The sequence below is a fragment of the Symphalangus syndactylus genome, chromosome 19, assembly GCF_028878055.3.
Source record: "Symphalangus syndactylus isolate Jambi chromosome 19, NHGRI_mSymSyn1-v2.1_pri, whole genome shotgun sequence".
Lineage (NCBI taxonomy): Eukaryota > Metazoa > Chordata > Mammalia > Primates > Hylobatidae > Symphalangus > Symphalangus syndactylus.
Window position 1 is genome coordinate 88670796 of NC_072434.2, and position 121896 is coordinate 88792691.

The 121896-nt window shown below is 41.5% G+C and overlaps 2 protein-coding genes across 8 annotated transcripts; one reads left to right on the forward strand and one right to left on the reverse strand.

Moving 5' to 3' along the window:
- Positions 1-25242: 25242 nt before the first annotated feature.
- Positions 25243-63343, forward strand: SPMIP3 (sperm microtubule inner protein 3). 5 transcript variants are annotated; one of them, XM_055233586.2, is made up of 6 exons: positions 25283-25343; positions 31565-31639; positions 37912-37980; positions 48820-48915; positions 51943-52115; positions 62433-62990. In XM_055233586.2, the coding sequence occupies exons 3-6, from the start codon at positions 37925-37927 to the stop codon at positions 62549-62551; spliced, it is 444 nt and encodes a 147-aa protein (XP_055089561.1). In that variant the 5' UTR covers positions 25283-25343; positions 31565-31639; positions 37912-37924; the 3' UTR covers positions 62552-62990. The 5 variants fall into 5 exon arrangements, with proteins under 5 accessions (XP_055089562.1, XP_055089563.1, XP_063469635.1 ...); XM_055233587.2 differs by lacking the exon at positions 31565-31639 and having other exon boundaries at positions 25243-25343; positions 62433-63343; XM_055233588.2 differs by lacking the exon at positions 31565-31639 and having other exon boundaries at positions 25243-25343; positions 52039-52115; positions 62433-63343.
- An 8764-nt stretch (positions 63344-72107) lies between these two features.
- Positions 72108-114739, reverse strand: ADSS2 (adenylosuccinate synthase 2). Of its 3 annotated transcripts, none has more exons than XM_055233572.2 (13): positions 114459-114739; positions 101411-101513; positions 100571-100639; positions 96202-96252; positions 87894-87960; positions 87519-87626; positions 86398-86479; positions 83761-83887; positions 82365-82519; positions 81238-81362; positions 79589-79686; positions 74905-75054; positions 72108-73253 (listed from the first exon to the last, which is right to left on the reverse strand). In XM_055233572.2, the coding sequence occupies exons 1-13, from the start codon at positions 114639-114641 to the stop codon at positions 73201-73203; spliced, it is 1371 nt and encodes a 456-aa protein (XP_055089547.1). In that variant the 5' UTR covers positions 114642-114739; the 3' UTR covers positions 72108-73200. The 3 variants fall into 3 exon arrangements, with proteins under 3 accessions (XP_055089547.1, XP_055089546.1, XP_055089545.1); XM_055233571.2 differs by having other exon boundaries at positions 96202-96246; positions 114459-114641; XM_055233570.2 differs by having other exon boundaries at positions 74905-75045; positions 114459-114641.
- Between the last annotated feature and the right edge of the window lie 7157 nt (positions 114740-121896).

A 121896-nucleotide genomic window follows, 5' to 3' on the forward strand; every position in this document is an offset into this window, starting at 1 on the left:
AGTAAATACCTAGGAGTGAAATTGCAAGGTCACGTGGTAAGTCTATGTTTAACTTGACAAGACTGCCATGCTATTTTTCAAAGTGGCTGTACTATGTGGCATTCCCATCCTGAGTTTTAATTCTATTTTTCCAATATTTATACCTTTTATTTCTTTTTCTTATATAATTATCCTGGCTAGGACATTCAGTACAATGTTAAATAGAAATGGTAAGTGCAGATATCCTGAACTTGTTCTTGATTGTAGATAGAAAGCATTGACAGCTGTAGGTTTTTAATACACATTCTTAAGTTGAAGAAATTTCCTTATATTTCTGGTTTCCTAAATATTTTCATCTCAAAAGAGTGATGAATATGTCACATGTTTTTCTGCTGTTATTGAAATAATCATAGGGTTTTTCTCCTTTATTCTATTAATAGTGTGAATTACACAAAATCATTTTCAGATGTTAAATCAATCTTGCATTCCCAGGATAAATACCACTTGATTACAATGTCTCATCATTTTTGTATATTATTTGATTCAATTTGGTAATATTTTTGAGAACTCTTTTGTGTTTGTGTTTATGAGGATTATTGGTCTGATGTTCCCTTGTGATCTCTTTGGTTTTCAAATCAGAATAACATTAGCTTCATAATATACCTTGTAAACTGTGCCCTCCTCTATTTTCTGAAAGAGTTTGTGTAGCATTGATATTATCACTTCCTTAAGCGTTTTAAAGAATTCGTCAGTAAAGCAATATACACTTAGGTTTTCTTTGTGGGAAGATTTTAGATTATAAATTCAATTTCTTCATTGATATACTGCTGTTCAAGCTTTCTATTTCTTCTTTGGTCAATTTTGGTAATTTGTGTTTTTGAAGGACTTTGCTAAATTCACCTAGATTGTCAATTTTATTGGCATGAAATTGTTTATAATATTTTCTTATTATCTCTTTAGTTTCTGTAGGATCTCTAGTAATGCCTTATTGTTCATTTCTAACATTGATAATTTGTATCTTTTCTCTTTTTTTGAAGAATCAACTTTGGTTTTATTCATTTTCTCTATTTTTCTGTATTCTCTTTTATTGATTCATGCTCTAATTTTTGTTATGTCCTTTCTGTTAGGTTTGGGTTAAATTTCTTCTCATTTTACTAGTTTCTAGGCTTATAATTTATATCATTGATTTGACACCTTCCTCCTTTTCCATTATAAGCATTTGAAGCTAACCATCTTTCCCTAAGTACCACCTTCACTTCATCTCACAGATTTTTGATGTGTTACATATTCATTTTCTTTCAGTTCAAAATATCTTATAATTTATCTTTTTATTCCTTCTTTGCTCTAATAATTTTTAGAAATATATTGTTTGTTTAATTTTCAAGCATTCAGACTTTTTCTCGTTATTGTTATTTGTTTATAATCCGTTTCATTGTGGTCAGATAACATACTTGGTTTGATTTCAATCTTTCGAATATTGTTGAGACTTATTTTATGATCTAGAATATGGATTATCTTGGTAAACATACCATTTGAACTTGAATTTACATGCTTCAATTGTTGGGGTTCTATCAATATCAATTAAGGTGGTTTGTAATGTTGTTTAGATTTTCTATGTCATTGCTGATTTTTTATCTAGTTATTCCATCAGTTGACAAGAGAAAGAAGTGTTAAAATTTCTAACAATGATTGTGAAATTATTTACTTACCTCTTTCATTCTGTCAATGTTTTATTCCTGTATTTGAAACTGTTACTCAGAGTATATACATTTATGTCTCTCCCAATGAAACACTATAAATCACTACAAAAGGTCTCCCTTTATCTCCAGCAATGCATTTTAGTTTTTTATCTATTTTACTTGATATTAATATAACCACTTCAGCCTTAGTATGCTAACTGTTGATATGGTATTTCTTTCCAGATCTCTTTATTTTTCTCTACTTGTGAATTTATATTTAAAAGGAGTCTCTTGTAAACAGCATGTAATTGAGTCCTATTTTCTTTCTGTGATATTGTGAAATACATATTTAGTTTTCCTCCCTGTTTTCTGGCATGTAATTTCTCAAACCATTGGAATCTCCAAAATGATAAGTGTCTTTTTGTATGCTAATGATTTACTGATGGATGGAGTCTTTTGAATAGCCTCAGGATGGGGACTAGCTGCTAAGGGAACAAATCATGTGGTTAGAAGGTTGGAATTTTCAGTTCTACCTCCTCCACCTCTAGTGAGGAGAGAGAGGCTGAAGGTTGAGTTGATCACCAATGGCCAATGAGGTAATCAAGCATACTTACTTAATGAAGCTTCCACAGAAAACCAAAAGTGCTGGGTTCAGAGAACTTCCAGATAGTTGAACATGTGGAGATTCCTGAAGGGTGGTGCACTCGGACAGGGTATGGAAGCTCCATGACCTTTCCCACATACCTTGCCCTATGCACCCATCCATCTGGCTGTTTATTTGTATTCTTTGTAATATCCTTTATACTGAACAAGTAAACATACATGTTTCCCCAAATTTTGTGAGCAGTCCTACCAAATCAATTGAACTCAAGAAGGGGGTCAGAGAATCCCCAATTTAAAACCTACTGATCAGAAGTGCAATCAGCTCTCTGCATCCCTGGGTTCCACATTCACAGGTTCAACCTACAATGGGTTGAAAATATTTGGGAAAAGAAAACTAATAAAGAAAATAACAATATAACAATAAAAAACACAACATTTAAAAATACAGTATGACAACTATTTACATAATATTTACATTGTATTAGGTATTATAAGTAATCTAGAGATACCACAATGTATATAGAAGGATGTACATAAATTATATGCAAATACTACACCATTTTATAAAAGGGACGGGAACATATGCAGATTTTAGTGTCTCCAGAAAATTCTGAAACCAATCCCTGCAGATACCAAGGAATGACTGTGTAGGTGACAACTTATTACTTGCAGTTGGCATTTGGAGTGGGAAGCAGTCTTGTGAGACTGAGCCCTCAACCTGTGGGATCTGATGCTATCTCCAGGTAGACACTGTCAGAATTGAATTGAGTTATAGGACATTCAGCTGGTGTCCACTGAAGAATCTGCTAGGGCATTGGTTGCTGGTGAGGATCACTGACCAGAGGTCATAGACATGATCTGTGTTGGCAAGCAGAAGTAAAAAAAAAAAAATAGTTTGTTTTTTCCTCTCACACTTTCATCTGAAAGTCTCTGCCTTTTACTGGAGTGTTAAGTCTATCAATTTTTAATGAACTACTGATATGGTTGGGTTTGGGTCTACTTTTTGTTATTGTTCTTTACTTATCTCATCTGTTCTTTATTCTTTTGTTTCTACATTTCTGCCTTCCCTTGGAGGAAATATCTCAAAAAATGTTAATTATATTTTAGTTGTCCACATGGATTTTTAGCTAGACTTTTTTGCTTTTTTTTTTAGTGGTTACCCTAAGGATTACTATATGTATATGGGCATATATATACACACATACATACATATACATATGCTTGTGGGCATGCACACACACACACACACATATATATACATATATATATACACACAACCTTTCATAGCTCTGTTACAGTTAATATGTACTATTTTCTATAATGTATAAATATCTTACAACTTTGTAAATCTATATTTTCTCTCTTTTTATGTTATAGTTATTACATCTATTATATCTATATACATTTAAAACTCCAAAAGACATTGTTATAATTTTTCCTGTAATGAGTTATATTTTATAAAGAAATTAAGAGAAAAAAGGCAAAAGGAAAAATAAGTTTGTATATTCCAATTATTTGCCATTTCCAAAACTCTTCTTTTGTTTCTGAGGATCCACATTTTCCTCTGGTATTATTTCTCTTTAGCCTGAAGAACTTTCTTTAGCAATTCTTGTAGAGAACATCTACTGGTAATAAAGTCTCTATATCTTTATTTCACCTAAATTCTTAAAGAATATTTTTGCTGGATATAAAATACTGGATTGACAGGTTTTTTCCCAGCACTTTAATTACACTGTTTCACATTATTCTAGCCTCCAGAATTTCTGATGAGAAATATGATATTAATTAGATCATTGTTCCTCTGTATGTAATATATTATTTTCTCTTGCTCCTTTGTTTTCGTTTGCTTGTTTGGGTTTTGGGTTTTTTGTTTGTTGTTTTTTGTTTTTTTTGTGTGGTTTTTTTTTTTTTTTTGGTGGTGGTTTCTTTGTTTTGTTTTTAGAGACAGAGTCATTTTTTATTTATTTATTTCAAGAGACAAGGTTTTAGCCAGGCATGGTGGCTCATGCCTGTAATCCCAGTACTTTGGAAGGCTGAGGTGGGAGGATTGCTTGAGCCCAGGAGTTTGAGACCAGCCTAGGCAACATAGTGAGACCCTTGTGTCTACAAAAAATTTAAAAATTAGCCAGGATATGGTGGTATGCATCTGTAGTCCCAGTTACCTGGGAGGCTGAGGTGAGGGGATTGTTTGAGCCCAAGAGTTCAATGCTGCAGTGAGCTATGATTGTGCCATTGCAGCCCAACCTGGATAAAAAAAGAGAAAGAAGAAAGAAATAAAGAGAGAAAGAAAGAAAGGGAGAGAGGAAAGAAAGAAAGAAGAAAGAAAGAAAGAAAGAAAGAAAGAAAGAAAGAAAGAAAGAAAGAAAGAAAGAAAAAGAGAAAGAAGAAAGAAAGAAGAAAAAGAAAGAAAGAAAGAAAGAAAGAAAGAAAGAAAGAAAGAAAGAAAGAAAGAAAGAAAGAAAGAAAGAAAGGAGGGAGGGAGGGAAAGAAGGAAGGAAGGAAGGAAGGAAGGAAGGAAGGAAGGAAGGAAGAAAAGAAAGAAAAAGAAAGAAGAAAGAAAGAAAGAAAGAAGAAAGAAAGAAAGAAAGACGAAAGAAAGAAAGAAAGAAAGAAAGAAAGAAAGAAAGAAAGAAAGAAAGAAAGAAAGAAAGAGAAAACAGAAAGAAAAAGAAAGAGGGAGGGAGGGAGGGAGGAAGGAGAGAAAGGAAAGGAAAGTCTGTCTCATTATGTTGTGCAGGCTGGGCTTGAACTCCTGGGTTCAAGCAATCCTTCCACCTCAGCTTCCCAAAGTGCCAGGATTACAGGCATGAGCCATTGTGACTGACCCTCTTGCTTCTTAGAAAATTTGCTCTTATTTTTTTCTTTCAGCACGTTATGATGTGCCTTGGTGTGGGCTTCCTTGTGTGTGTCTCTTAGTGCGTTGTTGTTTTTCGGTTGTTTGTTCAGCATCTTTTTTTGCAAATTTATATATTTCATTGAATTTGGGAAATCTCAGCCATTTAAAAAAAAATTTTCTGTCCCATTCTTCTTTTCCTCTCTTTCCGTTATTTCAATTACATCCATTCTGGATTGTTTAATATCATCTAATAGATTCCTGAGGGCTCTGTTTATTTTTTGTCTTCTTTCTCTGTTTTATGTCTTAGATAATTTCTATTTATCTCTCTTTATGTTCACTTACTCTTTTCTTTGTCAAGTTCATTTAGATGTCACATTCATTTAGTACACTTATGTTTCAGAAATTGTATTTTTCAGTCTAGAAGTTCCATTTGGTTCTTCTTTATTGTTTCTATATCTCTGCTGAGATTTCTTCTCTGCTAAAATTTTCATTCATTGAAAACATTTTTTTTTTCCATTTATAATAGTTATAATCGAGTTTCAAAATCCTTGCCTATTCAGTCCAACATTTTTCCATCCCAGGGTCAGACTTGATTGATTTTCTTTTCTTCTGATAATTTAGTTCAGTTTTCTTGGTTCTTTGTGTGTCAAGGAATTCTGGATTGTATCTTAGACATTATGAATGTTCAGTTGTAGAGGTTCTGCATTTTGTTTTCCCCCCCTCTAGTGAATGTCATTTCCTTTGTCTTAGCAGGTAATATTCTTGGCTGGGTTTAATTGCAAACTTTGTTTTAAGTAGCAGCTCTGGTTTCAGTTCAGACCTTTGGTTTGTAACTGATCTACCTGGAGTCGTCCCATTTGTTCCTGCTGTAGGAGTGAGTCGGACATATGGACCGATCAATTTAGGAAAGTCGTTCTCTGGTTCTTGCCCTTCCATGGTTCCCTGCCCCTGTTCTATTTAGCATTCAGTGTTTTCTGGCACCACCCTTTTGGTTCCCCAGGCCAGCTGTCAACCCAGGCTAAAGCCACAAAGCTGCTAGTCTCCCCTCCCCTCCTTCTCCAGGGTAACTCTCCACCAGAATCTGTTTGCCTCTGTTTACTCTCCAGTACCTTCAGGTAGTTACCTTTTCTGTTATGGTCAGGTTTTGCCATTGTTTTCTGCATAAAGAGTCATCCAGTAGATGTTAGTTTTTATACCTGGAAGCAGAATTGACAGATTATTCTTACTTTTTTTTTGGTCAGTGTTCTGAACTCAACTTAGGCATTGCCTGGGAAACTCTCCCTGACTTTTAGGTCTAGGATAGGTTCAGCCTCTGTTTGCTTTCCTAGCACCCTGTGCTAGCCTCTTGCCTAGCATACCCATTCACTCATTCACCCATTCACTCATTCATTCATTCATTCGTTCATTCACAAAACAACTGCTTTCCTAAGCCCTGAGGGAACCACGTGAATAAGAAAGTGTCCTTTCTCAGATATGAACAGACACTTCTCACAAGAAGACATTTATGGAGCCAACAGACACATGAAAAAATGCTCATCATCACTGGTCATCAGAGAAATGCAAATCAAAACCACAATGAGATACCATCTCACGCCAGTTAGAATGGCGATCATTAAAAAAATCAGGAAACGACAGATGCTGGAGAGGATGTGGAGAAATAGGAACGCTTTTACACTGTTGGTGGGAGTGTAAATTAGTTCAACCATTGTGGAAGACAGTGTGGCGATTCCTCAAGGATCTAGAACTAGAAATGCCATTTGACCCAGTGATCCCATTACTGGGTATATACCCAAAGGATTATAAATCATGCTACTACAAAGACACATACACACGTATGTTTATTGTGGCACTATTTGGAACCAACCAAAATATCCATCAATGGTAGACTAGATTAAGAAAATGTGGCACATATACACCATGGAATACCATGCAGCCATAAAAAAGGATGAGTTCATGTCCTTTGTAGGGACATGGATGAAGCTGGAAACCATCATTCTCAGCAAACTATCACAAGGACAGAAAACCAAACACCGCATGTTCTCACTCACAGGTGGGAACTGAACAATGAGAACAGCTGGACACAGGGAGGGGAACATCACACACCAGGGCCTGTCGGAGGTGGAGGACTGGGGGAGGGATATAGCATTAGGAGAAATACCTAATGTAAATGACAAGTTGATAGGTGCAGCAAATCAACATGGCACATGGATACCTATGTAACAAACCTGCACGTTGTGCACATGTACCCTAGAACTTAAAGTACAAAAAAAATAACAGAAAGAAAGTGTCCTTTCTCAAAAACCTTACAACCAGCGGAGAAAGAAAGATGAGAAAATCAGGAGGTTACCATAAAATTATGGCACCTGAGCCAAACTTCACGGGTCATTGAAAACTTTCCAGAGCACAGGAATCTAGGAGTGCTGGGGAGAATGAACAGTTAGCCAGGCAGACAGCACTTGTTTACGCGTCTGTCTCTCTTCAGATTCTAAACTCCTGGAGGACACAGTCCACATTTTGCTCATATTGTATTCTCAAGACTTAATAATTATTTAAATCAGCAAATGAGTAGAATTTAACAAGTGGTAAACTTGTTAAATGTCATAGCAAGCTGGAGCAATAGAGGCATGGAAACGAACTTTCCAGTGTGTTCAGGGAACTACAAATAGTCTTTGGAGTGTGGGGAGCTGCAGTAGATGAATCTGCAGCTAGCTGATAGAGGAGCACATTGACAATTTTTTGATGGACTCTGTTCTCCGAGATTCCACTTTCTGCAATTTCAGTTACATGCGGTCAACCACAGTCTGGAAATATTAAATGGAAAACTCCAGAAATAAACAATTCATAAGTTTTTCAAATGCACGCCATTCTGAGTAGCCTGAGGACGTCTTATGCCATCCCACCCTGTCCACTCAGTGTATGAATCTTTCATTTGTCCAGCATTTCCACGCTGTCTACACTCCCCGCCCTTTTGTCGCCCAGTAGCTGTCTCAGTTATCAGATCAACTGTTAAGGTATTACAGTGCCTGTGTTAGAGCAATCCTTATTTATTTCATAATGGCTCCGAAGTGCAAAAATAGTGATGCTGGCACATTGTTATAATTGTTCTCTTTTAACTTTAGTTATTGCCTTTTTTTTTTTTTTTTTTTTTTGACAGGGTCTCACTCTGTCACCCAGGCTGGAGTGCAGTGGCACAATCTTGGCTCCCTGCAACCACTGCCTCCTGGGCTCAAGCAGTCCTCTCACCTCAGCCTCCTAAGTAGCTGGGACTACAGGCACAGGCTGCCATGCCTAGCTAATTTTTGTATTTTTTGCAGAGATGGGTTTTTACCATGTGCCCCTGGCTGGTCTCAAACTTCTGAGCTCAAGCGACCCATCCACCTCGTCCTCCCAAAGTGCTGGGATTACAGGCATGACCCCCCATGCCAGGCCAGTTATTGCTATTAATCTCTTACTGTGCCTCATTTATAAATTAAACTTTATCCTATGTATGTATGTATAGGTAAAAACGTGACTATCACATTGGGGGCAGGATTTAAACAGAAAAAAATAAACAAAAATAAAGACATAGTATATACAGGGTTTGGTGCTGTCCATGGTTGGAGGCAGCCATGGGGGTTCTTGGGACATATCCTCGTGGATAAGGGGGACTAAGCAGCAGGCCAGTTAAGCAGAAATAGCCACCTCCACGCAGCCACTGTAAGGAGTGACTTCTATGAGCAAGTAATTCCTACAGCAGTTTCCTAAATTCCACAGCTGTAACTAAAAGGTACTTTAAAAAATACTTTTAGCTTCACAGATAAGGAATGGATTAACTCTCTGCAAATATTTACAATCTTTGAAGTCCTTTGCAAGCCCCGTTCTTCTGCTTGGCTGCTGAGGGCCCAGACGCCAACCCTCCTTCCACCACACCTCAGCCCTGGGAGGCCTGGTGACCAGCTGGGAGTGCCGGGCTCCAAGGCAATGAGGTGGTGCTCAATCAGCTGAAGTGTCCTAGTCTATGAAAAGGGTACGATTTCTCTTTGCCGAAGAGGCAATGCGGGAAACTTAGGAGAAAATAGCAGGAACAGACGTTGCTGCCCAGGTGAACACACATCTCCTCCAGGCTGGCGTTCCTTGGCCTTTGAGGCCTCGTATATTTAGACGTTGAAGGCGTCCCTCAGGTACCACCTGGAATGGTTTGTGCGAGTGGAGCTCTACTACAAAATGAAAACTTTCCATTACATTATTGTGAATAATGGACTCGGGGACCTTTTTTAAAGCAAAGGATGTAACACTGCAGGAAAGGCAAAATAGAACTAAAGAAGAGGAGAGGTAACCGTTTGTTTTTGTTTGATGCATCTAAGTAATTTTTAAAATGTTTTAATTCACAGGGTTGAAAACTGATGGCTGATAAGATAAATGTAACTCCACGTTTTGTTCAGCTTGCTCAGTGCACTAGAATTTAAGAAAGTTCCCATTAAAAATCTGGTTTCTCTTGAAATATGGGAAGACCTGGCAACACTGGGCCACAGTCCCACAACAGCACCAAGATTTCAGAGCTGAGTGGCAGCTGCTCCCTCTGGCGGGGTGAGATGACCTCCCATCCCTGCAAGGCACCCCTGTTGTGGTCACTAAACATGTCTGCTCACTTATGCATATCTGCCGGGCTCCTGGAGCATCTAAGTCTTCTGATCCCTGCCTCAAAGACTTCCTAACTTTTCCAACCTTCTTCTCTTTCCTTTCCTGGGTTCTTCCCAGCCATTTCACTCACAACAGGCGAAAGTGGTTTTCCTGCCCTGAGAATCTTTTTAAATTGTTCCTGCAAAGCAGGCCAAGCGCGGTGACTCACGCCTGTAATCCCAGCATTTCTGGGGGGGCCGAGGTGGGCGGATCACTTGAGATCAGGAGTTTGAAACCAGCTTGGCCATCATGGTGAAACCCCATCTCTACTAAAAATACAAAAAATTAGCTGGGCATGGCGGTGCATGCCTGTAATCCCAGCTACTTGGGAGGCTGAGGCAGGACACAGGTTGCAGTGAGCCGAGATCATGTCACCGCTCTCCAGCCTGGGCGACAGAGTGAGACTCCATCTAGAAAAAAAAAAAAATTATTCTTGCAAAACATATTAGATAGACCCCTGAGAGGTGTCACTGCCCTTCCCATGAGGTATGAACAAGAAAAGACCAAGGGTCAGTAGAAGTGAGGTTTTGCTCTAGATCTGCCAGCGGCCTATGCTGTTATCACGGTTTACTCAGCAACTAGCACCGTGCCCAGCACGCTCCATTAGTAAGCTCTGAATGGATGGAGTAACTTTACTATGGTCTTAAGCAGTTCGCTCATTTAACCAAATGGTCTCCAAGGTTTGTCCAGCCCTATGTTCTCTGATTCTGTGGGCAAAGATTTCCTGGTGGCTTAATATGACTGAATGCAAGAATAATGGGCAGGGGCCCAAAACTCTGCCCAGTGGTTTTTTGTTTTGTTTTTTTTTCCATAGGTTATTGGGGAACAGATGGTGTTTGGTTACATGACTAAGTTCTTCAGTGGTGATTTGTGAGATTTTGGTGCACCCATCACCCGAGGGGTAAACACTGCACCCTATTTGTGGTCTTTTCTCCCTCGCCTCCGTCCCACCCTTCCCCTCAGGTCCCCAAAGTCCAGTGTATCATCCTTATGCCTTTGTGTCCTCATAGCTTAGCTCCCACATGTCTGTGAGAACATACAGTGTTTGATTTTCCATTCCTGAGTTACGTCACTTAGAATAATAGTCTCCAATCTGATCCACATGCCTGCAAATGCCGTTAATTCGTTCCTTTTTATGGCTGAGTAGTATTCCATCATACGTATATACACCACAGTTTCTTTATCCACTCGTTCATTAATGGGCATTTGGGTTGGTTCCACGATTTTGCAATTGCGAATTGTGCTCTATAAACATGTCTGTGCAAGTATCTTATTTGTTTAATGACTTCTTTTCCTCTGGGTAGATACCCAAGAGTCAGATTGCTGGTAGTTTTAGTTCAAATGGTAGTTTTAGTTCTTTATGGAATCTCCACACTAAAATCTCTGCCCAATGTTAATTCCACTTGCCTGTAGCCTGTTAACATTTGTTGCTTCTGTGTTAAGTCTGGGTTCACAGGAGTTTACAAGATGTGGAGTTTGGCTTCTGCAAATGATGAACAAGAAAGTCAATAATTTTAAGACAGTGGGAGTGCAGTAGGATCACCCGCAACCCCGCCGGACCTCGAGGTCCAGATCTGCGCCATTATCACTCTGTGCTCTTTCATCTCTGACCTTCCTTTCTGGGAAACTATCAGTGACTCTTAGAGACAGAGCTCTGATCACAGCCTCTGGATGGCACTTCTGCTGCTGGTCGTTAGATGAGTGGTGCCTCTACAATTATGCTGGTCACAAATGTTGATGCTAAAGTGCTGGCTTCCCTGGGAGATTCCACCAGGATCCAGAGGACTAATATCAGCTTCCCTCCCGGAAGCTGACTTTGCTCAGAGGAGTGAAGAGAAGGGCTGGGGAGGTCAGGAGGAGAGGCCCCGCTTGCTGGGGCTGGCCCTGGCCCTGTCTGTTCTACAGTGGTTACCAGGTAACTCTGAGGTTACATTCAGCTCCCTTCTGAAGGTAATTGCAGGCACGCACTTTACTTTCATGTGACTTTTTTTCTGTTTTTTGTTTTCGTTTTTGAGACAGGGTCTCACTCTGTGGTCCAGGCTGGAGTGCAGTGCTGCAATCAGAGCTCGCTATAGCCTCAAACTCCTGGGCTCACGGGATCCCCCGACCGTAGCTTCCCAAGCAGCTGGGACTGTAGGTATGTGCCACAATCCCCAGCTTATTTTTTATTTTTGTTGCCCAGGCCGCTCTCGAACTCCCAGCTGAAATCTGTCCTCCCGCCTCAGTCTCCCAAAGCACTAGGATTAAGGCATGAGCCACTGTGCCCAGCCACTTTGATATAATTGTATCTCTAAATTAATGAATTGTGTTGAAAACTCTCTCTCCAGAGGACAGGTCAAAGTTCAATCAAACAGGAGAGGAGATGGTCCCAGAGGAACCGGTCTAAGGTGACGTGTCTTGCAGGCATGGCACCCTCACTTAGCCCTCTGGTCAAAGCAGTTGTCATTTCTCTGCAGGCTGCCAGAACAGCACGTCCGTGCACTGAGGAGAGAGGCCCTGCCAAGAGGAAGCCTGGGCCCAGGGCCACCCAGCTGACACCCTGGGTGTTGGAGCCCACCCAGCCTCACAGCTCAGCCACTTAGACTCCTGCACAGGTCCTAGGATTCATTCTGATCCGAAGCAGGAGGATGTGACAGCCTTGACCCCAACTCTCTGGGATTCAACTTGCAGCCCGTGGTATCTGTTGTCCAGCACTGGTCCGGTCCCTGACGCTGATAACCAGGCATCCAGCTTATCCCTCAGACTGAGCCTCCCTCTCTCAGCGCATGCTCTGGTTCTTATTGTCAGCCCCTGGATTTGTCCTTCTTCTGATAACTGCCCAGCACCCCCCATGCCTCCTAGATTGGAGGCCCTGCCCGGCCTCCTTTGAGGAAGAAGAAGGATGTGCAAACATTTACCAGGTGACTTCAGCGTCCCAGCCACAATTCCAGACCCTGGGCGGTATCTCCTTTTATATCCTCATGGCGGTTGTGCAAGGCTGAACCGGTCCCCAGTACAAATGAAGAACATCGACGCTATTGAAGCTCAGAGATGATAAGGACATTTCCCAAGGTCATCTGGCTGGGGAGTGGAGGAGCAGGCGTTGGAGGCCTGGTCAGTCTCACCTGAGAGCGTCATGTTACTACCGCTCCACTCGGGGCCTCCCCAGGACTGAAGCGCAGCGCCAAACTGCAGCCCAGCCTGGGCTCTCACCTGCCGGCCGCCTCACCTGCCAGCCGCCTCACTAAGGGCTGCTCCTCCCGGATTTGCCACAGCCCTGTCTTCTCCCCTGTGTGGGGTCCCTCACTGTGGTCAACCTTGCATCCCACGTGGCCAGCCGGCCTTGAGGAAGAAAGCAAACTCGGCCTAAAACCAAGTTGGCCACTTAGTAGCTTGCTCCATGACCCTGAACAAGTTTCTTAGTTTCTCTGCATGTCTGTTTCCTCATTTGTATAAAACCTACCCCGCAGAGTGGTTGTGCAGATGGAAATCTGAATACCCTTTAAAATCCTCAATTTAAAAGCTTTTTTTCCAGCAACATAGTGAGACATCATCTCAAAATAAATAAATAAATAAAAAAGTAAAACCTTCTTTCTCTGACCATCAGTCTGGACTTAATGTTTAAAACTCTTTGTTTTAGGGCCGTGCGTGGTGGCTCACGTCTATAATCCCAGCAATTTGGGAGGCCCAGGCAGGCAGATCACCTAAGGTCAAGGGTTCGAGACCAGCGTGGCCAACATGGCGAAACCCCTGTCTCTACGAAAAATAAAAAAATTAGCCAGGTGTGGTGTCACATGCCTGTAATTCCAGCTACTCGGGAGGCTGAGGCAGGAGAATCACTTGAACCCGGGAGGTGGAGGTTGCTGTGAACCGAGATCGCACCACTGCATTCCAGCCTGTTCAACAGAATGAGACTCTTATCTCAAAAAAAACAAAAACAAACAAACACAAACTCTTTGTTTTAAAACTGAGCTTGTGGTTTTTGTTTTTTTGTTTTGTTTTGTTTTGTTTTTTTGAAACCAACAAGACTGAGACGACACTTGCAGAGGTTTTCACAGATGATATTGCTATTGGAATCAGTAAATTGTATTGTGTATAATATAGGATATAACAATGTCATTCTGGCATTTGTTATGAATGCAGCCATTAGGCAACAAAGGCGAGGGAAAATCGCGGCATTCGTAAGCACATTTTGTAACAATGCCTCTTCCCAGGAGAGGCCCAGCCACCAGGCTGACAATTTTCTTCAGGCTCCATCAATGTTTTCTGTTGTTTAAAGACACACATTAATGTAAAGTCTCCTCCCATTCTCTCTGTAAATTACAGCATTCAGAAGAAGTGGCAGCTGCTGTAATTAAGACACAGTTAATTGCCTATCTCCTTAATTGCAATGATAGGATTTTGACAGTTTGGTAAATAAGAATTGTTTGGTTTCCTCTGGCAACTTCAGCCTCAGTCGGTTCTCTCCTGCAAGTGCTGAGTCACCCAGTCTGGGGACAAAGGGCTGTGGTCCAACGGAGACAGGATGGGGCAGGAACTGCAGGTGAGAGGCGGGCAGTGTTTATGATTCACCTCAAGTCTCCTCTCTCTCTCTGCAAGAGCCTCCCCACCATTGCCCATTCTGTCGCCCAATAAGATCCTCCCAGAGTTTTCTCCCAGATGAATCAGTCATCACATGAACCTAGGAGACAGGAAAAAACAGAAGCAGAATGCCCGCATTGTGGGGCAATGATCTCCTGCTGCTGACGGGCACAGGAGGATGTGATGCTGTCAACTGAGGATACAGAAGCCCAGAGAGATTAAACGTACCCAAAGTCGGGGAGCTACAGTATGCAAAGCCAGGATCCCAGCTCAGGTCTTCTGAACCACAGCCTCAAGCACACTCCACAGAGGCAGCGATTTTGGGTCACCCAGACCTGGGTTCAGAGCCTACCTTTGCCTTTACTGCCTGTGTAACTATGGGTCAGACACTCAGTGTTTCCAGGCCTCAGTTGCTTCCTTTTGCAAATTGGATTTTGCAGTACCCACCACATAACACTATGAGAATTCAAAAAAATATTCTGTTGGGCCGGGTGCGGTGGCTCATGCCTGTAATCCCAGCACTTTGGAAGGCCGAGGCGGGCGGATCACGAGGTCAGGAGATCGAGACCATCCTGGCTAACACAGTGAAACCCTGTCTCTACTAAAAATACAAAAATTAGCCAGGCGTAGTGGCAGACGCCTGTAGTCCCAGCTACTCTGGAGGCTGAGGCAGGAGAATGGCGTGAACCCGGGAGGCGGAGCTTGCAGTGAGCCGAGATCGTGCCATTGCACTCCAGCCTGGGCGACAGAGCGAGACTCTGTCTCAAAAAAAATAATAATAATAATCTGTTGGGCATGGTGACTCACACCTGTAATCCCAGCAATTTGGGAGGCCCAGGTGAAAGGATTGTTTGAGCCCAGGAGATCAAGACCAGCCTCGGCAACATAGGGAGACCTTGTCTCTACAAAAAAACACAAAAATTAGCTAGTCATGGTGGTATGCATCTGCAATCCCAGCCAATTGGGAAGCTGAAGTGGGAGGATTGCTTGAGCCCAGGAGGTCAAGGCTGCAGTGAGTCATGATTGCACCACTGCACGCCAGCCTGAGGGACAAAGTGAGAATCTGTCTCAAAAAAAAAAAAAAAAAAGAAAAGAAAGAAAAAGAAAAAGAACCTTATGAGGAGGAGACTTTAGCAACATGTCAGGCTTACAGTAAGAGCTTCACAAATGGAAGTTATGTAGCAAGTATGACTCCTGTTCCAAAACTTACATAAATAACTTTTTTTTACATTTCTTTATTTTCCATAAACTTAATTTTGACTGTGGTCTACGTTCCAGCTTCCCACTTCGGGTATTTCTCTCCAGGATCTTGCTACTTATTGATGACACCATATCAAGGAGCCAGAGTCCAAATGGTCATCATAAGAAAAACTGCACCTAATTTTCACAGCCTCCTAGGAGGCCGGGAGAAATTGTTGTACTTGCCTGCCATCCTATGTGGTGCTGAAAAAAAAAAAAAAGAGGGGCAAGAGAAATAAAACAAGTTTCCATAGTGAAACAGGACATAGCTCATCTTCTGCTGTGGTTATGATTAGCACTGAAACATGACTGTAAGCTCTGATTGTGTTGTGACAACCATGTGATCATCAATCTTTGCTTCCCAGAGGCCACACAAGGCTCAGGAACTAGGATTTTAGGGACAATGGCATCTGGCTCTTTCTCAGTACCCCTGTTCTTTTTTGTTGTTGTTTTTGTTTGTTTTTTACTCTAACTCTCGTCTTTCCTAAGTATAAAGGTAAAGGAAATATTGGTATACAGTAGCTAACATTTTTTCAACAAGTGAATGAATGAAGGGAGGTGACTGGGTAGAAAATTCCTATTTAAAAACAAAATTCCTTTACAGGCAGGTAGATCTTGTCCTGGCACTGCAGAGATGGGCTTCAAAGCTGGGTGCGGTGGCTCACGCCTGTAATCCTAGTACTTTGGGAGGCCGAGGCTGGCGGATCACCTGAGGTCAGGAATTCCAGACCAGCCTGGCTCACATGGCGAAACCCCATCTCTACTAAAAATACAAAAATTAGCTGGGAGTGGTGGCGTGTGCCTGTAATTCCAGCTACTCGGGAGGCTGAGGCAAGAGAATCTCTTGAACATGGGAGGTGGAGGTGCTGAGATCCTGCCACTGTACTCCAGACTGGGCCACACAGCAAGACTCGGTCAAAAAAAAAAGGGCGGGGGAGGGGATGGGCTTCAACAAGATAGAAGCTCACTGCTCTTTCATCTAAACCAAATCCCAAGAAAAGCAGTCAGGAGTTGGTCTGGTGGTTCCACAAGCATCAGGGAGCCAGCCTTCTTCAAATGTATTATTCCACCATCCTACATTCCCGGCTTCCATCACAGGGACCCAGGACTGCTTGAACCCCCGCATCCTGTCTGCATCTCCACCAAACAGGAAGGAGAAGACCACGCCTTTTAAAATAGCACAGAACACTCCCCATTGCATTTCCTTGGCCAAAATTAGACACATAGCCACATTTAAATTTGACATACAAGGACCTGGCCACCCAGCCTGCTGCCACTAATGCGTGTTTCACTGAACACTATAATCTTCACTCACGCAGAGGCTGCTGGATGCCACCATCCCAAAGTAGGTACCCCACATATACTGCACGGTTCCAGCCAGCCCAGTGCTTACCTAACCAGCAAACCTAGATGTTGCCAGCCAACACAACATTGAGACACTGTGATGTTCTGACATGAGACATACATAGTTCTCAGTATCTTGGCTTTAAAAACTGACTGCATTTGGCCTCCCTTGAACCAAATCCCCCAGAACCTAGACTCTGTGCTAGACTGAGTTTCTTGCTCAACGATATAACTTTCCCACTCATTGCGCAGTCTGTACCCTCTCAGTCTTTCTATATTTTTTTCTTGAACAAATGAAAGGGAGGCTGAGGAATATAGTCTTTAGTTGAGTCACCCCTGAGCGCAGCTAAAAAGTGAGGGTTCTATAAGGACAGAATAGATACGAGGGACAAATAGCAGTCTCTATCACACCCATAAATTGATTTAAAAAAAACATGGTGGCTCACGCCTGTAATCACATCACTTTGGGAGGATCACTAGAGGCCAGCAGTTCAAGACCTGTCTGGGCAATGTGGTGAAATCTCATCTCTACAAAAAATTTTTACAAATTAGCCAGTCACAGTGGTGCGCACCTGTTGTCCTAGCTACTCGGAAGGCTGAGGTGGGAGGATTGCTTGAGCCCAGGAGTTCGAGGTTGCAGTGAACCCTGATCACACACCACTGCCCTCCAACCTGGGTGACCCTGCCTCTACCAAAAAAAAAAAAAAGTAGAGTTTAAAGTAAAAATAACCGTAGCCCTGCTCCCTCCCTAGCAGGCTTCAGATGTATTCATGTAGTGATACCGTGGATTTGAAACACTCTTACCTAGATCCTAAGCAGTCAGATGACCAAGTGACATCCGGGTATAAATGAATGGTGCCATGGACCTGTGCATTTGTCACCAGCCATTCAACACCAGCAGCCCACTTGGGCCTGAGCTAGCAAGGAGGCCTGTGTCTCTTTAACCCCACAAACTTCAGGTCAGTAAAAAGAGCACTGGACTTGGAGTCAAGATCTCCAAGGTGAATCAGAGCTCAGCTATCTAGTAAGTGACTGATTTTGTGTAGGCACCAGAAGCAGAAATAATAACAAGGCCAATGAACGCACGATGAGAAGTTATCATGGACCAGGCACTGTGCTAAGCTAATGTGCATTGATTCTTTATTCCCCGTAACAATCCTACAGTCTAGATAATAGTGATCTTACTGCCATTTTTCAAATGAGAAAATTAAGGCTCTGAAAGTAAGGAATGACCAATGGAACCAGTAAAGTAGTAGCATGAGAATTTAAAATCAGGGCTCAGCCTGGGCAACGTAGTGAGACCCCATCTCTACAAAAAATTTAAAAATTAGTGAGGTGTGATGTCTCATGCCTGTAGACCCAGCCACTCTGGAGGCTGAGGTGTGAGGATTGCTTGAGCCCAGGAGGTTAAGGCTGCAGTGAGCCATGGTTGTGCCACTGCACTCCAGCCTGAGTGACAAGTGAGACCCTGTCTCAAAATAAAATAAAATAAAATAAAATAAAATAAAATAAAATAAAATAAAAAAATAAAATAATGAAACCAGGGCTCTGTGGCCAGACTTCTTGCTCTTAACAAACTTATGCTGCTTCTCACAAAGAAGAGAAGATACGTGCCAACCTTAAGGTGTAACTGGGCTGGCACACAGGTAGACAGTACATAGTGATCAGTGGTGTGGGAGTGGGATTACAAGGTCAGGTGGGTAGGGGACACTCCCTAGATGAAGAATGAATAGAAATCAGCCAAGCAGACAAGAGGAGCCATGTGTCTACAGCAGGAAGAGCACACGTGACAGCATGGCTGCCTCGACTGCACAGCAGCTGCCGGGCTCCAGACGTGTTTTCTAGCACGGAGAACGGAAGCGGAGGGTGGAAAAAGATAGTTCGCTTTTCAGTGAGGAAAACATTCTGTAGCAAACCCCAATGGATGTTTCCTTACATCTTGTTGGTTATGTTGGTTAGAACTAAGTCACGAGGGTGCTCTGAGCTGTGAGGAAGAACAGAACCATGAGCATAGAACTAAAAGGATTGGGAACTGGATGTGGCGGTGTGCACCTGTCGTACTAGCTACTCAGCAGGTTGCACCTGGAGTACTAGCCACAGGAGGCTGGAGTGGGAAGATTAATTGAGCACTGGAGTTTGAGACCATCCTGGGCAACATAGAGAGACCTTGTCTCAAAAACAAAACAAAACAAAACAAAAAACCCCGAGACCAAAAAGTGAACAAACAAAACACACACACACACACACACACAAAAGGGAATGGGATCTCCAAACTTGGCTGAGATCAACCATAATCATTCTCTTGGGCTGGGCCTACTGCAACCTGAACAAAATTGTGGTTGTGTTAGCCAGGAGGAAATGAGGGCTGCTCGGTGGGGAGGGGACCTACAGGCTCAGCTCACTGTCTTTCAAACAGGTCCAAACAAGAGGTGATAAGGAACTGAACTAGCAGATGAGTTGAGAGCAGCATGGTGAGACGATCAGGAAGCAGAAGCGAAAGTACTTAGTGAGCTACCGGAAGTGCAGAAGTGAGGGCTGAGGGAGAAGGATTCCTAGGCAACTCCCAAATGTATGACTTGGGTGACTGGGATGTCGGTGATTTAATGAATTGGGGGCAGAGGGTGAGGACTGGGGAAGGCAGGCTAATGAGATGCACAGATGATCTTCTGACTTAGGAGACAATCTATTGCTTGGGGGATCCTTCAGAGGCTTTCCTGTCTCTGATCTGTTGGGCAAATCAAATAAAGCAAGCAAGTAAAAGCCTTTTGTATAAGCCTCATATAATGGTGAATGGCCTCATCTCTTAAATAGAAAGCAGCTGGGGTGGCTGCCTGATCTTATTTCCCCAGTGGCTGTGTCTATGTGACCTGACCCCGACAGACAGGGTGTCCTGGAAGCCACGTCATATCAATGACAGTGCCCAAGGGACCATGAACCCCTGCTTCTGGGATCCCACGACCTGACCTGGTACTGCCTCCCTGAGGCATGGTGAGTCCCATCCTTCCTTCAGTTCTATAGTCCACTCCAATAAACTGCCTCCCAAGAAATTAATTTTTTATCAAGTTAATAGTGATTATTTTTGTAACTTAAAACCAAAAGAACTTTATTTAAGTCCTTGATAAGGTCTTTAAAGGTATACAGTATGCCACAAATTCCCACATGTGGTACTCGTGCCAACAGTGTTTCCTTAGAATCTTATGAGCAAATGAGAAAAAAATTGACTGTGAGACATTCTACAACTGGCACACACTCTTTAAAGCAAGTTATTATCATGAAAAGCAAACAAAAAAATGAGGGGAAATAGATTAGAAGAGGCCAGAGCCATAATAACCAAATAGAATGTGATTCAATCATGGGTCACTGAAAATAAAAGAAGAAAAGAAGATAAATTTTGAAAAACATTTGTGGGTCATTTACAAAAATTCAAATTTGGACTATGTATGTGATGGTATTATAAAATTAGTGTTACTTTTCTTAGATGAGACAGCCCACTGGGGTTAACAAAAAACGTTCCTATTCTTAGGAAATGCATGCTGAAATATTTAGAATTAACTGTCATGATGTCTACTTTCAAATGCTTCAGGAAAAAATTATATAATGTGGTGAAAATATTAAAAATTGGTGAAACTAGGTTGAAGGTACATGGACGCTTGTTGTATTCTTTCAACTTTTCTGTAAGTTTGAAATTTTCTAAATAAAATATTTGATTATACAATTATAAATGGTCAATTTACAATAAAAAATCCAGGGGAAAGTGAAAAAAATATTTGAGGAGAACATCCAATATGCAATTGTCCCAAAGGACAGTTTATGTCAATGAGTCACAGTGAGACCTCCCAGTCTACATAGTTTTTGAGGCTTATGGCTCTCCTATATAATTATAACTAACATTTGCAAACCAACAAAGCGCTGTCACAGACATTCTGCTTGTAATCCCGATGTGAATGAGCCTCATGTGGTAGGTTTTATTGCCCTGTTTTATAGCCAAGGTGCAGAGCTGCACTTTTGGTCTACGTTCGTCTCCACATCTCCTAGAATTTCCTCACTCCCAGCTGGCCAGTGCAGGAATGAGTACCTGGCAGGTTCTCCTTAAACACTATGTATTGTGTGTCTGATAAAGAGACATTTTTAAATTGTCATTGAGAATATTATGTCACATAGTTCTGCAAAATGTGGCTTTTGTAAATAAAAAAAAATGTTTTTTGTTTTGTTTTGTTTTTTCTGAGACGGAGTCTTGCTCTGTCGCCCAGGCTGGAGTTCAGTGGCGTGATGTTGGCTCGCTGCAAGCTCTGCCTCCTGGGTTCACGCCATTCTCCAGCCTCAGCCTCCCGAGTAGCTGGGATTACAGGCGCCCGCCACCAAGCCCGGCTAATTTTTTGTATTTTTAGTAGAGACGGGGTTTCACCCTGTTAGCCAGGATGGTCTTGATCTTCCGACCTCGTGATCCACCCACCTTGGCCTCTCAAAGTGCTGGGATAACAGGCGTGAGCCACCACGTCTGGCCAAAAAATTGCTTTTGAGACAGGGTCTCACTATGTTGCCTAGTCTGGTCTCAAACTCCTGGCCTCAATCAATCCTCCTGCCACTTGGCCTCCTGAGTAGCTGGGACTACAGGTGCACGTGACCATGGGTCTAATGGAATAATGGGATGGAATGGCTGACGGAACACTCTTTAGCCACCATCTTCTTCATTCCCTCCCCTACCCCCAAAGCACGTGGTGCACATGCTCCAGTGTAAACATTGCAACATTTGACTGGAGACAGATGGAAAACGCCAGGGTTGCAGTTCTTTCGAAGGGGGAGGTCCTTTGGCCTTGGGTTTGTCTCTTAGACAGGGTTTCCTGGGCTCCACACTCTGAGATGGAAATTTTCATGGGGCAATCTATTGGGAAGTGGTCTATTGGGGTGTGCTTGTGTAGCAACACGTGTAAGGGAGTGAAGGAAACAGGATTTGGCGGAGGAAGAAGCTGAACTATGAGTCACTTATGTCAGATGCGTCAGCCAATGCCACGGAAGGCTCTGAAACTAGAATGGAACTCCAGAGATGTCTCAAATTCAAGCAAGAAAGCTGGACTTTTGTATCCCCATGTAACCAATCTTTGGACATGGGCTACCCCAGGAAGGGTGTGTAATCTTGGGTAATGCCAATTCTTGGCAGACAAGGGAACTGTGATCTAGGAGAAGGCAAAGCTTTCAGCTGGGGAATAGAAACTTGGTCCTCAAGAGGGCCTCCAGAAAGTACATCAGGCTCTGCCGCAGGGCACTTCCCAGTCTGGGCCAGGACCCAGGCCAAGAGGACGGATTGCTTTTCTTTGTCATATCTGTTGTTCTCTTTTAATCTAGAAGAGTTTCTCAGCCTTCTGGTATCTTTTTTGACTTTATCATTTTTAAAGAGTCCAGGCCAGTTATGTTGTAGAATGTTTGAATTTGTCCAATCTTTCCTTCTGACTGAAATTCAGATTATTTTCCTTTGACTCATCATTTCTTTCCTCTCTTAGTGGGTCAGGCACTTCCCCTGAGGGTCATGTTGTTGCTCCATCTAATTATCATCCGGCGGCCAGCAGAGGAAATGCTAAATCCTGAAGCGGTGGTGAGACGACCCCTGCATTATCTTCAAGCCGTCAAGCCAGGGAGGAACAATAACCCTGGACAGAGATGAATCTGAATTTGCAAGCTATCAAGTGCATTGACCTCTTTGTCCTCAACCAAATCCGAGGTCACCAACCCTTTCCAAACTCAGCCATGATGTTGGCAGAGCAGATTTGCCAGGTTCTTCTCGGGGGCCCCCCTACCCTTATATTTAAATCCTTAGCCTAATTCTCATCTTTTCCTGCCCCCCTGCTGCAGGAAATGAGAGCCTCTCTGTATGCTGCAAAGGGGGAGCCCTGCTTTCACACTTTGCCTAAATTAATGATGATGTTTGCCATCTTACTGCAAAGCATAGATTGTACTCATCAGGAACCAGCCAGTTGCGTTACTCTCATAATGACTTCTCTAACCTCTCAAATGCCTGAGAAACTGCACCTGCCAGTTGCTTCCTCCTCCTCCTACTCTGTCCTTTTGTGCTGTAAGTGGAACTTTTTTTTTTGGAAACGGAGTTTTGCTCTTGTTGCCCAGGCTGGAGTACAATGGCTCGATCTCGGCTCACTGCAACCTCTGCCTCCCAGATTCAAGCGATTCTCCTGCCTCAGCCTTCCGAGTAGCTGGGATTACAGGCATGCGCCACTACTCCTGGTTAATTTTGTGTTTTTAGCAGAGATGGGGGTTTTACCATGTTGGCCGGGCTGGTCTCGAACTCCCGACCTTAGGTGATCAGCCTGCCTCAGCCTCCCAAAGTGCTGGGATTACAGGCATGAGCCACCGTGCCTGGCCTAAGTGAAAGTTTTAACACTTGCTTCCCTACAGAATGCCAGGGGCCAGCCCTACTCCACCTCCCACCGGTAAGGAGGACTTTACTGATAGCCTGCTGGTGTGACCTGCTCGTATACATCCAGATGGCCTGAAGTAACTGAAGAATCACAAAAGAAGTGAAATTCAAATGGCCTGTTCCTGCCTTAACTGATGACATTACCCTGTGAAATTCCTTCTCCTGGCTCATCCTGGCTCAAAAAGCTCTCCCACTGAGCACCTTGTGCCCCTCACTCCTGCGTGCCAGAGAACAACCCCTCTTTGTAATTTTCCTTTACCTACCCAAACCTTATAAAACGGCCCCACCCCTATCTCCCCTTCGCTGACTCTCTTTTCAGACTCAGCTCACCTGCACCCAGGTGATTAAAAAGCTTTATTGCTCACACAAAGCCTGTTTGGTTGTCTCTTCACACGAACCCGAGTGAAACTTTCTTCTTTGTACTTTCTGTTATACTGCCAGGTATATCTTACATAAAGAACGTGGGAATTTTTTGTTGATTTTTTTTTTTCCTCAATGAAGAACACCAGTTATTACTCTTAAAACGCCTTTGACATAAAATAGCTGGATTCAAATCATAGATTGATTACAGCCTGGTTCTATGACTGTTAGGCAAGTTCCTTAGCTTCTCTTAGCCTTCATTTCAAATAGAAATACTTCATGTTCCATAGAGAATCTCCTTCCATGGTGCTGGTGGAGATTCTAGACGGTGTGTGTCTGATAGCTAAAACAACGTGTGGTGCTTCCTCAACAAATCAGAACCAACTTATCATTTCGCTTAGCGTGGTTCCAGTTTGTTGCTTCTGTCCTCATATATTTATTTAAGTTTTCCCTAGCGTGTCTGCTTTCAACAAAATGCTGTGTCACCAAGACTCTGTTATTACATTATTTTATGTCTGTTCCATGTAGGTTAAGCTCCCAGCAGGAACCCAGCCTGGTCCCTGGTCTCTCCTGGGTGCCTTCTGGAATCTTAAGGAAATTTTTTACATTCTAACTTGCAAACTGTATTTAATTGAGAAGTGTGTCTGTTTCCAGGACAACCTACTGTAGACAATGCCAGTGTTGGCTGGGTGCGGTGGCTCACGCCTGTAATCCCAGCACTTTGGGAGGCCGAGGCGGGATGATCATGAGGTCAGGAGATCGAGACCATCCTGGCCAACATGGTGAAACCCCGTCTCTACTAATATACAGAAACTTAGCCTGGGTCGGTGGCATGCACCTGTAGTCCCAGCTACTCAGGAGGCTGAGGCAGGGGAATCGCTTGAATCCGGGAGGCAGAGCTTGCAGTGAGCGGAGATTGTGGTACTGTGCTCTAGCCTGGGCAGCAGAGACTCCACCACAAAAAATAAAAAAAATAAAAAAAATAAAATTCCAGTGTTTTGTTTTGGTTTGGTTTGGTTTTGACAGAGGTTGGTCAGAATAAATATTTTTGCCACTCTTCTTCTTGGGTTGTGGCTTGCTTCTATATAGTGGTGCTATTGCGATACTCCACGGATTGGTTTGAACCATATTTTTAAATAATTAAAATTCTCCTTTGATACCTGCAAAGGAGCAGGTTGGAGCCTGATCTAGCCTTGGACAAGGCGGAGCTGGCCTCATCCGCCCCTCGTGCCAAGCCACACTTCCTCAATTCTAGCTTGCGGAGGGCAGGACTCCTCAGTGTGGCACCACCCAGATTTTCACCTTACGTTGTCCTTGGGACAATCTTTACAGAAAAGAAAGCTCTAGTGATTAGATAGCCTGGATTATTTGCCTACATGATTTTCCTTTTCACACTAATTTTTGCCCTTTCTTTCACGTGCAGCTGGTCTCTCCCTAGAGACCAAAGGATCTCTCTTTTTCTAAGCCCAAGACCTGAAAGGCATTGCCTGGCAAAACCTTGCAAGCCACTGTGCATCACAATACCCTTTGAATGATGTAAAGGAATCAGGCCCTGCCACTCTGCAGTTGATCCAGCAGCAGGAGGCAGCTGTAATCATCACTGTCCTCAGAGTACTTTTAAGAACAAGGAGATCTCTGCCCACGGCAGCCCAAGCAGGTAATAGCAGTGTGGTTGTTACTGCCTGTACCTCTCTCTCGCCTCACTTAGTGGCTGCATTACTAAATGGTTGACTGCATTTCAAGTATTTTAGAGACAGGAACTCACAACATAAAGAAACTTCATGGCAAGCCTTTTGGTAAAGCAAAAATTTCTTTTAGAAAGTGAATACTCATTCCTCTCAACTTTGAGTTCTTGTCGTAGTTTTAACTCAACGTGTCTTTTTTTTTTCTTAGAAACGGGAACACCTATATTAAATAAGATAATTGGTTCTCTGTGATACAAGAAGACCTAGGTTTTAAAAACTGTTAACTAGATTAACAGGTTACTGAGTTAGCTGATCGATTGATTCTCTCATTTTCACTCATTCTGAAGTATGCATCAAGCACTCCGTGGAGAGCGAACACTCTGCAAGAGAATGAGATAGGAGAAGGACAAAGACAGCGAAGATTGTGGCCACCAAACAAAGTGGTCCCCAACATCTAGGAGCTCACATTTTACCTGAAGAGAAAAGTGCTGTATAAAACAGATGTCTTGGCCAAGCATGGCGGCTCACACCTACAATCCCAACACTTTGGGAGGCCGATGTGGGAGAATCACTTGAGCCCAGGAGTTTGAGACCAGCCCGGGCAACGTAGCAAGGTCCTGTTTCTATTTAAGAAAACAAACAACAACAACAACAACAAACCCAGATGTCTCGTTGTTTGAAAAATTTCTAGAACCTTATCCAAAGCCTGGCAGAGAGTTGTCACTCATTTTTCTTAAATAATAGAATGAATAAATTAATTCAGAAACCAATAAACCAAAAAGAGAAAGGACTCAGAACCAAAATGCATAGGATAATTTACCAGGGGCTCTGGGAATTCAGAGGAGGGAAATGGGCCATTTGAAACTCAGAAGAGAGGCCTCATAGAGAACTTACGTAGGACGTGAACAAAGCCCTGAATAATGGGTTTAATTTAGGCTAGAGAAGGAGAAAAGAAAGAGTATTCAGGCAGCAGAATTCACTACAGAACTGGTGAGAATCAGGGGAGAGGGGAACCAACCTTCCTGAACTGGGAAAACTGGCTGCCTGAGAAAACAGAAGCAACAGGGGACTGTCAAAGCAACTCAGTTGCTGCGAGCCCTCTTCTAAATAGCCTCTCATCGCACATGCTCAAAGGCAGCTAGTACAGTCAACATGTTCCTAGCCAGGATGAGTCACGTCAATCCTAAAGCACTTCTCCACCCATGCCTTCTCTGCACCCTCACATCACTAGGGCACGGCTTTCCCCCGAGGTTGAACTTCCTCTAATTTCATGAGCACAGATGCAACACTTACAAGGAAATGGGGCATTATAAAATGCATCCAGAAAGTCAACGGATGCAACTAACTCACCAGTTCAAATGCCATTTTCTGACTATTCTACAAGTTTCTATTGACTCACTGAATTTTCCCAATCTTACTAGATACATAACATCAGAGTCTTGGGACCCTGACTCTAATATCCTTCCTCTTCCCCTTCTCTGGACAGATTAATTAATAACTTGCTAGTTATCACTTAATTGGGGCCCATAAGTTGATTAAATTTGCTAAGTAATTGTTACTGGTTTCACTTGACATTGTACTGGGAGTACCCAAACTTTGATTTTTTTTTTTTTTTTTTGAGCTGGAGTCTCAGTCTGTCGCCCAGGCTGGAGTGCAGTGGCGTAATCTTGGCTCACTGAAGCCTCCACCTCCTGGTTCAAACGATTCTCCTGCCTCAGCCTCCAGAGGAGCTGGGACTACAGGCATGCACCACCACACCCAGCTAATTTGTATGTGTGTATTTTTAGTAGAAACAGGTTTCACCATGTTGTCCAGGCTGTTCTTGAACTCCTGACCTCAAGTGATCCGCCTGCCTCAGCCTTCCAAAGTGCTGGGATTACAAGCGTGAGCCACCATGGCTGGCCTGATTTAACAACACTTTTTAAAATTCTCTCCTATCATAAAGAGATGCCAATTTTTTAAATGTTTTTTAACCAAGTCTTCGGAAAGTCCTTCACCCTGAGGAAAGCTTTTCAGATGCTTCATATCAGGGAAAACGTCCAGGTTTTCTGAAGCAAATGTGACTTACCTGCTCTTAGCGTCTGTTTTTTTAGACCTCTGAAAGAGGAGAGGGAGGTGCAACCACCCAGCTGCCTGGAAGGTAATCTGGTATGAAAGGATTCTGTTTTAGCAGTGACTGTGCTTTAATTTTATATGCACTTGTGTGGCTCTATGATTAATATCTGACTTTATCTCTTCCACCAGACTGTAAGCAACATGGCGGCAAAATCACGTGTCTTTTGCTAAACGCATTTCCTGTAGTTGCCTGGCAGGGTCAGGCAAAGGCAGTTGGTTAATAAATCTTTGCTGAATGGATCAGTGGATCAGTGATGCTACAGTGGAAGGGGCTTGAGCCTTGGAGTCAGACAGACCTGGCTGTATGAACTTAAACATGTGGTTTAACACTTTCTATAAACTAAGAGTAATTATGGACAACTTGCAGGATTCTTTCAAGGACTGGATGAAATAGCCCATGTGAAAGGTCTGGTGGATGGTGGGTGTTAGCTGAGGTTCTTCCCCACCCCTTTCTACCAGAGGGTAGTTGCTCTTTTTCAAAATCGCTTCAGCTATTTTAGTTCTCTTGCATATCCAAATAAAGTTTATTCTTTTAATTAATTAATTAATTTATTTATTTATTGAGATGGAGTCTCACTCTGTCACCAGGCTGGAGCATAGTGACGCGATCTCTTTTCACTGCAACCTCTGCCTCCCGGGTTCAAGACATTCTCCTGCCTCAGCCTCCCGAGTAGCTGAGATGACAGGCAGGCGCCACCACACCTGGCTAATTTTTGTATTTTTAGTAGAGACAGAGTTTCACCATGTTGGCCAGGATGATCTCGATCTCTTGACCTGGTGATTTGCCAGCCTCGGCCTCCCAAAGTGCTGGGATTACAGGCGTGAGCCACTGCGCCTGGCCCTAAATACATTTTAGAAAAAGTTTGTCTATATCTACAAAAAGCCCTGCTGGGATTTTGTTAAGATAAAGCAGATCAATGTGCAGTGAACCATGATCTTTGTTATGTTCTCTTCCAATCCATGAACATAGTCTACCTCTCAGGTCTTCTCTGGCTTCTTTCATCAACATTTTGCAGTTTTCAGCATACAAATCCTGTATACGTGTTGTTCGATTTTCACATATTTCATTTTTAAGCAATTGTAAGTAGTTATGCTTTAAATTTTTGTTCCAGTTTTTTATTTATATTTAGAAATATGTTTTTTTTACATGTTATTCTTGTATCCTATGATCTCACTAAGCATAGCTGTTGGTTTTAGGAATTTATTTGTAGATTTCTTGAGATTTTCTACATGGACAATTATGTCATTTGCAGCTAAGGGCATCTGTATACCTTTTATTTCCTTTTCTTGTCTTATTGTACTGGCTAGGACTTGCAGCACTATGTTTAATATGCTTTGCTACCAATTTTAGGAAGAGAGCACTCAGTCTTTAACCATTATGTATGATGCTAGCTGTAGGTTCCTGTAGATGTTTGCTATCAGATTGAGAAGGTTCCCCATAGTTTGCTGAGAAATTTTACCACGAATGGGCGAATTTTATTAAGTTCTTTACTATTATTGTATATTATAGAAATTTGATTTAACCAGTATTATATAATGCCAAAAATCTACTGAGAAAGTTGACAAAATAAATCTTACAGATTTGTTCCTGAAGTCAGCATGTTGAACATTAACTTTGAGGAATTTTGTTGCAACATGCATTTTTAATTCATTTATCTTGGTTCACCTTCTGAACACCAATGTGATAAAAAGTTGTATTGTTAAATTTTAATTTCTGTGCACTGAGAGTCTAACCTCAGTGGTCTGGGGGCCAACATTAGTTAATGGAGGTGGCTGAATCCTCCTAGGAGCCACGAAGCTGCATAAGCCTTGACTCATTCTTAGGAATGTACCTTAAGAAATAAATTCAATAGAATGAAATATATTCATAGAGATATTTAGCATGACCAAAATGCCCAAAATTAGGGTATTGGGTTTCATAAATTATAACTCACTCAGTTATTCAATAAATATTTGTCAAATGTCTACCATGTGCTAATTATTATCTTTGACCTGACAGCTGTAGCAGTAGACAAAATAGACAACCCTGCACTTTCTTCTTTTCTTTTCTTTTCCTTTTTTTTTTGAGACAGGGACTCATTCTGTAACCCAGGCTGGAGTGCAGTGGTGTCATTTCAACTCACTGGAACCTCCACCTCCCAGGCTCAAGCGATCCTCCCATCTCAGCCTCCCAAGTAACTGGGACTACAGACACATGCCACCTGCCCAGATAATTCTTATATTTTTTGTAAAGATGGGGTTTTGCCATGTTGCCCAGGCTGATCTCAAACTCCTGATCTCAAGTGATCTACCCACTTTGGCCTCCCAAAGTGCTGAGATGACAGGCATGAGCCACTGCACCATGGAGATTACTTTCTAATGAGGGCAGGGTAAAACAAACATAAACAAGATACATAAGTAAACGTACAGTATGGCAAATGGGGATAAGTGTTTTGGAGAAAAACAAAGCAAAGACAGGGAAAAGGAGTTCAGAAGTGGGGTGGAGTGGAGTCTTATTTTAAATAGAGTGGTGGATGGCCCTTACTAAACAACACAAAGGAATGTGAAATATTAAAATTAAGAATACTCGGCCGGGTGCAGGGGGCTCACGCCTGTAATCCCAGCACTTTGTGGGGGCCAAGGCCGGTGGATCACGAGGTCAGGAGTTCGAGACCAGCCTGACAAACATGGTGAAACTCCGTTTCTACTAAAAATACAAAAATTAGCCAAGCGTGGTAGTGCACACCTGTAATCCCAGTTACTCAGGAGGCTGAGGCAGGAAAATCGCTTGAACCCAGGACGCGGAGGTTGCAGTGAGCCAAGATTGTGCCACTGCACTCCAGCCTGGGTGACAGAGCGAGACTCCATCTCAGAAAAAAAGAATACTAGCAATGTGGAAAAAGTTTCATGATATATTGTTCAATGAGAAACAAAGAATATAAAATAGGGCCAGGCACAGAGGCTCAGGCCTGTAATCCCAGCACTTTGGGAAGCCAAGGTGGGAGGATTGCTTGGGCCCAGGAGCTCAAGACCAGCCTAGATAACATAGTGAGACCCAACTCTACAAAAAAAAGAAAAAAAAATTTTTTTATTTAATTAGCCGAGGGTGGTGTCATGCACCTGCAGTCCAAGCTACTCAGGAGGCTGAAGGGGGAGGATCACTTGAGCCCAGGAGGTTGAGACCAGCCTAGCCAATGTGGTGAAACCCCATCTCTACTAAAAACAAAAATACAAAAAATTAGTCAGGCGTGGTGGTACACGCCTGTAATCCCAGCTACTCGGGAGGCTAAGGCAGGAGAATCACTTGAACCCGGGAGGTGGAGGTTGCAATAAGCCAAGATCATGCCATTGCACTCCAGCCTGGGTGACAGAGCCAGACTCTGTCTCAAAAATAAAAATAAAATAAAATTAAATTAAATTAAAAATTACAAAATAGAATATCTGCTGTGGTTTAAATATTTATGTATGGGCCGGGCATAATGGCTCACACCTGTAATCCCAGCACTTAGGGAGGCCGAGGTGGGTGGATTACTTGAGGTCAGGAGTTCGAGACCAGCTTGGCCAACATGGCGTAATCCTGTCTCTACTAAAAACACAAAATTTTGCTAGGCATGGTGGCGCATGCCTGTAATACCAGCTAGTCAGGAGGCGGAGGCATGAGGACTGCTTGAACCCAGGAGGTAGAGGTTGCAGTGAGCTGAGATTGTGCCACTGTATCCCAGCCTAAGTGATAGAGTGAGACTGTCTCAAAAAAAAAAAAAAAATTAAGTATGTATGTGTATGTGTGTGTGTATATATATATATATATATATATATATATATACACACATATATATGATACAAAAACATGAAAATAGTTGTTTATGTGTAGAATTCATGGATGGTTCTAATATTGTTTTATGGCATTATTTACTCTGGGCATACAATGTTTTCAGTTGTAAATAAAAATATTCAAAGATTTCCTAGGAATAATTGAAATTGAATGAATGGTAGGGCAAGGGTACAGACAGCACTTTTGTTTGCTTTGGAAGGATTTTACTTGGGGCACATCTAAGTGAGAATCTTCTATTAAGGCAACTAAAAAATTACATATTTTCAGGGAGATGAAAGTTATGTTGTTCCTGGTGCTGAGAACAACAATTGTACAGTACTGGCTGTGACCATGAAAATGATGGTAAGTTTACCATATGTTCATACTTGAGTTATCACATTCGGATTTGGTATGTGGCTATATTTTTTAAGATTGACTAAAATAAAATGTACTGATATATCTTATTGCCAACTACACTTCCTTATGTGTCCAAGAGATTATGATTAATGGCAAAAAAAAAAAAATGTGATTTGGTATCCCTTACTTAAGGTAGAGGAAATTCTCTGAAGGTCGGTAACCACTCCCAGGCAAGGTCCTCTGACTATTGCAGGAGCACAGACTTGGACTCAAACACCATTGCTAATGCGTTCCTCTAAAAACGTTTGCATGGCATGGCAACCAGAGGCAACCCACACAATGGGAGAAAATATTTGCAAACCCACCCATCTGAAAAGGGATTAATAACCAGAATATATAACAAGCTTAAACAGCTCAGTAGGGAAAAGAAAATCTGATTTTAAAATGGGCCAAAGGGCCAGGAGCAGTGGCTCACACTTGTAATCCCACTTTGGGAGGCCAAGGTGGGTGGATCACCTGAGGTCAAAAGTTCGAGACCAGCCTGGCAAACATGATGAAACCCCCCCTCTACTAAAAATACAAAAAATTAACTGGGTGTGGTGGCGGGCGCCTGTAATCCCAACTATTCGGGAGGCTGAGGCAGGAGAATCACTTGCACACAGGAGGCGGAGGCTGCAGTGAGCCGAGATCACACCATTGCACTCCAGCCTGGGCAATGAGAGCAAAACTCCATCTCAAAATAATTAATTAATTAATTAATTAAAATAAGCAAAAAATCTGAATAGACATTTCTCAAAAGAAGACACATAAATGGCTAACAGGTGTATAAAAAAAAAGTTCAACATGGCAGGGTGCGGTGGTTCACGCCTGTAATCCCAGCACTTTGGGAGGCTGAGGCAGGCAGACCACAAGGTGAAGAGATTGAGACCATCCTGGCCAACATGGCGAAACCCTGTCCCTACTAAAAATACAAAAAATTAGCTGGGCGTGGTGGTGCGTGCCTGTAGTCCCAGCTACTCGGGAGGCTGAGGCAGGAGAATCACTGGAACCCAGGAGGCAGAGGTTGCAGTGAGCCGACATCACACCACTGCACTCCAGCCTGGCGACGGAGCGAGACTCCGTCTAAAAAAAAAGTTCAACATTTACTAATCATCAGAAAAATGCAAATGAATACTGCAGTGGGATATCATCTCACCTCAGCTCAAATGTCTTTTATCCAAGAGCCAGGCAATAATGAATGCTGCTGAGGATGTGGAGAAAGGGGAACCTTCGTACGCTGTTGGTAGGAATGTAAATTAGTACAGCCACTATGGAGAACAGTATGAAGGTTCCTTAAAAAACTAAAAATAGAACTACCATATGATCCAGCAATCTCACTGCTGGGGATATATCAAAGAGAAAGGAAATTGTTATATCAAAGAGATATCTGCACTCCCGTGTTTATTGCAGCACTATTCACAATAGCCAAGCTATGGAATCAACCCAAGTGTCTATCAATGGATGAACGGATAAAGAAAATGTGGTATATGCATGGAATATTATTCAGCCATAAAAAAGCATGAAATCGGCCAGGCACAGTATCTCATGCCTGTAATCCCAGCACTTTGGGAGGCTGAGGTGGGAGGATCACCTGAGGTCAGGAGTTCCAAGACCAGCCTGGCCAATATGGTGAAACCCCATCTCTACAAAAATAGCCGGGCATGATGGCAGGTGCCTGTAGTCCCAGCTACTCAGGAGGCTAAGGCAGAAGAATTGCTTCAACCTGGGAGGCGGAGACTGCAGTGAGCTGAGATCGCGCCACTGCACTCCAGCCTGGGTGACAGAGCGAGACTGGGTCTCAAAAAAAAAAAAAAAAAGCATTAAATCCTGTCATTTACAATAACATGAAGGGAACTGGGGGACATTATATTAAGTAAAATAAGCCAGGCACAGAAAGACAAATATTGCTTGTTCTCACTAATATGTGGGAGCTTCAAAAAAAATTGAACTTGTAGAAGAGAAGAAATTGAATTTGTGGAGACGGAGAGTAGAATGATGGTTAGCAGAGGCTGGGAAGGGGAGTGGGGAAGAGGGGATAAACGGTGGATGGTTAATGAAACAAAAATACCTTTAGAAGAAAAAAGATCAGCGTTTGCTAGCACAATGGGCGACTATTGTCTATAATTTATTGTAAATTTCTTTTTTTTCTTTCTTTTTTTTTTTTTTTTTTTGAGACGGAGTCTTCCTCTGTTGCCCAGGCTGGAGTGCTGTGGCTCAATCTTGGTTCACTGCAACCTCTGCCTCCTGGGTTCAAGGATTCTCCTGCCTCAGCCTCCCAAGTAGCTGGGATTAGAGGCATGCGCCACCAGGCCTGGTTAATTATTGTATTTTTAGTAAAGACAGGGTTTCACCATGTTAGCCAGGCTGGTCTCGAACTCCAGACCTCAAGTGATCTGCCCACCTCAGCCTCTCAAAGTGCTGGGATTACAGGCGTGAGCCACCACGCTCGGCCTGTTCTACATTTCAAAATAACTTAAAAAGTGGAATTAGAATGTTCCTAACACAAAGAAATGATAAATTCTTGAGGTAATGGACACCCCATTACCCTGACTGAATCATTACTCATTGTATGCTTATATAAAAATGGCACATGTACCCCATAAATATGTACATCTCTTATATATCGATAATAAAAATAAAAATTTTTTTAAAAAAAGCATGGCAACCCATGACCGATTTATTCCCTTACAAGGCTGATTCAGAATTTCTAGGCACTGAGCACTCACTCTGTCTTCAAAGGAATAGTGGGGCTGTCTTTGCTAGGCGCTCAGAAGCCCTGAATCCCTTGCATTCTTCTGTCCAGCCTGTCACTTCTACTGAAGTAAAGTCTGCAGTTAGAAGCTTTCGGAGTTCGGGTGAGCAGATTAACCAAGAGCTCAGTTGCGCTTACTCAGATTTGCTCTTTCATTGTTTCTTCCTTCCTTCTCTCTCTCTCTCTCTCTTTTTTTTTAATAATCACAGCAGTAAAAGTACATTATATAATGATTAGGCTCTGTTGGATAGCCAACTGTTCCGTTATAATGTAATGCTGTTTAAAATCTTCTGGTTGCTTTGAAAAACACACTCAGGTGAAATAAAGCAGCTAGCCAGCCGGCAGGCAATGAGTTAACCGTTGTCTATGAGAGGGAAGAGGAGGAGACATCACTCACTTTTTTTTTCCAGTCCTTTCTGTCTCCTGGTTACTGAATAGTCCTAGTTTTGTCTTGGCTGATGGTCTGGGTGCCTTGTGATTGTTTTGATAAAGCTAAGAGTTAAAATTAATATTTCTGCAGCCAGAGGGTTCCAGCCCTGGTTCCTTGGTAACCTAATACAAGTTACTTAACTTCTTAGTACCTCAATTTTCTTGGGAGTAAATAGCAGTAAAACTCTGTAGGGTTGCTGGGAGGCTAATAGGAGTTAATACATGTTACCTGATACGTAATCCATGATTGTCAACAGGAACTCACATTTCTCCTTTCTCAAAGATGTTTTCAAGGACACAGAACACTCTCGCACACATCTGTGCCTCATTTAACCCTCCAGAGAGCTATTATAATCAATGTGGAGAGTGGGAAAATGACCTGCGGCAGGTCACACGGGTTTCAGTCCAGTGTTCTCCTGCTACACCACTAGCCATGTTTATGCAAACCACAGGCCCAGCTGTCTATGCATACATAATAGATATGCAGAGTGCAAAATTCCTAAGGTAAATGGTAAAAAGTATGCCTTTGTCCACCAGCCACTCAGTTTTCCTTCCCATTGTTTACTTTTTCCTGTGATTTTTTTTTTTTTTTTTTTTTGAGACAGGGTCTCACTCTGTCACCCAGGCTGGAGTGCAGTGGTGTGATCTTGGCTCACTGCAACCTCCACTTCCTGGGCTCAAGTGATCCTCCTGCCTCAGCCTCCTGAGTAGCTGGGACCACAGGCATGCACCTCCACACCAAGCTTTTTTTTTTTTTTTTTTTTTGTATTTTTCATAGAGGTGGGGTCTCACCACTTTATGTGATTATTTATTTATTTATTTTTTTTTTTTTGAGATGGAGTCTTGCTGTGTCGCCCAGGCTGGAGTGCAGTGGCGTGATCTCAGCTCACTGCAAGCTCTGCCTCCTGGGTGCACGCCATTTTCCTGCCTCAGCCTCCTGAGTAGCTGGGACTACAGGCGCCTGCCACCATGCCTGGCTAATTTTTTGTATTTTTAGTAAAGACAGGGTTTCACCATTTTAGCCAGGATGGTCTCGATCTCCTGACCTCGTGATCCACCCGCCTCGGCCTCCCAAAGTGCTGGGATTACAGGCGTGAGCCACCGCACCCAGCCTCATGTGATTATTTAAATGTAGTAGTTTGCTTGTGGCAAGCCATATTCTCCAGTAAATAATCAGATGTGGGCCACGCACAGTGGCTCATGCCTGTAATCCTAGCACTATGAGGGGCCGAGGTGGGCAGATCACCTGAGGTCAGGAATTCGAGACCAGCCTGGCCAACATGGTGAAACCCCATCTCTACTAAAAATACAAAAATTAGCTGTGCGTGGTGGCAGGTGCCTATAATCCCAGCTACTCAGGAGGCTGAGGCAGGAGAACTGTTTGAACCCAGGAGGTGGAGGCTGCAGTGAGCCAGGATTGTGCCACTGCACTCCAGCCTGGGCGACAGAGTGAGGCCCTGTGAAAAACAAACAAACAAACAAACAAAAAACAGATGTGATATGAAATTTTAGACTAGAAACAACATATATGTTTAGTCTAGGGTCAGTGGGGAACAGAAAGGGGGCTAACATAGAGAATGAAGTGCTTAAAAAAAATCCTCAGAAGGGCTGGAGGAACAGGCTCTGGCTGGGGCCCCCAGGAGGCATCTAGAACATCTCCGCAAAACTGACCCATCACTGTTAAAGCTATGTCAGTCCAGACCAGGAAGCTGCTTCCAGGGGTATTGAGTTCAAGAACCTTCTCCCAACGCCACTGTCTCTGCCACCCAGGAAGCTGGAATTTGAACCCTGGGACACAGACTTCAGCCACTGCCTTCACAACAATTGCTTCTTGACTGCCCCAAAGCTGGAGATGAGACACTGGAGGTTTGCTGCAGAAAAGTGCCATATCTCCACAACCTTGCTTGCCAGTAGAGAAGATCAAGGCAGCAGCCTCTGCCTCATGTGCACCTTCCAAATCTCAAGCAAGTATAGCCAATGCAAGAGCTCTCATTCCTAGCCAGGATTCTTCTTGTGAGGCACTCTGGGAAATGTCGTGCTTAGCCTGCAAGTTTGTGAGGTAGGAAGGCCCACTAAGAAGTGAGACAGGACCTTGGGTCACAACTGATCAGAACAAAAACAAAAAAAAATGAAGTGAGACAGGAGACTATGCCCAGCTAACATTAGCACAGTACCTTTGCTTTTTCTTTCGTTTTTTCTTTTTTTTGATGGAGACTCGCTCTGTCGCCCAGGCTGGAGTGCAGTGGTGCGATCTCAGCTCACTGCAAACTCTGCCTCCCGGGTTCATGCCATTCTCCTGCCTCAGCCTCCCGAGTAGCTGGGACTACAGGTGCCCGCCACCACGCCTGGCTAATTTTTTTTATTTTTAGTAGAAACGAGGTTTCACTGTGTTAGCCAGGATGGTCTCGATCTCCTGACCTCATGATCCACCTGCCTCGGCCTCCCAAAGTGCCGGGATTACAGGTGTGAGCCACCACGCCCAGCCTGCTTTTTATTTTCTTATTGATTTATACTTATTTAATTTTTTTTTACTTTTGGTTTTTAAAGAAAAGCACATCTGTGTGTATTTGCCTTATGCTTGCCATTTCTTTTTGCTCCTTTTTTTTTTGATGGAGTCTGGCTCTGTCACCCAGGCTGCAGTGCAGTGGCGCAATCTCGACTCACTGCAAGCTCCGCCTCCCGGGTTCACGCCATTCTCCTGCCTCAGCCTCTCCGAGTAGCTGGGACTACAGATGCCCACCACCACGCCCGGCTAATTTTTTGTATTTTTAGTAGAGACGGGGTTTCACTGTGGTCTCGATCTCCTGACCTCGTGATCCGCCCGCCTCGGCCTCCCAAAGTGCTGGGATTACAAGTGTAAGCCACCGCGCCCGGCCTCTTTTTGCTCCTTTCTAATCTTGTATTTCCTTCCCCAAATAGCCTATATGCATGGTCCTTCTACCATGTCAAATATTTTTACTGATTTCGTTGAAGATGGACTTTGTGGTACTAGATAGCTCACCCATGGAACTATGTATAAACTGGCAATATGATCCTTTACTCTATAAATTTTTTTCAGATTCCCATCCATCATGACTGCCATCCGACTACGAGAATTTACTGAGCGTCGCCCAGTGATCCCACCAAGGTATAGTTCTTCCAGATGCACAGCCTCTGGGGCTGAGGCCAGGCAGCCAGGTGCCTGGGGAGTTAGAACTGCACATCCTGCTGCTCAGTGGTCCAGAGACTACTGCCAGGGAGTTCGAGGGAAGCTCTTTGGATGTTCCCTGATGAGCAGGTCTATACAAACCTACCGGCGAAAGTCGGAGGAAGCTGAGACACCGAAGAAAGAGGCTGACAAATCCAGTTTCTCACAGAGAAATATTTAACAGGGACTTACGAGCAGAAGCCACGTATGTGTCTTGGGTGGCAGTGAGATGAGATGGTGGATGTCTGCGCCATTACCCCCGAGACCCAGGGTTTAGATACCATAGGGAAAGAGTGATACAGAAGGGATATATGGGACAACTGAAGTACGATAACACCAATGTTGTTTGGCCGAAGGGCAGAACTTACAGTAAGTGCCCGCTCCGACACCAGGAACTATAGAGAAACTGGAAATCTTAGAGGCCTGGGGTGACATGATTCGGTTGTGTCTCCACTCAAATCTCATCTTGAAGTGTAACTCCCATAATTCCCACATGTCATGGGAGGGACCAGGTGGGAGGTAAGTGAACCATGGGGTGGGGTTTCCCCATGCTGTTCTCCTGACAGTGAATAAGTCTCACGAGATCTGATGGTTTTAAAGTGGGAGTTCCCCTGAACAAACTCTCTTGCCTGCCACCATGGAAGACATGCCTTTCCTCCTCCTTTGCCTTCTGCCATGATTGTGAGGCCTCCCCAGCCATGTGGAACTGTGAGTCCATTAAACCTCTTTTTCTTTATAAAATACCCAGTCTCGGGTATTTCTTCATAGCAGTATGAAAATGGGCCAATACAAGGGGTTAATCAGAAGCCAACATGGTGAATTAGCATCCAACGTAGAGTTGCTCTGGCCTCCACATTGGGTTTAGGGAAAGTTGTAAGAAAAAGAAGCCTCACACTCATTGCAGAATCCAAGCAAACAGGCAACTCCAAATTCCCAAAAGACCAGAAGGATATTGGTTTTCGCTTGGGAAGAGCTTTAGTGAGAAGCCTGAGCAATCCAAGCCCACATTTTGGATTGGACCGTTTTACTCTGCTTGTGGTAAAACAAACTGCTCCTGTGCTTCTTCTGCATGATGAGAGCTGACGGCACAGATGGAAACTAAGGAGCCGTTTCACTCTTTCTTCAAGGCCCTCTATGGCACAAGAATAACAAGCCCTAGACATGTTTTGTCGTGCTAAATTTGATATCAGATGACAGTCTGTAAATCCTAACCCCACTCTCCCTTCACCACCTGTGATGGAGTCTGCAGAAGTGTAGTAGCTAAAAATTTGTGACAGCAACCTCACACTGTGATTTGGGGATCAGCCTCTTGTAGCCCCATTGGCTTCGTGGCTTTGAGCAAGCCTCGTTTTTATTTTATTTTTATTTATTTATTAGAGACAAAGTCTCGCTCTGTTGCCCAGGCTGGAGTGAAGTGGCTGGATCATAGCTCAGTCCAACTTCAAACTCCTGGGTTCAACTGATCTTCCTGCTGCCTTAGTCTCCTGAGTAGCTAGGACTACAAGCTGCCTGGCTAATTTTTAAATTTTTTGTAGAGACCAGGTCTCATTATGTTGCCCAGACTGTCTGCAACTCCTGGCCTCAAGCAGTCCTCCCCCTTGGTATCACAAAGTGCGCGATTATGGGTGTGAGCCACAACACCTGGCCTCATGTTTATTTTAATATTGAGTTATTTTAGCCATGTTTGGTCAACAAAAGAGAAGTCCTTCTTCCAGAAACTACAGAAGGAGTGAATGGATGGGCGTGTCCTTCCTGGCTACACCTTAAGAATTTTCTTTTAAGACCTGACACAGTGGCTCATGCCTGTAATCCCAGCACTTTGGGAGGCCGAGGTGGGTGGATCACTTGAGGTCAGGAGTTCGAGACCAGCCTGGCCAACATGGTGAAACCTATCTCTACTAAAAACACAAAAATTAGCCAGGCGTGGTGGCACACACCTATAATCCCAGCTACTGGGGAGGCTGAGGCAGGAGAATCGCTTGAACCCAGGAGGCAGAGGTTGCGATGAGCCGAGATCGCACTACTGCACTCCAGTATGGGTGACAGAATGAGACTGTCTCAAAAAACAAGAAAGAAAGAAAGAAAAAAGAAACATAAAATAATTGGAGGTTGTGATAAAGGAAATGAAAAAGGGTGTGAGAGAGAATAATCAAGGTGGAGAGGTAGGCAGAAGGAGAATACCTTCTCTAGCCAGGGTGTTCAGGGAACGGCTCTCTGAGCAGTTGACAGCCGAGCATGATGCTGGGTGATAGGGGCAGCGGGGTGGGAGAAGGATGAGGTCTAGGGAGGAGGAAGTGCAGGTCCAAAAGCCCTGATTCATGAAAGAAGCCATGACATGATGACACGGGGGCTGGAGCTGGGAGAAGGTTGGGGAGGTAGAGGCAGGAGAAGTTCCCGGAGGGCTTTGTGGCCCCCAACAGTGAGTTTGGGTTTTATGCTATTATACAGGCAATGGGTTGAAGGGTTTTATGCAATGGAGGGCCTTCATCCGGTTTACTTTTATGAAGCTCACTCTGAGAACAGATTGTCTGAGGACAAGAGTGGGGGTTATTGCAGAGAGCAGGGGGAGGCAATGGTGATCTGGACCAAGGGGCGGCCGTGAGCTGGAGAAAAGCCGTCCCATGGGACATCCAGCCTGGAGGGGGAATGCACGGACTTGCTGATTGGCCCCACGTGTTGGCAGGTCAGGAAAGGCATACAGAGCTGCCTCATGGTGAGCACTATGGGCGGAGGGTGGGGGCAGCAAGACTAGTTCAGGTGCAGGAAGAGCTGGAGCCGTCAGTGTGCCCCCAAAACCACGTGCGGCTCGGAGGACAAGCCCCAGAGAGCTGAAGACAGCCCAGCCTTAGGTCTCCAGGGGCCCCAGAGCCTGCTGTGCTCAGTTCCACCCAAACCCCTGGACTCCAGGCCAGGTCCAGACACTACAGAGCACTAGGCAGGAGTGGCCAACGGGGGTTTGTTTCCATTTTCCCCAGATGAGACCACAGTTAAACAGGCCTCACAGTGAACAAAACAGATCTCAAACACACGCAGAAAGAGCAAAGGCTGTGGGGGGACAATCAGGAAATACTGGAGCCAACTCCGTTCCTCTCTCCCCTGCTTCCTCCTCATCCGGGTTTCAGGAAGGAAAGGTTTTTGGTTTTTTGTTTTGTTTTGTTTTTGTTTTTTTGAGACAAAGTCTTGCGCTGTCACCCAGGCTGGAGTGCAGTGGTACGATCTTGGCTCACTGCAACCTCTGCCTCCTGAGTTCAAGTGATTCTCATGCCTCAGCCTCTCGAGTGCTGGGACTACAGGCACCCACCACCACACCTGGCTAATTTTTTATTTTTAGTGGAGACAAGGTTTCACCATGTTGGCCAGGCTGGTCTTGAACTCCTGACCTCAAATGATCCACTCAACTTGGCCTCCCGAAGTGCTGGGATTACAGGCATGAGCCACTGCGCCTGGCCTACTTTATCCGTTTCTTTATTTCCTGCCTGTCTCACCCCCTGGAATAATAACGGCAAACACTTCTGAAGCTCTTACTCCGTGCCAAGCACTGTTCTAGGTGCATCTGAACTCCTTTAGTCTTCACTACTGTGAGTTTCATATGAGGAAACCAAGGCACGGTGTGGTTAAATGACTGTCCCAGATCCCACAGCTAGTGACTGGTGGACATGGGACTTAAACTCACGTCTGTGCTTGCGGTCACTGCATTTTGCCGAATCTCCAGGTTAGCCCCCCGGGCAGGGCTTACTTCCCTTTCTCTGCAACTCACTATCATGACCTCTGCCTCGCAGATTACCATTCCTGGTAGGCCCTGTAGGCATGGTTGTTGAAAACACTGAAATGAATGAGTGAGCAAAATTATCCAATCATTTATGTGTGGTTTGTACCCCTGGTGACTGATGGCACCTGAGCCTGCCCTTGTGTGCTTCTGCACAAGCATGTATCCAATTCATCCTTAAATGCCCAAGCCTCAGAGCTATGCTACAGAAAACTGAGTTAAAATCAGCAGGGACACTGAATAAAAGTAAATATTAAATGGCTCACACTTAGTAGTGGCCACATAAAATTCTTGTATTCATAATCATATTGGCCGGGTGTGGTGGCTCATGCCTGTAATCCCAGCACTTTGGGAGGCCGAGGCAGGCAGATCATGAGGTCAAAAGATCGAGACCATCCTGGCCAACATGGCAAAACCCCGTCTCTACTAAAAATACAAAAAATTAGCTGGGCGTGGTGGCACACACCTGTAGTCCTAGCCACTCGGGAGGCTGAGGCAGGAGAACTGCTTGAACCTGGGAAGGCAGAGGTGGCAGTGAGCCAAGATCTCACCACTGCACTCCAGCCTGGTGACAGAGCCAGACTCTGTCTCAAAAAAAAAAAAAAAAAACATATGCAACTGTTTACTGGTGCCATCCCCTGGCTACAGGCTGGAGGCCTGTCACTCGGAGAAGGGCTGGGTGTGGCATTGGTTTGTGGAACGCAGGATGCTACTGAAAAGATCACTTTAAGTGGATTAAATTCAGTGTGTTGTAGAAGATCAAAGATACAGAATTTGTGTGTGATTTAAATAGATTTTTAAAACTTTGATCGAAACAGTCTCTGAAGATCCAGAGGCAACTGTGTGGTCAGCCCATCCTGCGTGGGATGATATTGGAGCAGCATCATTTGTCTGGGGTACAACCCGTGGTTCATTGCCTCATGCCAAAGAAATCAAGGACGTGAACACACAAGGAGTGAGGCTAAGAGCGGAGGTTTAATAGGCTAAAGAAAGAGAAAATCTCTCTCTTGCAGAGAGAGGGCATCCCAGTGGGTCTTCTGGTCCCTGGTGAAGTGCAGGTTTTATAACTGAGCTTGAGGAGGTGGTGTCTGATTTACATAGGGCATGAAAGATTGGTTGGACCAGGTGTGCCATTTGCATAACGTGAGAAGGACTGGTTAGGACGAGGTGTGCTGTTTGCATGGCACGTGAAGAAGCTGGCTGCCCTACCCTAATCTTTTATTATGTAGATGGGTCACGTTCAGTTGCCTGTTTTTGTTTGTACTATACACGTGGTGACAGAGAAAAGGGAAGATGGCGCCTCCCTGTTGAACATGCTGGCCCTCAGTTAGCCCTTTTCTATGGGCACAGCTGCCGGCATTCACCCACGCAAGTTTCCAGCTTGCTTATTCATGTCTGCAGCTTGATTTTACAGGCTGCTCTTTGTTAGAAAAGAAATGACTTTGGGGCTGCTTTTTGTTAAAAGGGAAATTCTGCCGAGGACTCTGTTGCCCTTTCCATCTGCCTAAATAATTTCTATCTCCTGGATCAATATCAACACCTTGGGAGATGTTAGCTACCAAGTACAAATGTCTCGTTTATTCTCACGTAATCATGAATGGAGAAGACAGGATCATTCCCATTTCACTGATGAGGAAACTGAGGCTCCCCACTTCCTTGAGGAGATTCTTCTGTAGCCGGTAAAGCCTGGGAGATGAGGGCATAGGTCTGCAGGCTTCCTAGTCCTTCCTTTAGTTCCTTCTTCTGGACTTACTAGCTCACGTCCTTAGCTAAGTTATTGATTTCCCCTGAGCCTCAGTTTCTTATCAGGTATAGCGCTCACCACATTGTCTATAATTAGATAGCTGCCTAGATATGGCTTTCCTGACCAGATTATGAACCCTTGAGTGGAAAGACAATATTATCATCACTGTATCCCTAGCACCTCGCACACTGGAGACACAACGGGGCTTGCAGTGAGTACTTTTCATTGAGTTAAAAGCATCCGCCAGCTAACGTTGCTGTGTCTTTACGGCTTTTCCTATTTTTTAGTGTACAATGCCTATTTGCTTTCTGCCCCAAAATGAGAGAATCACAGAGTTTGTATGAAAATAACACTGAATTCTTATTAAAACAAATCATCACACATACCCTCAGGTGGCAGAATGTGAGACGGAGTTTGGAGAACTGGGTTTGATTCACGGCGCTGGCATTTACTCGTTTAAGTGGACTTTACTTAACCTTTCTGAGACTTGGGCTATTCTTATAAAGCAGAGAGTTAATCATGTTTACCTTGCAAGGTGACTGTGAGGATTAAGTGAGATCATTTCTGTAAAAATGCTCTGTAGAGCGTGAGCCCCAGCAGGACCGTACCAGAGAAGAGCACCGTCAGAAGAACACAGGCTACCTGGGGCTGTGGGGCCAGGCTCTGGAGGGACGGACACCCCTGGCCTCTCTCTCCTATGCATATTGCATTTTGACTGTGGCTAAGCCCAGATCCTGCTCCACTTACAGCCACCCTCCCAGGGAACAGGTTTGCTCTCATGTGGACTGAATACATCACCTCAAAAAGCCAAGCCATCAGGGACCCAAACTCATGCACGGTGCCTGCAAGCAGCTGCCCAGCGAGAAGGAAAGGGTTTTCTAGAGCCGGTTAAAACCCAGGTCAACAGAATCACTCCAAGCAGAGCCCTGAGCTGAGCTGGGCTCCACAGCCAAGTCGGAAGAGTCCGCAAGTGCTTTCACAGTCATTCGCTGAGGCCGGGGCCGGGTAAGGTGCAGCCTCTGGCCTGGCTAGACATTTCCCCTTAGGAGGTCAAAACTCTCTTCTCCACCCAGCCAGGCCTCTCTCCACACCCATCTCCCTACACGCACCTTCCCATTTTCTCTTCACTCCTCCCAAAACCTGCCAAGACACACTCCCAAGGGGCGGTGGCAGGGACTTTTACTTGGTGCTGGTGTAGGGATTCTTTATCCTCAAATCGGCTTTTACTGACTGCTTCTAAGGAGCAGCGCTGAGTTTACTCACCTGTATTCAGCAGATGTTTGTTTGTATGCACGCCGTGGTCAAAACCCAGCCCACCGCCCACAGCCCAGCAACTGTAGAAACCAGCGTCCTTTAGGTGGCTTCTTAAACTGTAATGTGGCCCTGGGGTAATATTCCAAGGTGGTGCTTCAGAAAATGGATAGGTGCCTAAGAAAGCTATGTGTCCCACCCCTGTGCATTCAGAAATGTCATTTGTTCCCTTTATTGTGCCAATTCCTCTCTCTTCTTATGACTTAATACCCCGTTGTTATTTACCATCCAGGCCTCAGCCATAGTATCCCAGCCACTGGGCAGGCCCAGACAGCCTGTGGTTTTTCTGCAAATCAGAGCTCTCAGAGGTCATCTTTGCACAGACAGAGACAGAACTCGCCCTGCTCAGCGCTTGCCTTTCATACTAGACAGCCAGGCCCACTCTGGCCCTCATACACTCCACTCAAAACCTAATTCTGTCCACGTCTTGGCCCCTATAATTCCCTTTGCTTGGAATCTCTTCCCCATCCCCTTTGCTTATCCGAGTCCTAGATCTAGATACTCCTCCCTCTTCTGTGTCCTATCGACCCTTTATTCAGATCAGTATTTCAGCATGTGAAGAGCTTTTTGAGGACAAGGGCTGCTTCTTAGTCAGTTTTGTATCTGCAGAGCCTGGCATAGTGCAGGGTATTTGTGTGCATTCAATAAATGTTGGTTGAGTCGAACTGAAGGCATAGTTTCAGTTTTCATCCATCATCTAACACGTATTTAGTGAGATACGTTATGCAAAATGATGTGCTACTTTCTACTGACTGAATTTTTTTTTTTTTTTTTGAGATGGAGTCTCAATCTGTCCCCCAGGCTGGAGTGCAGTGGCACGATCTCAGCTCACTGCAAGCCCCACCTCCCAGGTTCACGCCATTCTCCTGCCCCAGCCTCCCAAATAGCTGGAACTACAGGCATGCACCACCACACCCGGCAAATTTTTTGTATTTTTAGTAGAGACCGGGTTTCACCGTGTTAGCCAGGATGGTCTCAATCTCCTGACCTTGCGATCCACCCACCTTGGCCTCCCAAAGTGCTGGGATTACAGGCGTGAGCCCAGCCTCCTGAGTTTGAATTTTTATGGCATCTACTGACTGCTCAGAATCTGTGGGACATCCCGAAAGACCCCACATGTCCAGGCATCACAAACTCAATAAAGTCACCTTCCCAGTGATGGCCATTTATTATGTTCCCTCTTTTGGGGAAAGGCAGGATTCTTTCCAATGCCTGAAGATGCAGCTTTGTCTTGGACACTTCCCTGTCTTTTACCCTCCATCCTATCTCCTAAAATATCCTCAATCAGCCCTATCCTCTCCATCCACATTTCCATCATATCAGAGCTTCGTCATGTCCCACACAAAGCACTACAATCACTTCCTAAGCAGTCTTTCTGCTTTTAGTCACATGGTCTTCAAATTTGTTTTCTGGCTGGGTGCAGCGGCTCGCACCTGCAATCCCAGCACTTCGGGAGGTCAAGGTGGGAGAATCACTTGAGCCCAGGAGTTCCAGATCAGGCTGGGCAACATAATGAGACCCTGTCTTTTTAAAAAAAATGGTTTTCCACATTGCCCTCAAAAAAGATCTTTCTCTATCATGTCATGAATCTTGTTAAAAATCTCACAAAGTAGCCTGGGCAACATAGTGAAACTACAAAAAAAAATTTTATATAAATATATATATATATATGCCAGGCATATGGTACATGCCTGTAGTCCCTCCCAGCTACTTAGGAGGCGGAAACAGGAGGATCTCTTGATCCCAGGAGTTAGAGGCTACAGTGAGCTATGATCACACTGCACTACAGCCTGGGCAACAGAGACTCCATCTCTAAAAGCAAACAAAACAAACAACAACAAACCTCACAAAGATTCCTATCACCTCCATCAGTAGTTCTCAAACTTTCAGACACAATACCCCCTTTTTTTTTTTTTTTTGAGACGGAGTCTTGCTCTGTCCCCCAGGCTGGAGTGCAGTGGCGCAATCTCGGCTCACTGCAAGCTCTGCCTCCCGGGTTCACGCCATTCTCCTGCCTCAGCCTCCTGAGTAGCTGGGACTACAGGCGCCCGCCAACACTCCCAGCTAATTTTTTGTATTTTTAGTAGAGACGGGGTTTCACCGTGTTAGCCAGGATGGTCTCGATCTCCTGACCTCGTGATCCGCCCGCCTCGGCCTCCCAAAGTGCTGGGATTACAGGCTTGAGCCACCGCGCCCGGCCAATACCCCCTTTTTAATAACAGATATTTTGTAATATCTCTGCTATACTTCTGAAATAAAATCTGTAAATAATATAAACCAACCACATATAATTTAAAAATATTAGGTTGGTGCAAAAGTAATTGCAGTTTTTGCCATTGAAAGTCATAGCAAAAACCGCAGTTAGTTTTACACCAACCTATCTCATTACAGTTTTATAACGATAATATAAAAGGAAAAGCAATGTACTATAAAATGAGATGTATTTCTGGCCGGGTGCAGTAGCTCATGCCTGTAATCCCGGCACTTTGGGAGGCCAAGGTGGGCAGATAAGTTGAGGCCAGGAGTTTGAGACCACCCTAGCCACCATGGTGAAACCCATCCTTCTAAAAATACAAAAATTAACCCGGTGTGGTGGTGGGCACCTGTAATCCCAGCTACTAGAGAGGCTGAGGCAAGAGAATCACTTGAACTCAGGAGGCAGAGGTTGCAGTGAGCCGAGATTGCGCCACTGCACTCCAGCCTGCGTGACAGAGTGAGACTCCGTCTCAAAATAAATAAATAAATACAATAAAATAAAATGAGATGTATTTTAAAGCATAAAACCTGAGCACCATTGCCCTCCAGCCTGGTCTCCCTCAGCCCTGTTGTATTCCACTTGTACCACCCACCTTTGTCCCACTCCCTCTTACGTTCACCCCACAGAAGTGCTCCCTCCCAGTCCCCACACGTTAGCTCAATGATGCTCCCAAAAATCCTCAAAATCCAGCCTCTAGACAGGGTTCGAGTCCCCCTCCCAGGCTTGCAAGCGCCTCGTGCTTTGACATCACAGTGCTGCTTCATGTTTAGTCTTTACAGACTTATTTGTTACAGTTAAAAAAAAAGACGAAATTTTGTAAACATCAAAAGTAGAAAAACCAGTATAATGAGTTCCCATTTACCAATTCCCACATTTATTATTTTTATTTTTATGTACTTTTTTCAGACAGAGCCCTCCATTTACAGATTTCCACATTTCTTTTTCTTTTTCTTTTTTTTTTTTTGAGACAGAGTCTTGCACTGTTGCCCAGGCTGGAGTGCAGCGGCACAATCTCAGCTCACTGCAACTTCTGCCTCCCGAGTTCAAGCAATTCTCCTGGCTCAGCCTTCCCAGTAGCTGGGATTACAGGCATGTGCCACCACGTCCAACTATTTGAGACGGGGTTTCACCGTGTTGGCCAGGTTGGTCTCGAACTCCTGACCCCAAGTGATCCGCCCACCTTGGCCTCCCAAGGTGCTGGGGTTACAGGTGTGAGCCACTGCGCCCAGCCCGATTCCCACATTTCAACTGTTATCAACATTTGCCCCATTGGTTTTCTTTCTTTCTTATTTTTTGTTTTTCTTTTCATTTAATTTCATTTTATTCCAGAAATATGCTTGCCCACCCACTGGTTTTATATATCCACTTATTTATTTTTTTCCTAATATTTTGAACCTAATACCTGATATGTTAAATATTTCCTTATGAATCCTGAACATAAATAACATTTTATCACAGATGCGGGAGGTTGTGGTGGGAGGAGGGAGGCCTGCAAGGCCCATACACTCAGCTATGGTAGAAAAGGGCTGGTTATGCATGAAAAAGACTCTTATCAGGAAATTCCATGGGTTTTAGGGGCTCAGTGCCAGGAACTGGGGACAAAGACCAAATACGTTTTGTATTATGCCGCAGCTGGCATTCTTCTGGAATGAACTAATTGTAGGAATGGCTTTCTTCTCACTTCCTCACGTTCTGTTCCAGTATATTCATTGCTCACCAAGGAAGAGACGTGCAAGGCTATTACCCTGGGCAGCTGGCAAGACTCCATTTTGATCACAGTGCAAAGAGAGCTCCCAGGTGAGACACCCTCCTCAATCTCAATGTCCAAGAATGTCACAAAAGCTACAATGATGAAAAGGGGTGGGCGGGGGGAAGATACACGACTCCTCATAATACTGATGACAGCAAAAATAAGTATTATTTAATGGATAGAAGAGGTTTGCAAGGAAATACACCAAACTGTTAATGTTTTGTTTTGTTTTGTTTTTAATGAGTGGTGAGATTATTCTTATTTTATATCTGTTTTGAGAAAAGGTCTTGTTCTGTTGCCCAGGCTGGAGTGCAGTGGCGAGATCTTGGCTCACCACAACCTCCACCTCCCGGGTTCGAGCAATTCTCATGCCTCAGCCTCCCCAGTAGCTGAGACTACAGGCACACGTTACCATACCCAGCTAATTTTATTTGTATTTTTAGTAGAGATAGGGTTTCACCATGTTGGCCAGGCTGGTCTTGAACTTCTGGCCTCAAGTGATCTGCCCACCTTGGCCTCCCAAAGTGCTGGGATTACAGGCATGAGCCATTGCAACCAGCGCATAGGCACTTTGACCTTATTTTGTGTTGCGGGAGACATTCTTTTGTGGGAAAAGGAGTACTCTCACCCATCATTTAAGGCACCTACTTTAAAAGGTCAGGTACCTGTTAAGCATGAAATAAGAACAAGTAGAAGTGGGTGGGTATTCTCAACGATTCTTTAGGCCCATCCACAATAGAGCACCTTCCAATCATCCAGCATCTCTCCGCATTCAGTACCCCACAAGCATGATCAGATTCTTGCTCTTGCTTTTTCTGAACATCAGGCACAGCCTCTCCGTTTCTGCTAACACATTCCTTCTTAAAGAAGGCCCATCACAATCAAGGTTACCCAATCAGGCAAACATAACTGATGATGAAGCAGTCTTAATCTCCCCTCTAAGTGTGATGAGTTTACAGTGATGTACTCACAGAAGGCTACTCACCTCGTTTAGATTTAGGCGTTCCTAAATCTCAGCCAACACTTAGTATTTTTCACATCAACAGCAGCTCATCTCATCTATTTTATAGTTTAAAAACATAAACGTTTATGAGAACATTTAGAAAACATTTACAGTCAAAAACGGAATGATTGAAAATTACCCACAATATCATCCCCCAGAGATAATGCCGCAGAATCGTCCAGATCTACATCAAAATAGGACGGGATGGGTATTTTGAAACCTTTTTGTTTTTATTTTTGGTAATAGCTGCATTGAGATAATTCACATACCATACGATTTATCCATTTAATTCATTTGAATGAATTCAATTCAATTCAATTCAATGCATAATTCAATTGAAATCTTTGTTTAAATTTAATAATGTATCGTGGACTTTTTTCCGTATCAAAAGTTATAATCCTACTACAGCATTTTTTTTTTTTTTTTTTTTTAGATGGAGTCTTGCTCTTGTTGCCCAGGCTGAAGCGCAGTGGCGTGATCTCGGCTCACTGCAACCTCTGCCTTTGGGTTTAAGCGATTCTCCTGCCTCAGCCTCCCGAGTAGCTGGGATTACAGGCGGCCACTATCACACTCGGCTAATTTTGTATTATTAGTAGAGACGAGGTTTCACCATGTTGGCCAGGCTGGTCTTGAACTCCTGACCTCAGGTGATCCGCCAACCTCGGCCTCCCATAGTGATGGGATTACAGGCATGAGCCACTGCACCCAGCTGTACAGCATCACTTTATTTTTTTTTTTGAGACGGAGTCTCGCTGCCTCCCAGGCTGGAGTGCAGTGGTGCCATCTCGGCTCACTGCAAGCTCCGCCCCCAGGTTCATGCCATTCTCCTGCCTCAGCCTCCCGAGTAGCTGGGACTACAGGCACCCACCACCATGCCCGGCTAATTCTTTTTTGTATTTTTAGTAGAGACGGGGTTTCACTGTGTTAGCCACGATGGTCTCGATCTCCTGACCTCGTGATCTGCCCGCCTCGGCCTCCCAAAGTGCTGGGATTACAGGCGCGAGCCACCGCGCCCGGCCACAGCATCACTTTTAATGGTGGCATGGCATTCCCACATATTTCTGTGTCATTGTCTAAATAATTTCCTATTTTTTTACATGCAAGTTGTCCCACTCTTTTTATTATCATAAAAACACTTTGACAAGCATTCTTAGAGCTAAGTCTTTGTTGACATCCTAATTGTTGGGACAAAATATGTGCAGATTTTCAAGGTCTTAATATATACCACCCAAGCTGGACCAATGAAAGTATACTGCCACAAGCGGTATTTTGCCACTACATTTTGGTTGTTCTTTGATTTTCTTTTCCAAGGGATACCTATTTGAGTAGGGGTACAGGAATGTTATAACTGATTTCAGGTCCATCAAACCCCAAGAGGCACATAGTGGTTAGTCTAACCAGATGTATTGATTCCTATTTTATTTTATTTTATTTATTTCTTTGAGACAGGGTCTGGCTCTGTCACCCAGGCTCAGTCTCGGCTCACTGCAACCTCTGCCTCCCGGGCTCAAGGGATCCTCCTACGTAAGCCTCCCTAGTAGCTAGGACTACAGGTGTGCACCACCACGCCTGGCTAATTTTTGTATTTTTTTGTAGAGACAGGCTTTTGCCATGTTGCTCAGGCTGGCCTCGAACTCCTGAGCTCAAGCGATCTGCCCCCATCAGCCTCCAAAAATGCTGGGATTACAGGCATGAGCCACCACACCAGGCCTGCACTGGTTCCGTGAAGCAACAAACATCCGCAGAACAGTTACACTGGGAAAGGGCACCAGGGACCTCTGGAGCGCGGGGAGTGGCTATGCATGGGCGGATCTAGTGGAGAGCGTGATGTGCATCACCTCCTAGGACCTGTCGTTGGAGAGGAGGAGGGATGCTAAAGGGAAGAACGGGGAACAGAAGTCCCTGAACCATCTACTGCAGCTTTGCCAGGGCTGGTCGTAGAGCTATGGGGGTCTTGCCAATCCTCTCTGCTAGCCTCATGGCTATTTCCAGGGAATGGATTCCAGCTGATGAGAAAATGGACTGCTTTTTTCTACTGGGTTTTCAGCAAACTATTTCTATTTCCATTTAGACCGCTCATAGACTTGACAATTCCACCCAAGAGAAAATATCACTATCAGCCTCAATTAGACCAACAAACGCTCATTCAATATATTTGTTTTCGAAGACATTCAAAGCCTGCTGAGCCATGGTATAAAGAAACCAGTTACCGAAGAGACTATTCTCTGCCGTTTTACGAGATTGGTAAGTCAGGCCAACTGCTCTTAACTCTCTGAGATTAACCTTGCCTGGGCCACCGATCAGCATCTCCTGTGGACTTGCTGTCTCAGGGAGCCTGTTTGGGACCAGTCGAGGTGGAGGCATGGATATGTGTGTATGTGTGTGTGTGTGTGTCTCTGGGTGCAGGAAGAATTTAGGGGGCCTCCCAAGGCTCCTCCCTACCTAGCTCCCTGCAGAGGAGACTTCAGGGATGGAAATGCGTACATCCTCATTAACACACAGTCTCAAGTCTGACCACTCTTTCTTTTTATCTTTTTATTATTTTTTTTAAATTAGAGACATGGTCTTGCTATGTTGCCCAGGCTGGTCTTGAACTCCTGGCCTAAAGCAATCCTCCTGGCTCAGTCTCCTAAGTGGCTGAGACTACAGGCATAAGTCACTGCATCCAGCTAATTGTTTAACTCTTTTTTATAGAGATGAGGGTCTCGCTTTGTTGCCCAGGCTGGCCTCAAACTCCTGGCCTCAAGCAATCCTCCTGCCTCAGCTTCTCAAAGTGCTGGGATTACAGGTGTGAGCCACCACACCTGGTTGACCACTCTTCAATGAGCCTCTTGTCACATGACAAAATCATTATTGTGCCTAAACGTACTGTTAAGGGAACTTTTCTTATTCCCGATTTCAAACGTTATGACAATGATTTGACATTTGGAGGCATGTTTCAAAAATTCTAAGTTCCCCTTGTAATATGTGAGGCTGCAGCATGTAAAAAAACACTGAAAGGGGGCCAGGTGCGGTGGCTCACGTCTGTAATCCTGGCACTTTGGGAGGCTGAGGCAGGCGGATCACCTGAGGTCAGAAGTTCAAGACCAGCCTGCCCAACATGGAGAAACCCTGTCTCTACTAAAAATACAAAGTGGTGGTGCATGCTTGTAATCCCAGCTACTCAGGAGGCTGAGGCAGGAGAATCACTTGAACCTAGGAGGCGGAGGTTGCCGTGAGCCGAGATCGTGTGACTGCACTCCAGCCTGGGCAACAGGAGCAAAACTCTGTCTCAAGAAAAAAAAAAAAAAAAAATACTGACAGGGACTGAGGCTCCCCTACGTATAGGACCTTGTCGGAGGACATGTAGACACCAGTTTAAGCATTGCTTGTGTTCCTGCTGTCATTGGTGCTTTGAATTTTAGTTCTTGGGATGAATTACTTCATTGACAGACTTTTTCTTTTTTTTTTTATTTTGAGATGGAGTTTCACTCTGTCGCCCAGGCTGGAGTGCAGTGGCACCATCTGGAACCTCCACCTTCTGGGTTCAAGCGATTCTCCTGCCTCAGCCTCCCAAGTAACTGGGATTACAGGCATGCGCCACCACGCCCAGCTAATTTTTGTATTTTTAGTGGAGACGGGGTCTCACCATGTTGGCCAGGCTGGTCTCAAACTCCTGATCTGAAGTGATCCGCCCGCCTTGGCCTCCCAAAGTGGTGGGATTACAGGCGTGAGCCACTGCACCTGGCCAACAGACTTTTAAAATGAGTAAACTTCAATATTTTGGAGGCTCTTACACTGTGGCAGGCACATATTTAGTCCTGAAAGCAGCTCCCTGAAGTAAAGTCCTACTACTTTCCCAATTTTACAGTAGGCAAAGACAAATCAGAGGCAGTTTATTAACTAGCCCCAGGTCACACAGCCAGGTGGTAGGAGAAGCAGAATTCAGCCCCAGGTCATTTCAAGCCGTGCTTGACTCGGAAGCTACAGAGCCTCTGTCACACCTGAGCGTCACCTGTACTACTATTTATTTAATAGTTTTCTTTAAAGAGAGTCTCTTTCTATTTACTTAAAATATGGAATGCCAGAGGAGATGGCCTGGGCTGGGCCCCTGGGCCCCAGGGAACAGCAAATGCAGCCACCAGGAAGATCAGAAAGAGGGCAGGAGAGGTGGATCTTGGGGGAGTTGAGCCAGGGGTAGGGGTGGCAATAGATGGAACCGCCGTGGGGGCCAGAGGTCGCCAGCAGGGGTTTGGGATGAGAGGCTTCAAGCAGGGCAAAGCTGGGTTCTGGAGGCTCCGAGACAACTGGAGCCTGACCACAGTGGGAGCTGAGGGGCTGGGGAGGAGGCTGGGGCTGAGGTCAAGGTCACTGGGAAAGGAGATGCTGGCAGGGTGTACAGAGTGGTAGGGGTTGCTGTCCCAAGGAGCCCTGGGGAGCTGTGGCAATGGAAACTGGGGATTAGCTGGACATGGGTTAGGGCTGAAGGAAGTATGAGGCTTGGGGCAGTAGAAGTTGCTGGGGGTTGAGGAGTGGCTAAAAAGAAGAGGTGATCAGAAAACATCAGTGGGGTCCGGTCCCCACAGAACTGGCTGAGCACATTGTCCTTTCAACACCAACTGGGAGTTTGAAATCTGTTTCCTTTGCATAAGGAAATCCAGGTGCGCCTCCAGTTTCCAAAGTGACCTGCAACAGGACCTTCTTTGCAACTCCTCTGCTATGAGGAGATCTCATAGACAGACAGACACAAAAGGCGTTCTCCCGTGCTTAGTTTAGAAAACAGTTTTTAATTCTTTCCAAACCTATGGAGCTAAATAAATTTTAGCAAAGCAATGAAATACTCACCACCTACTATGTATTGTGCCGGGACATAGAAAGTCCAGGAGGTGATTTCAGTCCTGCGGGCAACTCACAATCCAATTGGGAAGATGAGGCTTGAGAACTGACTAAATACCAAATAGAGGTGCAGGAGTTGAAAGATGAGGCCAGGCACAGGCTCACGCCTGTAATCCCAGCCCTTGCGAGGCCAAAGCGGGAGGATCACCTGAGGTGAGAAGTTCGAGACCAGCCTGACCAACATGGCAAAACCCCATCTCTACTAAAAATACAAAAATTAGCTGGGTGTGATGGCACACACCTATAATCCCAGCTACTCGGGAGGCTGAGGCAGGAGAATTGCTTGAACCCAGGAGGTGGAGGTTGCAGTGAGCCGAGATCGCGCCACTGCACTCCAGCCTGGGCAACAGAGACTCCGTCTCAAAAAAAAAAAAAAAAAAAAAAAAGATGAGATCACTGGGGCCTAGAGCAGCCAGGAGAGCAGAGTGCAGGAATGGGGCAGAGAGAACTCCAGTGAGGAAAACGCTGGCTTGGCTGGGCACAGTAGAATGATGACATGCAGATTGGCAGAGGAGTAGGAGAGAATACCCGAACCGAAGAGCAGCTGAAGGAGTTTGGGAAGCTGAATTTGGACAACCAGAGCCAGTGTAGGATCATAGTCAAGGGAGTGACCCAGGCAGCTTTAGAGGACATGAGTCTGTCAGCTCTGCTCAGGATGGGTTGGAGAAGGCATGGACTGCAGGTGAGAAGAGCAGCTCACTGTTGCAGTGATACAGTGTGGGCAGCGGGAAGCACTGGACAGCATTCAGGCATGGCAACACCGCAGGCCTGGAGCGTTCTAGCTACGTGGTGTTGGGCAATGTACTTAGCTTCTCTGAACCTTTTTGCTCCTCTGTAAAATGAAGAATCAAAGTCTACCTTTTAGGATAGCTGTTAGGATTTAAGGATGTCTGCCGTGTGCCTAGAACCGTGCTAAGTGGCATACTCACACACACATATGTGTACACACTCATCGCTGCAATTAGTGGTAACAGTCCCCATGAAGCAGGTAGTATTATTATTATTATTGTTAGCTCCATTTAGCAGAAGAGGAAACAGGCTTTGAGACTTTAAAAACTCTACTCAAGCAAGTAACTGGTTAAGTCGTCAGTCCAGCGCAAGCCGCATATGTTACCCTCCAAAGCCCATGCTTTTCAATTGAACTAGGGAGGTTACAGGGGAAGTGGAAAGAAGACTCATATGGCAGCGCATTTGGAGTGAAAAAGGACAGTGCGAATAGAAAAAGCACTGAGAGAAATGAAAGACAACTCTGCACCCTCTCATTTCTGCAAAATTGGTGATGCTTCTGATAGAAATAATGGATTTAGGCAGAAGAGACGTAGTCAAGTTGGGATCTAGGGACAATTAAAAATACGGTACCAGAAAGTGGTGCAGCCTGGGCACCATAAGAGGAGAAATGGCTTCAGATAGTCCCCTATTTAGTGAGCTTTGAAGCTGGACCAATTCTAGAGATGATTTTTATTTATATATTCATTCTTTATTTATTGAATGATTGAATGTCTATTTGCTGTCTATTGCTGAGTAACAAATCATTCCAAAATGTAGTGACTGAAAACATTAATGATGATTTTTTTTAAATGTTCTCAGGTTTCTGTGGGTAGGAATTTGAGAACTGCTCAGTTGAGCATTCTGGCTCAGGGTCTCTCTGAAGGTTTTGGTCAGATGTCAGTGGGGGCTGCAGTCTTGCCTGAAGGCTTGACTGGGGCTGGAGGATTTACCTCCAAGGGGGCCACACACATGGTTGCTGAGCTGGTGCTCACTGTTGGCTGGAGACCTCAGTGCCTTTCCATGTGGGTCTCTCCATGGGGCTGTGTGAGTGTCCTGACAGCATGGCAGTCAGCTTCCCTTAGACAGAGCAATCTGAGACCAAGGTGGAAACCGCAATGCTTTTTATGACCCAGGCTCAAAAGTCACACACTGTCACTTCTTGGCCAGGCACAGTGGCTCACGCCTGTAATCCCAACACTTTGGGAGGCCGAGGCGGACAGATCATCTGAGGCCAGGAGTTCGAGACCAGCCTGGCCAACACAGTGAAACCCCATCTCTACTAAAAATACAAAAGTTAGCCAGACATGGTGGCAAATGCTTATAATCCCAGCTACTCAGGAGGCTGAGGCAGAAGAAACGTTTGAACCTAGGAGGCGGAGGTTGCAGTGAGTTGAGGTCATGCCACTGCACTCCAGCCTGGGTGACAGAGCAAGACTCCGTCTCAAAAAACAAAAACAAAAGCACACACTGTCACTTCTGATGTATCCTGTTAGTCACATACAGCCAGCTCTAAAGCAGTGTGCAAAGGATTACACAAGGCATGAATACCAGGGGGCAAGAATTACTGGGGTCTATGCTGGAAGCTGGTGACCCCAGTATGATTTAGTTGTTTGTTGAGCAACTATTATGAACCAGACACTGCTATCTGCCCAGTACAGTGACCAGGGAAGACAAGATACCTGCTTCCGCAGAGCTGACATTCTGGTGGGGGGTATACAGCATAGCCAAGCGCATGTTTTTTTTTTCAAATCATAGATTGTGGTAGTGCTACATGGGAAATAAGCAGGGAGATGAGGATAGCTAAAGGAACTTACTTTAAATAGGGCAGTCAGGGAAAATGTCTATGCAATTTTAGCTGAGCCCTGAAAAATAAGAATGAATCATATAAAGGGCATTTCAGGCAAAAGTAACAGTAAGTGCAAAAGCCTGGAAGCTGGGAAGGGATTGGCATTTTTGAGGAACAGAAAGGAGACCAGTGTCGTTTGGTGGGTAACGAGTGAGAGTGATCAGGCAACTGGATTTTATTCTACGAGCAATGGTAAGACATTGAAGGATTTTTAATGGAAGAGTGGCATCTTCTATTTTAATGGCATTATTTGTATTACTCTGGCTGCTGGGTGTTTTGTTTTGTTTTGTTTTGCTTTGTTTTGTTTGTTTGTTTATCTTGAGATGGAGTGTTGCTCTGTTGCCCAGGCTGGAGGGCAGTGGCACAATCTCATCTCACTGCAACCTCCACCTCCCGGGTTCAAGCAATTCTCCTGCCTCAGCCTCCCAAGTAGCTGGGACTACAGGCGTGCACCACCAGGCCCAGCTAATTTTTGTATTTTTAGTAGAGGTGCAGTTTCACCATGTTGACAGGATGGTCTCAATCTCCTGACCTCGTGATCTGCCCGCCTCGGTCTCCCAAAGTGCTGGGATTACAGGCATGAGCCACCACACCTGGCCAGGTTAAACATTCTTAATTTTGGTTACACTGCTTGGAGTTTTAAAAAATCTGGATGCCCAGGCTATACCCAATACCAATTAAATCAGGATCTCTGGGTGGGGCAGCAAAGTGGGAGTCCCAGGCATCAGTTGTTTTTAAAACTCCCCAGATAATTCCATAGCGCAGCCAAGTTTGAGAAGCAGTGATTTAGGCAGCAGATGATGGGTGTTGGCAGTAGATTTAGATACATTTGAGAGATGCTTAGGTGGCAATGATCGTATAAACAACAATAGGCCGGCAAAGGGCTGGTCTGCAAGAGGCCTGACAAGGATTCCTTGGGGAAGAGTTTTTCACAGAATAAGAGAAAGAATATTAAGTTGTTTATCAAAGTATAGGCTGTTGATCCTAGCCATTTGGCCAGTTTTTGTTTGTCTGTGATGGAGTCTCACTCTGTCACCCAGGCTGGAGTGCGGTGGCGTGATCTCGGCTCACCACAACCTCCGCCTCCCAGATTCAAGCGATTCTCCTGCCTCAGCCTCCTGAGTAGCTGGGATTACAGGCACCCGCCACCATGCCTGGCTAATTTTTGTATTTTTAGTAGAGACGAGGTCTCACCATGATGGCCAAGCTGGTCTTGAACTCCTGACCTCAGGTGATCCACCCGCCTCGGCCTCCCAAAGTGCTGGGATTACAGGGATGAGCCACCGCACCCAGCTTAGGCTAGTGTTTGATCAGATTTTCAGGGCAGAAGATATGTCTAGATTAGCAAGGATTTACATTTATGTTCAGTTCTCTGAGGTGTCTGATTAAATATAGACCATGATAGAGCATGGTTATTGCTTAAGAAATTCTTCCTCAGTTAAAATTATTTCTCAGCACATATAATTTCATTGATTTCCTTAGGAAACATTTTTTGAGCACTGACTATGTGCAAGACACAGTGGAGGGTATGGAGAAGGCTCTGTCCTCAGAGAATTTATAGCCTGGGAGGATAAGATGGCCCCTCAGAGGAAAGTTACCCATGTATTACTCACCCTGGTGCCAAATAATTCAAATAACTCATTTTTCCAAAATAAAATATATGCCTTTACTGACAGCGTGGCCTTTAGGCTCTCTGACCCTCAATATTCTCATCTGCGAAAAGGATAAAAATAGTATCTACCTAATAGAATTGAGATACCAATATAAAGAATTTAAGCATTGTGCCTGCATGTAGTATTACTATGCTTTCAAAAATGTTAGTTACTATTAGTATTATTGATCAAGAATAAACGTGTGCCATAATCAATATCTGTAAAAGACTAATACAATGGAATTGCATATATCACTGAGATTAAGTTCTAAAATCAGTGCACAAGGTAAAAATCATGCATGATCAAAGTTATCCTTGAAAACTATCTTAGACTGGCCGGGTGCGGTGGCTCACACCTGTAATCCCAGCACTTTTGGGAGGCTCAGGTGGGTGGATCACTTGAAGCTAGGAGTTTGAGACCAGCTTGGCCAACATGGTGAAACCCCATCTCTACAAAACACACACACACACACACACACACACACACACACACACACACAGTAGCTCACGCCTGTAGTCCCAGCTGCTCAGGAGGCTGAGGCAGGAGAATTGTTTGAACCCCAGGAGGCGGAGGTTGCAGTGAGCCAAGATTGCACCACTGCACTCCAGCCTGGGCAACAGAGTGAAACTCCATCTCAAACAAACAAACAAAAACTCTTGATTGTTAAACAGTGATATTATATTAAATCATTAACGTATTTGGAATACACAGAATTCTCAGCAAGGTGGTTAAAGTTTCTCTGTGGTTAGCAACTAATTATTCATTTTATTTTCCAACAATGACTTTCAAAGAAGTCACTACCACAAATCCACATGAACAATAATTGCATTTTGTCAGATGATAAGGAAATCCAAAAAATCATTTCACACTTTCTTCCCATAGCATCCCCAATCTGTGTAGCACGTTTCAGGGTTGATAACACCCACTGTTCTCACAACATTGACTGTTGAGTTCACCTGGTTAAATTGTGTATGATTCAACCTCATCGTACAGCCTGCAAGGATCACGAAGAGTTGCTGAATGGAATTCCTCACACTTCTAAATTACTTTAATACATTTCCAGAATATAGTGTAATTGGAAGGCCATCATTGCTATTTGACTCCATAAAAAGCCTTGAAAAGTCATGTGGTTGCTGACTACAGACAGGATTACACTCGATTAAATCTAAAAATCCTCAAAGATTTCATTTCTAGTCATACTCCTTGGGTTAGTGGAACATTATCCATTCTTAATATCCAGAAATGTTTATTTCTTGAGATACTGTTGAAGCACTAAGGAATGTAGATTAGAACAGTGAAAGATTAATGATTTTGGAGTCTGTTCTGTGCCAGATGTGGACTGTACGTCTTACAAGCTATGTATACTAGGGCAAATTAATCTTTTTGGGATGGCAATATCAGTGTACCACTGAGAATTACTCTGAATATTAGAGTAATGTAATAAACTCTAATATTCACCTAATAACATAGTAAAGTTTTGTTACAATGCAGCTGGGCGCAGTGGCTCACGCCTGTAATCCCGCACTTTGGGAGGCCAAGGTGGGCGGATCACTGGAGATCAGGAGTTCAAGACTAGCCTGGCCAGTATAGCAAAACCCCATCTCCACTAAAAATACAAACATTAGACAGGGGTGGTGGTGGGCACCTGTAATCCCAGCTACTTGGCTGAGGCAGGAGAATCACTTGAACACGGGAGGCGGAGGTTGCAGCGAGCCGAGATGGCGCCACTGCACTCCAGCCTGGGCGACAGAGTGAGACCCAGTCTGAAAAAAAAAAAAAAGTTTTGTTACAATGCTTTTGAAATACTAGCCTTTGGTTCCTTGAGCGATAATTGTATTAAAGTGAAGCCCTCTTTGAACCCTTATTTTTAGATAAGCAAAACTGTTAATGATTATAGATTAGAGGTTATAAAATACAAGGGAACACCAATGGGTATGAATTTAGAAAAGGCAGTATCACCCAAGGTAGGAGAGTGGGTGGATAAGACATGTGAAATCTCAAGTAAGACCAGCAGATTTTGAGTTCTGCCTCTGCCATTTCCTGGCTGTGTGGCCTTGGTCAATGTATGTGTCGATCTGTTGCTTCTGATAGCAAAGGGGATGGTGAAATAGATTCAAGTTGAAGAAAGATAAGGTTTAAAGTGTTTTCTTTGGCTGTCGTATGGAGGTTGGATTACAGCAGGAGTGTAAGGAAGCGGAAAGGATATCAGTGTTTCAGGTAAGAGTCCAGGTGGCCTGGGCCAGGGTGTGATGGGGGAGTAGAGAGAAGTAGGAAGTGAAAATTAATTGGATTTGGTTGGTGAGAGGGTGATCAAGGGTGACTCCTAGGTTTCTGGTTTGTGTTATTATAAGTAACACGGAAGAATGGATGAACTTCATTGATTTCTTTGCTTTTCTCCTTTTTTTTTTATTTTTGAGATGAAGTTTTGTTCTTGTTGCCCAGGCTGGAGTGCAATGGTGCGATCTTGGCTCACTGCAACCTCCGCCTCCCGGGTTCACACAATTCTCCTGCCTCAGCATCCTGAGTAGCTGGGATTACAGGCACCCGCCACCACGCCAGGCTAATTTTGTGTATTTTTAGTAGAGATGGGGTTTCACCATGTTGCCCAGGTTGGTTTCGAACTCCTGACCTCAAATGATCCACCAGCCTCAGCCTCCCAAAGTGCTGGGATTACAGGCTTGAGCCACCATGCCTGGCCTATTTTCTATTTATTGTGATATCTATCATACCTGCAAAAAATATTTTGTATATATTCAATTTAAAGAGTAATAATAAAATACATATTTATCCCTTAGGTCAGTTGTGAAAAATAATTCCCTAATATACTCAAAGCCTTTGAGTTCCCCCATTCTTCTCCCCAGACGTACCCTCTATTCTGAATTTGTGTTAATCCTGCCTTTGCTATTGACTGTTTTTACCATATATGTATCTATTCCTAAATAACATAGTGATTGATTTTGTATGGCTTTGAACTTTGTTTATTCTGTTTGGAGTTCATTGAACTTTTCTAATCCAAAGGTTTATAGTCAATAAAATTTGAAAAAACAAAGAAACCTCTGAAAAAAGAGAAAAAAAGAATTTAGGGATGGCAACAAGTGCAATTTGATACAAAATAATGCACTGATAATGTAAGACTAAAAAGGTTTGGGGGTACAGAATGAGACGTCAACATGCAAATTTATGTAATTTATTTCATTTTATTTACATTTTGGCACAATTCAATAATATGCCTCTTAATCGGAGACTGAACCAAAGAAACAACCTTTTGACTGAGTCCTTTTTCCCACATTTTAAATGCATTCATTTGTCTTAACCCCCAAAAGTTATTTTGTTATTGTGCACAACTGCTAAAAGGACAGTGTGTTAAAAATTAGGAGTGAGTAGTCTTTAAATAAACCCTTAATTTGTTTTAAATTCCAGATTGGAACCAGAAATTAGCCACAGTTTCGCTGAATCCTCGACCACTTAATTCACTGCCAGAGCTCTACTGTCGTGAAGAGAGAAGCGGCTTTGAAAGAAATGCTTTTAAACTAAAATAACCATGGCATTCGAACAAAATAACGTTTGGCATTCTTAGGTGGCCCTTTTAGACTAAGTTAATGGCAGCAGAACTACTTTCAATTTAAGTGTGTACACAGATGGCTATAATCCTAAAATATTTACATGTTGCAAATTCTTTGCAGATTAAGTTGGTCAGCTTAGAACAGGGAATCAAGATTTATCCTTAAGAGAACTTGAATTTTAGCCCCACTCCCAGTCTTATTGCTGATGCTGGCAAGCTATCTTACATTTAGGCCAATAGTTATACGCAGGATCAGGTAAGAAGATCATTGCGTCTGCACAATAATTGCATCACTGTTGGGAAAAATAAAAAAAAGAACCTGGGGGACATGGCCAATTAGGAAGAAAACTGGCACTGGAGACCCTCAAGGGGCTCTGGATGGAGAAACCCAGGTGTAACCTGGGGCTGTAGCGAGATGTGGGACTGATAAAAAGGATTAACTGCGAGTCTGTGTATAGGAGTCAGCACCCCTATCTTGGCAAGAAGAAAGCCTGACAGCTAGGCATCAGCTCCTCAGGCAGAAAGCTAAAGGGACTTCTCTAAGGAGAGGAAAGAATCCCAAAGAAAAAAAAACCTTACATTTGGCTTCTAGGGACCCCTGCCCTCCCCCAGTTCCCCAGCATGCTAGTTGGCTCCCTCCTCACCCACTCTAAAGTAACACCTATCAACTGATAAACTTCTCCCCAGAATGCAGAGTTCCATATAGCTCTCCAATGCCTTAGTCTTAGATGTGAAGGGCCAATCAATGATGAAATGATAGGGTTCTCCAGAGAAGCAGAATATATATATATATATGTATGAAATGAGGATTTGTTTTGATGGATTGGCTTGTGCAATTACGGAGGCTGAGAAGTCCCAGGATCTGCCATCTGTAAGCTGGAAGCTTGTGAGAGCTGGTGGTTCCAGTCCAAGTTCGAAGGTTGGAACGCTGGGGAACTAGTGCTGTAAGTCTCGCTCCAAGTTTGATGGCCTGAGAACCAGGAGTGCCGACGTCAAAGGGCAGGAGAAGACGTATGTCCTGGCTCAACCAGAGACGGCAAATTCATCCTTCTTCCACCTTTTGCTTCTATGAAGGCACTCAAAGGATTGGATAATGCCTGTCCACGTTGGTGAAGGACACCTGCTTTATTCAGTCTACTGACTCAAACGCTACTCTCCTTCAGAAACCCCTTCACAGACACACCCAGAAATCATGTTTTGCCAGCTAACTAGGCATCCCTTAGCCCAATCAGGTGAACAAGTAAAGTTAACTATCAGGCCAGGTATAGGGGTTCACTCCTGTAATTCCTGTGCTTAGGGAGGCAGAAGTGAGTGGATTGCTTGAGGAAAGGAACTTGAGACCAGCCTGGGCAATGTGGTGAAACCCCATCTCTACAAATAAATACAAAAATTAGCCAGGCATGGCGGTGCATGGCTATAGTCCTAGCTACTCAGGAGGCTAAGGTGGGAGGATCACCTGAGCCTGAGGAGTTCGAGGCTGCAGTGAGCCATGATCACACCACTGGACTGTAGCCTGGGTGACAGAGTGAGACCCTGTCTCCAAAAAAAAAAAAAAAAAATTAACCATCACAAGTCTACCCCTTGTCAACTTGGCACCCATAAACATCTTAAACCATGCCTACTTTCCAAATAAAGATAATAACAAGGTCATTATCCTGCCTAACGTGATATTAACATTCTGCATACAACCGAAAACGCACTAATCCCAGGGTGTTTACCTCCCAGAAGAGGAGGTAAAGACTTTGAATGATGTTTACTCTTCTCCTGATATTCTGTAACTTAAATACTATGATGTAGCATTAACAATACTCAAATACTATATATAAGGTCAGTACATCTTATATTATATGATAAGGGAATAAGAGAGGAAATAAAGCAAACATTTTTGCCTAAAATATGTACGTATACACACAAACATACTGATTAAAAAATGAGGCCGGGTGCAGTGGCTTACCCCTGTAATCCTGGCACTTTGGGAGACCGAGGCGGGTGGATCAGCTGAGGTCAGGCCAACACGGTGAAACCGCATCTCTACTAAAAATACAGAAAGTAGCCGGGCGTGGTGGTGTGTGCCTGTAATCCCAGCTACCCAGGAAGCTGAGGCAGGAGAATCACTGGAACACAGGAGGCAGAGGTTGCAGTGAGCCATGATCATGCCACTGCGCTCCAGCCTGGGCAACAGAGCGAGAGTCTGTCTCAGAAAAAAATGAGGACATATGGCAGTTACAGTCCTCATTCCCGTAACTGGCCACACGGTTGCAGCTGGTATTTATGAAATGCCGCCTTCTCCTACTGTCCATTCTATATCCCTTTTGACTTCAACACACAACTCAGCAGTCATGGTTCTTTACCGGGTGGAGTGGCCTAAACCTCCATTCCTGAAGGTCCTGGCCATTAGTAGTCCTGCCTGGATTGGGCTGGGGCATGGTAATGCTGAGGGACATCCTAAGTGATCCACATCCCAGACATATTCTTCCTTTGCTTCAAAGTTCTAAAGGCTGGAGGTATGACTCATCTATATGGGCCTACCCAAAGGCTCCCCTACCTGCCACTGACAGATCTGCCACATACACACACACACACACACACACACACACACACACACACACGAGCCCTGGGCTCAGGGATTCCAACTCTGCCTCAGCCTTCTCTTCTCGCACTAAACCTAGAGATCAGCCGAACATGAGAGCTTAGGATCTTCCCAGGTCTTTTCTGGGCATGTGTCCTGCCCTGAGCATGTGTATGGCTTTCTGTATTCCCTAATATACACTTTTGAATGACCTAATTTCCCAAATAAACTCTCCTCTGTTCTTCCTCCCAGGCTTTAGATTGTGTATTATATGCCTCGACTGTATATCATCTTTTGCTCCAAGCAGTTGTGGTTTTTTTGTTCTCCTTACAATGTTTCCAAGCAATGCTCACCACTTTTCCATCCTAGGTGAATTCTGAGTTAGATAAAACACAGATGGGCACTAGTGTCAGCCCTTCAGGTAGCCACAGAGAGGTTAAAACAGAAAAACCACAGTAATTTGCAAATAAGGTCTGCTCTGCTCCCTTTAGAACCAGAGATCAGGGTCCCACACTGGCAATGCAGGTTGCTTTCTTCAAGATTGCCATTGACCTAGAAAGGGGATGGGCAAGGACAAGTAAAAACACCACACAGCTTTCCTACCATTTTTAATTTGCCTTTTTCTTGATTTGTTGTTTACCTGACTGATGTAAACCTGTGTTTTCCAGAGTTCTGACAAAGTTCATTCTGACAGTTTCTATTTGTTTTTTGATGATTCTGTGGAGAAATGGGTGTTTGGAGCTGAAACTCTGCCATTTTTCTGATGCCAGCCCCAAAATTTATATCAAATGCAAAAGGCCCAGAATAGCAAAATCAATCTTGAAAAGAACAAAGCTGGAGGGCTTGTACTCCTCAATTTCAAAACATGCTATAAAGCCACAGTATCAAAACACTGTGGTGCTGGTATAAAAACAGAGGGGCAAAGGCATTTCAATGGGAAAAGAATAGTATTTTCAACTAATGGTGCGAGGACAAGTAAATATCTACACACAAGGAGATACACTAAGGCTTTTACCTCGTATCACATGAAAATTAACTCAACATGGATCACAGACGGTTTTGTGAAATGGTCTTTCACACGTGAAAGTTTAAACTATACATTTTTTTAAAACATCAAATAAAACTTTTAATGACCTTGGATTAGGCAGATTCCTTAAATGTGACACCAAAAACAACCTAGGTAAGGAAAAACTGATAAACTGGATTTGACCGAAATTTAAAACTTTTGCACTTCAAAAAACATAACCAAGACAATGAAATGGCAAGCCACAGACTAGAAAAAAAATTTGCAAATTATGTCTAATACAGAATCTGTATCCAGAATGTATAATGACTTCTTATGTAATAAAAAACAACCAATTTAAAAATGGGCAAAATATTTGAATAAACATCACCAAGGATATATAAATAGACATAAAAAAATGCTCAAACATCATTAGTCATATTAGGGAAACACAAACTGAAACAAGAAACCAACGGTTCATACCCACTAGAAAGGTTATAATCAAAAGATACACAATGACAAGTATTGATGAGGATAGGATGTGAAGAAATGGAAATCCTTATACATTGTTTGTGGGAATGTAAAGTGATGTAGTCACTTTGGAAATTTCTTTTAAACATTAAACATAAATGTATGATCTGACCCAGAGATTCCATTCCTAGGTATCTACCCAAGAGAAGCAAAAACCTATGTCCACACAAAGACTTAAATGCAAATGCTCACAGCAGTACTATCATAATATTAAAAAACCCTGAAAATAACTCAAATGTCTATGAACAGATGAATGAAGAAAATGTGGTATATCCATATAACAGAATATTATTCAGCATTAAAAAGAAATGAAGCACGTGGTATTGTCTCAAAAGATATTAAAAAAACAAGCCAGATGCAAAAAGATTAAATATTGTGATTTCATTTATGTGAAATGTCCAAGAAAGGCAACTCTATTGAGACAAAAACAGACTTGTGAGGTTGGGTGTGGGAATGGGAGTGACTACAAACGGGCAGGAGGAATCTTTAGGGTGTGATGGAAATGTTCTAAAATTGCACAATAGTGACAGTTGCATAATTCTGTAAATTCATTGTATCATTGAATTGTATCCTTAAAATAGGCAAATGTTATAGTGTATGAATCATACTTCAATAAAGTTGTTTAAATAAAAATTATATGCATGTATCACTCTGATAAAAAATAAAATGACAAAGCCAGAAAAAAGTCTAAGAAAGGTGAAAGAAGACTAATGGATGCTGTGTATAAAGGTCACCCAGATCTTTTCTTCTCAGGTAGATTCTAGAAAGATGGATGCTATTCTACAAAAACATCTAGACTAATGGTTGTTGGTGTTTCCAAGCAAAATTACTTTTCAACTTTAAGAGAAAAAAGCAGTGAGTAACAAGTTACAAAGCCAATAATCTCTTCCTTCCCTAAATTCTGGAAGCATTTTCCACACAGGCAATCTTTTAGCTTGTATAGTATACGACTCTGGTATCTAATGATAGCATATTCTTTCATTTATAATACCAGTATTTGTGTCAGTGTGGGTGTTCATACGGTTTCTAAAGACCAGGCCTATAAAATGATGTCAAATATCAACATCTCAATTATCCTTCCCCAAAAGTATACTGACCATGATTTACACTGTAGATTCCTAAAACTATTAATCACTGAATGTACTCAGTTCTCAGGTACATTTGAAACAGCAATTTATTCTCAATACCTGCTATAACTCATTTCTTTCTTTTTTTTTTTTTTTTTGAGATGGAGTCTCACTCTGTCACCCAGGCTGGAGTGCAGTGGCGCAATCTCGGCTCACTGCAAGCTCCGCCTCCTGGGTTCACGGCATTCTCTTGCCTCAGCCCCGCCCTGAGTAGCTGGGGCTACAGGCACCCGCCACCATGCCCGGCTAATTTTTTGTATTTTTAGTAGAGACGGGGGTTTCACTGTTTTAGACAGGATGGTCTCCATCTCCTGACCTTGTGATCCACCTGCCTCGGCCTCCCAAAGTGCTGGGATTACAGGCATGAGCCACCGCGATCAGCCTATAACTCATTTCTTAAAAATAATTTTAAAAAACTATATGCTCTTAAAAATATAAACAATACAAAAATATTTAAAGAAAACTTCAAAGTTCTCTCCTAGTGACCAATGTTAACCATTTGATATACACCCTTGCATATTTTGTCCTTGGTTTAGACCAACAAATATACACAGTTTTATATTTTATTCCCTCCTCTCTTCTATTTCATAGAATACCATCTTATGCTATTAACAGACCTTCACATTGTTTTCAATTACATATGAAATAGGGCTGCCTTTTTCTTTTTTAAAAATGTATCTTTTTTTTTCTGAGATAGTCTCACTCTGTCACCCAGGCTGAAGTACCGTGGCACCATCTCAGCTCACTGCAACCTCCGCCCCCAGGTTCAAGTGTTTCTCCTGCCTCAGCCTCCCAAGTAGCTGGGATTACAGGTGCCTGCCACCACACTCAGCTAATTTTTGTATTTTTAGTAGAGATGGGGTTTCACTACGTTGGCCAGGCTGGTATCGAACTCCTGACCTCAGGTGATCCACCCGTCTGTCTCAGCCTCCCAAAGTGCTGGGATTACAGGTGTGAGCAACCGCGCCCGGCCTTCTTTTTTCTTTTTGTAATGTGATTGCTGGTGAGTCAAAGGATTTGCAAATACAAATTTTAACAGATATTGTCAAATTGCTTCCCCTACAGATTGTAGTAATTCACACTGTAACCAGCAGTTTATGAAAGTATCTATTTCTCCACATTCTTGATAGCACTGATCTTTTCATATTTACCAATCCGAGATGAGAAGTGGTTTCTCATTGTTAAGTTATATTTTTTTATCTATAGGGAAAGGTGGAGGTGGATACTTTCCATGTTTTGGGCCATTGATATTTCTTTTTCTGTGGATTGCTTGATATATATTAATTTTTTGTCCATTTTTCTATTACTTGTCACTTTATTCGCTCTTTGTACATTAGGGATATGCACTGAAATATTTTTTCCCAAGTTTGTTTTCTCAGGCTTTAAAAAAAAACTTTGTTCATAATACTATATATATATTTTATATATATAGTATTTATATATATATAAACTCAGTTCAATCTGAACATTTTTTCCTTAGGTTCCTGAGTTTGCTGTTTTTATGAAGGCGGCTTTCTCTAAGATTAGATAAGCCTGTGTTAAGTTCCCAAATATGCTTGCATCTATTTCTGGAATGTCTATTCCATTTCTCTTATGTATTTGTTCTTTCTCATAGCAATGCTATATATTTTTATTACGGTAGCCGTGTACTGTTCTAACATCTGGCGGGAAAAAGACTCCTCTCTCAACATGTTACTTTCTCAAAAATGCCTCAGATATTCTTGCATCCCTATTCAACTATATTCATTAATTAGTATATTAAAAATGCGTACAAAATAGGCCCTCTTCCCATTTCAGTGTCTTGTTCTGCCATGCAGTTTCCACCTACTGAGTTTTGAAATTTAGAGTATACAGTTTTAGCAATTTCCCTGTGCTCACATTAGGGCCTTCTTAAGCATAATACAGTAGTCTCCCCACATCTGTGGTTTCATTTTCATTGGTTTTAGTTACCGGAGGCCAAATCTGCCCCAAAAATATTACATTGAAAATTCCAGAAATAATTTATGAGTTTCAAATTGCAAGCAGCTCTCAGTACCATAATGAGACATCAGGCCATCCTTCTCTGTCCTGCCTAGAATGTCAGTCATCCCTTTGTCCTGTGTCTCCACACTGTCTACAGTACCTGCCTGTTAGTCACTTAGTAGCTGTCTCGGTTATCAGATCGAGTGGTTAGCAGATCGACTGCCTGGTATCTCAGTGCTTGTGTTCAAGGAACCCTTATTTTACTTAATAGTGGCCCCAAAACACAAGAGTAGTGATGCTGGCAATTCAGGTATGCCAAAGGGAAGCTGTAAAGTACTCATTTCAAGTGAAAAGGTGAAAGTTCTACTGAAGGAAATAAAAACAAATCATATGCTGATGTTGCTAAGATTTACAGTAAGAACAAATCTGTGAAATTTTGAAGGAGGAAGAAGAAATTCATGCTAGTTTTGTTGTCACATCTCAAACTGCAAAAGCTGTGGCCACGGTGCATGATAAGTGCTTAGTTAAGATGGAAAAGGCATTCCATTTATGGGTGGAAGATACCAACAGAAAACATCTTAATATTAATGGCAATGTGTCACTCCAGAAAGCATTGAGCCCATGCAAAGACTTCAGCGAGGAATCCCTTGAAATGAGTGACACCAAGCCATTACACAGACGGTCAACAGCAGCCCATCGCTACATCACAATGCCTACATCACCTCACTGCATCTCATCATGGAGGCACTGTAGCATCTCCCATGATCACAAGAAGGGTAAATACAGTACAATAGAGGATACTTTGAGAGAGAGAGCAAATCCACATAATTTTTATTACAGTATATTGTTATAATTGTTCTATTTTATTATGTTATTAATCTCTTACTATGCCTCATTTATAAATTACACTTTATCACAGGTATGTATTGGAAAAAACAGTATATATATGATTTGGTACTACTACCCACACTTTTAGGCATCCATTGGGGGTCTTTGAACGTATCTCTCATGGATAAGGGGGGAACTACTGTATATCTTGTATTATATTATAGTTGTCTTCTTTCATGTAAAACATGGTTTTGGCTGGGTATGGTGGCTCATGCCTACAAAATAAACGTGTGGTGGCATGTGCCTGTAATCCCAACTACTCAGGAGTCTGAGGCAGGAGAATCGATTGAACCCGGGAGGCGGAGGTTGCAGTGGGCTTTGAGATCACGCCACCGCACTCCAGCCTGGGTCACAGAGCGAGACTCTGCCTCAAAAAAGAAAAAAAAAAAAGAAAAAAAACACAAACCCCCCGCCATGATTTTACTCCTTGAATTTACTGCTAAGCTAATCAGTCTCATCAGCCCCTCACTCATTTTGTTCGGTTGCTCCAACTTCCCAAATTCTTTCCCGCCTCTGGGCCTTTGTACAGTACATGTCCCTCTGTCTGCTCTGCACTCATCTGCTTGGTCTATTTAGACATTATTTCCATTAATGGCCTTCTCCAACCCCTGCTAAATTAAGACTCGATTCTCATTCATCAGACCTTGTACTTTTCCACTGCAGCATGTAACTACTGTTTATAAATCTCTATTTGGTTACCATGCTGTCCCCCACTACAGTAAGTTTCAGGACGACTGTGCTCCTGTCACCACTGCATACCTAATACCTAGGAAGAGTCTAACACATATACTTGAAAAGGAGAATGAGTTATTATCTGTCTCTGAACCATTACTAAAAATACATTTTAACACTGTAATACTTGCAACCAAGATAAGAATGCAGACTTTAAAAGCCCATTTTCTTTTTTTTTTTTTTTTTTTTTTGAGACGGAGTCTTGCTCTGTCCCCCAGGCTGGGGTGCAGTGGCGCAATCTCGGCTCACTGCAAGCTCCGCCTCCTGGGTTCATGCCATTCTCCTGCCTCAGCCTCCGGCGTAGCTGGGACTACAGGCGCCCGCCACCACGCCCGCCTAATTTTTTGTACTTTTAGTAGAGACGGGGTTTCACCGTGTTAGCCAGGATGGTCTCGATCTCCTGACCTCGTGATCCACCCGCCTCGGCCTCCCAAAGTGCTGGGATTACAGGCTTGAGCCACCGCGCCCGGCCTAAAAGCCCATTTTCTATTAAACAGAAATTATATATTCATTATAAATTATTTTTACATATAAGTCATTATTGATCAGTAATTGGCTTGTAGGATAATCTGTATTGTTCTTTATACTTACTGAGTAATGATACTGCTCCTATTTTAGAATTTTTCTTCAACTAAGTATTACACTACAGAGATAAAGCTCCTTCCTATATACTAGTATTACTAACCTCTCTTAGTAGAACAAAAACACAATACACAAAGCATACTAGAAATATTTGGTTCTTTTAATCAGCTATTCATGGTGTAATAAAATAAATTTAAGTGGCACCTAATTTAACATTTAAAATAGTTCATTAAAAGATAATCTACAAAACAATGTTATGCCTAATTGTCAAAATAACACCTTTTTTTCAAGAAAGGAGAAATAAAGGCATAATCAAAATTATGGCTAAAAACTTGGGTTCATTTTGACACTTACAGATGATTTTGTAGGCATATCAGCAGGCACAATGTTGAAAACCAATCCACTAGATTTAAAACTAATGGTAAGATAAAACAGAAAAGATATACATTTCAGAGGTAATGTTTGAAATTAAAGAAAAATATCCACCATATATTACAACAGATCTTTTAATGACTAATTATTTTTAACATAAAGATTGTTGTTTTGGGAAACATCTTTTCTCTTTGAACATTTTACTAAATGTTCAATGTATTAAATAACTGACAGAAATAAGTTCTGTGTTCTGTACAAATTAAAGGTCCCATGAATACATAACCCCCTCCCAGCCCCACCAAAGCTCAATTTTGCATGGTCTCAGCAGAAAATAAACAGCCCAAAATTGAAACAGAATTCATAGCATTACAAAAGTTTACAGAACCCCTATGTTTTCATCATTTGCTTCTAACAACAAAGATTGCAATGACAGAACTTAATGATCAGAATGTAAAAATATTTGTGCAAAACTGCATTAATTGTTCTTACCATCTAATAGGGGTAAAACTTAAGAACACGCAATGACCATAATGAAGAAAAACTACATTAAAAGTAATGCTACTTTTGATATCAAACAACATGGATTATACTATTACTAAACATTGAAAAAAAAACCGTGGCACCATGAGAGCAGCAGGAGCAACAAATGATTTGGCAATTCCAGCCAAAGAAAACTGACACTGGAATATGCCAAAGTTAATCTCCACAGTAGGCATCCATCTGAAAAGACTGGAAACAACTGTAGGGCTTCAAACTTACTTCAATGTCTTTATTCTTGAATTTGCAGGTCATAAATGAAATATTTAAGAAAGTCTTTTCCCCTCCCTCTGAAGGAGTGTTTCTTGCGTTACTGGCAATCATTAAAAGAGTTGAATCATAGACTCTCTGGATTTACCAACACCAATCCATTTAACTAGGAGAATACAAAGAGAAAAGGAATTGCATCAATTCATCTCTAATGTTCACTCTTTGGGATTAAAAAACAGGTAGTCCCCCACTTCTCTCAGTATCACCATAACTTTTCCCTATGTGCCTTTTCGCTGTTCTCTATTCTGTTAGCAGACTGTGCCTATTTCTAAACAGGATGTACAAACAAGACCCAGCACAGGATAGTATGCCTTACTGTTCCCTTTTTCACTGCACAATATTTTCAGTTTCCTAATTTCTAATGACTTAGGATAGTAAAATATTGACCAACACCAGCAGAAACCTACAGAAAGTTGATGATCAAGTTCCTGATAACTGGCCAAGATAAGCATCTTAAACATCTAGATGAGAATATGATTTTAACTCGCACAGCCTCAGAAACTGCCCGCTACAGGAGTCTATGGAAATCGAGTCATCTGCACCACATGGTTTTAGATTATTTGCAGAATTGCCAGCTTCCATAAGGTACTGTTAGGATCAACCTTCGTGGTATTTTACAGATTTTTGTTAGACTCACTGCTGTTTATATTAAAAGAAAATGCTGACTAAGAGCAGTAAGCAAATATGCTTACTAAATTTGACATCAAGCTGGGAGGGGCAGCTAGTAATTTGGAAAACAAGAATCACACTGGAAACGAACCACAGGGCAAAATAGATTTTATATGGAGGACACATCCCACACACTTCACTTTTTCTTATCTTTCAAATATCCATCAATGCCAACAAAAGGATACAAGGAAAAAGCCATCTGTTAAAAGAATGACTTCACATAACTAGATACAGCCATAACGTTGTTATGCCTAACTCCCTCGCCATCTTATATTTGTTCTTTAGTAAATAGTCTTAAATATTTTTAAAAATTATTTTCTTATATTTTTTTCTAGTGAGATTTCCCATTTTCTATACCAATTATTTCCCAATGTATATTCAGGAAACTCCAAATCTCAAGGGTAATTTAACCCAAACAAACCATAAACCATTTTTAACCCCTCAAAAACACAAACCATTTTTGGTGGTGGTAGAGATACATGAGGATTTGTTATTAAGAGGGAGAAATGAATGAGACAATGTCACAGGATAAAAAAAAAAACAGACTAAGAATTAAAGACAGGGTCAGAAAGGGTGAGAAGTAATCTATTATCTTCTATTTAAAGATGAGCATTGTATTTACTTTAAGGAATAAAATTATTACTTTGTATCTTCCTGGGCATTTATGCAAATCATGTGCACTCTGTAAAGTAACAATGATCTTTCCATTATTCTATTTCAAAGGCACACAGGCAAGTTAAAAGAAAAGACAGTTGGCCAGGCATGCTGGCTCGCGCCTGTAATCCCAGCACTTTGGGAGGCTGAGGTGGGCAGAGCAAGAAGTCAGGAGAGACCAGCCTGGCCAACATGGTGAAACCCCATCTCTTACTAAAAATACAAAAATTAGCCGGGTGTGGTGGCGCACCTATAATCCCAGCTACTCAGGAGGCTGAGGTAGGAGAATAGCTTGAACCCAGGAGGCGGAGGTTGCAGTGAGCCGAGACCCTGTCGCTGCACTCCAGCCTGGGACAGAGCGAGACTCTGTCTCAAAAAAAAAGAGAGAGAGAGAGAAAAGAAAAGACAGTTATTCACAAAGTGTTTATGTTTACCTGGAATTTGAAGCTCATCTTCAATAAATCGAACATAGTTTTGTGCATTAACAGGTAGTTCTTTAAACGCCCTTGCATTTGATATGTCTGTGTTCCATCCTGGGAGAGTCTTATATTGAACTTCAACTTTATTTAAGACTTCTTGGTTTGCTAAAAGTTAAAGAGGACATTTGTTCATGACACACACTGCTTACTGTCAAACAACTTTTTGATATATTGTAGGTTCAAAATCTCTTTTCAAAATCTTTGGAGCCACATATGTTTTGGGCATTAGAGTTCTTCAGGTAGTGGAAAGGTAAAACAGTGCAAATACCATCTGGGGTAGTATTCTATAATCAAACATATTTCTGCAGCAACACATACGATCATTTGCTATAAGAGGATAAAGATTATGTAATACTAACATTAGTTCAAGACTGGTTTTGCTGCCAAATGAATCTGGGTGACAAACTTAAAACTTTCCAGTTTTAAAGCTTACTGAATTTGCATTCTATTGATTAGGGATTGTAGATCTGCATGACAGCAACTTCACAGAAAGAAGGCCTGCATACCTGCTGTCTTCTGAGAAATCTATGGTTCTACTTGAAATTTTCTTCATTATTCTACCTATTTTCTCTGTATCCCCTAATAGAAACTGAAAATGTACTAAAGAAGAGTTTCTTTGACTTGAGTCAATATAGTGGATGCTATGGTACTCTGCCCAGATTTCTCTCAAGACTGAGAGCTGTGGGAGCTCTGCCTGCTGAACCACTCACAGTTTACAGCCTCTGCAGGACTCGCCCTCCACCGAAGGGAGGTGCTGCCCCACAGCAGCCCATATCCATTGACTTGTCAATGTAGGAATAGAAACAACCTGGGCACTTAACCTTAACTTGGGACAACTTTCAAGGGCTATGTTAGCTCCAGAGCTCCCTATGGGATCAGCGAAGGCTTTTTTACAACTATATTGCAGTGCAATTTCTCCCTCTGCCTAATCCTGCTTCTCCCACTCCCTCACAGATGTTGTTGCTCAGTGCACTTATGAGCAAACGCGCCTATGTGCAAATCTCTACATTGGAGTCTGTTTCCTAGGGAACTCAATCTAAGATAGCTGGCACCAGGAATGGTCAGAGGAAGATAGCTCTAAAATGAGAACTAAGAGGCAGGATCATTGGCTGGCTGGCTGGCTGGCAATGAGGACTGCCACTGGGGTACATAGAGTATGGACAGCCTCTATCTGAGGCACTGAGATTCAAGTACAGTGGAACAACAGAACTGGATGGCTCTTGATGAATGCTATTCACGAACTGGAGAAAGATAATGAAACCTGTCTGGCAGAACTTAAAGACAAAATTCCATCTCCTATAGCAGAGAACAGAAAAAGACAACGATTAAGATGAGAATTCAATCATATAGACTGCAAAGCTCCAGAAAAAGCTGAATTCTGCAATCCAGCAAGTTTGCTATGGCAAAGTCAGAGCTTTGTTTGGGAAGAAGTGGGGCCCTGAGACTCTGAATGGGACATCTGAGTTGACATACATGAAAATCCTGAATCCCTAGATTTTTCCAAACTCTCTGGGTCTGCAAAATGTCCGATTACTTCCTATTAAAGGTTGTGGCATCCTGTTGCTTGAATATGATGCAGAGGCCTCTGTCTTGCAAGGCAGCATGTGCCCATCTCACATCCACCTTCACCTTCCCCCTCCTGGCCAGTAAATAACTAGGCTCAGGTCCCAGTGTAACCTGGCTAAGGAAGCACTGGGCCTGCTAAGGAAGGAAAGGGACTGTATTCTAAAAGATCTGCAGGAACAAGCCAACATTTGCCACTAGGCACCAAGAGAGTGTATATGGAACTGGATCCTGAGGATGCTGGGTCAAGGCGGGCAGCAGGTGGTAGAACAAAGTTGAGTAAGAGTATATTGGTATGGGACTATGCTCTCATGATGCATGACACAGAGATGATGAAAACATACTGCTAGGAATGCTCTTGGAGGCTTAGAAAAAGTAATGAACCATACTAAGTAGGTATGCCGGAACTGCTGTTGTAGATGGTAGGAGGAATTAAGAGAATCAGTGGGGCTTCCATTTCTAGTCGTCATAAAATACACAGTTCCCAACCAGCTCTCAAAATGACAACTCTTTCTAGGCAGTGAACGACAGGCAGGCACAAAGCCATGGCTCCTGGGAGAGAAAACTCACAAGCAAGTCCAGAAGCCACCCAACTTTCTGCCTAGGGACAATTTCCTGACCACAGTTCAGAACACTGGTGTCAGCAGAGAATGGTGGCTCCACTGACCTGGGGAGGTGGATAGCTGACTTCAGGAAAGCTGAAGCAGCTAGAATCAGCAGGGCCAGGCATCAGAGAGGAGCTGTAGAGAGAAGGGCCCCCCAGAAGTCCATGTGAGAGTCCCACGGCTACAGGAGGACACCACAGGTAAAGAGCAGGACCATCAGAGGCTTACCAGACCTCAGCTGCTACACAGTTAGGGGTGGAACAAAGACTCTAGAAGTCAGTAGTGCTGCTGGAAAGGAAGGGACAGGGTACACTGGTGCTCCAGCACTGCTCGATTGAAGAGATCTCATTATTATACCTTAACTCTGCTGGCATCCAGCAGAGCCACCAGAAAGGCTGCTCTTTAAGAATAAAAGCCACGCCCTTGAGTGAAAACTATTACAAACCCCCCATAATGAAGCCAAAAACCAAGCTCTGCCAAGATCTATAGAAGAGACAAAATTTGGAGACTGACTCATACCAGCTTAAGTTTGAAAAACATCTTGGGTTTTCCACGTAACTACACACAAAGCATAAAACCAAACTATACAAGTTCAAGATGATCAGTGAATAACTGAATCATCCCCTAAAACAAGGATCAACACTATTCAGAGGAAGATAACAGAATCTGAGTCTCTTTAATATATCATCCACAATGTCTAACAGTCAACCAGTGACTATCAACCAATAGTCATTAGGCATAGAAACAGTGATCCACAACCAAGGAAAAGAATAGTCAAGAGAAACTCGAGATGGTCTAAATGTTAGACTAACAGAAAAAAAGTAGCTAATATAAATTAAGTAAATTTCATTGTTATTGAGCGAACAGATAGGGAATCTCAGTAGAGAAACAGGAAGTAGAGAAGAGAGCTAAATGGAAATTCTAGAAATAAAAATTCACCAGTTGGTTTAAAAGCATATTGGAGATGCTGATCAGAATCATTCACCTCTTCCAGTGACTCCATTCCTTGCCTGCTGGCTTTGGCACATGAAATCCAACATGATAGGGGGAGCCTTAGCTTAAAGCTTAATGGGACTTTTGCTTCTACTTTCCTGCTGTGATAGCCACAGTAGGGGCTAATTTACACCACTAACCTTCCTCTTATAAGTTTCCCTAGGACAGACCCAGAAGGTTGTCAACTTATTTTACCCTCTTAAAGCACTCTCTGCTGCTGGTGGGGAGTACTGCATGTTGCTGATTCATAGCTCAGTCCCTCTCCAGGAACTGCTCTTGACCAAAGGGAGCTACCTCACTTGAGGAACAGCTCTTATTTCGTGGCTAGTTGTTGGGAGGCACAAAGTTCTGGCTACTTGCCTCAATTTAGTATAACTCTAAACGGCCACCCTAGCTCTGTGGCTCCCAATGGGATTGGCTGCACTGTATTTCAACTAGTCCCTCTGCTTCTTTCACAAGTGCTACTGCCGAAAGCATTCTCTACTACACTTCTTGGATACAAATCTCCATCTCGAGAGTGGTTCCGGGGGATCTTGACCAAAAACAGCTTTAAAATTAACACATGAAATGGACAAGTTTTATGTGTTTTGTTAGTTTTTAATATTTTAATTCAAAGAATTTGCTGTAATGTTCTAGAGAACATTACCATAGATGGTAGACCTTGCCACATGTCATTATACTTGGTTAGACTATTCTCTTTGGTGTTTGAAGTTATAAGTCTTGAAATAGCTTTGTAAATAGAATTAAGAACCAGGACATAACATATACTGGAACAGCCAGTTTTCCAAGTGAATATTGTCCTACAATGGCAGTAGATACTTTTTTATAAGATATCTAGACTCCCTCTATACTTACATACATGTAAGAAAAGGAAAGATAATACGCATTTAATTTCTAAGAACTTAAGAGCTATCCTTAATTCCTAAGAAACAGTAGTCATAAGGTAGTCACAAAACCTACTGGCTCATCAAGTTTTATTAAGCTAGTCAATATTCCTTCATTTGGCATATTCCTAATCCTTATCAAATGACTACTATAGAATAAAGGGCAGAGAAAGTCACTGATGGGGCCTGAAGGATAGGGAGGGCTAATGTACTGACAGCCAGCTTAACAAGACAAGGGCTCTTCTTACCCCTCTTCTTATTCACTCTAAAGAGTGGCATACTTTCCCAAGGAAGGGAGAAACACCTCCATGGAAATTACTTTCAAAGGAGGGAAGATGAGACTCAAGAGCAATATGGCTGGGCTCAGAGGTCCATGTTTTTTCTTTTGAGTTTGAGCACATGCTTGTTGTGACCCAACACCTAAATATTAGCTATGAACCAAATAACTAATAATAAGTGAGCAAATTTGCACTAATCATAAAGGGCATATCAAGCCTGTCACTATCTATCACAAATTATATGGAAGAGCTTTATGAAATTGCTCTAATACATTCGCCTTATAATATCCTTTAGATATTGCCTCAAAGAAAATACCTGGGATATGAGGTATGATTTCACCATCTAACTTGTAAGCAATTCCAACTTTGATTTCCGTAAACATGTCCAAAATATCCAACTTGGTAAGTGCCAACCTAATTTTGGAAGAAAAGGCAATGTTAAAAGAGCAAACTCTTAAAGGCTCTAATATCTAATTTGATTAATGCAGGAGTAAAGAAAAATTCATGCAAAGCTTAAAAGTTCTAAAGCAATTCTGAAAACTGGTTAGGATTGTATTTTAAAGCGTGCCACACATAAGACACTAGAGGACAATATACACTGAGTTATAATGTAACAGATTTTCACTGATGAATTTTGCTTAGCTTTCTTTTTGGATTGTTTTGAGACAGGGTCTCGCTTTGTCACCCAGGCTGGAGTGTAGTGGCACAAACACGGTTCACTGCAGCCACAATCTCCCGGGCTCAAGCGATCCTTGCACCTCAGCCTCCCAAGTACCTGGGACTACAGGCATGTGCCACCAGGCCCAGCTAATTGTTTTGTGTTTTTTGTAGAGACAGGGTCTCACCAAGTTGCCCAGGCTGGTCTCGAACTCCCAGCCTCAAGCGATCCTCCTGCCTCTTGGCCTCCCAAAGTGCTGGGATTACACACATAAGCCACCATGCCCAGATCAGCTTTCTTATGATTGATGAACAAACAACTTGTATTTGTGGGAGGGCTGCCTGGAGTTAAGGTTGCACTGTGGCCGTGGAACACAGCAGAACTCACTACACTACATGGATGATTAAGATACATGTACATTTACACACATGCCAGCATCCCTCAGTTCTTCACTCTGGTTACCATCACCTCTACCCTTCTGGTCAGAAATTGTCAAAGAGTGAGAAAAACCACATCAAGGACCTCTTCATGATACATCAAAATTTCCCGACAAACTGACTGGAAAACAGGTTTTAAAGAGAAAATCTGCGGAAATTAGATAACAAACTAAATTTGGGATTCTCATCCAAAAATTGTATTTTTAACTTTATTGTTATTTACTGGAAGTTAAGTCTAATACAGATATGAATACATTTATCTACCTATTCATGTATATGTATTAATAACAACTTAACTTTCCCTGAGCATTTTCAGTGAGCCAGGCAGTGTGCTACAGGCTCTCACTATGTTTCTCACCTAGTTTTTAAAATACCCCTATGAAGTAGGTAATGCTGTTATATAGATTTTAGAGAGGATAAAACAGAGGCAGAGGATGATTAACTTGCTCAGCTACACAAGCATAATGCACAGATCTGAGATTTGAATCCAGGAACTCAGACATTAAGCCCACGCGCTAATCACTAGGTCCATCGCCTCCCCTCTGTACATGCTCATGGTGTCTGTGCTACCCACCTGTCTGTCTATCCACCTATCTGCCTACATGCCCTATTCTGCCTGCCTCTATACTTACATACCTGTAAGAGTATCATTATTCTTTTCAACAACCTTGGATATCCAGGAGGATAACTTGGGGTCTCTCTCCTTGTGTACCCTTCCCCCTATATCTTGGTCTACTTCTGCCTGGCACTACAATTTCAATATGGAGTCTAAAGAGTGAAATTTTCCTATTAAGGTACTCCACAAAATTAAACCTATGGCCATTAATCATCTATGATTTCCTGAAATAAATGTTTCTGAAGAATACTCACGCAGTAAATCCATTGATCATATGAGCATATTTGAGCAAAACGAGATCCAACCAGCCACATCTTCTTTTCCTTCCAGTAGTTACACCAAACTCTCTACCCCTTGTTTGTAATAATTCTCCAATTTCCTACAGAACAGAAAACTGAACTTTAGGATTGGAATAGCAGTGCTGTAGATCTGGTGGGATAATATATACTAGAGACCATAGCAAAGCCTCCTTGAGATAAACATCTTTCAGGTAATAACTACATTCAAGATAGAATTCCACAGAGATGATGAATTTTATTTGAGGGAGGCATTATTTGGAATGCTTCATTTATTATCATTTTTTTAAGTCAATATTTTTTACAATGTTATACAGATAACTTCCTAAAATTTAGATTGACAGATTAAGAAAAAAACAGTATTTATGAAACAGACAAATCCAGCCAGTTCTTCCAAGAGCTGTAGTTTGATGCTTTCCCTGAAAACCGTAAGGCAAACATATCTAATAAGTCATTGATATAATAATGCCCTTCTGAAGAAAACTAAGATTGAAAACGTGCTCAAATATCTAAGCTAAGGTCCCTCCCTACAACTTGTTTTTCCTATGATCTACCAAAGTCCTTGATTTGCCCCTTTCTGCTTAAAGCTATCATTTCATTATCTCTTATATTCTGGCATCATTATAATTACATAGTTTTTGTTTATTTTTGTTGACTTTATTTTATCTTTTGAGACAGAGTCTCGCTCTGTTGTGCCGGCTGGAGTGCCATGGTGCCATCTCAGCTCACTGCAACCTCTGCTTCCTGGGCTCAAGTGACCCTCCTACTCAGCTTCCCCAGTAGCTGGGACTACAGGTGCATGCTACCACACCCAGCTAATGTTTGTATTTTTTGTAGTGACAGGGTTTCACCATGTTGCCCCGGCTGATCTTGAACTCCTGGGCTCAAGTGATCTGCCTGCCTCTGCCTCCCAAAGCGCTGGGATTACAGACAGGCCACGTCCAGCCAAAATTATGTATTTAAGAAAATGTTGTTCTGACCAATCTTGCAAATTAAGTGAAAGGCACAGGAGACAATAATTCATTAAGAAAAAAAGAAGAATGAATTTTTAATGCATTTTGATTATTTACTTAGAATAGGCTTACATTGTCTTGCTCTGTAGGAAAGGCACCAATACCAACTCTAGTTGTATAAGCTTTCACAACTCCATACACTTCTCCAACATTCTGAGGGGGCATACCCAGACCAGTACAAACACCTCCAACAGTACAGTTTGAAGACGTTACAAAAGGGTAAGTCCCTAAAAACAGAAGCAGACATTAAAATATAGTATACACATAAATAACACATTTTAAAACAGAATTACCGTTACAATTCTGCATTTGAGTATATTACAGGTATCTAACCGATCTGAACTGTAACTGCCCTCTCAAAGACTCAGTGTTTTACTTTTTATTCATTTTAGCTGTAATGACATAAAAATGAGGTTAGAGCTTTAATGGAAGTGCTTATACAGAGAGGCTCCTTGAATGCATGTACAGTTACTGACTCAGCTCTTTATAGTAGCTACTCACTTAATGGATTATGAAAAAATTTAATGCTGAAACTCATCTACTTGTTTTCATAGTTTTCCTGTTAGTGTAAAACAGATATGACTCCCTCATACGAATATTTAAAGTGTTGTAGCAACCTGGAGTGACAGCAACACAAGAATTTTGTAGTGTTCAACATTTCCCCAGCTTTTAATCTCTACTCAGGGAATAACCCTCAAATTATAAGAGCTAATTAAAGAGTGGCATACTTTCTCACCCCCAAAGATCTCCTTCATATTTAACTATTCACTCTACCAAGTAGACACTCTGTTTTCTTTCCAGACTGGCTAGACATATTATGGTACCAAAAATACATATCTACTATACAGAAATACACTTTCTTCAATAGTTTACTTGGAGTCAAAAGCCAATGAAATGTCAGTAAAAGCTGAGAACAATCAGACTAATCATGAGAAGTCATGTTTAAATGAAACGATCAACAAACTAATGAGGCAGTAGTTTGAAGAAAGAAGTTAAGCATTAACTAACCTTTTGAAGATGAAGGAAATGCTCTGAATTCAGAGTCTCATGCCCAGGGAGTTAATTTATGTAAACCGGCTTTTATAAATCTTGCTTAATAATAATGTACACATTTTTAAAAGGTTGAATTAAAGATGCAGATTCTTCCATAGAATTTACATTATCTTATAGTTCCAGGGTTTGAAACTGAACCATAAACCAATGAAAACCACAATTTACAGAACCTCAGACCTACTGAACTCAAATGATGATTTTATTTTTCTAATAAAATAGGGAACGTAACACATGTATTGTGTGTTCTGTAATATTCCTTTAAAAAGAATGCCACAAGATGACAAATTTCATCATTCCTGAATATACAAGCTAAAAACATTGTTTTAAAACTCCTTAATGCTAACATTAATTATTTATATTTTAACTTCTTAGGGCTCAGTTAAGCTCCCTTAACTATAAATCATATCTCACTTACCAAAATCAATATCTAATAGTGCTGCATTTGCACCTTCTACCAAGATTTTCTTTGGTGGTCCATGTAGGGCCTCATATAGAAAATAAACTCCATCTCTCACCATTGGTTTAATCCTTTCCATATAACCCTATACACAAAGACAAAAACCAATTTCCATGTATACTAATAAACGTTTAACATAACCAGAACAAGAATAAATTACCTGACTTTATGACATGAAAACTGACAAACGCAAAGTAGAAAAGGGCTGGTGACGGTGCTCACTCTATTATAACATTTGGATTAGCCTTCATCTCTCATGCTGATTTTCCAGGAACAGAAAAGAGGCATTAGCTCAACAAAAACTAGAAATACAGTGAAATTCAAAGGTTCTATATTAACCTCACTGCAAATAAAACCCTCCCAGCAAAGTAGTCATACTTCATAAACCAGCGTTCAGGAAAATAACAATAAATGACTATATTACATTGTGCTTTTAAATTTTGTGAGGTATTTGAAAAGATGCATTTATAATATAATCCACAAAACCATAAATTTTTTATTTCATTTTTTGAGACAGATCCTTGCTCTGTCATCCAGGCTGAAGTACAGTGGTGGGAACATGGCTCACTTGCAGCCTCGACCTCCTAGGCTAAAGCGATCCTCCCACCACAGCCTCCTAGGTAGCTGCACCACCACCATGACCACCTAAATTTTTTTTCTTTTTTTGGTGGAGGTGAAGTTGCCCAGGTTGCCCAGGCTGTTCTCAAGTGATCCTCCCACCTCAGCCTCCAAAGTGCTGAATTACAGGTTTAAGCCACTGTGTTTGGCCAACCATGAATTTTGAAACTTGCATCAGTGATTCTCAAAATGTGGTGAGGGCCACAAGTTACATTGCCAAGTATGCAACTATTAGTGATTGATTACTGTTATTCTTTTAAACTTTATCCTATTACTGTAACATATCTATCTCTACGCTATTACTAGTAGATAATGTCCAATACTATGTAACACATGGGCATTATAAAAATTTCTCAAAACATTTAATTGTTAGTACTACTGCTTAACTTCAGAACTCAGTTAAAAATGTAAAATAACCAAGAGCTTCCCCTAAGGCCTATAGCATAACTGCATGAAACCTAGGTTCAACTATGTTTAAATATGTAGACTATTATGGAAATTCCAGAATCTACTCATGAACCCACCTGAATGTGTTAATACCCACTGATAAATGTATGATCACTCCTTGGCTCTGGTCTTCAATTTCTGACTTATTCCTTAGTCCTATTTTTATGCCGGAAATGACCACACTAGTCATCATGGTCCTTGTTCTTTAAAATTCTGGTTCAACATAGATTACCTGTAAGAATCTTCTTACCCAATTCTATTTATTATTCTTCACCTACTTTACATTCACATGGAACACATATAAAATGGAATTGAAAAGCCATACTCACAGTTTGGCAAGTAAATATTTCCAAGTTGCTAGTCAAAAAGTTAAAATATTTGTTGCATAACAGACTGGGTATGGTAGCTCATGCCTGTAACCCCAGCACTTTGGGAGGCCAAGGCAGGCAGACTGCTTTAGCTCAGGCATTTGAGACCAGCCTGGGCAACATGGTGAAAACCCATCTCTACCAAAAAAAACCTAGCAGGGTGTGGTGGTGTGCCCATAGTCCCAGCTACTCGGGAGGCTGAGGAGGGAGGATCCCTTGAGTCTAGAAGGTCAAGGCTGCAGTGAGCTATGTTCATGCCACTGTACTCCAGCCTGGGTGACAAAGCGAGACTCTGTCTCAAAAAATAAAATAAAATAAAATATTTATTGCATAACTGAATAAAAAGAAAATGGCAGCCTATTCTACACAACAATCAGTGCACTGAAATACAAATACCTAACATTTAGAATGTTCCTTGTAGGTCATATTTTTTTAGAACTTAGTGGATGGGCAGACCTAAGGTCTGCATTTATTCTAGAATGGCATATGAGGTTTGTAGATTCCTACTCAGTTCTGGAACTGATATTGATACTTATCTATAGATGAGAAGAAGTAATAATCAGATTCGCAGGGAACAGTTTGAAGTTCATCAAAAATCATAAAAGGTGAAAGAATGAAGAGGACAGGAATTTCAACTACTGACCAATGTAAGCACTACTGACACCCAATAGTTGCCAAGAAAAGACTAATCTTTGGTCAATTACCTTATTTGTCTCTTAAGAGTGCAGTGCTAAAGAATCTGGCCCTATGGGGTTACCCTTCCTAAATGAGCTGGTTAGCCTGAAAAGTTCTCACTCAGCCCTTTGCTGCTCTGTCCTCCAATTGTTAGAAGTGATTTTTATATAATGCAAATCTAGTCTCCTTTCTGTTCAAAATTTCCTAGTAGCTTTTCATTATCTCCAGGATAAGATCTAAACTTCCTGCCATTGCACATGAGACGTATGATCTGGACTCTGTCTCCTTTACTTCAGGTACTCCTCCTGCTCCCTACTCAGCATTTTGTCTAAGCCATTATCATGTAAAGTCACTCAAACATACCATGTCCAAGACAAACAATTTCCTTTGCCAATTCTTACCCAAAGCCTGCATGAATGAAAAGATCTAGATGCCAATTTGGCAAACAAGTATTAAAAAGAACATTAAAGAGGTCAGAAAGCATTACCTTGAGTTTTTGTAATTCACCTTCAATGTCTATTTCCAAAGTGGGGTATATAGATTTGTATTGGTTAGCTAGAACTTTAAACCTGAGAAACATAGATAAATCAAGATATTACCACTCTGTAAAAAATATTTCAAACAATATCATTTGATTCAAATGGTTTCTGCAGACGGTAAACGATCTTAACAGCAAATTAATCCTGAAACTGAAGTTACCTTCTGAGAAATAAAATTTAATAAAGGAGATCAGCCATATGAATTAAGTAAGACTTTCAAATTATTTTTTTACTCAAGTTTAGGCATAGCAACAATATAATTAAGGTGATACGTGTTTAGGGAGGGAAGAGAAATGGAATGACTAAAATCTGTAAACACAAAAGACTTAAATCTGAATTAACTGTATTATACTGTACAAAAACAAAAGGGGGCAGTTTACATGATACTTGTAAAAGAGAGAGAGGCAGACATTAGCAATCTAATATTCTTCAGTAAAGGTGCACTGCCAGTGCAGACAAATGTTAAGTGGTTGACTGAAAGGGGATACAATGTCATTATAGCTTTGATGTCACTTGTTATTATACACAACCAACTCCCTATCATTGAGTCACTGAGTAGCTTTTTGATGACTACTAGGTTTCCCAAGGAGATCTGGCTACAGAAAGCATGTGTTAACGTAGCATCTGTTGATTTCAAGTTGAGCTTGGTATACAATAATTCACCAGTATCTGAGAGCTAATGATTTCTGGGTGGGAGGACATAAGGAGTCTCCAGGCCTGAAAATGCAAGGATCAAGACCTTAGAATGTAACCACCCAAGGACTACCACAGCCCCTGGAATCATTCTATTTCTCAGGAAACCATTCCATATTTCAATTCTTAAATATAACTCTGGCTTTGTCTTCTTAGGACATTCTATTAAATCACCGTCATGTTATTTTTCATGAAGTTAAATCTGTAACCAAGGATGAATTAGAATGTAATAAAAATAACTTTAATATTTCAAACCTTAAAAAAGCCAACCACCACTATTTAACTAGAATACCGACTGCATCGTTTTGCACCCTAGGTTTTAAAAAAAATCAAAAAATGCATTCATTCCTTCCATTTTGAAACACAAGTTACTTACCTCTCAGAGAAGCCATCAAAGTCAGAAACAAGGTCGCACATCCTGAGTCCACTCCGAGCAGCTTTGGACGAATAAACTGGGCCAATGCCCTTTTTTGTTGTACCCAAACTTAAAAACAAATCCAAACAAGCTTTAAGTTAGACAAGAAAGATGTAGGTCTTCTGGTCAGATCATTACAGTGAATAAAGTTACATATGACTATTTTCTGTTTATGTTATTTCTTGCTAAGTATATGTTCATAATCCTACTGATTTTCTCTAAAACAGGATATTCTAATACTTATTTTTCTTAAACTTCGGGTCTAGAACTGAAATATAAGGGTCTGCATATGCTTAAACTGTACCAAAAAAAAAAAAAAAAAAAACCCACACATACTTTTTTCCTGCTTGTTCTTGTCTCTGTTGTTCCTGGATACCATCAGCTGCTTGATGAAAATCAAATACTGAGGGGAAATAAAACCACAGTTGTTGAAACAAAGATAAAACACAAAAGCAAAATCCACTGCAATTTCAAATTACTGAAGTTATAAATCCCTTCAGCCTCATTTCAGTATAATAAACACATTTTTAAAAGTGATAATGGTAGAAGTTTATAACACCAACTAGTACATTAATATGAAAATGTTTGATCTTTCACTCTTATTTATTGCAGTCTACACTATTTTAAAAAATAAGTCATTAAGAGGGTAATTTTGAAACATCCTGCCCTAAAATTTTACAAAGGTGAATTTACAAAAGTACTCTTTTTTCTTCAAGTTCTGGACTCCAAGAATCTAGGGCTCATGTTGACACCTCCCTTTTCCTCACTAGTCTCGAGCTTCCATCACCTCTCGCCAAAACTGCAGTCTCCTAATGTGTGTACCTCTTTCCATTCTTAGACGTCTCTAATCCAAATGCTGTCATGCAGCCAAAGCCATCTTTCTAAGACACAAATATGGCATTCACACCTCCCCTGCCCTTAAAACTCCATGGCTTTCCACTGCTCTAAAAAAGAGACAAAATTCTTTTTATTATCTGACCTCCTTGCACAGTCTACACTTTCATCTTATACCATGCTCTGCCACCCTCACTGCCCTCTGGTCACACTGGCATTCTTTGTAGCCCTCAGCTACAAGGCATGTACTTCTACATGAAATATTGCCTCTTTCTACACCTACACATAACTTGTACTCCCTCTCTCCCCTACCAATGCTCTGAGAGTATTAGGATCATGTCAGTTCAGCCTACTCGTTGATTTCCGGTGCAAACATGTCCTCAAATATTTACTGATTCGATAAATAGATGGTTTATAGAAGAGGCAGAACTAGAATTTTGGTCTCTGAACTTCTAACCAAGGCTTCTTGTTTTTTGTTTTGTTTTTAAACAGCTTTATGGGAATATAATTTATACACCACAAAATTCATCCATTTAAGATGTACAATTTACTGATTTTTAGCATATTTAACCATAGCTTCTTTTTGCTAATGATGACACTGTTTCCAAATAATTAAGCTGAAATGTGTAGATGTTTAACAGAAAGACTGATTTGACGTTCTTGGGATTAGTGGTAGCATCTGTAAAATAACTATTTAGAAGTATTGGAAGACTGATGTTGAAGCTATAGATGGTGAAGCTGGAAAAGTCTGATAACCCAATCTAAATCCATCCTCTGATTAACCCTGCCCCTAAAACCATGTATGTACTCTTCTCTAATTCCCTCCTTTTGAGACACTACTAAAACTATCAAGGCAGTCCTCTCCCTGTGCTTGGCAAGGTTAACAACCATAGCTTTTTATTATCAACAGGTTTCCCTGGTGCGTTAGTAGAAAAGTTTTGATGCTGTACATACTAATTAGTTATATTTCAGAAGCTAAATATGTGTGATTTAAAAGTATCTAGTAAGCAGTATCTGTCTTAGTGCCACACAGTTAGATAAAAGTAACATCTTTAAAGCCATATCAATATACTGCACACCGAAAGATATCTATCTACAAGAATGCTCAGGGTAACAGTATTTGTAATATCGCAATATCGGAAACAACTCAAATTTTCATCAATGGTAGAATGAATGGATTTTTAAAAGTGTGAAATGGTCATATAAAGGGATACTATATAGCAATAAAAAAGAATAAAATACTCTTTATGTAAACCATAATTTTGAGCTATAAGGCTTAGTTTATCATTATGTTTCCATTTTATTGCCCAAGCAATAGTCTTTCTCAGTTACTTGAGAGGCCAGAATAGTTCTTAAGGGCTGTTTAAACCCTGATTTTACAAATCAGTTATGACAAGATTGAGATCTTAGAGTATGCCATTCTCATTTCTTTTGAATAAAAAGACATTTAAATGTAAATGTTTTGTTTTCTATACTCAAAGAAATTAAAAAAGCAACTGACAACCCACAAATAAATGGTTGATGGAAAGCAGGTGAACCATATTTTTCAGAAATTAATTTAGTACCTTGTCATAGAATTAATGCTTTCCTTGGTTTTTCTAGGCCCCAGGAAGCAACTACTGTAATTAGAATAATTACTTTCATAAGACTTCATCATGGCATGGAGCATTAATGCCTCCACTATTACTGTTTTGAAAGAACAGCCTTGGAATATCTGTTTCACTTTCTACAGCCTAGATATTGCAAACAAAAAAACCATCATAACTGTGCATCTTTAGTTAAGTTTATTAACAACATTTTTTAAATTTTTAATTTACTATTATAGTTAAGTTTTATTAGCATGACTAATGTTATACTATGGTTGGTGTGAGACTTGGTACACGTAATAGCCACTTTGCTTGCTTTCTCACATCTCCCTGAGGTCTTTACTCAACTGTCACTTTCAGTGAAACCTCCCTGCCACATTATATACAACTGTAGGCCCCTACCCTCCTCCTCCAAACTGCCTGCCATTGCCTAGCTCCTTTCTCTGAGTTACTATTTCTCCTCAGAAATGAGCACTATATGCCATGCTACATCGATTACATATTTCTATTGATATGATTTGTTTTCACTAATACATGATATGCTCCATTAAGGGATGCTTTTGGTTTTTTCTACTGCTGAATCCTCAGTGCTCAGCACCATACCTGACACAGTAGGCATTTAATACATAGATATTAAATAAAAGAACAGACACCTAACAAATCTGGATTTCATATTTAAATTTTAAGTGTCTCAACCACTTCTCAGGCCATTCTCCCTGAATAAGCATCTCTTATAGTACAAACTAAGTTATGAGATTCAGTGAACAGGGCAAAAGGTTAATGCAATAGGTCCTTGCATTAGTATGCTAGTGTAAAGAACTGGCCAGCAACTTAATAATTTTTAAGTTTCCTTAAAAAAATCAACTGTTTAAACCCTCTAAGTGAAATATTTGAAGGTAACTCAAGTAACGTAAAAGATGCATATTACAGCCCCTAGAGCAACTACCAAAATTCTTAAATTCATAAAACAAGAGGTATAGCTAGTAAGTTAACAGTGGAGATAATATTTAAAATGTTCAATCGAAAAGAAAGCAGGAAAAGAACAAATAAAAAGAAAACAAAGAGCAGACATAAATCCAACCATAGTGATAATTAACTATAGTAAAAGTAACTAGTCTAAACATTCCAATTAGAGGATAAAATTGTCATAATGAATAAAATGCAAGACCCAACTCCATTTTGTCTATAAGAAATACATTATAGTCTAAAGACACAGATACACTAAGGATTATTAGAGGATGGGAAGTGATACACCGTGCAAACAGTCATCTTAAGGCAACTCTAGTGGCCATATTAATATCAAAGTAGGTATCAGAATAAGGAAATTACCATAAAGAGGATATTGTGGTATTAACAATCATAGCTTATTAGATACTTTTAAATCACATAATACAAATTTAGCTTCTGAAATGTAACTAATTAATACATACAGCATCAAAACTTTCCTACTAACAGCACCACGGAAACCTGTTGATCATAAAAAGCTATGGTTGTTAATACCAAAGAGGATATTTCATAATGAGGAAAGGTTCAATGCATCAAAATCAGAATTGTAAACATACATGTACCTAACAGAGCTTCAATGTGCATGAAGCAAAAACTGACTGACTCGAAAAGAGAAATAGACAAATCCACAATTATTGTTGGAGGTTCAGCACTCCTCTGAGTAACTGATAGAATATACAGATAGAAAATCAGTTGGGATATAGGATTTGAACAATACTATCAAACAATTTGATTTAATTGGCATTTAAAGAACACTCTACTCAACAAGAGCAGAGCACATATTCTTTCTAAGTGCATGAAGACATTATCCAAAACAGACCACATCCTGAGCCATAAAAGAAGTCTCAACAAACTAAGATTAGGATCATACGTATTCTCTGTTCACAATAAAATTAAATTATAAATAAATAATAGAGAGAAATCATGAAAATCTTCCAATGTTTGGAAACATGAACATCATACTCAACTTATAGGTTAAAACAGAAATTATGTTATTTTGAACTGAATGGAAATGATTGTATAAATAATATTTGTAGAATATAGCTAACAATTACATGTGTTAGAGGAACACATGTAATTTTAAATGCTTACATTAGAAAAGAAGGAGGAAGGAAAGAAGGAAGGAAGGAAGGAAGGAAGGAAGGAAGGAAGGAAGGAAGGGAGGGAGGGAGGGAGAGACGGAGGGAGGGAGGTCAGTTGGTCGAGAGTTCATGATCCAAGCTTCTAAAGGAACTACAAAAACGAGCAAATTTAAACCAAAGAAAGTAGAAAGAAGTGAAAGAGCTGAACCCAGTGAAATAGAAAATAGAGAAAATGGTTATTTTTTGGGGAAAAAAAAATCAAAAACCCACAAAATCAATAAAATGGATACCAGGAATAAAAGAGGGACATTACTGAAGACTAAAAAAGTTACCAATAATTTGAGAAGTTAGATGAACACATTTCTTTAGAAAACATAAATATCTAAAACTGACACAAGAAACAGAAAAATCTGAATATCCCGATATCTATTAAAGAAATAAAATTTATAACCTTCATGGAATTCATAAAAACATCCTCACAAAGATTTTCTATAAAACATTTAAAGAAGAAATATTACCAACCTCACACATAACTCTTTCAGAAAAATAGAAGGCACTAAAACTGAAGAACAGACAACAAAACTACGAAAACTACAGAGCAGTATTTGTCAGGATAAAAACAGCACATCTTGACCAAGTACAGCACTTAAGTTAGCTGTTGGGTGTGTGCATATATGAATAAAACACATAAAATTCTTTCCTTTGTGGACACAACCTGTGTAAGGTGTTTTACTGATTGGTGAACTAATGACCAGAAAGGAAATCACTTGCCAGAGGATCCATAATCAAGATTTGGACCCAGATCCCTCCATTTCAAAGCCTATAGTTTTTTCCATTGTACTACGCTCCCTAGCACCCACCACACTTTTATACAGAATCTCATATTATGGAAAATTTTTAAAATCCTTGGAAATAAATGAACATTCTGAAGCATCTATATGCCAGATCCTGTACTCAGCTCTGAAATGAGAATTCTAATACCTTAAATTACAATGGAGCTTACAGAACTGTCCGTTCAGTGCCATGGTGACGGGGAGTCTCTAGAGCAAAGATCAAAGTGGTTTCACAGCAACGATTCTCAGACAGTTTTCCAATCAGTTATTTGGTTTTTTAATGATACTATTTACTCCTTTTCACGATTACAGAATTGACTATACTAAAATGCATGTTTCTGGCTGGGCGGTGGCTCACGCCTGTAATTGGGAGGCCGAGTCAGGTGGATCATCTGAGGTCGGGAGTTCAAGACCAGCCTGGCCAACATGGTAAAACCCTGTCTCTACTAAAAACACACAAAAATAAGCCAGGCATGGTGGGACATGCCTGTAATCCCAGCTGCTCAGGAGGCTGAGGCACGAGAATCGCTTGAACCCAGGAGGTGGAGGTTGTAGTGAACCAAGATCATGCCACTGCACTCCCGCCTGGGTGACAGAATGAGACCCTGTCTCAAAAAAATAATAAAATAAAATAAAATAAAATAAAATAAAATAAAATAAAATAAAAAATATGTTTCTTATAAGACTTTTTAAGGACCCTAGGAAGTGAACCTTATAGGCTTTTAGTAACATACATTTTAAAGCACAACACATCCATTGTTACACATATTACTACTAACACCTAAATTTCAGTCTGAGCTTATCTTCTACAGGCTCAGTCCTCTGTCAGAAATACTTTCCTTTAAGGACATACATTTATGGGAAAAAATAATTAAAGAAATATAATTATAAATAAAATAATAATATTTATTTACATTTATTATGGTTAAACCACATTAGTTTCCTTTTACTCTAGGCCTTTTGACCCCTTCCCATTACTACTTTGTTGTTTTGTTTTGGTGATCTAAAGTAATTAAGTAACTTGCTTAAACTCTATGTCGTACCAAGGATGGAACTGTTAAGTGACAGACCCAAAGCAATTGCAATGAAGAAGGAAGATGGAGAATCCAGACAGGAACAGGGATATGTCTCTTAACACTATGCTCTTTCCAACAGGCTAATATCATCAGCACATATTTACATCTGCACATAGCCCAACTATCTGATTATATACACTGATGCTATACGTTATTCAAATGGCAGGCGTTAGGGATTATTCTGTTTTGCAATCCTAAATTGTGGTATGCTGATTAAGATACTGAATTTCACAGAGCAGACAACATAACAAAAAGCCATTAGAAAGTTCTGAAGATAAGCAGTGGTTTTTATCATCTAATGCAGCGCCTTGCTTTATCCACAACAAGAACAATGGATACCAAAAAGCTACACATAAAATCATGAAGGTAAAAGAAGATAAAGATGACTACTGGTAACAGAATAAATAAAGCTAATGAGTAGTAAGTGTAAGCAAACAGAAATGCTACAAAAGTACTTCACAAAAACATATTTTTCCTTACATATCTAGGAGATTGCCAGTAAGAAAGAATATTAGTAGGGCCGGATGCAGTGGCTCATGCCTGTAATCCCAGCACTTCGGGCGGCCAAGGTGGGCAGGTCACCTGAGGTCAGGAGTTCAAGACCAGCCTGACCAACATGTGAAACCCTGTCTCCACTAAAAATACAAAAATTAGCTGGGCATGGTGGCACACCTGTAATCCCAGCTACTCAGGAGGCTGAGGCAGAAGAATCACTTGAACCCAGGACGCAGAGGTTGCAGTGAGCTGAGATCACCCCACTGCACTCCAGCCTGGGTGACAAAGTGAGGCTCTGTCTAAAAAAAAAAAAGAATATTAGTAACACTCTATTGCTTCCTATATTATAGCACAATAGTGATATATAAGTTTAAAATTCAAGTTCTAAGATAAGCTAACAAACAAAATATAAACATTTTTAAAATCAGAAGCTTAAAATGGGCAACAAAAATGACAACTTTCTTCTTCTGAAAACCAAAACAAAACCCTTTTGTCCTTATCCAAATTGCATGTTATCATTTGGGACTGCAAAGCTTCTTTGTTTCCTTTGTTTTTTGTCTTGGTTATGCATCTATGCCATTAATTATTCTGGAAATAAAAAAGGTGTCTTTTAAATAGAAGTTTTACTGATAATATTTTCATAGTTTAAGTATAATCAGGTGAAATATAAACTACTCACAAGCTTACTTTATGTTAAATACAGAAGTATTCCACATTTTATCCAGTTACACTAACAAACAGCTATCAAAGTCTTTGTATTCAAGGATAACCAGTCTACTAATAGACAACATACAGGACAACAAATATTAACATAAAACTGTTTTTCAGTAAAAACAAAAAATTGTTCTTTTCAGACTTTACAGATTAAGAAGCCTGTGGCAAACAATGTAATGAAGAGGCCAGTTTCATACAAAAACTGTATGTTAATCCAATAGAGTTTACTTCAAATAAGTTACTTTATTGGGTTGCTAAGATAATACATAGGATTCAAGTCTGCGGCTGTTATCTGAAGGGACCGTTATTTGATTTCTGTGCTTGGCTGAGAAATACTGTAAGTATCTTGATGAGGCTGCCTTTTAAATAGAGGCCAGTGTTAAAACTAGAGCAGCTACTGCCACAGGACACATGCATATTTAAATACAATTTAAGAGTGCAGATCAATCACAGAGAAGTTTCCTACGTGGTTTTTACTTATTTCTTTTCTGGTTATTGTCTCTTAAATCATGTCACTGCTAATTAACAATTCCATTGGTTCTGAAAGAGAAAAATAACAGAGAAGAAAATCCCAAATTTATTGGTAGTGGTTGAAATTAGATTAGTCTGAACAAAATCTGAATCACTTAAAAAGCAATAACTATTACATTTTAGGCACAAAGAGTCACTCTATCTGCAAAACAGTACACTTACTTTTACAAGAATATTATGTGTACAAATAAATGTTCTTTCCATTTTGATGTGGCTTATTTTTAAATAGAATTAGAGATGTCTTATGAAATACTGCTTGTATTATAAATTTGCTTAGCTAATCGTTTTTTCAAACAGGTAAATTTCAGCCTAGACTTTGTTAAAAAAGAAAAAAATTAATAAGTCTTTTGTATTTAGAACTCAATTACTACAATCCATCCTACTTACACTAAATAAAAATAAAAGACAAAATTAGTTACTAAATACTTTCATTTGATAAATTTCTGATAAAAAGATAGTTACAAATAAATGCAATATATCCACCTTACCAATATGAGCTCTGTCAGATATAATAAGCCTTTTTTCCCAGCCTTCTAGTCCTAGAGAGAAAGGGAAAAAAGATATATTTAATTGAATATTTTGTATAGCAGTTTTAAAATCTTAATTTCTTTTTTTTTTAAACAGAGTCTCACTGTCTCACTCTGTCACCCAGGCTGGAGTGCAGTGGCGTGATCTCGGCTCACTGCAAGCTCCACCTCCCGGGCTCACTGCCATTCTCCTGCCTCAGCCTCCCGAGTAGTTGGGACTACAGGCACCTACCACCACACCGGCTAATTTTTTTTTGTATTTTTAGTAGAGATTGGGTTTCACCATGTTAGCCAAGATGGTCTCGATCTCCTGACCTCATGATCCGCCCGCCTCGGCCTAAGATCTTAATTTCTTTAGAAATATGTCTAGGCCAGGAGTGGTGGCTAATGCCTGTAATCCCAACACTGTGGGAGGCCAAGGCAGGTGGATCACTTGAGGCCAGGGGTTCGAGACCAGCCTGGGCAACATGGTAAAACCCCATCTTTACTAAAAATATGAAATTAGCTGGGCGTGGTGGTGGGTCCATCTAATCCCAGCTACTCGGGTAGCTGTGGCATGAGAATCACTTGAACCCGGGAGGCAGAGGTTGCAGTGAGCCAAGATTGTGCCACTACACTCCAGTGTAAGCGGTGGAGCGAGATGCTGTCTCACAAAAAAGGAAATACAATCTCTAAAAGTGTTTTTTACTGAAGCAATCACGTTTGTACCTTTTCTTCTGTATAGGATACATCATGTCTAACAAGAGTTTTCTCACATGTCATTCATTCCATACATAAATTCACTCATACGCTATCTTTCCAAATGTCTTGCTCTAAAAGCTCCAAATTCAAACCAGTCACATCCACATAAAATACTTCTAGGAATCCAAAAGGCAAATGGTAGAAAAACATCATGCTGGGGAGGTTAGGTACCTGGCCAGGAGAAATTTGTTAGGGGAGGTTAGGTACCTAGCAGGGAGAAATTTGACAGAAGGGAGTTAATTTTAGGAATGGCATCCTTTCCCAAAAGATAGTTATAACAAATATGGGCTGGGTGCGGTGCCTTAAGCCTGTAATCCCAGCACTTTGGGAGGCTAAGGCGGGCAGATCACCTGAGGTCAGGAGATCGAGACCATCCTGACCAACATGGTGAAACCCCGTCTCTACTAAAAATACAAAAATTAGCCGGGTACGTGGTGGCGGGCACCTGTAATCCCAGTACTCGGGAGGCTGAGGCAGGAGAATCACTTGAACCCGGGAGGCAGAGACTGCAGTGAGGTGAGATCGTGCCACTGCACTCCAGCCTGGCAACAGAGCAAGACTCCATCTTCAAAAAAAAAAAAAAAAAAAAAAAAAGTAAAGAAAATAAACTTTTTGACTAATTCTTCTAAAGTACTACTGTCAATTACTGTACTTACTACAGTGACGTGTGAGATATATCTGTCTCCCCATTTAACTGTGGAAGACCTAGAGGAGGGGCTGTCAGTTTTCATAGCACAGGGCCTGTTATCCAGTAAGTGGTTTTAAAAATTATTTTTGGCTGAGAGCAGTGGCCTATAATCCTAGCACTTTGGGGGACCAAGGCAGGAGGATTGCTTGAGGCCTGGAGTTTGAGACCAGCCTGGGTGACACAGAAAGACCCCATCTCTACAAAAAAAAAAAAAAAAATTAAAAAACCTAGCCAGGCATGGTGGCATGTGCCTACGGTCCCAGCTACTCGGGAGGCTGAAGCAGGAGGACTGCTTGAGCCCAGGAGGTAGAGGCTCACTACTGTGTTCACATCACTGCACTCCAGCATAGACGACAGAGCAAGACCGTGTCTCCAAAAAAACAAAAAAAGACACTTGAATGAACAAACAAATCCAAATCGATGTTTTTCTTTAAAGACAATACAAATTGCTAAACTGCAAACATTTCAAAACTAATCTTTAACAATGAAAAATTTGTTTTTACCTGAAGATTTGTTTTTAAAATATATTCCTTATAGATTAAGGAGGAGAACCTCCTTGGTAATGTGCTAAAAGGTAAACCTGGAACATTGAGCCTCCCCTCTCCAGCTGTTTTGACATACAAACATGTATTCTAAAGTTAGTTTCGGAGATGCAATAAAGACAACAGGACCACGAAATTCAGTAAAGTAGACAAAGAGCAGGGTTGGATAGGCTAGAAGGAAAAAGGGAGTAGGGCAAACTTATTAAAGGAGATAAGAGCAGAGAGCAGCATCAATATAAAAATCACAGACTAGGTCACAGGTAAAAACGCAGAAAGGAGAAAAGAGATGATAGCAAAGACAGGGTTCTATAAAATCACATTTAGTGGTTAAGAACACTTGAGGACAGATTGCTACTTTTAAACCTGAACAGGGCGGGGTGCGGTGGCTCACATCTGTAACCCCAGCACTTTGGGAGGCCGAGGCAGGCGGATCACAAAGTCAGGAGTTCGAGACCATCCTGGCTAACATGGTGAAACCCCTTCTCTACTAAAAATACAAAAAATTAGCTGGGCGTGGTGGCACGTGCCTATAGTCCCAGCTACTCGGAACACTGAGGCAGGAGAATCACCTGGACCCAGGAAGCAGAAGTTGCAGTAAGCCGAGATCACGCCACTGCACTGCAGCCTGGGTGACAGAGAGAGATTCCGTCTCCAAAAAACAAAACAAAACAACAACAACAAAAACCTGAACATACTATAACAGTAATTGAGTGTTTTAAATGTGAGCTAATCCAACGGGAAACTAACTATACTAATAATTTTCCTCAATTACGTATTACAAGTTGAGTCTCCTTTATTCCAAATAACAGAATATTTCAGATTTCAGATTTTTTTTGGACTTTGGAATATCTGCATATAAATAATGAGATCTCTACGGGGTGGGGCTCAAATACATACATGAAATTCATTTATGTTTCATATATACCTTATACACATCAATTGAGGCAATTTTATGCAATATTTTAAATAATTTTGTGCATGAAAAGTTTGTTTCCTCCTCCTCTTTCTCTTCCTCCATCCTCCTCCTCCTCCTCTACCTCCGTCCTTCTCTTCCTCCTCCTTCCTCCTCCTCCTCTACCTCCGTCCTTCCTCCTCCTCCTCTACCTCCGTCCTTCTCTTCCTCCTCCACCTCCGTCCTTCTCTTCCTCCTCCACCTCCGTCCTTCTCTTCCTCCTCCACCTCCATCCTCCTCTTCCTCCATCCTCCTCTTCCTCCTCCATCTGTGGTTGTTTACCAACACCAACATTCTTGACTCTGAATTTATATGCTACTGATAAGTAATCATTTCCTTACACTTATTCGCACACAAGTATTTAACAGTAAAAAATATGACATACCACCAATACAGTGGAAAAAATGTGTTCTGGGTAACTAAGCAGTACAGCAGCAGCACCGGAGTATCTGCATCAGCTGGCAAACAGCAGCAACAGCAAAGCAGGCTTCCAGTCTCCACCTGTATTCTACATTTCATTTATTACCACAGTTGGCACATCCAGCTAGTACACATGCCACTTTATTACCCTCTGTGGGCACGCTTGTGTGGGGGATTCTGGGCGTGCATGGAAAAGATATATGAAAGCTGAAAGGGGAGAAGGCCTCTTTTCCCCTGGAAACACTGAATAAACTGTGTGAGTACCTATGTTTGGACTGTGACTCGTTGCATGAGGTCGGATATGGAACTTTCCACTTGTGGTGTCATGTCTGTGTTCAAAAAGTTTCAGATTTTGGGAGCATTTTGGATTTCAGATTTTTGTATTATGGATGTTTAACCTGGATTTGTATTGTCAAATTCCCCTCACACCCTAATGAGACGGCCAAGGTTAATGTAAACACATCTCTAAAAATCCAAGAGATCAGGAAAGGCAAGAATCCAGGACTATTTATTTTAAGAAGATGGGCATGGATATGTTGTATCAAAGCAGGATTTACTTCATTTAGAAGGAGGGACCTAAACAATTCCCCTTACATCTGTGTAGCATGGGGGAAAAAAAAATTCCCTTTTATCCCTGAGTTGTAGCAATGAAAGGATAGCTCCAGATCCTCTAGAAAACAAGACTGACAGTGTGCAAACTCAGGAATTTCCTAGTTTTGCCACCCACATATTGTAATTCTAGCTACCTTAAGTTTGCAGATGACCAATGTGTAAAAAAATCAGGACTTAACACACTGACATAAGATGTTGGTCTTCTGTTTAAAACACTGTTTATAATGAATAAAACTTAATCACTAACATTAAAAATTTGCCTATAGTAGCCCGAAATTTTAAAGTATAAGACAAATATGTTGTTTGTCTGGCATAAGATCCTAATAAAACTTTACAAAGAACAACTGGTTACCAAGCAGACTCATTCTTTCATACCTTTTCCTTTTTGAACATTTTTCTCTGCTTCTTCAAACAATCCAGGTAGATGAATTACCACACCATTTCCTAAAGGAAAACCAACAAATCCCAACCATAAACATCCATAATTATAACTCAGACATATGTAACTTAAAGGACATTCTGATTTACCAGGGTGTTACCACATAAATGATTCCAAGTTTTACATAGCAGTATAATTTAAATACATAATGGAACATAATATAGTGAATATAAAATGCTAGAATTATACTCAATGAAGTTGAAAATTTCTTGGAAACAAAGTGAAATATGTTTTTGAAGGAAACTATGTAATTTTAAGCAAACGGAACATGGTCACAGTACACGCTAAATCAGTATCTTTCAAGTTGGGGAATCACACCCTATTAGTGGTCATAAATCAATTTAGTAGGTTGTGATAGGGATTTTTAAAAATTAAAAGGAGAGTAGAAAAGATCAGATTGCATCATTTGTTGTAAGGTTTCAAAATGAATTCATGAAGCTCTCGTATTTCTTACTATGAGTCATGGTTGAAAGTATTTGGGGAAAAAAAATTTGGAAAATTGATTCAATGATGTAATACTTCTTTACAGAATTAAGATTGTCAGTGAGCACAGATGAATGCAAAGTAATCATTCCAAAAAGCATTACTGTTAAAAGACCTTACAGTGACAAATAGCCAAAGTCATGTATATTCCAGAAGGTATCAAGGTCAAAATTAATAAGCCATCAATGAACCATCTGGTCAGTGAGAGATGAAATCAGTTTTGATGATAAAAAATAAATGCCATTATCAACTGGTGGGGGGGAATCTCCATGCAGTTCAGTTTATATACTTACCAATGAATGCAGTGACATTTGGATTAATTATTCCACTGGGTAAGAGATGAAAATCATATTCCACAGAATCCACAACAACTGTATGGCCAGCATTATTTCCTCCCTAAAATATAAGATAGGGGAAAATTGAGCCTGATGATAAATATGACAAATAACCTATCTCCCTCCAAAGTGAATTAATGACTTTCTGCCAAAAGGTCAGCCTAAGAGAGCCCAAATATTTGCCACCTCTACTGATTTGTAAAAGGCTTTAAAGTAGTTTGGCTGTCTCCTTTCCCCACTGTAGTACACTTGAGTGATTATCCTGAAAGAATATGGAAATTGGGGAATTCAGGTTTCTGAAAGACAAAAAATCATATTCCTTCTTAAAAGAGAGAAAAAAAGTAAAAAAAATACATAGAGCAATTAGTCTGTCTTTGGCTATGGAGGATTATGGCAATCTAACCATGATATTCCATCTGCACACACACAAAAAATCTCTTAAGATAGAAAAGAGTAATCTATCCAATTACCCCAACTTGATGTCAATATTCATATAATTCCCATCATCCTAAGAGTGTGTCACGCAACTCTGTGACCTGAAATTTGTATTCTTACATGGACTTAACAAGAATCTCCCCCAAATATTGGTTATCCTTGGCCTCTAATTTATAAACCAGTCTTGTAGGTTTGGTTAGTGACAGATCCCTAGAACCTGCTCATCTCTGGATAAAGTAATATCCTGGGTCAAGGAACTGCTAACACTGAGAATCATACTATAAACCCATGATGAAATGTCCATTCTATGAAGCTTATGCAGAAATAACAAAATGGAAAAAGACAAATTACAAAAATTAGGTACAAAGGAGACTAAATATTAAGTAACCAGATAACTTTTCTAATTAATAAGTTTAAAAAACATGGAAGAAAACACAAGTTTTCACACTTATGTCAGCTGATTACATATTATGTTTAAACTTCTATACAATATTAACACACTTTTAAAAGTGCACTTGGGATGTATTTGCAACAAACAAAAACTTTAACAACATCCTTCTATAACGTTAAAAAATACCAACCAAAACTATATTGCCTGAGAATGACTAGGCTGATCACGAGGCTATTTTTTTTCATTTTTAATTTTTGTTGCTACGTAGTAGTACATATATTTATGTGGTGCATGAGATATTTTGATACAAGCATATAAGTAATAATTATATCCAGGTAAATATGGTATCCATCACCTCAAGCATTTATCCTTTCATTGTGTTACAATCTAATTATACTCTGAGTTACTTAAAAATGTATAATAAATAAATTACTGTTGACTGTAGTCCCCTGTTGTGCTGTCAAATACTAGATGTATTTTTATCTAACTATATTTGTATACCCATTAACCATCTCCCCACCCCACACCCCACTCTTACCACTACCTTTTCCAGCGTTTGGTGACCATCCTTCTACTCTCCATGACTTCCACTGTTTTAATTTTTAGCTCCCACAAATAAGTGGGAACACGTGAAGTTTGTCTTTCTGTGCTTGGCTTACTTCACGTAATATAATGACCTCCAGTTTCATCCATGCTGTTGCAAATGACAGGATTTCATTCTTGTTTTGGTTCAACAGTACTCCACTTTGTTTATGTACCACATTTTCCTTATCTGCCTGGGTAACGCTGCGAATTATTCAAGGCTCATGGGCTTTTTAGCTAGTAGGTAATGAATCCTGCCAGAACTGGGTCCTTCCCTTCAAGGTAGCAACTTCCCTTCTGGCCCAGGGTATGTCTAGAAATTTGTCCTGGAACTAGGGCCTGTGATGGGGAACTCAGGACTCTGCCCAGTACCCTGTCCCTACTGTGGCTGGGATCCAAACTGCAAGACCAAATCCTCCTGACTCTTCCCTCTCCTCTCCTCAAGTGGAGGGAAGGAGCCTCTCCTGGAGCTGCATGCTGTGCTGCCTGGGGTTGGGGGAAGAGGGGCACAAGCACTCCCTTGGCTACCTTGGCTGGTGTCTCACTAGGTCACATGCCCCCAAGTCTACTGGCTCCAAGTCCAGCACAACACCAGGACTTGCCCAAGAATTGTAGTCTTTGTGGCCCAGACTATCTTCCAAATTTATTTAGGACCCCAGAGCACTTTAGCCTGTGCTGGCTAGGCTTGCTGGAACTTAGGTTCTGAATGCTAGGATGGGCAAGTCCCCTCTGGCTAGGGCTGATCTAAATGCTCCCTCCGTGGGCACTGGCTGAGTTCTGCCCAGTGTTGCTTTCTATTGTGACAAGGGCAGCACTGAGCTCCAATGCAAAGTCCTACGATCACTGCGTTCTCCTGCCTCTAAGCACACAGATTCTCTCTCAGCACCCCATGGTTGCTGGGGGTGGGGAAGGGGTGGTATTAGCAATTCAAGACTGTCTTTCCTACCCTCTTCCATGCCTCTTTCAGTGATAGGAAGTACTGTGATTGCTCACCTGATTTTTGGTTTTTATGAAGGTGATTTTTTGTGTGGATGGTTATTAAATCTGGTGTTCCTGTGGGAGAACAATTGGTAAAGGGTTCTGTCTGACCATCTTGCCCCATTGTGCCCAATTCACAAGGTTATTTTTAACAAATTGAATGTTACTACTTTTACCAAATCATCACCAATTATGAGGTCACAAAAATGCTAGAAAAATAGGCCCTGCTAAAAAAAATCTTATTATAAGTAATCTTGCAATAAATTTCCTGGTATATATTATTACTTCACACTTGTGTAATTTTATCATCAATTCTGATAGAATCCTAGGACATATATTATACACCAAAAGAACATTATTTATCTTTTTGTTTGTTTGTTTTTTGAGACGGAGTCTTGTTCTGTTGCCCAGGCTGGAGTGCAGTGGCGCGATCTCAGCTCACCGCAAACTCCGTCTCCCGGGTTCATATCATTCTCCTGTCTCAGCCCCCAAGTAGCTGGGACTACAGGTGCCCGCCGCCATGCCCAGCTAATTTTTTGTATTTTTAGTAGAGACGGGGTTTCACTGTGTTAGCCAGGATGGTCTCGATCTCCTGACCTTGTGATCTGCCCACCTCGGCCTCCCAAAGTGCTGGGATTACAGGCGTGAGCCACGGTGCCTGGCTAACTTAGTCTTTTAAAAATAACTCACAAGATAATTCTTATCTGGATTTCAGTTCCTCTTGTTACAAATTACTAAGTTTAATAAATTTTTACTAAGTTGTTATAAAGTATTTGGTAATTTTGAGACAACAAATAAGGTATTATTATCAAAGCCAAACCAGGTTTTTTAGAGATGGGGTCTCACTATAGCCCAAGCAGGCCTTGAATTCCTGGGCTCAAGCGATCCTCCTGTCTCAGCCTCCTGAGTCCCTGAGACCACATGTGCATGCCACCCTGCCCAGCTACAACCAGTTGATTTTTTTAAAACCAGTTTTTAGGCTGGGCACGGTGGCTCACACCTGTAATCCCAGCACTTTGGGAGGCCAAGGCGGGTAGATCACAAGGTCAGGAGACTGAGATCATCCTAGCCAACATGATGAAACCCTGTCTCTACTAAAAATACAAAAAATTAACTGGGCATGGTGGCGGGCGCCTGTAGTCCCAGCTACTCGGGAGGCCGAGGCAGAAGAAAGGCGTGAACCCAGGAGGTGGAGCTTGCAGTGAGCCAAGATCATGCCATTGCACTCCAGCCTGGACGACAGAACAAGACGCTGTCTCAAAAAAAAAAAAAAAAAAAAAAGTTTAAAAAAATTCACCATTTGCTCAAGGTTAAAAATAAACTACACTAATTTTTGGAGTAGACCCTTAAAGTAGGTCTCCTAATTTACACAAAATTACTTTTATAGATTTACCAATATAATCATTTGATGAATTATTATTTGACAATTATTACTGGTAGTGAATGACAAATGTTCTTACTGTGTAACAATAGCTTCCTCTCTTAGCTAATATTCTACCAAGACAGATAGTAATGATGGAATTAACCATAATAAAGAGATGATGGTTGCTCTACATACACACACACACACACACACACACACACACACACAATTTTTTAGGCAGATGGTTGTGATGGATGACTTTAGGGGGAAAAATTGGCTTAACTCCCTAAGTTTGTCCAAGTTTATAGGTAGCTCAGGCTGGAAAGTTCAGCAGTAAAAGACTTAAAGTCACACACACGGTGGTATAAAGTTTGCTCATTCAAATATTAGTTATTGAAAAATAATCAACATTTTTCAATAACCAGTATTATATTGATCATTATACGGTTTAAATACCATTTAAATTGTTTCAGTATGGAAATATGGTTAAATATACCCAGAAACACCCAAGATTATCCCACGTGGGATTTAGGGGAAAATATCTAAGTGCTTATTTATATTTGGTCACTAGTGCTCTGTGGGGCAGTTGGGGTATAACTTTTAATCTTGAAACGCACACTACGCAGAAGGGTCTTGAGGTGAACTGAGAAGGAGCTGCTCATAAGGAGTTTCTTGATGAGGTAATCTATATATGAAACAAGTTTTAGTATACTGTATTTTATAAAATGCAACAGATAAAGAAATTTGAAATGCCTATTTGGATGCTAACCTAAAGTATTCGGATTATGTAAATACGCAAAATTCGCCTTGGGAGCTCAGGCAATTGTCCTCAAACAGAGATTATACTGGTTCAAGGAGAGGTCACGTATTAGCAGACAGCAAAACAAAGAATTTCAAATATGAGCACCATAACCAAAAACAGTTTCAAATACGAGCACCCCCTCAGTCTCCCACCTACATATTATAAGGGCAGATGGAGCTGCTCCTACATGGGCCCATGGGCAGCTCTGTGTAGTATGTGCCAGGATGAGCAACAGCAAGGATGTGTTTGATTAATCATGTTTCATGATTCTCCCAAGTAGCACCGGGGAGGCCAGATAGTACCAAACAAATCATGGGAGATATTTTGTTGTTGTTGTTCTACTTCTAACGGAAACATACAATTTCCTTCTCAATCCAAATTTTCCACAAACCAAACTTGGTTAAGTTATCTCCCACAAAAGTATTAATCTTAGAATCACATTAACAGTTACACTACCTCCCTCCTGCTTCTTTGCCAAACTCCCATAACACTTACAGTCCCAGTCACTCTCGTAGCATTTAACAAATACTTTTCATTATCACAGCTGTATATTCTATATTACTTAACAAAAAAATAGAATATGTTCAATTAATAGTTATATAAACAAAGAGCTGTGGAATCTCAACGTTGTTTCTGGATCAATTATATCCAACAGGGAAAACATTTAGTAATAAATCTCAGATATAATTTTTTGAACTTTTTTTTCGTAGAAATAAGTCATATTTCTGAGTTGGTAAAATGCTTTTCTGAACAGACATTTTTGGTACCTGGCACAGTTAACCAAATGTCTGTCCATTTTTGTGTAGCCTTTATACAGTACAGATTTCACTGACGTCATCCTTGCATCTGAATATTAAAAACATTTGACATTGTTGTTTTCAGTCCTCACAACACCCCTATGAAGTAGGTGCTACTGACTCCATTCCACAGATGGGGAGGCCTAGGCACGGAAAGGTTTAGTGGCTCCTCACAAGCCACGTGGCAGGGAGGCGGAGTGGCAGAGTGGTGGAACGGCTCTCCAGCCCCGTGCTGACACCGCCTTCACATTCACACAACACCGCATGGCAGAATTTCAGGGTAAGGCCAATTTTTAAACCATTTTAATTCTGAAATATACCCCCCACCAACACCCCAAGAAACAAAAAACAGCATGAGTCCACAAGTAGCTATGTGGCAGGTTTCTCTGAGGAAAAGCATAAGCTTATAATGCCTTCTATGATGTTCTTCTTATATTAAATACCAAGAATAAATGCATGTTAATTTTATTAGGGTGAACAATAGATGAAAGAAAATTCAATTGCAGTCACAAAAGATCCCCTAATATAGTATATATTTTACCAATTTTCTTTGACTGCTATTCTTACATTAAGATGAAATACAAAGAAAATATTAAATAAGCTTCTTAATTACCAGGAAAAAATGTATCTCATCACAGAGCTATGAAATAAACTGGAGCATCATGATAGAAACAAAAAGCAGGACTAAAATTCTATGTTCTCAAAGCTGAAAAGCAAAGTTTCTGATGTACGCTTTTAGTTTTTACAATCAATACATAGCTAATTTTCATTATTTTAATTAAGGTTAAGATAATAAAAACCAATTTAACTCTATTTTTTCTTCCAGAAAAGCACTACAGGTCAATAGCATATTAGACTGTTGGAAAACAATTTATAAATAAGAACAATCCAGAACAAATGCTTCGTCATACCTTATTTTCCTATACAAAATTAACTCCAGGTTAGTTATAGCTTTTGTATGCTCAGTCCCCCTCCTTTTCCCTTACTTTGCAAATCATAAGAATCATCCCCCCAGCCACAGCGAACTGATCCAGGCAGGGAAACATGTTCCAACCTGAGCCAGTCAGCTCCTCTCCCTTGGGAATCTGAATTTGAGTATTGAGGAGGAAAGCAATAGCAGGCTGAGATGCCTGTCACCTGCGGGAAGCATCCTAAAGAAAAAGGCTGCCAGTTCTAGCTGCTGAGATTCCAGGAGCAGCCTTCGTCTCAGGCCACCAGCCTGCTCTTCCTTTAAACAAATCCCCATTTTGCTTGAGATAGTTTCGTTCCATTGCTTGCAAACAAAGAACACAAATGATTCACAAAACAAACTTACTACAACATAGTATATATACACCTTGCTGAGTTTACACCTTGTACTAGTGAAACTATTAAAATGATTAATTGCTAGATATTAATAACATTTTATGCTGTCAAGGACAATACTTTACAGCATTACTGCAGGATATAGGAATGATATAATAGTATTTAGTTATTTTGTAACTGTTCTCAGTTTTTCCATGCATTCCTTTTCTTCCTAATTTGATGTTAAGTTTAAGGAAGTTGGAAGACAAGTGTTTTGAATTTTCTTTCCATGACTCCTCAGAACCAGAGGCTGTCAAATCCAATTATAGAATAAAATTTTGGATCAAGAAATGCTAATATGTGTAAGCTTCTAGCTAAGAAGCTCCAAAGGTACAGGGCAGGTTAAAAAAAAAAAAAAAAGTTTGGAAAGGAATTAAATGATATTAGTCTACAAAAGTGACTCTTGATTCTTAACTTGGTTTTGCTACTGGGCCTTCTCCTTCCCCAAATCACTCCTTTCTTTGCTCCCCCAAGTGCATTCTGCTGTGGTAGAGAGATGAAGGAAGTGAATGATCCTCAGTGTTGTAAACCTGAAACAATGGTCTCTTTTCCAGAATACAGGCCCAAGCGTCAAGGGCTAACAATTTCATGCACAAAGCCCAGAGGCATTTTTCAGGCTAGTTAGGCCCTGTGTCTTATCTTTGTCCTTTTGCTTTGAATACATGAACAACGTACTGTAATCACAGAGCTCAAAATGAACATCAGGAAGTCAGTGACCACTATGGATTACAGTAGAGAGCAGTAATGTCTCAGATCCCATGCCCCTGAACTATTTCAGCAACCAAAAAAGGGTTGCTATTTTTTTTGTCTAATCTTCAAGCTTCTTAAGAGCCTTCTTTGGAGTCAATGTTTATTATCTATGCTGCTTTCAGGGTAAAGATTGTAAGATCTGTGTCTCCTCCTTTCCAGATGAAACATGTTACCATTCACCAAAACTAAAGCACTTATCAATCCACAGCAATAAAGCACTTATAAATGATGATTGTTCTTTCATGAAAGCCTTCACATAACTGCAATTAGCTTATGATTCCAAAGTAGAGCAGGTTAAGTTACTACCAGCAAGTTGATCAAATTTAACTATTCAGCAGTAACCAGACACACTAGATAGCAAGAGAAAAAAATATACAGGGTATCTAAATTTCTTTTTAGCAAAGATATCCCAGCTCAGTTATCCATTAAAGGTTTAAAGGTATCCACTTTACTTTGCATGATTATAGTTACCTTCTAGTTTCATACACACATAAATGTCACAAATGATGAAAACCTCAGATACCTTATATTTTAGACCTTACATTACTATTATGAAATAACTTCTCACAATCAAACTGGAAAGGGACTTTGCCTGAGAGGATCTTACATTCCTAATTAAGAAGCTTTAGACTCTGGGTACCAAACTCTAATATTCTTTCACACTCACCAAACCAGGGTCATAGATGAGAGCACAAGACACCCAACCAAAAATGTATAAACCAATGATGTCACACAGCTCTTTGTAAATGTTTGATAAAAATTCACCTAATTACATTCATGAAAATATTTTCTTAAAAACACACTGAAATTAAACTACAGACTTCAAGTCAAAAAAGTTTTCTCACTAATAAAATCCTTCCTTTAAAAAAGATGTTAAAACTTAATATAGACAAAAATCTCATTTTTAGAAATCTCATGGAGCCTCTTTTTAAAAAAGAATTTTATTATATGAATCAAATATAAATTTTGGTTCAATGTAAAGAACTATCCCATCCCAGAGCCAGAGTAGCCACAGGAACTCCCCTGCATTTATTGTTCTTTTCATTGCTTTCAGCAGGCAATACTGAATGTTGATGTTTCTGTTGATAAAAGTATTGCAATAGTCACCAATTTTAATTTATCAATATGTAGCTCATCCATACTAATCTTTGGTGTCAACATCTGACACAGTCCCTGAGAGATAAGATAGCTGGATTCGTATCCAGTTACAGCAAGAAAGCTATTAAATATGAATTTATTGGTTCATTCTAGATTTGCTCTAGGCAACAGTTTTCCTTAGAGATACTTGTAAATATCCAACAAACCCATCCATTCCCACCAAAGTTAAAGAAACAGAATAATTTTGATCAGACACCACTGAGATGGTCTCATACACATTTAAAAACTCATGCGACAAAAGTAGACCTGACAGGATACTGTATTTACTAACTGCAATAGGACATCCTCATTGACTGAACATTGAGATTTACTGTCCTCAGCGGGGAAAAACTAGTTACTAGAACCCTACATGGCATTCAATCGAAATATGTTGAGGAAATACATGAAAAAGGTATAAATATGTTACCTATTTTCTCCTAAAAACAAGAGATAAGATTTTAATATAAATGAAGCCTTTGAATGGTACAATGTAAAAAATTCCAGCTGAAAAACTAAGTAACAAATGTTAATCCAAGGAATGCTAGGAATTCCACCTTAAATGTATGCCCCAGTCAATTAAATTGTCCAGAGAGAGGTTAAAACAATTACAAGAAAGGGTTACTATCACTTATTTCAAATAAATTTCCAGGGGTGATCTTGCCACCCAGAATACATTGGTTGAGTATTTCCCTTCTGCTTCATATAGTGTTAGGTGCCACAGAATAAAAAAAGGAAGAAGTCCCCTTTTTGAGAAAATTTACATTCTAGTAGAGAAAGCACAGTAACCAAACAGAACAAGATTTAACCAAGTATAGTATAACAGACATTGGTAAATACTTATATACTAGGGAAATGCTATAAATGATATAAAAAGAATCAGAAGATGGAAATAGCAATTGTTATAAACCTGGAAGAATGGCTTACCTTAAATGCTAATTACCTACTATCCTTAAAATTATGGGAAGTAGTCTGGCAGATCATTTTAGCTGTACAAGGTTAAGGCATTAAATAATACTAACGTTATTTTCTTTTAAATTATCTTTCACCTTTTCTATTTCAAGGAGAAAGTTTCAGTTTGCTGCTGGTATGTCTTCTATGCTTCTTTAACACTGACTAATAGTGGTTTCAGATCTTCAGCAGATACTTGTATCTAGCTAGAAAATAGTAATATTTTTTCAGTATGTTTATTTTTATAGCAAGCTTTTATAAACATATATCAAGTGATGGGGTGTGCTTTCCCTTATAACTAACTTTAGTATTTTCTCTTTTTATTGACTTTAAAGCATCGGAGAGAAAACACAGGAAATACTGCTCTAGCCTTTCCTGATCACAGGCAACTTCAGGTGTGTCATTATAATCAAGACCACCAAAGTTACTTTCCTCAAGAACAATAAATAAGCCTTTGCTTAAAGCCTGCTATAAACTACTATAGTTCAGAAGTTTCTGTAGTTTCTACTCAGCAAAATAAAGAAAACAAAGCACAGTATTTTACTTTGAGAGAATTGGGGAAAAAACAGTATTAGGCTTCCTTTTGTGATGCCAGAAAGGGACTTTTTTGGTCCCATACTTTAACCCCTTGAGAAACTTATTAGACTAGTACCTTTCTCCATCCCGACCTTCTCAACACTTTTGCTTAAACAGCAGTTGTCCCCCAGATTGTGAGCTCCTTGTGGGCACAATCCCTGCCTTTTTCAGATTTTTGACTCCCAGGCTAAGTGATCCCCTGCAGATATTCAATGCTTACTAGATGAATGACCTATACCCAGGGTTGGGCCTCTATTTAATTCTTCTCTCTTCTTCTTAAAATAAATATTGATTTAAAATTAAGGCATCAGTAGCGGTTGTCCTTTGATGCAAGTCCTACATATTTATGGATCTGGGGAACCTACCAAGTTATAAATAACTCTCCATAAATCCTGAATCTGAACAACACAGGCCTTAAGCGCTGTAAGAGTGAAAACGCCACTAGGTTTGCATCTATTGTTTCCAAAAAGGCATTTTATATATTAAAATTTATCATTAAATGCGATGCCAGTTTTTCTTTTTAAAACTATATTTTATGTTGGGAGAAAGTCCTTACGATTCTGCTGGTGAAATATGGATACACTATGTGTACATCACTTCTGGAGAAACAGTGCTGAATAAAATTTGAACTCATGACATCAATATGGCAGAATATATTAAACTCTAACAAAGGACATATTTTCACTAACACACAAAACTTAAGACATCAAACAAGGCAATCCAAGCTCACAATGTCTTACTGTTGATTTTTTCCAGCTCTCTATACACACTCAGTAAGAACTTCAACATTCCAATTTTATAACCTAGGAGAACTTCATTAAGTAGATGCCAGATTACTAGGGCTAACCAAATAATACAAAGTTACCAAGGTAAATCACAAAAGAGATAATGCTTAAATCTATTCATTACTCATCTATTTTTTGCTAACAAGACTAATAAAGAATCCTAATGATACACTCTTAAAAGGCACTAGAAGAACATAAGGATTCTATAAGGAAGGGAGTTAAGTAAAAAATATACAGGTGAGGGAAGTCTGCCTAACAAGGCCCCTCATTTGTTTCTCCACTATCTTCAGCTAACATTTTAAAGCCAAACTTAGTTCCTTCTCAATCACTTCTCTAGACTTTCCAAGGGCATCAGATCAGGTTGGTCCATGACTTCAAGACTAATTTCTCGGTAACATTAGTAACACCTTCTCCAAGCTACAAACTACTTCTAATATTTCTCCATAGAATATTAAAATTGAGGAGCCTTTAGAATAAATACCATAATGGTTGTGTTCTCCAAACCTTCTTACAACCCATAGTGTAGCTCAACCTGAGCTATTTCCATATTAACGAGATGTCAAGACGTCAGTGAAGGAGATACACAGGCCTCAGCCTCTCTCCCCTTCTAGACAGCAAGAAAGTTCGGTATTCGGATACGTCTTCCCCACAGCATGACCAGATCTGAATGTAAGACAAAAGGTAGGTAAAGGCTGGATTTCTGGAGTATTTCCTAAGACAGTGCGGGGCAGGAATTTAATAGCAACACCCTGCAGATTGCTAAGGTACAAAGTGTGTTGCCAGAGGGGTGGAGAAATAATAGGCTGGAAGGGAAGGAGGGAGAGGTGGTAGTGACGGTTTCCTAAGAGGCAATTAGTGCAACAGCTATTTCAGAATGGGCAGGGTGGATTTCTAAATGAAAACAAAACAAAACGAAACAAGGTAAATCAGAGAATATTTGCAGTATTTGCATTTAGCTTTTTAATATACCTGTGATTTCATTGTTTCTGTATGCTCAAAATGGTATCAAGGGGGCCTATAACTTACTAGTACAGCATGGCACCATCATATCATGCCATGTATGTTCAAAAACAAATATTCTTGCAACCTAAACAGATAGCAGCTAACTTCAAATATTACATTATGCTTTGTTTTGAACGTGGTTATTGCTCATCTACTTAGAATTTTGAAACTGGAGAGGGTTATCTGAGAGCCTTTACAAAGGTCTTACCCTGTATGCTGCTTCAAAGGAAACGACAAATAGGAAGAAAGCTTACACTGAAAACCACGTGTCTCGCGTTAGAAGTATATTACCACCTCGTTTTCAGAAAGTTCACTTTCGATGTCACCTTAACAACGCAAATATTTATTTCTAAATACTCAATTTGACATCCATGTATTTACTTCCCTCACTTTTTTTGAAGAGAGAAGGGATTCCTTCCTCTGGGACCAAGTAGTAAAAGTAATTTCTCCTTAACTTTAATGTATGGAGCACACTGTAAAAACAAAAACAAAAATAAACTCAGGGCCCTAAAACAACAGTCCAAAGCCCAGAGGTGGGTGGGCTTGGATGTCAACAAAGTGCACCAGAGGAAGCAAAGCACTGCATGCCACGGTCCTGCAGATGGGGGATCGGTAAGTCTGATTTCAGGACGTTTCGAAACAACCCACTTCCACTCCGCCGCCCTGGGCGGCGTGGGGGGGCGGTGATGGGGGGGGTTCTGCCGTCGCGCCGGGTCTCCGCCCGCAGTCGGAAGAGTTGGGAGCAGGCCTCGGGCGGTAGCTCCTCAAACTCCGACCGCATCCCACCTCCACCCTGGCCTCAGTCCCGGGGCTGAGCACCACTCCCCAGACGCAAAACCGCAACTCCCAGACATCGCGCATCTCTCAAAGGCTCCCCGCCAGCCCACCTTTTCCTCCAGGGCCACCCCAAGTTTCACCCGACGCTCCCGGTCAGGGGTCCCCGACCTCCCGCCATTTCTCCACGTAGCCGCAGCTCAGGACAGGAGGAGAGAGGCTCAAGGTGACACCTCATTTTGACCAGTGGATCCGGGTTCTGGGTCCGAGTTCCTGGGCACCAGGGAGCCAGGCAGCCCGAGCTCTCGGCCCCGGCTTCCCATGAGAGGCCCGTCGCCTCACCTGGCAGCGGCACACGATGTCGGCGTCCTGCGCCAGCAGATCCACCACCTTCCCTTTGCCTTCGTCGCCCCACTGCGCACCGAGCACCACCGTCACTCGGTTTCCTCCGGGCGGCGCCCTGGGGCGGCCGCAATCGCCGTTGGGCAGGGAGGATGCCGCCGGGTAGGTCTCGGCGAACGCCATGGCTCCAGTGACGCGAGGAGAGCCCGAAGGAGAGGCGGCCGGCGAGGAGTGAGCGAACTGAACTGCTCTGCGGCCGCCAGCCACATGCAGAGGAAGAAGGAGCCAGAGACCGGCCCCGCCCCCGCCCCGCCGGGCCGCCACCCTCCAGCCAGTCCCCGCCCCGCTCTCCGCCACAGCCCGCTCAAGGGGGTACCATGACTGCCCCGCGCAGGCCGGCCTCGGCAGCACCGCCCGCAGGAAGAGGCCCTGGTGGCGGCAACGGCCGCCACCCCGGACCGAGGCCACGCCCCTTCTGCGGCCTGGCGCGCCACTCCTGTGCGAAGCTCTTCAGCGGAAAAGGCCAGGGGCGGGGCTTCGAAAGCGCTTCTCCTTCAGCACCCCGCCTACCCGCTCTACGTCTCGGTTTCAAACTGGAGAGGCGCGGAGGCGGGTGCGGAGCGTCGGACTACAACTCCCAGCATGCAACGCTCTGGGCTGCGGCGGTGTATTCTGGGGCCACTGTGTCTGCCATCTGCAGGTTTGTCTGGATTTGTCTCTATTAAGGAATGAATGTGTACAAAATATAAACTATGGAATTTCGCAGTACGAACAGCATAAAATCGGAACGTGTAAGTGTAGAATTGAAAATTAAAAGTCTGGAAGTAACAGAGATGGGGACAGTGATCAAAAAAGACAAAATTCAAAAGTAAGTCAATAAGATAAAGGACATGAGACCTGAAATCAATAGATCAAGTAAAGTCCTAATCCTCATTTTACACAGTAGTGACAATGGCTCAGAGAGGAGGAGTGGATTACGTATGTCGCATATAGTACATATATGCAGATATTGTCATGCACTTCTTTTTTTTTTTAATCCCCACAAACATATAAGGTAGGTGATCCTCTATTATCCTTATTTTACAGGATTTAAAAGCTGGGTAACTTGCCCTAGTGAGGCTTGAATTGGTACTTCGATAATCTGAGTCCAGAGCCCATGTCCTTCCTGTAGATTCCACTGTCTCTTGGTTACAGTTGTAACTAGATTCTGGTGTATACCTACTGTTCATCTAATGTCCTTTCGACTCCAACACGAATTAACTATGATGTTTAATTCTGATAAAAGGTGCTTCGAAAAAAAGTGGGAATGGAATCACATTATATGTACCATCTCCCAAATCACCTGTACATACTGTATGTTCACTAATGGTCCCTAGGGCACACTTTAGTATTTTATTTCTAGTCACTGAGTTAAGTCAGGAACATTGAGAACCTGCTGTTAACTAACTAAGTGTCCTGGGCACTGATAACATAGGAGAAATAAAGATACAATTTAGCCCTCAAGGATTCAAATTATTTGGTCTACTGATTAGTAAACAAATTAATTATAATACTATGTGATAATTGGTGTCTATCTTGGCCTTATTACAAGATCACAAACGTTTTGGAAACAAGAATGCCATCTATTTCTTTCTAGTCAAATGCCCGAGGTAGTGCTGAGCAGATAGTAGATACTGAATAAGCACACATTACTAGTCATTTCCATTCAATTTTTAAAAATTATTTATGGGAGACTGATTTGAGTAAGAATAAAACTCTGGTTTCCTGCACAGCCAGCTCTACATGAATTACTCTTTCTCTATTGCCATTTGCCTGCCTTGATGAATTGGCTCTGTCTAGGCAGTGGAGAAGGTGAACCCCTTGGGCGGTTACAAATTTGGGGGCTTGTCTGGGATTGCCGTTGTGGCTACCTGCTCGTGGTTCAGTGGCCCCCCTCCAGCGATGGATCCAGAAGCCTGCCCAAGCGGCCACCCAGTTCTCTTGGACTGGGGGCTGACTCTGGTACTCTCTTTACTGGCAGGGCGCTGCCAACCCAGTGTGCATGGATTTAATTGCAATGGAGAAATAGTCCTGGGGAGACATCCCTTAACTGTAACCCTATCACAGGGTGTCTGTCTGTAGCCCCATTGCAGGGCGGGGTGTCTGGATTGGTGAGTATCCTAGGTGCTGCCAACGCCTCCTTTCTCCCAACTGGTTCTGTAGCCTTATGGTGAGGTGTCTGTAGCCCCATTGCAGAGTGTCTGTTCGGCTCCTGGGGCGTCTCATTTGGCTCTAACTAGTAGGAAGAGTCCAGGTTTGGGAGACTTCTCCTCAATCAGGAAGATTTCAAGGAGGTTTCTCAGAAGGAGAATAGAAGGATGGTTTGGAAGGGATACTCCTGGAGGTCTCGGTTAGGGATCTGATTGGGAAGGCCTGTGTCCTCTCATCTTTGTGTGTGTTTGTATATGTAGAAGGGATCTCAGAAGAGGCTGCTGATGGAAGTCCAGCAGGCCTAACTCAGAACCCTCCTTATTTGTCTGGTCACATTTGATGAGCCCTAGAGAAGGCTCAACAGGCCTGTCTAGGGGTGACTATCTGCTCTTCGTCTTGCCCAGAGACCACATTGTGAATTACCGTTCGGAGGTCATCCCTCCCCACCTGGAGTGGATCAAAGACAACAGGGACCAATGGGAAAAAGTTTCTGAGCTTTGCCAGGCTGATATTGGGTGCTGAACGAGGTGGCTAATGTGTGTTTTGTTATGTGTATTTTGCTGGGATGGAAAATGTTAATTCGGTTCCCCGTGCAGCCCGCTGGGCAGCATCTTGCAAATTAAGAATCTCGTCTATGTTTCCATAAAACAGTAAAGGGTGATTTTCTCTTGTAAAGTGGCTTGAACCCCACAGCTATAGCACAAGCAAGCAGGGTCATCAAAAGCCACTCCATTCTTCTGGAAACTGCAGAGAAAGGGAATCCGGAAATCTGGTATGCCGGCAAAAAGGGTATGAAATTCTTACTGGACCAGTTTCTGGTCTCTGTCTCTCTCTTTCTCAGTAAATAGTAAACTGTTTGCCTCCTGTGCAAGGGTTTGATGAATAGAAAAAAGGATTTGTGAGACTGGTCTTAGGCTGTAGCAAATCTGGTGTAGTTTTGTGCTAAGAATTTGTCTTTCTGTGTTCTGTAGTGCAGAGATGGGTGTCACAGGATAGAACGTGGGTGTAAGACCCCGATAAGCCTGCTTTTCAAGCCGGCTTGGCAGGCTGGTCAGTTACAAACTTTGCTACAGGTCCCTGAAGCCAATACTGTATGAAATTTCTCTGTCTTATTTTGTGTCCTGAAGAGCTTAACTCTGTGACCATGTGGAGATACTTCCTCTTGGTTTCTGCCATCTAGAAGACAGGAATTTGAGGATTTTTAGGTTAGCCCTAAGAATTTTCTTGAGCAGTTAAAAGCCTTTGCAAGCTTGAAACTGGCTTCTGTAGGCTCCTTCTGGGAAGAACAATAGAAACTGCCCAATACTGTATAACTCAGTAGCTAAGGCTTTGCCTCTTGACAGTGGGGGTCTGGGTTCTATTCCTGGCTTCCAGAATGATTCCCTTCTGGTTTTTTATTTATGTAACTTTGCCATTTATTGAGGTTCCCGCCTCCCCCCGCCCCCATGGATAGCTTCTGATTTCCTGTCTTGAATTTTCCTTTCTCTAAACTACCCTGGGGGAGATTCTAAATCTTGTAGAAAAAAAAAACTGCTTACCATCTCTTTGAGACACCTGTGTATTTGTGGTTATAACCTTAGCTAAAACTTAACTTCAGGTGGGAAGTTACCTGTGGTAGAATTCAAAAGCCAAAAATATTGGCCACTTGGCATGGCTAAAGTTGAGTAATAAAATTTTTAAGGGTTTTTTTTTTTTTTTTAAAGAGCGCTATGGTTAAAAGTCAGCTTAATTAAAAGTGGATAAACAAGCTATAGGTATATGTAAAAGGCCTTTATGTTTCTCTCTTCTTGGATCTTGTTTTTCTGGAAAACGTTCATTTTTCTGGAAAAAGGTATTTTTTTCCTTCTCAGTCAACTGAATTATTTTCCTCCACTTTTTTGTTTTGCCTATCTTAATGTACACATGACAGGCCCTGAGACAGCTTCTGGTAGCCTGGGACTCCTTGGGAAAAACAGGAGGCACCACAGACCCTGTTTTAGAGAAAAGCTCTGTTTTCCTCATGAAACCCCAAGAATTAAAAGCAGATAGATCTCTCTCAAAATCCAAGGCTCTATTCTGTTTTGCATTGTGTTATCTGACGGTTTTGAGTTTTAGGGGCATCAGAAATTACTTCTCATTCTGAGAGAGCTTTAGTGTATAACAACCAGGTAGGAAATATACTTTAGGGGTTGGCTAATAGTAGTTATGGAGGCATACGTGACTCTTGGCACACTTGGATCAGAGAAGCACGCTTTGGCCACCTGGAAGATATGGAAACATGCCCCCGCCCCCCAACAGAGAGGAGACTCCCATGGGGGATGGTCTAATTACAAATGGACTGATTGACTTTGGGTTGCCTTGCAGTGAAATGCACAGTTGGTAAAAGCACTGCACTGTCTTCTCTCTCCTCTTGTGATCCAGGATCCAGTGTAAAACGGCACCCTTAATTTTAAGAATCTGTCTTTGCCTTCAGCTGCTTATTTGGCCCTAGAAACACAAGGTTTCCTGGCCCTGTTCCTCCAGGGGCTCCACCCTGAAGCCAGTAATCCCATTAAGAAACTGGCAAATGAAAAATCTTACAGGTGCTGAATCTTCTGTCTGGTGTGTGATGTTTATATATAAAAGAGCTCTGATTAATTGCCTTAGATAAATGAGCGCTTACATCACATATTTTGTCAGAAAAATAGAAATTTTAAGCCTTTTTATTCACATCACTTTAGTAATCTTTTGGAAATAAAGACAGTTTTAAAGATTATTGGTAAAATGTCATGAAAATATAGACATTTGGTCTAAATTAAGATCAGATATCAGATTTGCTAAATGTTTTAAAGTCAAACTGTTCCTTTGACTTTTGAAAATTGTTTGATTTACCTACTTTGGAGCATTAGGTTATAGATAAGGCCTGGGGACACATGGATAGCCATGCCCCTAGTTATGCTGAAAACAGGCCTTATCTTCACTTCTGTTTGGTGTCCTAGGCTCCACCCCTAGTATCAACTCACTCACTTATCAGGTTTTTCACAAAAATGAAAGTTGCTAAGAGTTAACACTGTAACGTGAAATTGAGATTACTGGAGAAACAGTTTTACATACAAGGTGTGTAAGGAAGGTGTTTTTTGGTAAAAGATCGTAAGAAGGCATAGGAATATGGCTTTTGTTAAAGGGAATGTAATTTTGTGTAGTTCAGAGGGTTTTAAAGATTGTCTTACCCTAAAAGAGTAACGGAACAAAACTGGTTTAAGCAAAGTGTAAAAGGTTTGTAAAGGGTGAATCTAAAAAAAAATTCTGTGGGTATAAACAAGTTGGCTAAGAGCTGAAAGAAATTATTTAGCTTTTTTCTGTAGGTTAAAACATTAAAATCATACTGATGTGGGGCCAGAATCTGGGCCCCTGTGTCCAAATAACAGGGTTTTCTTAGAAAACTGATCTGCTGTTTGATGGAAAATTGTAAAGGGTTCCAAAAAGTTTATGAAAATCTTACCTTATGGTCAAACTAATTAAAACTGGATAGAGATATAAAACTTTATTTAAAAAACTAGCTTTAACATTAAAGATGCACATGAAATTTGGTTTTCTCTTTTGAAGACGATTTTTATGTAATGTTAAAAGATAATGAAAGGGTTTTGTTTTCTCCTTTGGATAAATGGCAGGGGGAAAAAAAGGAGAAGAGAGAGAAGAGACAGATTCAGTTGGCCTCATGCTATCTTCATTGGATCTTCTTTGGAAAGCTAAGTCATCTTTATCGCAGTAAAGGTTTTTCTTTTTTTTTTAAATTGTTTTGGAGTTATCATTTTGGCCAAATGAATGACTTATGGTGACCTGGGATTCTATTTTGTGATATCCAGTGTTTTAAACCTTTGATATTTGACAGAATTTCCAAAATAAAATTATAAATTATGTCTCTTTCTAACCTAATATTTTAGATATTAGGTCCTCTAAAGTCCAAAAATGACATTTGGCTTATTTGGTACAAAAATCATACAGGAAGCATTGTCAAATGTAAAATAGTGTTCAGCTTTCTTTGGTCTATATTTGTGTAAATGTGTTATTGGTATATGTTCCAAAATTATGTAAAACTGCTATAATTCTAATATGACTTAGGATATGTTATCAGTAATAATTATAATTATTATGTTAAATGACTGTGTGCCACAGAGGTAAATTTGTCAATTGTGCCTTTAACAGTAGCTGCCCTAAAATGTTTTTGTCATCCACAGACAATTGTTTTCTGACTTTGGTCCTCTTTAAAAGATGATTTTATAATCAGCTATAAAATTTAACAGGTGCTCTTAAATGCAGGTTTCTGATTAATAACTCTGGGAGATTGTGACATTAGAACAGAAAAAACCCTTCAAATAGAAGAGGGAATGTTGTTTGGTTTTCTTTGGGACTGTATTTGTATAAATATGTTATTGGTATGTGTTCCAAAATTATGGGAAATTTCTATAATGTTATAATTTAGTGTACATTGTTAATAATAATAATGGTTATGTAAAATTGTTGTATGCCACAGAAGTAACCAAAATTCCTAGTCAATTGTAGCTTTAATAGTGGGTGTAGGCTTTTGCCATCCACAGACATTTTGTCTTGCTTTGGTCCTTTTCAAAAGGCAGTTTATATGTCAGATATAGGACTCTGAGTGCAGGTCTCAGATAACTTTAAAAATTGTGCTATTGGAATGGAGGAAAAAAAACAAACTTATAGGACTCTCATGGAGAGCTAATGTGTTAAACATTGCTAAACCTTTTGTTTTCAGAGTCGAGAGAACTTATTTCTTTAGAGCTATTTGCAACTTCTAACAAGTGAGTAAAATATACTCCTGTGAACAAAATTTAGAGCATATTTGTTCCTCTCTACCTGATTTCTCCAGAATTTGGAAACTATTTGTGAATATTCTCAATTTATGGCAGTATAGTTAATTGCATAAGTGCAGTAAGAATCTGTTTTCTTTTGTAACAGAACACAATTGGAGAAATTGGTTATTTTACCAAGGCTTTGACTGGAATGGCATGCTTCCTTTAAAGAATCAAAGTTGACTTATAGAGCCAGTTAAAGCCCATTGGGGAATCTGGCCTCATACCTTGTCCACAGAGTCCCTGTACAAGGTTCCTGACCCATGGTAAGTAAAGAATGTCACTTTTTAACAGGCCCAGGAACTCCATGTTATCTTGGGACTTCAAGAGGAAAGGAATTTTCAAATACCAACTCACAGGTATTTGAGGCTGGGCTCAGCTTTTTTTTTTTTTCTTTTTTTCTTTTTTTTTTGAGA

Bases quoted from the DNA above. Each gene is read 5' to 3' on its own strand.
- SPMIP3 (XM_055233587.2), top strand. From the start codon at position 37,925: ATGACTGCCATCCGACTACGAGAATTTACTGAGCGTCGCCCAGTGATC. The intron at 48,916-51,942 runs GTGAGACACCCT...ATTTCCATTTAG, and splicing joins AGTGCAAAGAGAGCTCCCAG to ACCGCTCATAGACTTGACAA. The intron at 52,116-62,432 runs GTAAGTCAGGCC...TTTAAATTCCAG, and splicing joins TCTGCCGTTTTACGAGATTG to ATTGGAACCAGAAATTAGCC.
- ADSS2 (XM_055233572.2), bottom strand. From the start codon at position 114,641: ATGGCGTTCGCCGAGACCTACCCGGCGGCATCCTCCCTGCCCAACGGC. The intron at 101,514-114,458 runs GTGAGGCGACGG...CTTATATTTTAG, and splicing joins ACATCGTGTGCCGCTGCCAG to GGAGGAAATAATGCTGGCCA. The intron at 82,520-83,760 runs GTAAGTGAGATA...TTCTGTTTTTAG, and splicing joins ACTATTAGATATTGATTTTG to GGACTTACCCTTTTGTAACG.